Source organism: Polypterus senegalus, chromosome 12 (genome assembly GCF_016835505.1).
Source record: "Polypterus senegalus isolate Bchr_013 chromosome 12, ASM1683550v1, whole genome shotgun sequence".
Taxonomy (NCBI): Eukaryota; Metazoa; Chordata; class Cladistia; order Polypteriformes; family Polypteridae; genus Polypterus; species Polypterus senegalus.
This window is the reverse complement of record NC_053165.1, coordinates 162734122-162848121: the sequence shown is the minus strand read 5'-3', so window position 1 is coordinate 162848121 and position 114000 is coordinate 162734122. Positions and strand designations below refer to the sequence as shown.

Below are 114000 nucleotides of genomic sequence, written 5' to 3'. Positions count from 1 at the left end.
TAAATGGAATTTGTGAGGAATAGAAAAGGCCAACCAAAACACGAGAGGCTGCAGAGGAATCTCAGCAAGGCACACGTCTATTTGGGTGACGTCCAGAACCCAGCATTGAGAGTGGCAACCTTGAAAATGGATGGCATGATTTCCAGGAGCCAGCAAGAAATTAGAGAATGAGGAGAACTCAGATCTGACCGAATTGGATTTTCCCAGACGGGGGAAGACTGGAATCATTTTTTTGTTTTTTCCATAGACGTTGGAATAGGATGGACGTAGGAGTTTGATTATGTTTCCACATTAGCCGTTGTGAAAAGGCGACTGGGACACTTTGTGTTGTGTTGTTTGTTTGGGGTCGGTGTCTGTGTGTTATTATACGCTTTAAGGTCATCTGCGTTGTGTGTTTTACAAATTATTACGGTTATGTCACCACATACCTCATTTACTTTACGTTTGCACTTGACGTTCAAATACACTGCAGAAGTATTTCCAAGTCTGCATGCTGAATTATTTCTGAATCTAAATACAGGTGGGTAGGGTCTTGGTGACAAATGTGATTCTAAGAACTGTTGTTATTATTATTCTTTTGCTGTAATTTTGCTCCAATGTTAGGGCGAGTGTTACAATATGGTACAAAAAAGAAATAATCAGTCAAATAATGGGATGCTGGATCCCGGTCTGTCTTAACTGGTATCAGAATTTTAAAGAAAACACCATTTCACGTATGCGTGTCAGAGGATTATCTTCTGGGCTCAGATACCACCCCAGAGTGAGAGGGGCGCTGTCACTTACAGTTGTCACACATGGGTGTCAGAGGAGCCTCACAGGCTCAGTTGTGGTATGTAATAACCGCCGAACGAGAAGGGCCACTGTTGCTTTTTCACCTGCAGTGTCAAAAAGATGCTCAGTGAGGGCAACTGACTCTGCCCCTTCTGGTTCTTCATCCATAAAAGCCAAAGCTTTCTGAAAGGAGACATCGTTTATAAGCAAGATTTACATGCTGGACAGGAGGTCCACAGAAAACTGGTCCTCGATTTAAAATCGGTCTCTCCTTTGTCGAGACAGCACACTTAGGGAGGTCATTCATGGGAACGTCTCCACACATCTTCTTACAATCAAGATACAAGAGAGAAATCGGCCTTCACTGCTCTCATGCAGAGAGATACAGTAGATAGATAGATAGATAGATAGATAGATAGATAGATAGATAGATAGATAGATAGATAGATAGATAGATAGATAGATAGATAGATAGATAGATACTTTATTAATCCCATGGCTGAGCTGCCGGCCTACCAGCCTGGCTGACTTGTCTCACAACATAATACAGTTGTGAAGTTAGTGTAGAAACAAAATTGCGCTGCCATCCCAGTTGCATTCCCAGCTTTTTTTTGAGATTTTAGACTATTAAAGAAGCATGTCATAGCGAAACGTGTGGGGGCAGAAGAGAGTGGGTGGGCTCCAGCAGCAGGACGCATGTTCACACATAGATACATTTGTGTGGTGTGATGTTCCAACTTTTCCAGATGCAAGTCGGGTGAAATGAGCAAAATAGCAGTCCCAATACCGAATTTGAGGGAAAAAAATTTGAGAGCTGTTATGGCAAAAAATTAGATTAGAAAGTCGAATGATGACGGGTGACTGTACACTTACATTGAATGAATGACAAACAGACCAGCCCTTGATAGATTATGTTATCTATGTATATAAAAGTCAGTGTGCGTGTGTAAGTATGTTCCAGCATCACTTCTAAATGGCTGCAGCGATTTTCATGAAACTTGGCACACATGTTTCTCATTGGTCGACTAAAAATATCATTAGGTGAAATCAGCCCTAACCCACCCCCTTCTGGGTAGGGCGGGGGGTGATCTTGCGCTCTTGTATGCATGTTATCATCCAGTTGATACTGAATGACCACCAGAGGGCGAACTGGAGGTGACCGCCAGCATTCTTTACGATAAGTGGCACCGTCGCACCGCCTGTTGCTTTTGGAATTAAATAGAGTTGGCAAGTTCTGAGCATCAACTGGATGGTAACATACATACAAGACTGCAAGACAAGCACATTAGTGAAGCTTCATTGTTTGTTAATTTATTTTAATTTTTAAAGTTGTGGGTTCTTCTAATTATTTTTTTCTCAATCAATTAAAAAAAACTTCATTGTTTGTTAATTTATTTTAATTTTTAAAGTTGTGGGTTTTTCTAATTATATTTTTCTCAATCAATTAAAAAAAAATAAAACACTTTATTTTTCCTCCCGGGCAACGCTGAGTATTTCAGCTAGTATTAAATAAAAGAAAAGCTTTATATTTCTAAGATAATAATAATAATAATAATAATTCAAGAGATGTCAAAGTAGAATTTACAATACCTGTCCTGACCCATGTGCCTTGAGAGAGAGAGTTACAGTAACACCAGTCTACCTTTAGAGTTTTTATATTCAGTACAATGAACAATTGTTGAGTAACAAGCTTTACTACAGCCATGTCATGTGACATCATTGGCCAATCATAAACCATCACGGAGTTGACATGACTGTGGCCGTCGTCAGAGTTACTCAGATGCTTCATCATTCGAGTCAGTTGCACATTTTGAGTTTCTTGCCGAAAGCTCGATGTTCTCGTAAAGGTTGCCCTGCTGCATGCTCTCATAGTCCTCTTCCTTATTCTGTTCCTCATACTTAAAATCCTAAAGTAGGCATAAAAAAAAAAGCAAAAATAAAAAAAAATACTTCATTCTTATGTAATAGCAGGGCTTTGTGTGTTAAACCAACTGCACACATTGTGGCGACGGTGACAATGGCACACCAGTGCGGCGGTTGGGATGAGCCACTGAGGTTCTTACTTCCTTTATTTATTTTAATTCAGAGACCTCAGGAATGTCCCCACCTTGACGAGGCTCACACTGTCACAAACAGAGACAAGTAATAAATTGATAATGAATACATTAACTTAAATGCAAAGAACAATCAATAAACAAATTACATGCAAACTCCCACCCAAATCCCAAGGCAACGTAAGAAACGCTGCCCAGATGAAACCGAAGGAATCACTAAGCACTACACGACAAACAGTGGACACTTATGGCCCACACAGTCCAATAGCAGGTGCGATTGATGATCTGAGGGATGGCGGGAGGTCGGGGGCTGCTGTGAGTGCCAAAAGGAACGACACACAGTCATGGATACCCGTGAAGCTTAGAGCATCACAAAGCAACAAATCACAGATAACATGTTTTGCCCCCAGTGAAGTGACACGATGACACCTGCAGATGACTTGTGCGTTAATGGAATGTCGGTCTTATGGTGAACTTCATTCTTGGTGCCCATATTGCAATATGATGATTACGTTAGGAGAACCAGACACCGTTGCACATTGGCTTTCTATGTTGACAAAAATGAGTTACATGTTATGTATGACACGCCATTTTTACCAAACTCCATGAAACAATGCAGTACTTATACAATGACATGACCAAAGGAGAGATCCCCCACTCCCCCCCCCGCTGGATGAAACAAGGGCATATCCACACACCAAAATGCCAGTAGGGCACCACCCAGGGGACGTTATTAAAAGTACAATCAACTCTCTGTTAAGGAGCTTAATCACCCAGTGACCTGTGGGGGTCTTAATCTGGCCTTGCCGGTGGGCCAGTTCCTTGAGAGGTGACAGTAGGTAGCTGATATAAACTGCCGAAAAGAAGTAAAAGGTCATCCAGGCAAATCCGCAGCATTGGCTCTCTGAAACGGAAACTAAAATCCATTCAGTACTCCACCTTCAACACTTTTGAGGTGTCAAATGTCTGTCACGCTCCGTCAGCAGCTTGGTGACATAAATCGTTACACGCAGGAGTCGTCATTTAGCTGGACCAGCTGACGTTTCCCTACTTCATCGAGGGTGACCCCAAATGATCTCATTATGCATAGGCCAATACTCCAAACTCCAGAAAACTGCCGGGCCCAGGCTTTTCAGATTAAGGATACTCAACTTGTATAATAAAGAGAAGAATTCACAACAGGGCATCAGGAGGCACTGCCATCATTTGGGATGGGGATTCTCTTCAGTCTCATTGAGCTGGGCCTCGGGCAGCCGTAGTGCAAGGAAGAGGCCATCAATGGGATGTTGACAGTCGTAACTCTATAAACCCTAAAGACTTAATGGGGTGGGCAGCACGGTGGCGCAGTGGTGGTAGCGCTGCTGCCTCACAGTTAGGAGACCTGTGGGTTCGCTTCCTTGGTCCTCCCTGCGTGAGTTTGCATGTTCTCCCGTGTCTGTGTGGGTTTCCTCCCACAGTCCAAAGACATGCAGGTTAGGTGGACTGGCGATTCTAAATTGTCCCTAGTGTGTGCTTGGGGTGTGGGTGTGTGTCCTGCAGTGGGTTGGCGCCTTGCCCGGGATTGGTTCCTGCCTTGCGCCCTGTGTTAGCTGGGATTGGCTCCAGCAGGCCCCTGTGTTCGGATTCAACGGGTTGGAAAATGGATGGATGGACTTAATGGGGCCCTGAGCCTCCTGCACCTGAGCCACCCCTCAGGGTGATGAATGAATGAAGTGCAGTGGGACCCTAGAGACGGCTGCCCCATCTAGTGATGAGGTGGCTATTCAGAAAGTAGTCAATTCTTTGAATTTGAATACATTTGCATATTGTCCCTTTGTTATTATGGGTATCCATCCATCCATCCATTTTCTAACCCGCTGAATCCGAATATAGGGTCACGGGGGTCTGGTTATTATGGGTAATGCAAATCTATATAAATAAGTTTAAATCTCCAACATCTCGGAATTCTGTCCGAGTCCGCTGTGATTGGACTCCACCCGACTTTTCAGTAGCGTAAGAACCTCCATGTGGGGACAGCAGCGCACTGCCATGAGGGCAACAGCAAGGGTTCCATTTGGTAAGGATGAGGCTCTTCTCCATGATATTTAACAACATCCATTCATCCCATTCACGTCCCAGCAGTTCGTTAGTTGGCAGGGTGGAGGTGAATGAAGTTCAGTGGACTGTTAATGTTTAAAATACGACGTGTGACTCACTTGTCCCACTGCCAGTTATTTCATGTGAAATTCAAAACGATTATCTTACTAAGCTTTAAATGTGACTAAAGGAAGGAATAAAAAAGGCACATCAAGCCCAGAGTTAGATGAGCAGGTCTGGACAGGACAAAGCAAAAGGCAGCAACTGACATCGGATTAACACAAAACTGTCTAACGTGTCTAAAAATGCTCAGGGCAAAATCCAAGCCAATGTGTCACCACACCGAGAGCATTTACACGTAAGAATTACAGCAAACAAGCATACGGGACAAGTGAGTAGCATTCAGTCGTGAGACAAAGTAAGTGCACCCCGTGAAGCGTTTGATCTTTTCTAACAAATGCGGACTTGATAAAGATTGGATCTTCAATTCCACAGCATCTACAGGGTGGTCCAGATCTAATTGCATCGTCTGGATGACTGTGATTTATGCAGTGACGATTCCAGTTTGGCGCAAAGACGATTCTTAATGTCGTCAGTTCGCACACTTCGATGGTCCTTGAATTTTCAGGTGATTTTCTATGTAATAAACGTAATACGTTATAGCGTAATGAAAACTGCATAATTAGATCTGGACCACCCTATACAGATAAAGGTGAGATGCCATCTCAAACATCAGGCCACATTCACATGTTAAGAGTCCAATGTGTAATTTAAATAAGCATCATTGCATGTGTGAGAAAGTCAGCGTCCCCCTCCACTTATCACTTACCTCAATGTCCCTTAAAGTAGAATGAGGTGCAAATGATGAGACCATCATGAGAGGGATCTCGTCTGAACCTGCCCTCATAGTTAATCCCCCTGTACGTGCAAACAGCGCTTACATTTAAAACTTGTGATCAAGCGACGGCATACCTCAGGTTTTTCATAGATAGTCGTTGAAACGTCGCTGTTGGGTTCTGCTGATCTTGTAGCACATGATGTCCCCCTAAATTGTGAAGAAGACAGAAATAAAATATTCAAAGAATGCAATAAATAAGTAAAAGATAACCACGGTTATAAAATGCACATTACGCTCTAAATGGCTGATGCCCTGCTTACCTAAAAAAATCTCATAATTACTGAGAAACCGGGGTACACATGAAGATCTCAAGATGTTGCCCTGCTGAAGATTCCAAGGGTGAACAAAATAACTAATTTGAGTTACTGGACCCTGAAGCTGTGGGCCAGACTGCCTGCTTATATAGGAGATGCCCCTTTGGCCTCAGCCTGGAGACTTCAGTTGTCACACCCTGACTAGAGCTGCTGATTAGCCATTCATATCACATCTCTGTTTGTTAGTCATTTGTATAAAAATATAAGTAACATGAAAATTATGACCTGTCACTGACCCTCCCACTAGTCCTTTCCTCTCCTTGGTGTCCTGCTAAGGCACTCGGGGCCACTTGCGGTTTTTGTGCCCATAGAAAGACATCTGAGATATTGAGAGCCTTGGAGGCCAAGAATGAAAAGATTCTTTGGTCAGATTAGATGGTCCAGCAAACAGAACAACCAGAAAGGGGTCTGGGACCGGTGGGCCGAGGTCTCTAGGACTGAGACTGTGTTTGAGTTTGTCTATTGGCAGTGACCAGGACCCTTCAGAGGTTTCATTTCCACAATTGCTGCTGCTGACTGCAGTTCTTGTTCTCCGCTCCTCCGCGGTCAACTGTCTGGCGCTCAAGCCTATGGGCAGATGCTGCTGAGTTGCGTTTGTGTTAACCAGTTTCAAACCACTTTGTGTTCAAACAAATCAGCGTCTTTCTGCGTATGCATATTAGAGTTGGTGATTTGGAAAGCGATAACTGCATTTACTTGAGAACTTGTTACATCGCTCTGAGCCTGCACTCAGTAAACAACGCGATCCACCATATTGAAGGGTCAAGCGTATGTCTGTCTGTCTGTCTGTTATATGCCATTTGGTGTGGGAGTCATGAAAATAGTGCTGATGTTTGTGATGCACCATCTGTTAGAATGAAAATCGCAATGCATTTTGTTACGACATGCATTACAAAGTACATTCCAACAGATGGTGCACTGCAAACATTAACGCTGAATATGGACAGACAGAAATCAGCTTATTAGATTTCAACCTAGTGTATATATAAATATAAATAAAAATATAAATATAAATTGTCACATGCTTGCACTTGGGAGGAAGCTTAAGGGCTCTGGTGCTGAACCAGGGTTGACGTGATATGTAACAGGGTCAATCTGGTTTACCATGTTATATTTGTATTTTGGGGTTGTTGTTTTTTTTTTTTGTATCATTTTATACTACTTTTATATAATACTAGGGGGCTTAACCCCCATGCTCACTTCACTCGCCAACCTCCCTTTCCCACGTCATGTGCCAGCCACCTTGCATCTCTGCCGCTCATGTAAGTGGATTTCACTTTCACCAAGCAACAAATCTTTTAACTCTCAAAGATACGCCTCTTCATTGAGAAGAAACACAACTTTTCCCTGATGGCAACACAAATTAGACAATGTACAAGTTTAAATCCGAACAATACTGTATATTCGATCTCTTTTCACTGTTCCGTTATTTCACTGAGTAATAATTCCCAGTTATTTGCGTTAATGCGATCTTTACTAGCATTTTTTGAGACGTTTGAATTTTTGTACTTCCATTATCTCTGACCTGCTCTGCTTGTGTACCGTGCCAGTGTTTTTGAATTCTTTACGACGTTCTACTTTGTCATCTTGTAGCGAGTTCCTCTTAAGTTGGATGAGGAGCCCGGCACACACAAAAACCTCCTGCTCTTAGCAAAACTAATTCTATTAGGAAACGGACCCAGAGAGAACCTTAGCCCCAATCTGATGTCCTCAGCTGGAGATGTCCTTTATAAATTTATAAAAGGAAATGACCCCCTCAACAATTATTTAAACAAACAATAAACATATATATTATAAATCAATCAAACAAACAATAAACACCCTTTAATTAACCAATCCTTATTAAATCTGTAACAACTAAACAAGCCTAATTGATATATCACTCCCTTAAACCCTTCTATAATATACTCCCCAGAAAATGGCGAGAGAGAAAGAGAGAAAGAGAGAAATGGAAATTTCCCCTATTTACATACAGCACAAACATATCTACAGTACATACACATATATATACACATATATACACAAATATAATTTACACACACACACACTTCCCACACGTTCCCCAGTCCCTTTTATATTAACTTTATTTTAAGTTTATAGTCCACACGGCCTGGGAAGTCTGCTGATAATTTCAATGTACAAGTCAAACATATTCCACTGACTCGTTATACTGTATATATATGTGAAAGAAGCCATCTCACCGGCCTGGTGAGGACACTTTTGTTGAAAGTTGAAGTCCATCTCACCCGAGTGTATCGCCGTTAACTTCTGTCCATGGCAGACACCCGCATCATAAAAGCAAAGTAAAGCCGTGTGCTCCGAAGATCCTTCTTGGTTAGCCAGCACTCCTTTTCCGTGCGCCCAACCGTCCTCATTACAGAGTCTTATTTGTTTTACCGCTAGCTTCTTGTTCGCATTCACCTTCCCAGCTGCTTCTTATTTTTTTTTTTAAAATACGCGCCTTCTTGCCTTTTAAAGACGGTTCTTCTTACGTCACACCAAAGCGCGTTTTGGTAAGGACCCACAGGTGTGGTTTGGCAGCCTGCTCCCCTTAAAGAGATATCACTTAAGACACTATTCCCTCAGACAAAAAGGGAGCAAGCGGCAGAAACAGTTAAAAGCACACAAAATACGTGACAACCGTTACAATCTACTCTTTGTCTTTTATTTCCGGCCCCGGGTGTGCTTAAATCTCTTGGCACAAAGTCTTGACTCCCGGGACATGAAAGTATCTCTCTGAAAAAGTCACGTCTCATCCCAGGATTTTTTTTATATACCGTATTTACGCTGCTTTTTTCCTGAAAATTTGCATTAGAAAATCATACATGAGGAAATGTAATTCTGTAATGTTTAGTTCTTCTGCGTGGGTTCGATCTCTCTCGGTTGCTTGCTCTCGCTCTCTCTAAACACTTCCTATACAATCACAGCGTGTGTCGTACACGGGGCAAAACGATTTTCGCAATTTTCTTGGTAAAAATTAGGGTGCGCGTCTTACACGAGGGCGTGTAGTACACGAGTCAATACGGTAATAGAGAGATGAACGTTATGTTAGGTCGGAACCAATCATTGGGAAAGCATGTGTTGCAGGCTCTCAGTTGGGGTGCATTGATGGGTACTTGTGCCCTTATTTTAGCAGGTGCATATTTGTCTTGCTAGAGGTAGGGTGGGCTTGTGGAGCACCATTTATTTATTTATTTGCTTAAAAATTATTTTTTTTAGCATTGAAGTGATTCTTTGTTTGCCCTCTCTTTTAGAAAAAGTTGATTAGAAGCACCCCGGAAACTTGTTCAGAGCCTCGTTTTATGCTACGGTTGCCTTCTTTTGGTCCCCCTTTGCTCCCTCAGGTTTGTTCATGTAGTCTGATAGTGTAAATTGATTGTAAAACATTATGGAACTCTTCTTTTGATATTTGTGTAGTACTTACACAATTTTTATGTCCATTTGCCAATTTATTTTTTTGTTAAGATTATTTTTGGAGGCTGGGATTGGCTCCAGCAGACCCCCGTGACCCTGTGTTCGGGTTCAACGGGTTGGAAAATGGATGGATGGATGGATTATTTCAGCAGGCATGTATTTGGCTTGCTAGAGAAAAAGTTGAATGGAAGAACCCTGGAAAATTGTTCAAGAGCCTCGTTTTATGTTACAGTTGCTTGCTGTTTTTCTCCCTTTGCTCTCTCAGCATGCATTTGGCTTGAAGGAGTAAATAAAGTGGCTGAGATTCTTAAAAGCAACGGACGTATGGTCTTTTACTGTCAGGAAGCAGAAAGCCACATGTGTGCCAATGCCTTCTCTCTTCCTCCCTCTGCAGAACAGATTGACAGCCATTCCTCCAATGACGTCAGCTCCATTGCCTGCCCTCCTGGACCCGCCCCTTCCTGCCTCAATCCCATATAAACAGGAGGTCAGCCATATTTGAGCTACTGCTGCATTAGAGTCCTGTCTGAAAAGACTTTATTAAAGATCATTTATTTTTCGATTTAATTTCATTATTTGGGGTCATGGATGTGCCCCAAACCTTTTTCATGTCACTGCAATAGACGTAGCATCACAAACATTTGTAGTAATACTAGCCATATTAGCCCGTGCTGTAAAAAGCCCAGGCTCCTAGAAACTATTGAAATCTTTCCTCAGCAGTTTCGTTTTTCCAGCATGCTCGCCTCTGTTGTCTATCGGTGGCTCCCTCTTGTTTGTCTTTCCTCGGCAGTTTCACTTCGGCCAAAGTCGCTTTCTTTCAGCTTCATACTGTAGCCTCGCACTTCTTTCTTCTTCTGACTCATGAACTTGAGACCGTCTGGCGGGCTTTTTGAGCTTCATGCTGTAGCCTCGCACTTCCGGGCCGGACAGACAGACAGACACTTAGACGTTTAAATATAAGAAAGTGCATTGCCTTTGTCATTCCAACACATGACGCATAGACAGATAGATACTTTATTAATCCCAAGGGGAAATTCACATAATCCAGCAGCAGTATACTGATACAAAGAAACAATATTAAATTAAAGAGTAATAAAAATGAAAAAAATTAAAATAAAATTAATGTTAGCATTTACTAATTGAAGAGTCGCATAGTGTGGGGTCTCCTCAGTCTGTCAGTGGAGCAGGACGGTGACAAAAGTCTGTCACTGAAGCTGCTCCTCTGCCTGGAGATGGCACTGTCCAGTGGATGCAGTGGATTATTCATGATTGACAGGAGTTTGCTTAATGCCCGTCTCTCTGCCACAGAGATATTAAACATTGGTAGTAATGCATCTTATTAGTGCAAATGTTTGTGATGTGGCATCTGTTGGAACAATAAAGGAAGTGCATTTTATTACAGTATGCATTACAAATATACTGTATTTCAACAAATGTTAACAGTGAATACTCCGAGGTCTCTGTTGATTACGTAGATCTTGTTATATTTCATCCAGAGTTCCTCCCTTGGCTGTGGTTCAATTTTTTTGTGTCATTAATTTATGTTAATGTTACTTTTGTTAACTATCAGCTTTGTCTTCTTGCTTGTGGTATGTTCCGTGTGTTTTGAGGCCGGACCACCTACCCATCACCCCATAATGGCTCCTGGTGGTTCGTTGGTGAGTTTGCTTGTGTTATTTGCTGTGCTTGTGTGACGTCTCCTTCTTTTTTGGATTAATAATAATAATTCTTTGCATTTATGTAGCGCTTTTCTCACTACTCAAAGCGCTCAGCAATTGCAGGTTAAGGGCCTTGCTGAAGAGCAGAGTCCCTTTTTTGGCCTTTACGGGATTCAAACCGCCAACCTTCCGATTGCCAGTGCAGACCCCCAGCCTCAGAGCCCCCACTCCGCCTGTTACTGTTTTTGAACTTTGTCAGCATTGCACTGCCTTATCGTTTCGGGTAAACGTTTCTTTTGTGCTCCACGGGGCTTCATTGTTGTTGAAGAGCATTTCTGAAGAATTTCTCTTTTATAAAGACCCAATATTTGCATTTAAATCAACCCAGGGTTTGACGGTAATATCCCCCAACTAGGGGACATTTTGAGGATGTTTTGTGACTTTACGCTTTGTAACTCTCAAGTATCCTAACAGGTTTCAAGCCCTCTTAGAAGGGTAGCACAGCAAGTACAAAAATAAAACCGATAACAAGAAAACCTGCGTCAACTTAGCGGACGTACTCTGATATGCAGGTCCACAGCCCCGGGTCCACATCCTTGCCCAGTCTGGAAAATTGGAGCAGGTGGCACAAGGACCTTACCCTGGCAACCTCAGTTTTTTTTGGGGTTTTTTTTGCCATCTTTCTGCACCACATCACCAGTTTAGTTTCACCTTCTGTTTTAAGCCGTTTGCATTCCAGTTGTTGATTTCTTTCTTTTCTATTTTGTGTTTAGACTGATTTGGTTTATCTGGAGATTCATTGAAACGCTTCACAAATCAACGTGCCAGCTTTAAGTGCCAATTTAAGTGCCATAGAATGAATTCTTACTAATGACCATAAGTCAGCGTTTCTCAACCTTCAAGTATTTGCGACCCGAGTTTTCATAACAGTTTTAATCTCAACCCCCCTAATGTTTTTTTGAAAGGAGCCCACTAATACCAATTTATTCTTTTTTAATCTATACTAATAAAAGGCAAAGCCCTCACTCACTCACTCACTCACTCACTCACTCACTCACTCACTCACTCACTCATCACTAATTCTCCAACTTCCCGTGTAGGTAGAAGGCTGAAATTTGGCAGGCTCATTCCTTACAGCTTACTTACAAAAGTTGGGCAGGTTTCATTTCGAAATTCTACGCCTAATGGTCATAACTGGAAGGTATTTTTCTCCATTAACTGTAATGGAGTTGAGCTGGAATGACGTGGGGGGCGGAGTTTTGTGTGACATCATCACGCCTCCCACGTAATCACGTGAACTGACTGTCAACGCAGTGCATAGAAAACCAGGAAGAGCTCCAAAAAGCGCTTAAGAAAACATGCATTATATAATTGAGAAGGCAGCGAAACAATAAGAAGCGAGCGAGTGACATATACTACCATATTCATGAGTGCTGCTACCTCGAAAAGAAAGCAAGGTGTAAACCTAAACTTTAAATTAAGTTCATAGACAGGCTACCGCTGGCGTTTCACATGCCCACAGGTAATGCGGGATACAAGTTTAATGAGAGGACGCAGGATATAAACGAGAGTTTTGATCACTTTGTAACTAAGTTCAAATTGTAGGTGAAGGGGTGTGCTTATGCAAATTCCGAGAGACTGTGTTTGTGGGGGATTGACAGTTAAGGCTTGTGGGGGGAGTCACGTCATCATCTCCCTCCCATTCATCTCATTTCGCTCTGAGCTGAGCTCCACGGCTAACGCCGTCTTCCGAAGCAACTTCGTCAGACTGCCACCAAATACTCACAGAAAAATCCACAAGTTAATCCACACGCTCTCTCTAGAGTTTCTCCGCACTGAATCCTCCAGGCACTACTTACAAAAGGTCACATTGACAATCGTGTTACGTTATTTTTAAAATCTTTCCTTTTCTTAGCACAAGCACAGCTGAGAAGCTTCGATGCATGTGCTCCATAACGCTGCTAAAAATAATGCATTTAATCACACTTTGCATTACAAGCAAAGGGGCACGTCTGTCAATGCATGATTTCCTGGTACACCGATTACATTGATCAGCACATCCCGATTCATTTTACCCTTGCACGCACCACCTTAGTTTGAGAAGAAGTATGAAAAAATATGAGGTTAACACAGAAAAACAGATCACCAATTCAAGCTTTATGAATAATCGATTCGCCATCAATAATTTTTTTGGTAAAGCCATCCTCCTTCCATTTTATAATTTTTCCGCCACTAGCCATGATTAAATGAACGGTAAATAAAGTAAGAGCAAAGCGAGGGTGACTTATTTAGGCAGGCATATATATGACAGCAACACTCATGACAATGTCAATCATGTTACGATATTATTAAAATGTTTCCTTTTCTTTTTCATTACTTCTTTAACACACTACTTCTCCGCTGCGAGGTGCAGGTATTCTGCTAGTTAATGATATATCATAGATGCATATTTTATTATACCTACTTAACTTTTATCGACATTTATCTAACTCTATATTTACCATACCATACCATACCATATTTATTTGTTGAGCGCTTAAAAACACAGCATTACAACTGACCAAAGCGCTGTACAGTTACAACAAGCAGGACTAAAAGCAAAATATTAAAAATAAACATTAAGAGAGAATTAAAACAGAGATACTAAAAACAGGTCAAGGGACCAAATAAAATAGAGAAAATAGCAAAAGGCAAGTGGAAAATGAAACAGGTTAAGAATTAAAAGCCAATGTGAAGAAGTGCGTTTTTAGGCGAGATTTGAATGTGGCGACTGAAGCGGCTTGCCTAACCACTAAGGGCAGGGAGTTCCAGAGCCTGGGTGCACTGACGGAGAAAGGCCTTTCACCACGAGCTTTAAAACGTGCCTTGGGAACGGTTAGGAGCAGCTGATCTGCGGATCTAAGAACACGAAGAGGATTGTGACGATGGAGCAAGACACTCAAATAGGCAGGGGCTAGACCATTTAATGCCTTATAGGTTAGGAGGAGAATCTTAAAATCGATTCTGAATCTAACCGGCAGCCAGTGAAGGGTTTTCAAAATTGGTGAAATGTGTTGGATTCTGCTACTTCCAGTTAGAAGCCTTGCAGCCGCATTTTGAGCCAGTTGGAGTCTAGAAAGCGTGGCTTTACTGATACCAAAAGGCAGGAATTAGAGTAGTCAAGCCGGACGTAATGAATGCATGAATTACTGATTCCAGGAGGTGGTTAGAAAGAATAGGCTTGAGTTTGGCGATTCGCCTTAGATGGAAAAAGCAGGATTTTACTGTGCTGTTGACTTGAGCATCCATTTTCAGGAACGTATCCATTTTGATTCCAAGATTGGAGACAGACGAAGTTACTGGAATGGGAAGAGAAACGAGGCCAAGGGGTGGAGCCTGTTTGCAGTCGGGACTAAAACAATGACCTCGGTTTTGAATCGTTCAGGTGAAGAAAGTTTACAGCCAGCCAGTCCTTAATGTCAGATAGGCAGTCGAGGAGAGGTTTGGTGGAGTCAGTTGGCTTGAGGGAGAAATAAATTTGGCAGTCGTCAGCATATAGGTGATATGAAATTGCATGCTTTCTAAAAATTGCACCTAAAGGCAGGATGTAGATTGAAAAAGTAGTGGCCCTAAAATGGAACCCTGGGGGACCCCACATGGGAGTGGGACTGATTCAGATGAAAAATCGTCTAGCATGACTCTGAGAGTCCTGTTGCAGAAATATGACCTGAACCAGTCGAGGGCTAAGCCAGATACACCAGCCCCGGATTCGAGTCGGAGATCATGATGTCGTGGTCGATTGTGTCGAAAGCAGCAGATAAGTCGAGAAGAACCATAACCACGTGGAATCCTGAGTCCAATGCCAAAAGGACGTCATTTAGGACACGTAAATGCGCGGTTTCTGTGCTGTGTTGGGGCCTAAAGCCTGACTGAAAAGATCCATTACCTGATGGTCCTGTAGGTGATGAGTTAATTGCTCATAAACTACTTTTCTAGTATTTTGACAAGAAAGGTAGTTTGGAGATTGGACGAAGATTGGAAAGAATGGCAGGGTCAAGATCAGGTTTTTTCACAATTGGATGTACAACTGCGTGTTTGAAAGCATGAGGAACTATAGCCGAGGATAGACTACTAGTTATGATCTTTAGGACATCATATCGAATCACAGGAAACACATCTTTCAGCAGTCTGGACGGCACCACATCGTCCGGAGAGCCCGAAGGCTTCATTGAGGCAACGATTTTTCCAGATGGGGAGCGAAATAGGTTCAAAGCTGGTGAGGGAACCGCGCAGGAGCGCTAAATCAACAGAGCCAGAAGAAGAAATGGAGATCTGGGATCTAATGTTCGTGACCTTATCCAGAAAAACGTGAGGATCTGATTACAAAGAGCAGTGGAGGCAGCAGAGAAAACAGTTACGGCTGGAGAGAGGACAGCATTTAGTGTTTTGTATAAGACACGTTGATCGCCAGAGTTTTTTGAGATGATGTCAGCGAAAAAACGGTTCCTTGCACCTCTGACCACTCTCTGGTAATGGGACCACGCGTCTCTCATGCAGTCGAAGGTAACAGTGAGACCATCTTTCCTCCATTTACGTTCTAGCCGCCTACAGTTTTGCCTGATGGAGCGAGTTTGTTCATTTAGCCATGGGTCATGCTTGACTTTGGATTGTCTCCGTTTGAGTGGGGCTACGACATCCATCACAGAACAGCAGGAAGTGTGGAAAGTTTGCAATAAAACATCAGCATCCGTGGATTCACATGATGTGGAGATTGGTGAAAAAGCAGCTGTAAAATCTTCAGCAGCAGAGGGGAGAATGACACGGGAGGGACGAGTGGTGGTGGATTTACCATGCTCAACAGAGACCAAATCCAGATTAAACAGAACAGGCGAGTGATCAGAAAAGCTGGGAGGCAGAATGTCCAAGTCACTGATTCTGAGACCGCGAAAGAACCAGGTCCAGTGTGTGAACCTGTCCATGTGTTGGTCTGTTCACTAGTTGAGAGAGACCAAAGGAGTCAATAATGTCCAGAAAGTCTTTTGCTAGAGGATTAAGGGGACAGCAGACATGGACATTAAAATCACCCAAACAAAGGAAGCGATCATATCTGCAGGTAATATCAGCCAGGAAAGCTGCAAATTCATCTAAAAAGTTCTTATTGTATTTTGGAGGGCGATAAATGAGTGTGCACAGCAGCGGTGGTGAGCAGACTAGTTCAAACATACTGAGCTCAAAAGTTGAAGGGGAAAATGAAAGGGGAAAGGAAGGGCGGTTGCAAATAAAATCAGATTTAAATAAGGTCAATAAGCCACCGCCGCGGCGCTGCGCTCTTGGCGTGTTGATAAAGGAACATCCCGGAGGCAAAACACAAAACAATATATTCATTGTTCTAGTATCAGAATGTAGTTTAAGTTAATTTGTTTTAGGTTTTAACAGATTTTTTTTTTCATATTTTTGATTCTTGTTTTCTTTTTTTCACATCTTTGCGCCCCCCTTTTCGTTACTTCGTGCCCCCCTAGGGCGCCCGCCCCACAGGTTGAGAACCACTGTGCCATAAACGCTTTTCAATTAAACAATACAATAGTTAACTTTCACAAGATAAAATTAAATTACGTCAAACTGATCAGAGTGCAAAACCACCTAACAATATTGTAATGACCCGGCAGTCAGCGCTGGCGGCATGGTGCATTGTGGGTATTTCTGTAACGTTACTGTTTGTACTGGGCAAGCAAGGCAATTGATTTCCTGTTGTACTATAAATGTTATATGTGTTTGTGTTGCAATTGCTTGGGTGGGCTTGGGTCATTTGCAGCCCAGGAGTGGTAAGTGTAACAGAGACCATCATGGAGAAGGATGTCTTTCTGAATGACCTTGACAATGACCTTGCAATATGTTGAGCTTTGTTTCTGACTATCGGCTCTAATAAAGAGATACAAAAGGACAGAGCTGTGTGTTGCTAGACTCCATCTATGCAATTATGTACGGAGACACTCGGGGTCATGCGGTGTATGGGACACGAGTGTTCGCTTGCTTAATGAGCTGGGTACAGCTGCGTGCATGGCGCTGGCATTCTGCTGGCAGACCAGCTTGGGGGAAGTGCACGGCAGAGTTCGGCTCCGAAAACTTCAATACTCAACCACGGGTTGTTACAATATTATTAAATTACGTTAAACAACGTCAACGACAATATTTATTTATATAGCACATTTTCATTCAAATACTGTGGCTCGAAGTGCTACGTCAGATTATTCTCCAGTGAAGTGTTGTGAATTTGTGATCAAAGACAAAATGAGAACTCTTACCTGATCTTCCTCCATCTCCTGAAGTACAGAAGTCCCAGTGTCAGGGCAGCAAGTAAGACGATGGCCGCAGTGATCGCCACATACACGTACTTATCTGAAATACACACAAAACACGGCTCTGTCAGTGAGCTTGCATTCTTTTATAAATACGAGGGACATTCAAAAAGTTTCTACACCAGTGGTTCTCAACCTGTGGGACGGACCCCCTAGGGGGGCGCAAAGATGTGAAAAAAGAAAACAAGAATCAAAAATATGAACAATACATCTACTGAAATTAACTTAAACTACGTCCTGATACTAGAACGATAAATAAAGAGTTAGATAAATGTCGATAAAAGTTAAGTAGGTATAATAAAATACGCCTCTACATTTCAAAAAAATGTTAGGGGGGCGCAATTAAAACTGTTATGAAAACTCGGGTCACAAATACTTAAAGGTTGAGAAACGCTGTTCTGCACTTTTAGTTAACTGTACAGTCGTGGCCAAACGTTCTGAGAAGGACCCCAGTGTTGGTTCCCACCAAGTCTGCTGCTTCAGTGTTTTTAGATCTTCTTGTCAGATGGTTCTCTGGTAGACTGAAGTAGAATTACAAGCAGTTCTGAAGTTTTGAAGGGTTTTACTGACAAGGACATGAAGTTTGTGCACAGAGTCAAACATCTGCAGTGTTGGCCCGCCTTTCTTTGTCAAGACCTCTGCAATTCACCCTGGCAGGCTGCCAATCAACTTCTGGGCCAAATCCCGACTGATGGCAGCTGCCCATTCTTGCAGAATCAGAATTGGTGAGTTTTTGTTTGTCCACTCGCCTCTTGAGGATTGACCACAAGATCTCAGTGAGGAGTTTCCTGGCCATGGACCCCAAATTACGATGTTTTGTTTTCCTTTCCACTTAGTTCTCACCTTGGCCTTATAGCCTGGTGCTCCATCATGTTGGTCCCCAAACTGTCCTTGGATGGTTGGCAGAAGTTGCTCTTGGTTGATGTTTTGGTGCCATTCTTTATTCATGGCTGTGTTCTTAGGCCAAATTGTGAGTGAGAAGCAACCCCACATGACATGAATGGTCTCAGGATGCTTTACTGTTGGCATGACACAGGACTGATGGCAGCACCACTCACTTTTTAATTTTTCCAGATGACCCAAACAATCAGAAAGGGGATTCATCTGAGAAAATGACTTTTCCCCCAGCAGTCCAATCCCAGAATATCAGTCTGTCCCTGATGTTTTTCTTGGCTTCTTTGCTGCCCTTCTTGACACCCACCAGGCCATCCTCCAAAGGTCTTTGCCTCCCTCACACCTGCCTGCTGCCATTCCTGAGCCAGCTCTGCACTGCTGGTGCCCTCTGACCCTGAGCGATGAATAAAGAATGGCTCCAAAACAACCTCCGAGAGCAACTTCTCCCAACCATTCAAGAACAGTTTGGTGACCAACATGATGGAGCACCAGGGCATAAGGCCAAAGTGAGAACTGAGTGGCTCGGAGAACAAAACGTCGACATTTGGGGTCCATGTCCAGGCCAGACATTAATGCCATTGAGAACTTGTGGTCAGGAGGTGGGTGGCCAAACAAAAACCCACCAATTCTGATTATGCAAGAATGGGCAGCAGCCATCAGTCAGGTTTTGGCCCAGAAGTTGATTGCCAGCCTGCCAGGGTGAATTGCAGAGGTCTTGAAAAAGAAAGAAACTTCTGAACTGCTTGTAATTCTACTTCAGTATACCAGGGAAACATCTGACAAGAAGATCTAAAAACACTGAAGCAGCAAACTTGGGGAACACCAACACTGGGGTCATTTGCAAACCTTTTGGCCACAACTCTATCTATTAAGAATTTCAAAAATCAAATGACATCACTTTTCTACTTGGTCACCATCGTTTGTGATGCATTGTTCCCAGCATTGTTTTTTAATTTCCAATTACTATTCCTCCCGCCTTCACCGTTTCCAACAAAAATGTAAAAGTGCAGAAACTGTTTGAACGTTCCTGGTGACCCAGCTGATGCCCCAACAATCACTTTCTGTTGCCCTCAGTCTGTTCCTCATTTCAAGATCTAAACTAACTGCTGGATTCATTGATCCGATTAAGAGTAAAGCATACCGCACCCTTTCTGGTGGGCAAGAACGACATCAGGGCTTCTCCCAGCGGGTTGGACGCAGAGCAGGTGATGCTTTCTTCCCACGGAATGGCTTTTTGTAAAATCCCCCTTTTCAGTCTGCCCTGCCACAAACTGGTGGCGTTTGGAAGATCCAAGTTGGGAGAGAACCACTTTATGTCTGCTGGAGGGTAGGAGTCCACAAGACAATGGCAGGTCACCGATGTGTTGGCGATGAGACAGCCAGACTCGGGAAGAATCTCGGGTTTATCTGTAAGACATTCGAGGAATGTTTCTGAATGAAAGGATTTTCTTATTCCCATACAGGACAGTCGTGGCCGTCCGAGTTGAGGCCATTCATACTCACAACTAACGTCTTTTACTGATGAGTGGGTGTCAATAATAGATGAGCTGATACTTTCTGAGCAGGTTCTTCACTTCCACTACGCTACATGAGCTTTCGCACTGTTGTGGTGTGACATTCTGTATCCAAGCTGACAAATATTTTGTACGTCTTTATTTGTGACTTAGACAAAGCAAATGTAATATTAGTGTTATATCATTGATAAAAACAGCAATGGTTTAATGTTTAACTAAAAAGAGTCTAAACTGAGTCTTTGTAATTTTATAACACGGTCAGGGGAACTGCCTAAAACCAGTTTGGCCAGTGATTCTCTGCAGGACCCCTCAATCAACCCCCACAGGAAAGCCAGGCCACCTAGCTGGCAAGAATCAGCTCAACAAATGGTTTTGGAGGGGCAGGTGTGAAAGGTGCTGTGCGCCCCTCAACTGGTCTGGGATTGGGATTGGTTGAAATCAGAGGCCATTCTGTAGCACGGCACCCTATTGGTGTAAGGATTTGGACAAAGAATGTAGAAGTTTGGTCGCTTTACTCCTCCCTCTCTCTCATACCATCATGATGAAGGAGCCTCTCACACGCCATGGACTGAAAAGAAGACCACACTGAGAAGCACAACTTGGTAGCCATAATGAGACAGGCATGCGGCCCATCCTGAAGAAAGCTGACTAGACATGATGACTTAACAGGAGACACTTAAAGTCCCTACCAGTCTGTGTGCCACCTGGAACTACACATGAACATTTATCAGGTTGTATGGTTGCTAATATTCACTCGTATTTTGCTTCTTGTTATTATTTTAGGAATATTATCAATAATACATTATTTAAAGTTGTAACTTAACTCCTGCTTGTCTTTTACTCTGTGTAATTACCTGAGGTTAGAGATGTAGAAGGGAAGGTTGGGAGAAGTTATAGAGTCCAATACCTCAGAAACAGTGGTGAATTTAAAACTAAATTCAAACTAAATAAGCAGAAATTGGAAATCTTAGTGAGTGGCAAAAATTGCTATTAGAAATAAACTCGATCCATTAGGCTTAAACGTTAAGACAGAGGTAAAGAATTTAGGGTCATTACTGACTCGGACCTGAATTTTAAATCACATATTAATCACATCATTAGAACAACATTTTTTCACTTAAGAAATATAACAAATATTAGACCTCTTATAACTTTGCAAGATGCGGAAAAATGAGTTCACGCTTTTGTTTGCTGTCGGCTAGAACACTGTAACTCACTCCACTCAGAACCAACCAAAAAAAGACATCAATCAGTCACAACAAGTGCAGAATGGAGCTGCCAGAATCTTAACTAGGAAAAAAAAATCACACCAGTCTGAGCGTCACTACACTGGTTACCTGTGCCATTTCAAATTGACTTTAAAATACTGCTGATGGTTTATAACGCCTTCAATAATCTGCTCCATCCAATATCTCAGAATATCTTACACCTTACACTCCAAATCGTAACCTTAGGTCTTCAAATGAGGGTCTGCTTAGAATTCCAAGAGCTAAACTTAAATGAAGTGCTGAGGCGGGCGGGCGGCCTTCTGCTGTTACGCTCCTGAAATCTGGAATACGAGTTCACCGATAGAAATTCGCCAGACTAATACGGTGGAACATTTTAAAAAACTGCTAACTAGCCATTATTGTAACTTGGCTTCCTCTGAGCTTCATTTTAGTGTCACCCTGATATTCTGTATATGCATTGAATTATCATTTTATTTCTTGGCTCTGAAATCCGTACTAACCCCTACTTTCTCTGCTGTTATTTCTCCCCAAACCCCACCACCTGATCAGGACATCGTGCAGTCCCTCCATTGAAGGCCAGAGGTCCACATGACTATCATCACCTAATTCTTCCATGTGAAGCCTGAAAACCACATTATTTATGTTAAGTAGAATGCCTAGTGAGGGCTGGGTAGTCTTGTGGCCTTGGGACCCCTGCAGATTTTTTTTTTTTTCTTCAGCCCATCTGGGTTTTTTTTTTTTTTCCTCCCTGGCCATCGGACCTTACTTGATTCTTTGTTAATTAGTATTGCCTAATTTTTATATTTTTGTTTTCTCTTTCTTCATCTTGTAAAGCACTTTGAGCTCCAACATTTGTATAGAAGCATGCTCTAGAAATAAATGATGTTGTTGTCGATGGGATTTGAGGCATTTTGAAAAAGGCTCCACAATAAAGAATACAAAAGGGGAAAGGTGAGTCCTAGAGAACTCTAACAAGACAAAACACACGCAATGCACAAGAGAACAAAACAGAACAAACATAGGCACAGACTTATTAAACAATACACAAAACTAATAAGAAATACATAATAATGCAAACAGGTAACAATAGTAACATAAACCAAAGAATCCAAAATGGACAAAAAGGACATGAAGAAGGAATATGAGCCCCGACTGGATGAGGAACTTCGGCTGAAGGGTAACATCTGTCTTGTCCCGTCTTCTCCACACTGTGTTCATAATTCATCAGTAATACATTTGCCCTTTGTTAAAAAATACTGTACACTTCCCCATCTACAAATATGTAATTACAATCCATTATACCGTTATCTACCCAAAGTGTGTTTTACTATTCCTGTTAGCATAAGTTTCATATGTCGCTGCGCTCTCTGCAAATCTGCCTTATAAATCTGCTGTTTTTTTCTGCTCACATGCCCAGCTGAGGGCAACACGGTGGCGCAGTAGGTAGTGCTGCTGCCTCACAGTGAGGAGACCCTTAAGGGTTCGCTTCCCAGGTCCTCCCTGCATGGAGTTTGTGTGTTCTCCCCGTGTCTGCGTGGGTTTCCTCCCACAGTCCAAAGACATGCAGGCAGGTTAGGTGCATTGGTGATTCTACATTGTCCTTGGTGTGTGTGTGTGTGCCCTGCGGTAGGCGCCCTGCCCGGGGTTTGTTTCCTGCCTTGCGCCCTGTGTTGGCTGGGATTGGCTCCAGCAGATCCCTGTAGTTAGGATATAGTGGGTTAGGTAATAGATGGATGGATGCCCAGCTGACACAGTGCCAGATGAAGCCCAAATAGAAATTTGTTCACCAAATAGAACTGCCAGGCAAGCAGAATGACATGAGATAGTGTGACCGCTGCCATAGGGGGACACAACGGCCCTTTAGAGACCCCCACTTAAACAGTTTTTCAATGGAAAAGCAACACACTTTTTCAGTATCTCATTGCGGGAGCAGCCGCCAGCGTTGCGTGGGGCTATGTCTCTCTATTATAAAAAAAAAATCTTGGGAGGGAGAGTAGGGAGACAAGACGTGATCATCTCAGAAGACAATTTGATGTCCCACGAGACAAGGAATTGAAACAACATTTAAAACAAGTTCACAGACATCTAACCTAGCAGTTGTTGGAATGCTTTTGGCAGAAACACTTCATGTGCTCTCAGCTCTTAGAACAACGACAAGCGACAAGCAGAACACGCAGCTCGCCAGCAGCAGCAAGCCAGCAGATGATCCGACCACTTCTCCTTAGCGTCCGTTCAGCCCCCCAGACAACATGAACGTCAGAGACGCGAAGTGGTAAAAGGACAGCTGCTGTACAGGCTTTTAAATGATTGACGTGCAGCGCGACAAACAGAACACGCAGCTCGCCAGCAGCAGCAAGCCAGCAGATGATCCGACCACTTGTCCTTCGTGTACATTATGCTGCCATCCTCCCTCCCCCCCACAACACGAGCAACGTTTTACGTTCTGCGAATAAGAGATTTAACCACACCGGGGGCTGGAAATAAAGGACAAGTATTGCTTTTACAAAAGTTTTAAAGTACAATTGAAAATAATGCATATGTAACAATACCCATGAAAATAACAATCTCTTTAAATCGTATATCCGGTAAACCAAACCCAGGGGTGGGCAAGCAAAGCGAGCAGGGGGCAAAGCCCCTTACTACTTTTAAAAGATCGAACCGTGGCCATCCGGAGGTCTCTCACTCTCCTGTCTCTCTTCCCTCCAGACTTCCTTTGCTGCCGGCCTGCTGGACCCCCTTGATGAATTGGACTTTGTGTTCTTTCCCGCTGGAGTCGGGGCCGATGTGTCGCATTTGAAAGTTGTTCCTTGCGAGGCTGGATCTCCTCCGTAAGAGACTTGTGTTTGTAACTGGCAGATCAGCAATAAAGTTCCTGCTCCTTGGAAAACCTGCTGAGCTCTTCAGTGCAACTTTGTGACCCAAGCTTGACAATAGATTGGGACAAGTGTTATTGACTGACTTTGGAGTCTGCTAACCAGTTGCTTGACTCAAGGATTGCTAGATTTTAGACTGGCCAACCACCAACCCTAAACTTAGGGCTGCAGGGAGACGAGGAGATTTTTGTTTCCCGTATTGCCCGGAAATACTCCCAAGTCACGGGGACGGAGGAACAGAAGTACTTCCGGGCTGAAGAAAAATGTAATTCTCCATCTGACCCGGAAGTGCTGACAAGTCACATGAACAGAAGAGCAGAAGCACTTCCGAGTCAAGGACTATATAAAGGACTATGGGAGACCTAGCAAAGAGAGCCGGAGTTGGGAGGCAAAGTGACAGAGCTGCTGGGAGGAGAGCAGGAAAAGAATTGAATTATTGATTGATGATTTATTGTGTATTGTGGTGGTGGTGCTTTGAAGGCACCTTATTATTGAAGTAAAAAGAATTTTAAAATATTTCTTGGTGCTTTTACCTGGTGTCCTGGACGTTTGTCTATGGGGTTTAAGGAGTAACAGCGCCCTCTAGTGTCACAGTGCCTAACCTTAAAAATGTATTAAGAGTGCCTAATCTTAAAAATGTTTTCCTCTTTTATTGTTTTCAGAGACTGTGAGATGCTCTGTGCTGTTTCTATCTGTTAAGTCAGCATGGAACTGTATCCTCGTTTAAGCACCGTTGCCATGTTTGGAATTGCACGTTCGCCTAAGGGGGGTCCTGCACATGAAGAAACAGTAATAAAGCCTTGGAATGTCACCCAGAACACCTCTGAAGCCAATAAACAGATGGGAGAGAATGGCATCTATTCCTGAAAATGCCTTCCGCTGCACTGACGACACCGACAGACTCTACGCCTCGGACCCCCACTCACTGGCTTCATTTGTCTGATATGCAGTGTAAGCCGACATTAAACAAAATAATTTCTCCTACGTGATTTCTTACCGCTAGGAAGTGCCTCGCCTTTTATGTTATATCTCTATAGAGATTCGGGTTGCGTAACACGCCGTAATTACGAAAGAACTCATTCCCAGGGAGCTAGCGCCCAAGTGTTGTGGATGTTTGGTCATACCACGCACACCTACAGGACGTTATCGATTTTGGAATCAACAGCACTATCCACCCACTATGGAGCCGCCTGAAGATGTTAAAAAGAAAGTGGACTAAGTGCTCTACATGGAGAGTCACCGCTGAAGACAGACAGTTCTGGGTGGGTTTCCCAACTACAGGGAGGCCATCATGCAGTCCCACATTTGAGTCCGTCCTTCCAGAACTGTGTCAGAAAAACAAACAAAGGACGGCGGCCTACTGACAATCCGGGCAGGCAATGCCGAACTTACATTTTATCTGCAGGAATACCGAGGCTCGGGCCCGAGCTCCTCCCGGATACTCCACCGTACACGTCACCACACTGCCAAGCGTCTTCTTCACAGCCACGAAATAGAGCAGTGAAAACAGCTGCCACATGCCATCTTTGACGTGTGTGTGCTTAACGGGTGAATTGACACTCGTGTAGTTCCACGTCATTGTTGGTGGGTGGCTCGGGCACCAGTGGAAGGTGGAACACGACAGCAGGATGACGTCACCCACCTTTTGCCCCTTGAGGTGAGAAATAGTTGGTGTTTCTGGAGTATCTGCAAGATAAATGAAGTTTGTCACCAAATCAAAAATGAAACAAACACACGCAAGTAAAGAATTCAATGTAAGTGATGGGGGGCTTGACAAGCAGGCATGCGAAATGTGACGTTTGGGCCCATTGGTGATGTGGCGCAGTCAGAGATATACCGTTGTGCGTTAAGCCTTTCTTCTATTTAAACACAGCGGTCTGCCCAGGAGCTGCACGGACTACATTTGAATGAGGGTCTTTATGGGCCCCTTTTGCTACAGACCCCCATGCAATGCATCCTCCGCACACCCTAGTTGTGTCCCTGATTAGCAATGCAGTAAGGACCTTATAAACCTATTCATTCAGTTCAACTGAAACGGTCAGGACGTCACCTAAATCACAAATGTGTGCAGTCTGGTGACACGCCTGCCTTATGGCACGAAGTGGTGCTGAATCTCCACTTCAGTTTCTTAACAATCACCTCTGGAATCTTCAGGCTTGTTTTTCTGATCGTTCATACATTTGATTTGCTTTTTGCTGAAGTGTTACTAGATGTTTGGACTTATCCACTGTTTTCAATAACTGTCCCATCAAACCTCCAATGTTCAGTCTTCTTCCTGTTTATCTTCGATCTTCTAACTTCCAAAGCTCTTCTCCATTCTTCCAACTTCCTCTCCACTTTCTCCATTCTAGTGCCACACATCTTATTGTCCCTCTGATCACCTCATTTCTTATTCTGTCCTTCTTTGTCACTCCACATATCCACCTCCACCTTCTCATTTCTGCCACGTCCAACTTCTTCTCCTGCACTCCCTTTTACTGCCCCGGTCCAGCTCCATCCTCCCTCTTCCAGACTTGGGAGCCCTCGAACCCAACACCGTTAGTAATGTAACTGGATGAACTGGTAGATGGGGACAAATCAAACTGATCAAGAGGATGGTGTAAATCAAACTGATCAAGTGGTTGTTTTATTAAACAAAAAAACAAACCCAAACAGTGTCCAATGTGTGGTGCTTCAAAATAGTCAAGAAATAAATAATCCATAAAAACAGGGTGGCAAAAGTGGAGGTTAAAAATCTCAAATAATTAAATAAATCCATTAAAACGAGGTTAAAGTCAACAGGCTGGAAACTGTCCCCTTTCAAAATCCCGGTGCCTTCTTCCTTTAGCTGGTGGGTCCCCTGCTTCTCCCATACGGGCCCTGGGACAGGGGAGTCACCCTAACCTGTAGGTGTAGCTGGTCTGGTAGCCTTCCGTCCCCTGGATACGTGGAGCTCCCGCCGGACTGAGACTTGGGTCCCCCAGCGACCGGGGGCTCACTCGCCCAAACCTCCCAGACACCCGCTGCGAGCCAACCACCTTCTTGGTCAGTGCCACATTACCACGCCCGTCTCTATAAGCCTTTAGGCCGCTAGTGCAGTGATTATTTATTTAAAACAAAACTGGCCATTCGCTTAGAGCTGCGGACCTGCTATACCACCGCGTCATACATCATGGCTGGTCTTACCGCTGCCTTCCGCAGCCTCATGCGGCAAGCTAACCACCTTCTTTGTCACTCATGCTCCTGGAGATCACTCAGCTGGAGTGACCATGTCCTACTGCCCCCATATACTCCTGCTGAGGGGCTCTCCTCTCAGTTGCCTTCATCCACCAGCGAGCCTGCTCTTTTGCTCCTGCACCAGCTCTCCGCTTCTCCAGACTTCTTCTCCCTTAACTTCCATCCATTTGTCTCTCTCTCTCTTTTCTTTCCTTCTCCCCTCCTCACTCTCTCGCTTCTCCTATTTATAATGGGGACGTGGCACAGGTGTGGCGATTAGCAGCTCCCAGTATCAATTACGGACACAGACGATTCTCCACCTGTGCACTTAAGTGAGGAGATGACCACCCCACATCGCACCCGGTAACCAATCCCGCCACACTACCATGTCCCCCCTTATTAAAACTGAACATTCGTTTAGCGCCATGGACCCACTATACCACAGCGCCATATATCATGGCTGGTCTTACATTTAACTTTCGTCTTAATTCTTCGGTCACATAAGACTCCTGATACCTTCTTCCAGTTTTTCCATCCACACTGCACTCTGTGGGTTATCTCTGCATCTAATTCTCCATCTTGGTCTACCACTGATCCTCGATATTTAAGCTCCTCCACTCTTTTCAGAAGCTAACTTCTGAATTCTGATCATCACCGAAGCCTGTGGATTCCATCTTCTTCCTATTTATCTTCAATCCTCTATCTCCAAAGCTCTTCACCATACTTCTAGCTTCTTGTCCACTTCCTGTGTTCTAGTCCTATACCATACAATACCATCTTCACAAAGTCTGCTCTGGGAGGAATGATCTTTTATCCCATCATTCAAGACATCCACAACCAGATCAAAGAGGTGAGGACTTCAAGAAGACCCCTCCTCTAACTGGGATCTTGTCTGGTACCCCAACTCTGGTCCCTCCTGGATCTTTGGTCCTCCTTTCTCCCTCATGCACCTCCGGACCTCTTGACATGGCTCTCGATCATAAGCCTTCTCCAAGTCACTAAACCTTTCTGTTGTTCTCAACACTTCTCTATGAGATGTCTCAATGCAAAGATGGCATCGATTGTTCCTCTCCTGGGCCTAAAACCACACTGCTCCTCCTTAGCTCTTCCTCTGCACAGCTTAACTGAACCCTAATCCACAAAGTCAGTACTACTAACCACATCACCCCACGCGTGTTCTTCATTTCTGCTTTAACGATTCCTTACCTGTCACTTGCAGCGTCACCATGTTATTTATAAAGCTGTAATTGTTCAGTCCCTTCACTTCGATTCTGAAGTAGTAGGAGCCGTTGTCCTCGTGCCGAAGGTTTTGGATCTGCAGAGAGCAGTTCTGGTCTGCAACATTCCCAAGCAGGGCGGTCCGTCCCATAAAGCCACTCAGCACCTTGGCGCCTCTGGAGTTGAAAACATCTCCGTGGTCCGCCATCCTCCAAATCGCCGTTATCCTGCTCGCTGCAACTCCTTTGGCCGGAAGGTAAACCATACAGGGAATCACCACACAAGATCCACGGACCGCCGACAGTTTCTCTGGGACTCGTGTGACTCTCCATTCTTTTCTGCAGTGAGTGCTGAAAAAGCAAACTTAAAAGACGTTAAGCGGGTCAGGGATACTCACCGAAATGGGCTTTGGCGTTATTTCGAGAATTCACGATATTTCGATTTAATCTCGTTTCATGTTGTGGTTTTGTGTAGAAGATTGAAAAACACTATTTGGCCCACACTCTGGAGTTCAGGTGAGACAAGAGTAGCTTTGTGTGTGAATGAGGCGCAGGGTGGGGTGATGGCAGGGCCGGCTCGAGCATTTCTGCTGCCCTTGGTGAAGTTGTCAATGGTGCTTCACTTCCCTCTTTGCTCTTGAGGTGAGCCATTTTACAATTATTAGTAGGCTCTATTTATGCATATGTTTATTCACGTAAGCATTTATTGTAACAATTCTCTAAAGGGGCGGTTCTTACATTTTTTTTCTTGCCCTGAAACCCAGAGAAGGCTCCACCCCTTCCAATACTAGCCCCATAAAGCTGACCCACTTCTGGAATGTGGCGCCAGATGTCAAAGTGACACCTGAGAAGGACACTCCTCTTGATACTCTGACATCTCGCATTTTGATTGGAGCTGTTGGACGGTGGTCTTCTCTGTTCTGGTTATTAAAAGAGGTTGTCAGGGTGGTACCCCCAGCCTTTCTTGGCTGTCTCCCACACTCTCAGCCAAACAATGAGGAGTGTTGGTCACGGAGTTTTTCATTTTTCCTAAATATTTACGGCATGTGAGACAGCAGCATTCCGATCGTGTGGTTGCTCGGGGTCTTGTCAGATCATTAAAGTAGCTGTACGCACCGTGATTGTTTTTGTTGGTGGTTTTAAATAATGGGTAATGCAATTTTTTTTTTCCTAGATGAATTTCAAAAATTTCTGAAATCCGTTTGTTGCTTTGTTATTCTGGGGTATTGAGTGTTGTTTGCTGATTGAAATGGTTTAACCGCAATGCTGTAACACCAGAACATGTGACAACAAGACTTTCTGAAGGTGCTAAACGACTCCAGATTTGGTACTCATTATGGGATGCATGGGCCTAATTAGTTTCATCTAGTAATTACGAAGAATATCGACGAAATTATCCACTAATGTCATGGTCATGTCGGTGAAGAGGCTGCTGTTTTAATATCTCAGGCAGAGAATGGAGCACAATTATTCAAAATATCCTCGTCTCATCAATTTGTACAAAACATGTTCAAATTCATCTTAAAATTGTTTTTCGTACAGGCCAAGGCACCCCATTCATTAGCCAGGCCCCCCTGCATTCAAAGACAAGCCCTTCGGAAACGTTTTTATATGATTTATGTTCAATCACCAGTAGACATGGGGACCCCCCCCTTTCTGGACCTTAGTTTGATTGTCAATAAACAAGATGATCTAACCTTCAAGGGGGATCCCCCGTCCCCCAAAATGATGTATTGCTTGCCCTATCCCCAAGTACTTTCCTAGCCCACCCGCTTTGCGATTCCCTGCTTTTCCACTGGTTTTGTACCTGTCTGCCTACATTATATTTAGGGAACAGGCACTAAATGTCTGGAATGGTCCACCTGCCCACTATAAGGGATGCCCCTTTGGTTTCAGCTTTCAAATCCAGGCTGAAAACTCACTACTTCAGTTCAGCACACCCTGACTAGAGCTGCTGATTAACTGTGCAGACTGCGTCTCTGCTGTCAGTCATTAGCACTAAAACAGAAGTAATATGACAGCTCTAGTTTGTTATTGACCCTCACCTATTCTGTTTCTCTTCTCGGTACTCAAATGTGCCACTTGATGCCACACCCCACCTGCCAAGTTGTTTTGCCTGCCTAAGATAAAGTCATCCCTAATGGAGGATCGCAGGAATCGGGTGGTAGAGGGGTCTCATCGGATTGGCTGGCCCACCACTAACTCTGCTGTGGAATGGCCAATAGGGGGAGGCAGCGTGATGGCCGAGGTCTCCAGGACCCTGAGCAAATCCAAATCCTATTATGGGATATCATCTACTGTTGAATTGTGCTCTGTCCTTTCAATATTTCTATTGTACTATTGTATTGTAATGAGGATGACTTGTGTTCTGTTCTGTGTATTGTATTGTATTTACACCCTTGTTTTTTTTTGACACCCACTGAACGCCCAACCTACTTGGTAAGGGTTCTCTCTTTGAATCACCTTTCCCAAAGTTTTTTCCATTTTTTTTGGGGGATTTTTCCTTGGCTTCTTAGAGAGTTAAGGCTGGGGGGCTGTCAAGAGGCAGGGCCTGTTAAAGCCCATTGCGGCCCTCCTTGTGTGATTTTGGGCTATACAACAGATAAATTGTATTGTATTGTATTGCCATCTAGTGCTATAACTGTGGTGGTGCATCCATGATTGGAAAGAAAACGGACTGGAAAAATGAATTGGAGACGCGGGGAGAAGAGAACTATAGCACTATAAACACAAGCCCTTCGAAGGACGTAGGAGCTCTTAGACATGGAATGGTGGGCACTCGTGCAGCTTCATAGCCTCCTGTTAATTCTCAGAAAAGGATTAGTATCTTGAATTACCTTTCAAATAAAGAATCAGAAGCAGCCTTCCAAGTAGCATTGCGCTTCTTCGGGGAAATCCACTTATGGAAAGAGACCTACAAACAGAAGAAAACAAGCGTTAAAAAAATGGTCGCATAGGGAAAAATAGACGTCTATGAGTCTCATCGTAGCTGCGCGGATAAATATCGTTGTTTCTGTTTTGAGCCGATGCTAAAGCTATCAGGTGGAGATTCGTCCGATGACCCCATTAGGGACTTTGGCGTCCATCTTCTGGATCCTCTCTCGTATGTTGGAGCAGTTGGCACTTCACTCATCGTGCTGCACATCTGTGGAGTAAGATCGCTGTCAAAAATAACTCCAAATAATTGAAGTCAAATGTACACTTCACACGTGTCAATTACGTTTGCTTCTGAAAATTACGAGTGTAGTTCTCAAGCGTGAACAAACTCTCAAAAATACATCGTTGGACGCACGAGGCATTCACTGTTGAAGAAGAGACAATCGAGTTTTGGTACAACGCATGTGCCACAAAGGTGGAAAGATGGCGTTACCTTTGACAACGATCCTACTCCATATATACAGGCTAAAGCTTTGGTGGTCGGTTCAATTGCAGCCTCGGTGCCTCGTGTTTGTGATCTAACTGGAGGTCTCGGGGACCGGAGTTTTCCCCAGCAGCATTTAGTGAACACGGGCTTGTGTCATTGGACCCTCTATTTACTTCACACGCGAGTCTTCGGGAGGTCTGGTGTAAATCCTACATAGATATGGGGAGAACTTGACCGTTTCATGAACAACTGGGTCGGGGAACACTTAATACGAAGGAAGCATTTAATGTGCTACATTAGTTATCAAGTAAATGAAACATTGATTGTAAGATGAAGTTTACAACGTTCCACTTTAATGATGAAATAAATAACGGGATTAAAGTGGAAACGTTGAAAATAAAGTCGACACGTGGCCTTTATTCTCAGCATAACACTTGTAGTTGCTGAAGTATAAGCACAGGTGAAGCACAGGCAAAGTGCGTGCCGAAAGAAATCTCTCAGTCCAAAAGTTTGTTTTAATATTTAGTATTTAGTGAAAGTTAAAAGCAAATAATCCACACAAGAATAAAGGAAAAAGTAGTTACACACGTAGAATTAAAAGGCAAATAAAAAGGAAAAACGTATCTTCTCTAAACTTAGCTGTTCTTGAGAAACTTTAGTTATTTCTGTACTTAAACCTTCTTCACTTCTTCTTCTTTACTTAAAGATTCTTAGCTTCTTCTTCCTGTGGTGAGCGGCTGGTACCCAGCTGGGACACCCAGATCATGAGGGGGTGACCGCCCTGGTGACTTTGGGGACCACGGGAACGGAGCTTAGAAGCTCAGCCCTATAGGGGCCCATGGTCACTGCCAAGGGGGCGCCCCAAATGCTGGGGGGAAGAAGACCAGGGACACCCGGAGTGCTTCCGGGTGCACAGCCGGTACTTCCACCACACCAGGAAGGCCCGGCAGAAGCTCATCGGGAGACGCCTGGAGCTCGTCTGGATGTGTATGAAAGGGGCCGCCTCGCTCCATTCGGGGGCTGGAGTCGGGAGGAAGAAGGCAAGAGCTCGGCGAAGAGATTGAGGCATTGTGTAAAGAGGCCTGGATTTTGGGGTGAAGGGGATTGTGTGTTTCACCTTTGTAAATAGTCATGTAAATAAACGTGTTGTGGTGCTTTAAACGATGTCTGCCTGTCTGTGTCCGGGCTGTTCCCCTCATTCTGTACGCTTTAAATGTACAGCTCTGCACTTCAATAAGTGCTGTTTTACGAGTTACTTCACACACTCAAAAGGCCCGGTTTAAAACCATATGCCCTCCACACCTTACACATGGCAAGGCTGGTCACTAACTGAGAAAAATATTTAGTCAGATCTGTTAGAAATGGCTACAATATACCAGTTTTACTCAACTTACGGGGGTTTTAGGAACCTCCCATAGATTATGTATTGTCATCTAGTAAAATATTTATGAATCTAGGAAATGACTCTTACAACACTTTTTTTTTCTTCACTGTGTCCGTATTTCTTTTCTTCCCCATGGCCTCAATACGCTTCTGTGGGGATTAATTCATTTAGTTGTGTCGGTTTTATTTTGCTTTTTGTGTTTTTTCTCCAAGTATGGAGCACATTCAGTGTCAAAAATAGTACACTCCGCCACCCCCTGGTCTGGAGTGGAATTGCTTTCGTTCGAGCCCTATGGCCACCTCCCATGTGCGCGTGTGTGACACTACGTGATGTGCTTTATTTTGAACGCATTACACCCAACACCGCTGCTCTAGAAAGTCTACTGGCTATGAAGAACTTAAGTTGAAATGGCAACATGTCAAGTTTACAATCGATTGTTACCAGAAGGCAAGAGAAAAAAAAAAACATGGCTGGAAGAAAAGACGCAGAGCAAAAAAAAAAAAAATGAAAAAAGAGTCAGGAACCGGTAGAACAAAACAGACACCAAAAATACAAGACTTTGTGCTCATTTTTGCTGCTGTGTGCTGGAAGAGCTTGAATCAGAAAACGTCATTAAAAAATATCACGGGTGGTTTTCGTATAAATGAAGGTGATGACCTGAAGAGTTCACGTTGGACATTTAGACGCACACACAGCCCAAGGCACAGAGAGAACACTGCAGGGCCAATTGGTCCGCCATTCACCCGGCAGGAAGACACTTTCACAGACGACGAGAAGAGAGATTTACAGGGAGAAGGAATTACTGGGAGCAGATGGCAACTGAACAGAAAACTGACTAAGAAGAGAAAGCTGAGAGCTGACCTAAACATTTTAATAAGAAGTTAAATGACTTTGATAGGCTCGGCCACTCTGGTGTTTAATGCACAAATGTCACTGATGAAGACAATGCAGCGGTTAGTAAATCTTCTTTATTCCTTCTCTACTGAACGGCCATTGCTGTGCAAGCCTGACATCTGCTGGACGTCTGTGTCATTTACCAAATTCAGTTTCTGTCCCTTTTAAATTGGCTGAGCACATATAGCGCCTTTACATGCGCCTCAATAACCCGATCATTCACAGGAAACCTGGTATCCAAAATGTCCTGTAAGCTCTTATTCTGGTTAGAGAAATCGGGGTATTGGCCTCTCAGAAAGCTGATTTCCATCCATCCATTATCCAACCCGCTATATCCTAACTACAGAGTCACGGGGGTCTGCTGGAGCCAATCCCAGCCAACACAGGGCGTAAGGCAGGAAACAAACCCCGGGGCAGGGCACACACACACACACACTAAGCACATAATTTAGGATCGCCAACACACCTAACCTGCATGTCTTTGGACTGTGAGAGGAAACCCAGGCAAACACGGGGAGAACATGCAAACTCCACACTGGGAGGACCTGGGAAGTGAACCCAAGTCATTGTGGCAACAGGAACCTACAAATAAAACCTATAAATAATCTCAGATAAAAAATAAATAAGGCGACACTTTGAGAAAGCACATTAATAAAACACAAGAAAATGATCGCGGACATTATGCGTATTTTCACATTCATGCTGCCCGATGATGATGTTTGATTGTTTTTTGTTTTTTGAGGAGTTTAATGACGTTGGAGCCGAACTCCCAAAGATTACTTGCACATGTAAACACAGATTATTAAAAAAACCCGGATTGGCTTATCTGGATTATTCACTTTAACGCAGATATATATGTGTGTGCGCGTGTAAACACACTGACTGACGTACACTGACTCGCATACGTGTGCAAAAGCAGAGAAAGGGAAACGTACGCACACCCCATGAGATGATTTTTGTCTTTTTTATTAATAAACATTGATCAGCCACAACATTAAAAGCACTGCCAGCTGAAGTGAATGACGCCGATGATCTTGTCATAGTGGCACCTGTCAAAGGGTGGCACATAGGATGCAGCAGGTGAATGGTCAGTTCTTAAGGTGAGCTGGTGAGGTGAGGTGTGACGATGTGGGTTCTGCTCCACGCTCCTATCGTCCGTCCGGGAGCCCTTGAACCCGACACCGTCGGTAATGTCACCGATGAGCTATGCAGTGAGGCACACCAAAGCAAGGGGATGGTACAAAAAGTATTTTATTTTAAACAGCAAACAAAACAGTGTCCAAATAAAGAAGTGCAGTGTTTCAAAAATGTCATTAAATAAATAATCCATTAAAATAGTGGAGGTTAAAACAAAAAATAAATCCTTTAAAAACCGAGGTTAAAACAACGGCTGGAAGCTGCCCTTTTACTTTCTACTGGTGACTCCCCTGCTGCTCCCGTCCAGGCTATGCACCAGGGGAGCCACCCTACCTGCAGCTGACCTTCACTCCACTGGTCTGGTGGCCTCCCGATCCCTGGCTTCGTTTAGCCCCTGCCAGGCCGAGACTTGGCTTCCCCCAACGGCCAGGATGCCCATGCTGGAGATTCTACTCCAAATCTCCGACTCCCGCTGCCTTCGCTGCAGGGTGCCAACCTGCCCCCAACAAGAGCTCGGCAGGAGAGACCACTACCGTCGGCCCTCGGGTGCCAGCCGAACACCCCACTCGGGCTCGCCTTTCCCAGCTGCCTGCATACAGCGTGAGCCTGAACTCGTTCGCTCTCCATCTCTCCTGCACACACCGACTTTCTCCTCGCTGCTTCCTGATGCCTTCCTCCTTAACCTCCGTTTCTCTCTTTTACTCTCCCTACTAACCGCCTCGGGCTTCTACAGGGTGGTCCAGATCTAATTATGCAGATCCAGATCGTCTGGATGACTTTGATTTATGCGGGGACGATTCCAGTTCGGCGCGAAGACGATTCATGTCGTCAGTTCACACACTTCTTGATGGTCCAGGATTTTTTGGGTGATTTTCTATGTAATAAACTTAATAATTTATAGCGTAATGAAAATTGCATAATTAGATCTGGACCACCCTATATATATATATATATATATATATATCATGGGGACGTGGGTCAGCTGTGGCAATCAGCAGCTCCCAGGAACAATTACGGATGCAGACAACTCCTCACCTGTGCATTTAAGTGAGATTCGCCCGCTTTACGAATTCCCCCGGGAACCGTTGCCACCACACTACTACACCCCTTGCTAAGTCGCGAGTGCGGTGATTATTTATTTTATAAAAAATGGCCTTTGACATGAGCTGTGGACCCACTATACCACATGAGGTGGGCAAGTGTGGGGATCTGCGCGACTTTTGACAAGGACCATATTGTGATGGCTAACCGGCCGAGTCACAGCATCCCCACAATGTTAGGTTTTTGAGAGGTGTTCACAGTATGCAGTGGTCAGTACCTACCAAAAGTGGTCCAAGGAAGGACAACCAGTGAATATGGGTGCCCAAGGCTCAGTGATATGTGTGAGGAGAGAAGGCTATGCCATCTGGTCCAGTCCCACAGAAGAGCTGCTGTGTGTGTGTTTGGTTAAGTGAAGCTACACTCTCTGAAAGGACATATTCTCTGGGTGATGCCCAGGGTGCGTACAGCCGCCCTAACCCCGACACAGACAGGCAGCACACAAGTCACTCCACACAGCACACGGTTTATTTACAGACAGCAGCCCAGTATAACTCCTAGCCCCCTTCTCTTTGCCAGTCCTTCCAGCTCCACTCCTCATCACGAGCTTCGTCCACTTCCTCCCGACTCAAGCCATTAAGTGGTGGTGACTGGCTCCTTTCATAGGGCATCCGGAAAGACTTGAGGTGTCCAACAACCTTCTCCAGCCATCATTTCTGGGTGTGGCAGAAGTGCTGCCAAATAGGTGCCCCCTGGAGGTGGCCAGGGGACCCAGCAGGGTTGAGCTTCCATGCTCATGACCCGTGGCCCTACTGTACCTGAAAATCCTCTCTCCCCCGGTCCTGCCATGATCGGGGCGATCCAGCCGGGGTCCACCACGGCCCTCTATTGGATACAACACATGACAATGAGGACTCTGTAGCCCTGTAATGTATTCTGTGGTTTGTAACAGACGTATCTCAGTGTTTGTACAGTAACTCATAGCTCCTACTTACAAATCAGTCGGAATGGAGTTCAACAACAAGCCGTCATTGTTCCTATTCTCTGCACAAGGTATCCATTCTTATCATTTGAAACAAAGAAATGGCAGAAATCCCATGAAACATCTCGTCTGACAGCACTCACCAGTTCTCTAAATCCGACCCCTTTGAAGTCTTCCCGCTGTTATTACCGTCAGTTTTTTATTCACCTCGACGCTCAGGGTGTTCCTGCTCTTATTATTCTGCGCCACTCCAACGTGTCCCAACTGAAAGTGTCCTTCACAGCTGAACGCGTCTGATAGACTGCAGTAAGAAAGCCAGATACTCGAAAAGGAAGGAAGTGTGGTGGTGCATAACAGACAAGAAAAGAGCTCCTTACTTCATGGACTGCTTTTCCTCAATGGCATCTTTAATATTTCACTGAGAGAATCTGTGGGCTCTGCCTGCTACAACAAAAAGAAAGTTTACTGCCCGAATGACCACAGGACAATCCCGCCACTCATGCCAGTCATGAAGAACTGTTTTGAGAGAACAGAACATTCAAGGCCGTCACACCCGTCACCATAGCTGGTCACCAGTGGGTGCCATACCCCTTGTACTTCACACTGTCCTGGCACATCTGGATAATAAAAACAGTGTCCTGTTTGTAGATTACAGCTCTGCATTTGACCCTGCAAAGATGACTACCAAACTCCTAAGTTTAGGCCACCTCATGCAAATCCATTTTAGACTTCTAACCAACAGACCTCAGCATGTGCCAATCAACTGCATGTTGACCCTCAGCATTGGCACCCGAGAGGGTAATGTCCTGAACTCCCTGCTTATGACTGTGTGGGCAGACACCATGCCACCTCTATCACTAAATTAGTTGATCAACTCCATAGTCAAGAAAGTGCAGCAGCATCTACACTTCCTTCGATGGCTGCAGAAACCAAACCTTCCTCCCTCCCTCCATTCTCAGTACCTTCTAGAGGGTCACCTCTGAAAGCGTCCTGACCAGCTGCATCACTGTCTGGTTTGGAAACTGCAGTGTCTCTGACCGTATGGTCCCACAGCAGGTAGAGCACATGGCAGAGAAGATCATTGGAATTCACAGACGCAGGAGGCACAAGTGCAAGCACACAGGACTTTTATTTTCATTTTCTCTTGTGGAAAACTTCTTCCCTGTCTCCCACAAGCTCAACACAGTCCCAAAGCACATACGATATGCAATCCTTTTTCTTCTAGATAGATAGATAGATAGATAGATAGATAGATAGATAGATAGATAGATAGATAGATAGATAGATAGATAGATAGTGTGTAGGCTGGCCCAGACACAGACAGGCAGACACGTTCATGTCACCCACAAACACTTTTATTTACACTATTTTACACTAAAGCCTTTTTCGGCTTTCACAAGCGGCAGCAGCTCTCTCTCATGGATCCCCACAAACCGACATGCCAACGCCACTGATGCGGATCCAGGCAGCCCCTGCTATGAAAAAAAAAAAACACACTCGGCCCCACCAGGCCGGTTGCCAACAAGCAAGGAACTTACCTCCCGGATCCTGTCTGCACGAGGAAACGTCCCAGGCATGGCTTCAATGGGTGACACACCGTCGCGGGCGCCTCCAGCGCCGGCACGCTTGTCGGAGCCCGCTGCACTCTTGCCCTGGCCGTTGTCTTTCTCCCGCACCAGATGAGCACCAGTCCTCCGCGGTCCGGCAGCAGTCTGCTGGACTACTCCTTGTCCCGGGGTTGTGGGCACGCCGCACCCACGGCACGTGTGTGGGCGCACCTGCTGCTCCGGGCCGTCCACAAAATTATTTTGTGATGGGGCCCTCTACTTTGAAACAGGCGGAAAGTCACATCTGGGATGCCATTGTGGAGGCTGGCCCAGTCACAGACAGGCAGACACATTCATGTCACCCACAAACACGTTTATTTACACTATTTACACAGTTCAAAGTGCACCACAAACCCCCAAAGTCCTGGCCAGACAATGCCTTTCTTCAGACCACCTCCTTCTCTTTTCTCCAGCTCAGTCCACTCAACTCCTGACTCTCTCCCTGAATGAAGGGAGGCGGCCCCTTTTATTATCACCCGGATGTACTCCAGGTGGGTTCCGGAAATCTTCCACGGACACACCCACGTGTGGTGGAAGTGCCGGCTGCAACCCTGGAAGCACTCCAGGTGTCCCTGCTCCTCTTCTCCCTAGCACTTCCTGGTGTGGCGGAAGTGCTGAGGTCCAGGGCTCCAAAGGCGTGGCGGAGACCACGGGTCTCTTCAGTGTGGAGCTTCAAAGCTCTGTACCCATGGCCCCCAAAGGAACCAGGGCGGTCGCCCCCAGATGGTCTGGGGAAGGCACAAGCCCTCCTCCGGTCCTCCTGGGTGTCCCGGCCGGGTTGCCACCCCAGCCACCTCTGGCAATAGATAGATAGATAGATGGTGTAGATGGCAGGATTAGATAGATAGATAGATAGATAGATAGATAGATAGATAGATAGATAGATAGATAGATAGATAGATAGATAGATAGATAGATAGATAGATAGATGGTGCAGATGGCAGGATTAGATAGATAGATAGATAGATAGATAGATAGATAGATAGATAGATAGATAGATAGATAGATAGATAGATAGATAGATAGATAGATAGATAGATAGATGCTGAAGACTGCATTCAAATCTTAGCTTGGTCATTGTCTTTATGGAGCTTGCAGGTTATCCTGTCCTCACCACCAAAATGTAATGCATTTCCATGTCTGGTATGGTATGTCGTGTGTTTTGTATGTGTGTGTGTTTTTGTGTCTTGAGTGTGTTGTTATTTGCTTCACACCTAACTCTACCGACACAAACATTAGAACCACAAAGTTGAATGACATGATTTCAGAAAATGACAAAGCAATGTGATGAAGAGTTGCTTGTTATTATTTGGAGTTCCAAATGTGGCTGATGATATGATGCTTCTAAAAATCTCCACAAAAGGCGGGCCAGAACCTTCACCTGCCAACCCAGAAATGATTCACTTCACACCAGCTTCCTCTAGAAATCTACCTGCAGGCTGCAGAAACCAAACCTGCCTCCCTCCATTCTCAGCACCTTCATTCTATAGGGGCACCACTGAGAGTGTTCTGACCAGCTGCATCACCATCTGGTTTGGAAAGTGCAGTGTCTCTGACCGTATGGTCCTACAGCAGGTAGAACACATGGCAGAGAAGATCATTGGGACCTCTCTGCCCTCCATTAAAGAGCGATGCTTCTGCAAAACCTGTGACATCAGGACAGGCCGTGCCCACCCCTCCCACCATCTCTTGGTCACACTTCCATCTGACAGAAGGTGCTGTTGGCATCTGAACTAGTTCTGCAAGGTTCTGCAAAAGCTTCTACCCCTGGACACTGAACTCTGTGCTGCCCCACTGCCCTCAGATCTGCTGAACATCGGGCACACTTGTCACTGCTGTTGTTTTCCATTACCATGTTACAATGGCTGCGGTGGGTTGACGCCGGCCCGGGATTTATTTCCTGCCTTGCGCCCTGTGTTGGCTGGGATTGGCTCCAGCAGACCCCCATGACCCTGTAGTTAGGATTCGGTAATGGATGGATGGATGGATGGATGTTACAACAAAACACAGATCAAGGCTGCTGGATCAAGCCATTTCTAAAGCTTCAGGTGTCCCCAGGAGCACAGTGACATCAGGAATTGTGAAATGGAAGAAGTGCAGAACAACCAGGACTCTTCCTAGAGTCGTCCGTCCTGTTAAACTGAGTAGGTGGGCAAGAAGGACCACGGCAATGCTGCTGCAGTAATGGAGTTGGTGTGGATTTAACTGGTTCCCTCATTTTTAGGATTTCTAACCTTTGTAGTACGTGACACACTGCCATGTCCCACCAGATATCCAGCCTGCATAATCAAGCTAAACTCGCAGTTTAATTCCCACCAGTCTGTGTTATTATTAAATGCTATTTATGCGTGAAACATGCTTGGCCTTTCATTCTTCTTCATTTTGCTTTGCTGTTCCTGTTCATGCTTATCTGGCTCTGCTGCATAAGAAGAATGAGATACGCCAAGTCTAGGAAGTGGTAAGCGGGGAGATTAGGGAGACATCAAACTCATGGAATGTTCCAGAAGATAACTGGATTCTTTGTTCATTAATGGCACACGGCTTAAGCGAGATGATTCATTCCATATTGCACTGACTATAAAATTTTTAGATTTCACTCTGCATTCTCAGTGGTTCTTTGTGATGACTTGTTAATTACAGGGGACTGAGAAAGTCTTCGGACCCCTTCACTCTGTGCTCAATTCATTGTGTTGTAGATTTCATTTCAATGGATACATTTGCCATTTTTATAATCAATCGCCACTCAATAACCCATAATAACAAAGTGAAGACATGCTTTCAGAAAGGTCGGCACACTTATTAAATATTGTGAATGTCAACCCTGACACAGACACAGGAGGCACAAGTGCAAGCACACAGGACTTTCATTTTCATTTTCCCTTCTGGGAAACGTCTTCCCTGTTTCCCACAAGCTCAACACAGTCTCAAAGCACATACGACACACAATTCTTTTTCTTCTAGATAGATAGATAGATAGATAGATAGATAGATAGATAGATAGATAGATAGATAGATAGATAGATAGATAGATAGATAGATAGATAGATAGATAGATAGATAGATAGATGCTGAAGACTGCATTCAAATCTCATCTTGGTCACTGTCTTTATGGAGTTGGCAGATTATCCTGTCCTCACCACCAAAATGTAATGAATTTCCATGTCTGGTATGGATATATGTGAGAGTGTTGTTGTGTATGTGTGTGTATTTCTGTGTCCTGAATGTGTTATTTGCTTCACAGCTAACTTTACAGACACAAATGTTAGAGCCACAAAGTTGAATAGTCATTGGTCATTGTCTTTATGGAGCTTGCAGATTATCCTGTCCTCACCACCAAAATGTAATGCATTTCCATGTCTGGTATGGTATGTCGTGTGTTTTGTATGTGTGTGTGATTTTGTGTCCTGAGTGTGTTGTTATTTGCTTCACACCTAACTCTACCGACACAAACATTAGAACCACAAAGTTGAATGACATGATTTCAGAAAATGACAAAGCAATGTGATGAAGAGCTGATTGTAATTATTTGGAGTTCCAAACGTGGCTGATGATATGGGGCTTCTAAAAACCTCCACAAAAGGCACATACGACACACAATTCTTTTTCTTCTATTTCTTATTCTCTTCCTTCTCTGGCCTGCATCCGAACAGTTTCGGTGCCCGGGTCCTCTCCGAAAACATATCGAAGGTAATTCGTTTTTCTTGACTATCTATCTCTGCTCTTAACCCCGTCCGAAATAATACTGTTGTGCCAGGACATGATGAATGTTTAATAGAGTCTTCCGTTAAAGTTCACACCATTAATACTGTAATAAGCAATCTCAATGCACGTAGAAAACCTAGGAAATACGGCATAAACTCCAATAATCTAATTAAAATCACTATTTTAGAGGAACAATGTATTAAAACTATAAAAACAGATCGCAGATTAAACAAAAATATACACAGAGCGGCGCTAATAATAATAATTTAGTTCCTATTCCAAATAACAATAACGCACATAGTACTTATCTCTGCACCTCCGAAACATTAAATATGGCACTATTAAATGTCACAGCTTTAACTAACAAAACGTTTTTTATCAACGATCTTATTAGTGATAAAAAAATAGATCTTATTGCACTAAATGAAACATGGCTGAATTCAGATGCCGCGTCAGTTTTAATCGAATCTGCCTCCGGATTACAGTTTTACTCATTCAAACCGCCAGGGAAAAGGGGCGGATTGGCTAACATTTACTCGAGCCGATTAAAATGTAAAGATGTCAGTTTTGGTAAGTTCAAGTCCTTTGAGTATCTCGCCGTTGTTATTCATGGAGATTCTCAAGTTCTAATACTATCCGTGTATAGACCTCCTAAATATAACGCGTCGTTTTTTGAGGAATTCTCTGACTTAATGTCAATTTTAATTACTAATTATGACACACTCCTAATAGTTGGCGACTTTAATTTTCATATAGATAATCAGTGTGATCTAAAAGTAAAAGAATTTATGAACCTCCTGGATTCTTTTGATTTGAGACAACTCATAAATCAGCCTACACATAAAGCAGGTCATACATTAGACTTAGTGATTACTAAAGGACTGAAAGTTGATATAAAACAGATCATTGATATTGGTCTATCAGACCATTTTCTTCTACTTTTTAATATAGAAATAATGATAAAAAACACTCATGAGAAGCATATTGTTAAAAAACGCTTCTTTGATTCGCAGCAGCTTTAAAACTTACAAACATTTTAAGCAATCAGTCCGTTTATAGTGCCAGCTATAATAGCGAGGACAATGTAAATAGTAAGGTGGAAAGATTTAATTCTAAAGTGAGAGCTGCTGTTGACATAGTTGCACCTGAAAAGACAGTGAAAAAATCTTCTAGCATTGTATACCATGGAAGACCCAAAGAGTGTCTGATTTAAAGAGAACATGCCGTAGAGCTGAGCGTCAATGGAGGAAGAGTAAACTTACTATCCACCACGAAATATTAAAAGTCAAAATAACAGAATACAATAACACTGTCCGTCTTGAGAGACGCTGCTATTTCTCTAATATTATAAATAACAATGCTAGTAATCCTAGAGTCTTATTTTCAACAATTGATCGCCTACTAAACCCAGGTAGCTCAAAGGAATGCCTCCTAAGTGCTTCCAGTGAAACCTGTGAGGCTGTCGCTGTATTTTCAATCAAAAATTAATGATATTAGAAATAACATAGTATATCTCCCCAACACTAAGGATCCCCTAAACCCCAACATCCTGTTATAAACAAATTAAACTCTTTCACTAGGATAGATTTACCTGATTTACAAAAATAATATCTCAATTAAAACCCTCCACCTCGTCCTTGACCCGATACCAACAAGGTTTTTCAAAGAAGTATCAGGCGTGCTAATTGATAATGTTCTTGACATAGTAAATTCGTCACTAGATACTGGGGTCTTCCCAGACTGTCTTAAGACTGCTGTAGTTAAACCCCTACTTAAGAAACATAATCTTGACCCCTCGCTCTTGAAAATTTTAGACCCATCTCTAACTGGCCCTTCTTAAGTAAAGTTCTAGAGAAGGCAGTCATTATGCAGTTAAATGACCACCTAAATAAACATGCTATTCTTGATAAATTTCAGTCAGGTTTTAGAACAAATCACAGCACAGAAACTGCACTCGTTAAAGTAGTAAATGACTTGCGGGTAAATGCAGACAGAGGCCATTTATCTGTTCTCATCCTCTTAGATCTGAGTGCTGCATTTGACACCATTGATCACAACATTCTTAGAAATCGCCTTAGTCAATGGGTGGGCCTCTCTGGCAGTGTCTTAAATTGGTTTGAATCCTACCTGACAGGGAGAAAATATTTTGTTAGTTGTGGGAATTACAACTCGAAGACACATGATATCCAATATGGTGTTCCACAAGGCTCTATCCTGGGTCCGCTGTTATTCTCAATCTACATGCTTCCGTTAGGTCAGATTATCTCAGGGCACAACGTGAGCTACCACAGCTATGCTGATGACACACAGCTGTACTTATCAATAGCACCTGATGACCCGATTCTATTGATTCACTAACACAATGTCTGACTAGTATCTCAGAATGGATGAATAGTAATTTTCTCAAGTTAAATAAAGAGAAAACTGAAATTTTAGTGATCAGCAATAATGGATACAATGAGGCTATTAGAAATAAACTGGATACATTAGGATTAAAAGTCAAGACGGAGGTAAAAAGCTTAGGGGTGATTGTTGACTGTAATCTGAATTTTAAATCACATATTAATCAGATCATTAGGACAGCATTTTTCACTTAAGAAACATAAGTAAAGTTAGACCTCTTATATTACTGAAAGATGCTGAGAAATTAGTTCACGTTTGTTTTCAGTCGACTAGATTACTGTAACGCACTCCTCTCAGGACTACCCAAAAAAGATATAAATCGTTTGCAACTAGTGCAGAATGCAGCTGCTAGAATCCTAACTAGGAAAAGAAAATCAGAACACATTACTCCAGTTTTGATGTCACTACACTGGTTACCTGTGTCATTCAGAATTGACTTTAAAATTCTGCTTATGGTTTATAAAGCCTTAAATAATCTGCTCCATCTTATATATCGGAATGTCTGACACCTTATATTCCAAATCGTAACCTCAGATCCTCAAATGAGTGTCTCCTTAGAATTCCAAGAACAAAACTTAAAAGAAGTGGTGAGGCGGCCTTCTGCTGTTATGCACCTAAAATCTGGAATAGCCTGCCAATAGGAATTCGCCAGGCTGATACAGTAGAGCACTTTAAAACACTGCTGAAAACACATTACTTTAACATGGCCTTTTTATAACTTCATTTTAACTTAATCCTGATACTCTGTATGTTCAATTCATCATAATAACTATTCATGGTGGCTCTAAAATCGGTACTGACCCCTACTCTCTTTTCTGTTTCTTTTTCCGGTTTCTTTGTGGTGGTGGCCTGCGCCACCTCCACCTACTCAAAGCTTCATGATGCTCCAACAATGATGGACGGATTAAAAGGAAGAAGTCTACGTGACCATCATCATCATCAAGCCCTTCCGTGAGAACCCTAAATCCAAAGAGGACTGTTTCATTTATGTTAGGTAGAATGCCCAGAGGGACTGGGGGTCTCATGGTCTGGAATCCCTACAGATTTTATTTTTCTCCAGCCGTCTGGAGTTTTTTTGTTTTTTCTGTCCCCTGGCCATTGAACCTTACTCTTATTCGATGTTAATGTTGATTTATTTTTTATAATTATGTCTTTCATTTTTCTATTCTTTAATATGTAAAGCACTTTGAGCTACTGTTTGTATGAAAATGTGCTATAGAAATAAATGTTGTTGTTGTTGTTGTTCCTTCTCTTTTCTCCTCCACTCTTCCAGGCAAGCTTCATCCCCCTCCTCCCGGCTCTGGCTCACCAAATAGTGTCTGCTGGCCCCTTATATAAGGCACCCGGAGGTGCTCCAGGTGCACTTTGATGGATTTACAGCAGAAATTCCGTCTGCTGCATTACCCCCTGGCGGCGCTTCTTGGACCCCAACGTGGCTGTATCAAACTCCAGTTCCCATGGAGCCCTGCAGGAGTCCAAGGCACCGCTGTCAGCGTTTGCCACCTAGCTCTCTGAGGGGAGGTAGTGCTCTGGCTGCATTTCTTCCCCTGGTCCATCTGGTGTGGAGGCGTCCTGGCTTGGCAAGGGCCCTGGCTGTCCACAACATTATCAAAAAGTGAAGTCTACCTTCTTAGACACATTCAGACCCCTCGCTGTGTCTCCCCACATTGTGCTCAGGTCCCTCCTGTTTGCTTTAATTCTCCTTGAGATGTTTCTACATCTTCCAGTGGCAAACTTTATTTAGGGAGGCCCACATGGACATGTGTATAGAAGGTCCCACAATTCACACTTTGTGTCAGGATTAAAAAACAAAAGCCCTGAAGTCCAAGGAACTTTCTGTAGACCAAATTATGGTGAGGTGTAGATCAGGCCAAAGGGATCAAACCACTTCTAAAGCTCTGAGTGGCCTCAGACACTGTGAAATGGAAGACCCTTCCAAGAATTGGCCGTCCAACCACATTGGGTAACCAGGCAAGAAGGGTCTTGATCAGGCGGGGCAGCTAAGATGAAATGAGAGATCCTGTTGAAAGATGACCATCTCAGCAGCCACCTTTATCAGTCAGGTATTTATGGTAGAGCAGCCAGAGAGAAGGCAGTTAAAGGTCTCTGAAAGCAGGTATGATGAGATAAAATGGAAGTCTTTGGACACTGTGAATGTTGAAGACCAAGGACCTCTCATCACCAACCCTAATACCATCCCTGTGGTGAAGCATGGTGGTGGCAGCATCATCCTGTTGACACAGGGGACAGGATGCATGCCACCAAAAATGAGTTGTTGCACAAGCCCTTCATCTTCAGGTCTTAGTGAGCTGCCACCCTGTTCACATCGAGTGGAGATCAAGTTCATTCATTCCTCAGTTTATCAGATCAAAATTCTTACCCACGGAAAGTCATGGCAAGTGGTACAAGTGGAAAAGCAAGTGGTTCCCCCCCCACATCTGATCCTGAACAAGTCAATTTTTGACCACGACAGTGCAGGGGTGCACAATGCAAAGCTGACCATAGAAACTTTGGAGATGTCTGGCCTCCAGCTGGTTGACCGCTCTCCTTATTCACTTGGTTTAGCACCTTGGGATTTCTGTTTTTTTCCCAAAAATGAAAGAACCTTTGCATGGAAATGTTTTGGAGACGTGTGAAAAACCAACTGATGCCAAGGATGAGCAACTGGACAGCTTAAATCTTAAGGTGGTTCTGCTGCTTGTAGAGACCTGAAAAAGTGCCCTGGCCATGTGGGAAAAGCCGGAATGCTGTGTCGAAGTCGCCAATGAATGAGCTTTCACCGGGGAACTGTGGTAAAGTGAGATCTGCAGCCGATCTGTATCTTTTTAAATAAATAATCACCGCACTCGTGTCTTAGAAGGAGAGGGGCTTGGTGGCATGGCACGATGCAGAAGTGGACGGCCCTACACTAAGTGAACAAGAGTGGGATCATCTGTGACCCTAAATGGAGCTGCTAGTCGACACAGCTGTGCCACGTATGCAGTATGTATTGGGAAAGGAGGTATGCATTTACGGAATCTGAACATCATTGTTGAGTTTGTGTGATTCGTATACTATAGTTGATTTGTTACACTTGATTCCCCGCACCGTTTCTATGGGTTATTTTTCTGTATAAACTAATTTTAGGCAGTTCAGGGGTTGACCTGCAATCGTCGCTAAAAATGTGGTGAATCATAGCGGTTACGACCGCCTATACAGTATAACATGGAGCTGAAGCACACAGCCAAGAAGATCTTTGTCTAAACCGTGGAAAATATGCAAAGTCATCGGCAAACTCGGCAAGAAACACTTTGGCAAATTTTGCCATCCCAAACACCTGTGATCTGTAACTTTCGGTAGATATTTGCTCAAGTCCATTATATGATGAGGCAACTCTGCTTTGAGTCTCTGATGCCAATGCAGAATTGCGATTCAACTTTGAACGGTTTGTGGACATCTTTATCACACTGCCGAATCCCGACCACAAGCTCCCTCAGGGTTAGGGTTAGGGTGGTAGGGAGGAGAAAGAAAAAGACAGAGATGGTGTGTCCAGCAGGGGGCGCTAGCTCCCCAGGAATGAGTTCTTTCATAATTACTTGACCCAAATCTATATAGATATAACATGAAAGGCGTTTCCCCTCCCTAGCGATACGGCGGTAAGAAATCACGTAGGAGAAATAACTTAGCTGTGTTTAATGTCAGCTTACGCTGCAAATCAGACGAATGAAACCAATGACAAAACCCGATCTGGGAGTGGGGGTCCGAGGCGTAGAGTCTGTCGGGGTTGTCTGTGCAGTGGAAGGCATTTTCAGGACCAGGTGGCATTGTCTCCCATCCATTTGTTGGCTTCAGAGGTATGCCGGGCAATGTTTCAAGGCATTATTACTGTTTCTTCATGTGCAGGCCCCCCTTAGGCGAACATGCAACTCCAAACATGGCAACGGTGTTTAAGCGAGGATACAATTCCATGCTGACTTAACAGACAGAAACAGAACACAGAATGTCACAGTCCGACTGCACGCTGTCCCGTTGTGCCAGTCTGTCTCATGTCTTTCTGCTTGCCTGGCAATTCTATGTGGTGAGCCCCCTGTGCTTCATCCGGCTCTGTGTCAACTGTGCATGTGAGCAGAATAAAGCAGATTTTATAAGACAGATTTGCATGGAGCACAGCGACTTATTAAACTTATGCTTACAGATGGACGTGCAGAGGATGAGCGAGTCCCACAGAGACCGGGCTCAGAGGAACCTCGGATTTAGAAGCAAAATTCAATGAGCCACCACACCGTCCACTGGCACGTTGGCACCACCCACTGGGACATTGGCACTACACCGCCCATTGGCACATGGACTACGTGTCAATGTCACAGCTTTAGCTGTTTTTTTTTCTTTTTGTCTATAGTTCTAGTAGAGCACGAGGCAAAGCTTTAAACATGGCAGTGTCATCTACACCCTCCGTTTCATTTTTAAACCAATTTTCTCCTGTACTGAGTTTCAAAAAAACCCCTGGACATCAAAAGGATAAAATCCAGGAAATGATGGCTCGGAGGACTGGAATGTCTCAGACTTCACTTTAGCAAAGTGGGCCGTCACTGAGCGGAGTTGGGCAGACATCCATCCAACTACCCTCATGCGGTCTCATGGCCCTGCCCTGCCCTGCCCTGCCTTGCCCACCCCTGCTTCCTCTATAAAGAATGCTGGCATCGCTCCGGCTATTTGAGGAGAGTCTTAATTCACATAACTTCATAACTGTCACTGGAGTCATTGTCCTCTTCTAAGAGAATATTGCCATGCATTTCAACATATTCATCTTCATCTTCATCACTTTCATCGTTGATTTCCTACAATACAACAGAAGAAAAATATCAATCTGATACAAACTGGGGATTCTGGGCCCATTTACAGTAAAGCGCCCACCGCACTGGTCAGTCTAACATGGTAATGAGGACCGCTGGGCGACCACTGCCATTGCTTATTTCCTGCTGGTTAGAAATCAGCTTCATCTTTAATTCAGCAGCCAGCTGTGCTACCCGTCTAAGAGGAGCTGAAGTCAAAGTAATCGGCACAGCGACACAGACCTCAGCATATTCAGCGGTAATATTTGGAAATCCGTAAGGGAAGTCATTGCTTTAACATACCAATAATCAACAGACAAAACAATTTTCAAAAACTAAATAAATAAAAAACAAAAAACACAAATGAGGCAAAGGTGATTTCTGCTGTGCTGTTTGTTTCCAATTTTATGATTGGATTTTGTTTGCACTTGGGTTGCCTCTTTGACGTTAAGATTTAATCATCTTCTGGACAATTTCTGAATTCCTTCTTATTCTGTATTTGATTTTTGTTAATATAAACTTTATTCTGATAAGAAATTCTGGTTTTATCTTAGAGGGCCAGAGGTTTTCACAGTTCCCCTCTCCCTTTTTTAAGTTTGCCGGTTTGACCTTCTGTTTGAGTGGCTGTAGGCTACAAGCCTCCTTCCCGAGTTTCAGAGCCGGGCTTACTTAGCGAATTCTGGAGTGAAAGGCTCTTTTACATTTCCTGGAGCCTTGCATGCCACACAAGTAAGAATCAGTGTAGTAGATGGGCATTTAGAAAAACTAAGGGGCTTCACCCCGCTTCGCTCACCAACACCCCTGGCCTGTGCTACGTGCCAGCCACTTCACGTATGTGGATTTCACATTCACCAAACAGCATATCTTTTAATTCTCGCAGATACGCCTCTTCATTGGGAAGAAACACGACTTTTCCCTGACAGCAACACGAATTGGATGATCTACAAGTCTCCAACTTAAAGTTTAAATCCGAATAATATATTCAATCTCTTTTCGCTGTTCCATTATTTCAGAGTAATAATTTCTATTTGTTTGCACTAATGTGATCTTTACTATCATTTTTTTGAGACTTTCAAATTGTCGAACTTCCATTATCTCTAACCTGCTCTCATGTGTATCACGCCAACGTTTTAGAAATTTTTACAACGTTCTATTTTGTGATCTACTCTTTGGCTTTTATTTCCGGCCCTGGGCATGGCACACAGTCTTGTCTCGTGGGACATGAAAGTATCTCCTGAAAAAGTCTCGTCTCGTTGCAGGATTTTTTTATTATAATAGAGAGATGTACTATAGAAGGACACTTCTGACAAAACAAAATATTGAGACATATCTCGCTTAATTCAACAAGCCGATATTATTTCTTTCTTTTCCTAAGCATGAAGTTTCTTTTGATGATTTCATAAAAGATTGTGTATTTTTGATAATAATCTTATTTAAAATGCTAAACCCCACATGAAAACGACATCACTTACCTCGGTTACAAGATGACATGTGGAATTATCGGGGTCTATGGAAACTTCACTTTGCTCTTCCTTCACCTGGTGAACATGTTCACTGTTGGATCGACTCTTAAGAAAGCAAAAGATAGAAATTTCTGCTGATATATCTATTTTTTTTTTCATCTTGAAAGATAAATGAAAATCTGAATGGGGTTATTAGTTTAGATAAAACATATTAAGGGTGATCTTCACCGTACTGCACCCGAGTCTACAAGACCAACGATATTAGAGTTAGGGATAAGAATATGAACATGTCTTCTGTGAAACTTGTAACTGTGCTATTATATAAATTATTTGAACCACCTAGATAGATAGATAGATAGATAGATAGAGTAAAAGGCACTATATAATAGATAGATAGATAGATAGATAGATAGATAGATAGATAGATAGATAGATAGATAGATAGATAGATAGATAGATAGAGTGAAAGGCACTAAATGATAGATAGATAGATAGATAGATAGATAGATAGATAGATAGATAGATGAAAGGCACTATATGATAGATAGATAGATAGATAGATAGATAGATAGATAGATAGATAGATAGATAGATAGATAGATAGATAGATAGATAGATAGATAGATAGATAGATAGATAGATGCTGAAGACTGCATTCAAATCTCAGCCTGGTCACTGTCTTTATGGAGCTTGCAGATTATCCTGTCCTCACCACCAAAATGTAATGAATTTCCATGTCTGATATGGATATATGTGAGCGTGTGTTGTGTATGTGTGTGTGTTTTTGTGTCCTGAGTGTGTTGTTATTTGCTTCACACCTAACTCTACCGACACAAACATTAGAACCACAAAGTTGAATGACATGTTTTCAGAAAATGACAAAGCAATGTGACGAAGAGCTGATTTGTTATGATTTGGAGTTTCAAACGTGGCTGATGATGTGAGGCCTCTAAAAATCTCCACAAAAGGTGGGCCAGAACCTTCAACTTCCAACCCAGAAATGATTCACTTCACACCAGCTTCCCCCAGAAATCTACCTACAGGCCGCACAAAGAAGTTCTGCTTCCCGAGTTTCAGAGCCAGGCTTACTTAATGTTTTGAGACGTGGAGTGAAAGTCACCTTTGGGTTTTGTGGAGCCTTGCATGCCATATAACGATGCATCAGTGTAGAAGATGGGCATTGGACATTTAGAAGTATGTACTGTAAAAGGAAAAGGAAGGCTACTTATCAAGCCAAGGGGAGGGGCCAGCAGCAGTGATGTCAGGGTGACCACACCTCCTGGGTGCTCCACCCACACAGAACATAGGAACAGCATACAATAATCACATCACATATAAATGAAACAGAAATAATATATAGACGTGACAAATAAACAAAAAAGATTTTCTTACAAAAAAAAACAAAAACAATTGCTTCCATTACATTTACTTATTTTTCTCACATTTGCAGTCACATTTGAACTTATGACAGATTTTCTGACTCGCTCAGTAGCCTTCTTGTGGGGTCTAATCCTGTGGGGCTTGTGGCTTACAGTCCAGTGCCACAGCCACTAAGCCCCCCATTATCTGCCAAGCCAAGTGGACGTTACACATCTCATTTTCAATCACTTGAACTTTTCAGAATTCATTTCATCTCATTATAGTCATCAGCATACAGAATGCTGCGGTAACTTACATCTGTTAGGGCCGGCGATGAGCCGCACTGAAGCAAAGGAAGGTGGATGGAGTCCTCATTCTCATCCTCTTCCTCCTCCTCCTCTTCCTCTTCCTTGTTCTCCTCTTCTTTTTTGAAAGAATTATACTGTTTGTAAAAAAAAAAAAAAAACTTGGTCATTTGTGTCGGTCGCTGTGTGTCCACTGGCTGGGGCTGCTCAGAAGCAGCAGAGGACCAACCAGACACCGCATGAGAACCAGAGCCCCTGAGACCCCCAGTTGAAGCTTTGGTTCTTCATGGCTAATCGCTTTCTCTCTGTATTCTGGCCATTAGCTGTTTTGGTTAATTTTCATTGCGGGTTGCGTTTTTGTGGCACAACGTTGTAGGAGTGCGGTGGTGTCACCTCAATGCTTGTCACTCCTCTCTGCTCCTCAGCTGCACTATTAAAGTGCCATCGTCCTGATGGACCCCCACCTTTCACAATACCTCCCAGCCTGCTGCGTCTTTACAATATGAGGTGCTGTCTGATTTGCATGAGTCCCTCTTAGCTTTATTTATTTATAGCCAAACTGGGTAATCGTGGGAGAAGGCCCCTGGTGCTGCTGATTCACTTGTTTTGCCTTCATTTTAATTTACGTGACTTGGACCCCTTTAGTTTTGTCTTTTTCCTTAAACAATAATGACACCCAAAACAAGCTGCCACATGACCAGCTCACCTGAAAATAAAAGAAAGGTGAAGGTCTCGGTCATGTGGGGCTTCTCAGGTCAACCAAACAGCTTGACGGTGGTCTTAGAAAAAACAGAAAATCAACGAGAGCAGTGACAAGTCCTGATATTCAATAACGGCTTTAATTAACAGCAAGAATCGGCTTCTCATTAAGGAACTGGTTGGAGTGAAACTGGCTGGAGTTTGATGTTCATCTGTCAGCTTGTTTCACGTCTCATTTCTGTTTGTTTGCTATTTATTGAATAAATGAATCGATTGAGAGGACTGAAACCTTAAAAACAGGGTTATGAAAATGAAAGGAAAAGGAGTTAATTAGCAGTAAAAACTGATTAGGATTAGGAAAAGTGTGAGAATGAGAACCTGCAGTCATTGCGGCCCACCAGGCCCCCCTGCATTAGAGGGAGTATTTCTGCGGTTTAGTCAGTATTGTGCTTTGGCATGCTATTTTTTGTTGAACTTGAGCAGTAAATGTGGACAGCCTGGGTTGGCACCCCACCATTTATCTTGTCTTTTGATCTATCGTTCCCTTGGATGACCCCCAATATATATATATATATATATATATATATATATATATATATATATATATATATATATATATATATATATATATATATATTGTACTATATATATATATATATATATATATATATATATATATCCTTTTGTACCGGATTTCTCATGTCTTGATATTTCCACCATGGTTACTCAAGGGGTATACTTTCAGGTTCAAGTATGTCCTGCTGTTTTAGACAAGAACACATTCCTAGGAGCAAGTGCCCCCTGCTGGAGACAAACCTGCACAATGCCATTCCAGTGGTGTGGTGTGGTGGCGGTGGCAGCAGCAGCAGGAACTGTGAGACTAGGGGCTGACGGAAAGCTGAACAGAGCAAAGTACAGACATCTCCTTAATGGCATTCTGGACCTCAGACTAGGTGGAAAGTTCAAAGCAAAGACAACACCAGAGTGGCTTAGGGACAACTCTGGGATTGTCCTTGAGGAGCCGAGTCAGAGCTTGGACTTCAATCTAATCCAATACATCTGGAGTGACCTGAACCACTGACCGGCCTCCATCCAACCTGACAGAGCTTGAGGGGTCCTGCAGAGAAGAAAGGCAGAAAATCTCCAAATCCCGGTGTGTGAAGCTCAGCCCGTCAAACCCAAGAAGATACCAGTCTTGAATCAACTAAGTACTGAGTGAAGAGGTTGGTCATGCCAGCCTGGTAAATGCTGGGGCACCAATTGGGTTGCCCCATTTAATTAACAAAAACGGCACGTGATGGCAAATAATAGAAACCATTTTATAGTCTTTCAGGTCGGGTTCAGAGCTCTGTCTCTGTCGGGCGTCAGGCCAGAATGAGGCGCCACCTTCGGTGAGCTCCTTGAATATAAAGTCCTCCAAACCAGGAAGGGGCGGAGTCAGTGGCTCTCTCTCAGTGGGTATCTTCTCTATGCTGTGGGAATGGAAACTGACAACACTGTGTGCGACAGCGCCCCCTCTCACCCTGGGGGTGGAACTGCCTGCCAAGAAAGAACCTGGACGGTGGTCCTCAGATGCGCATGTGTGACAAGGGTCTGAATGCATTTGTAGATCCTGTTTTGTCCTTGTGGGTTACTGAGTGGAGACTGATGAGTGGAAATGTCAAATTTATTCACTTCAAATGAACGTCACCATAAAGTGCAGACAGTGATGGAGTCGGAAGACTTTCTGAACCCACCGTAAGTTAATAAGGGACCAGACGAATAAGCATGAAATTGAAAACGTCCAGGATTCACACTCAGACAGTCAGAAACACAAATCTGTGCATTGTAAATCGTAGTCAAAAATAAATTTGCAGCAACTCATATGGCAGGAAAATCAGCTATAAGGCCTAAGGAACCAATCGGCTTGCTTTCATTCTGTAAGCTCCGCCTTTCCTGGAGAAAAGTCTGACATACTCGGAGCCTTGGAATCAATGGATGGACAGACGCTGCTGTCTGATTAGACAGACGGCCCATAGCTGACCTGCAGTGTAGAGTAGCCAGGAGGAGAAGGCCGGGGATCTCCAGGACTGGGACCACCAGCTGTGTGTCTGCCCACTCTGTTTCTTAGAGGTGGGGTGTTAATCGGGAAAAAAACTGTAAACATTGGAAAATCATTCCTAAAAAATTATTATTTTTGCAAATAGTTATGGGATAGCTAAAAACACTTTTTTGAAAAACTGATGTGCACTTCCAGGGTTCACCAGGAGATGGCGCTGAGATAAGAGTGGACCCTGCACTGAAATAAACCCCCCAAACCCACTGAAGTCTCTCCAGCTCTGCTCTGCTCAGCTTTTCTATTCTTGGAACATTTTAGGTTTAGGGCGTCACGTGAAGCTGTAAGAACAAATACAAACTTTCTTCTTTCTTTACACTAACAAAAAAAAGTGTGGTAGAAGTTTCTTAGAAATGAAATGTCAACGTGATGTGTTGTGATGGCTCAGTGGTTACAAAGACACTGGCCCGGGCACTGACATGCGGTGAGTCCTTCAGAGTCAGATTTACAGATATATGAACTTCTTATTCACTTTTCAGTTGGCACCTTGACTACTGGATCCGTTTTATATCTCATCAGCATTCTTTACACACACAGCGGGTAAGGCGCATATTTGACTAAAATACTAAAAACGTTACGTTTATAGCGGCGAGAGAGAAAGAGAGAGCGGAGAGAGCGCATGTGCTCCTCGCCCTCCATGTTTTCTAAATTTGCCGTTGCAATTTCACAATTCCTACTCATTCAATACAAATGAAAGTACAGAGTGGTGTATAAAAAAACGGATTTCAATTTTATGTAGTCGTTTTTAAATGCTTTTAATTCTGATGCTTTAATCAATAAGCGCCTTGAGCATGGTAAAGGCGCTATATACTGTAAATAAAATATATTATTATTATTGTATTATAATTTAAATACAGACTGTTCAACAAAACGATAACAAGAAAAACAAAAGATTATTTTATTTAAGGTCAAAATTTAGTCTTAAAATATTGGATTGTTTTCTTTTCTTAGTCTGATCCCATTTTTTTTTTTTATAAAATTAAAAACCGTTTCTGGTCTTAACCTTTATTTGTAAATGAACTCCATACGTCTATCCTTCTCCATGAAAATTATTTGCCTTATTTTCCTTTAGTTTTAAAAGTCTTAATTTTCCATTTTGGCAGTCAGTCGGAACAAAAATTAAAATAAACGACCGCCGCAGTGCACTTGGCTTTCTGATGCAGCTAACTTATTGGCGCCTCTGAGTAGAAGAACAGCAGCAACGAGCACCAGTTGGGCTCACATGCGCCCCCTTCAGGCCGGCATGATACTGTCTGCCTCGCTCACATTGTGCCTTCTCAGTACGTTGTTACAGAATATCCGATCAGAAAGACTAAATATGTCACACACATTCATTAAAGATATTAGTCGGCGTGTGGAAAGTCATGGTGTATAATAAACGTGTCTGCAGACATTATGTTGGTGACATACAGAGAGACAGCGACAGGCACGCGCATCAGCCCCGTGTGTGAGAAGAGCGCAGTCCGAGGTCAGGCTGCCGCACCTCACGTTTCTCCGCTGTATTTGAACAGGAAATGCACTAATTCCACGATTTTTACTATAAAAATGATCAAAGTTATTGGAATCATACAGGAAACAAATGTATGACCAGTGGACACATTTATTTTATGTTATCATTATTATTATTTTTTTTACTTTCATGATCTCCTGGGGCGACGCGGTGGCGCAGTGGGTAACGCTGCTACCTCACAGTTAGGAGACCCTGATTCGCTTCCTGGGTCCTCCCTGCGTGGAGTCTGCATGTTCTCCCCGTGTCTGTGTGGGTTTCCTCCAGGTACTCCGGTTTCTTTCCACAGTCCAAAGACATGCAGGTTGGGTGCATTGGTGATTGTAACTTGTCCCTAGTATGTGCTTGGTGTGTGGGTGTGTGCCCTGAGGTGGGCTGGCACCCTGCCCGGGGATTTGTTCCCTGCCTTGTGCCCTGTGTTGGCTGGGATTGGCTCCAGCAGACCCCCGTGACCCTGTAGTTAAGATATAGTGGGTTGGATATTTGATGGATGGATGATCTCCTGACCGCATGTCCCTGGGGCTGGGCAGTGAGGCCACGTGCTGTTTTTGTTGGTTGTTTTTTCCTGTTGCTCCTGCGAATGGACCTCAGGTAGCCACACCGGTTCTGCTCGTCAGCAGCACGGCCAGAAAGTCTGAAATTGTCTGATGGAGCAGAGTCCCTGAGATGGACATTCCCAGCGGTTTGTTGAACCCGTGAAGAACAAAATGAACCCACTGTGTTCAAGACAGGTGGACTTAGCGAGGTGTGTAACTTTGTGTGCTTTCAGACGCACTGAATGACAAACTCACCCTGGTCCACGACACGACAGCGGTCACTCCATTGTGTGCGCCGTTGTCCTTCACCTCACGATTGCAACCAGCAGGCATTTCGTCCTCTGGGCTCTCGAAGCTCATCTGCAGCTCCTGACTTCCTCCCGTTGTGTTTGCCCGAATCACATTAGGAGATGAAATTTCAAGCTGCGGCTCTTTGGTTAGCTTCCTGTTGGCGGAGGCGGGGAAAGAAGTTGATTTGTGTCGTGGTGACATTCAGACACGTGAAAGACATGAATATGGAGGCACAACGGAGTTAAAGGGCTGCAGTCAGGATTTAATAGCAACAAAGAATGACCCTGAAGTTAGGATATAGAGGGTTGGATAATGGATGGATGGATGAATGGTGGGAACTTTGATAAAACTCTGGTGTAAAGTCATGAGGGTGTTTCTGGAAAAATCACCAGAAAAAATGAGGACCGGTGACATAGGTGGTCCAGTATGGAGCTGATCAAAGAGCTCAGCATCCAAAATGAATGTGGCGGGTCACAGAAGGGCGAGCGGGCGGACCAGACGTGGATGACTAAAGAGGCTGGAGATCTGAGCTTCTCTACATGCCTTTCATGTCTGTCTGTCTATGAATTATTGATCTCTGATATAGTGCCTTTCATATCTATCTATGCTGTCTATGCCTTCCATATTGATCTGTAATATAGTGCCTTTCATGTTTATCTATCTATTATAGAGTACCGTTTCTGTTCATCAATGAGTTATATAGTGCCTGTCATGTTTATCAATCTGTAAATCTGTGGCGCATTTAAGTTTTCCTATCAATCTGTTATTTTGTCTTTCATGATTATCTCTTTATGACATGTAGTGCCTTCCACATCTGTCTTTCCCTATCAGTTATACCTTTCACATCTGTCTGTCTATAGTATTCTATAGTGCCTTTCACTCTATCTATCTATCTATCTATCTATCTATCTATCTATCTATCTATCTATCTATCTATCTATCTATCTATTATATAGTGCCTTTCATATCTATCTATCTATCTATCTATCTATCTATCTATCTATCTATCTATCTATCTATTATATAGTGCCTTTCCTATCTATCTATCTATTATATAGTGCCTTTATATCTATCTATCTATCTATCTATTAATTATATAGTGCTTTTCACATCTATCTATCTATCTATCTATCTATCTATCTATCTATCTATCTGATACAAATCATTTCTACAGTATAAGAGGACAGTTACACGGTGCAGTATCTGTTCTGTCTATCATTTTATCTGTCAGTCTACTTTCCATTTTCTATTCACTCCAATTTTTCTGTCCCACCACCCCCACTGTCCTTTTGGCTCCATCTGGGTGACCTACATTGTCCTCCTGCTCCTGTAGACCCTCGTCACTACCAGGCCCAGCACCAGAATGAGGGCAGCAGGGATGATCAGGAGCGTCAGCCACAGTCCATTCATGTATGGAGGATCTGCGAAGAAAGAAGATCAAAGAAAGCAACATGTCATTGGCAGCTCAACACGTGCGTCCTGATTGATTTTGTTCAAATGACTTCACTGTCTCGTCCTCCGCTGGGATGTGTGGCAATGGCACACTCGATGCATTAATAGGATGGTGTGTTTGGGGGTCAGTAAGTGATTGACAAGACAATAACTGAATGTAAGATGGGGGGACGTGATGACATGAGGGTACACTGGTATAAACTGACACAGTTGTGATCATCAAGAGCAATGCCAGCTCAGCAGCTAAACCACATCTGCTGTGAATCTGCCCACTTACTGTATTTATAAACACCAGATTGTGGCTGATTTCTTGTTAGATTTAATTTTATTTATTTTTTTAACCTAATCTGGCATTACCCTTTATATTGAAGCAGGTCCACCATGTCTGAATGGCCACTTGCCCCCCATCCATTTCTACACCCACTTATTTCTGTGGTCATCATCCATGCCATCCATGTCATAGAATGTATATGGAATTCAACAAGCATTGACTGTCACTGTCTCTGTCACTCTCACTTTCTTTGTCACTGTCACTGTCTCTATCCTGATTTCTCTATCATAGCCTCTGTCTCCGTCCCAATGTCTCAGACTCTGTCATTGTCTCTTTCACTTTGTCTGTCTTTGTCACTTTGTTTGTCACTGTCATCGTCTGTGATCCCAACTCTTTTCCTGTGTAGTCCCGAGTTGGTGAAACGAGCTGCCCACCTCATTCTGAATTGCTGACTCCCTCAATGTATATAAGAAGCAATCGAAGACCCAGCTGTTCTGTGAATTTCTGTCAGATTGATAGAAGAAAAAAAAAACTGCGCTCTGTGATCTTTATATTGTTGTATTGTATTGTTGTTTAAGTTTAACAACTTTATTGATCACAATCTATGATTGTGAATTATCAGTTAGTTTAGTTAGCAATCAGTGCTTCTTACCTGTCCAGGCCTGAGCCTAATGTTACTTGATTGTGGTTACCTGTTTTGTAAGTCACTTTGGATGAAAGTGTCGGCCAAGCAAATAAATGTAAACATCTGTGTCCCAATGTCCCTGTCACTCTCTCTATCCCAGTGTCAGCATTTCTGTCTCTGTCACTGTCTCTATCGCAATGTCACTGTCCCTGTCCCTGCCTCTGTTTGTATACCAATGTCTTTGTCACTTTTTTTTCTGCATAACTTCCTTACAAATTGGGTTGACTTTAGCCCTGACTTCATATAAATTATTTAACTACTTAACTGCTCTGTTTTTGTCATTTTCCCAAGTCATTTCATATGTGTAGTGCCAGCTTTATCAGTTGGCAGTAGAAAAAATAAACAAACAAACAAGCAAAACACAAGCTGCCCGGCGGAAGAAAGAAACGGCCGCAGTGACCCTCTACAGAAATAGCCGATGGAGAGCCCATCAGCTTCAAAGCAACATCTCACTCTTCAAAATTAGCCATAAGAGGAGCCGTAGAGCGTGTGGAGGGGACGAGGAGGTCACAGAGCGGGCTGCTGAGCTGCTGATTCAGAAGCACGTGTGCTGCTTTATTTCTGCCGATGAAGGAAAAAATAAAAAAAGTAAAAGAATATAAACACATCAGAAGGCCTTCGCTGTTGTTGATTTGACAATCGATATTTATAGCCTTGAAGTTCACTTCCTAAACTCAGTTTCATGAAATACTCAGATATGAGCGGGCGCTGAGCTCAAGAGGGACTTGAATGGCAATGTTTGAAAATATAAACATTTAAACATCTATCTATCTATCTATCTATCTATCTATCTATCTATCTATCTATCTATCTATCTATCTATCTATTATATAGTGCCTTTCATATCTATCTATCTATCTATCTATCTATTATATAGTGTCTTTCATTCTATCTATCTATCTATCTATCTATCTATCTATCTATCTATCTATCTATCTATCTATTATATAGTGCCTTTCATATCTATCTATCTATCTATCTATCTATCTATCTATCTATCTATCTATCTATTATATAGTGTCTTTCATTCTATCTATCTATCTATCTATCTATCTATTATATAGTGTCTTTCATTCTATCTATCTATCTATCTATCTATCTATCTTGTAGGAAACCAACTGTAAATGACAAGACAAGATAAGATAATGTAAGATGAAAAGGTTTTTCCAGTAGCTAGTTCAGGAGAACTGTTTCTTATCCCAGCACCACACAAGCATGAAACCAACTGTGTTTATCATATCATATCACATCATATCCTTTATTAATTTAACTCATACATTTCAGAATGCAGGGGATCTATTGCCTATTCCACTGTAAATAATGCCTTTTTGCCCTCTGTTGATTCTTGTAGGGAACCAATAATATAATATAATATAATATAATATAATATAATATAATATAATATAATATAATAATCTGATTTGTCTGATCAGTCAATTTAGCTTTAGTGATGCAATGGAAAGAGGAATTACATGTATGAGACACTTGAGGAAGAGAGTCACCTTCAAAGATGGGCACTAAATAACTGGGCAGGAGGCAAGTGAGGTGGCTCAAAATGACAGAGTCTGAGAAGCCATATCATATCATCCATCCATTAATGACCTGCTATATCCTAACTACAGGGTCACGGGGGTCTGCTGGAGCCAATCCCAGCCAACACAGAGCTCTTTGTCCCTTCTTGTAAGATAAGATAAGATTTTATTTTATTATACCAGTTCAAAGTCAGAAGAATTGCTTCTTGTCTCAGCAGTGCACAAGCAGGAAACCAAGTGTATCATATCATATCATATTATATCATATCATATCATACACTCATACAGTTCCAATTCAAAAGGATCTGCTGCCTGTTTTAAAGAATTCTTTGTTCTCCCTTTTTTGCTCCTACTTGAAGGGAACCAATCATATAAAATGCTAAGGTCTGTCTGTCCTTCTGTCTTTCTGTCACATGATTACTCCTAAATTAATGGGCCAGGTCTTTGATCTTGGTCTTAATCAAAAGCTTATGACCTGACATGTTCTAGATATTCAAATATATTTTTTGAATTATTTGAGTAGGCAAAGTGACCATAAAACTAAGTGATAACCACCATGATGGCAGAAAGAGAAAGAAAAGCAGCAACATTTGCTGATCATCAAGCAAATCACAAAAGACGATTAAGAAAAGAAGATCGATAAAGATTAAGCAGATAAGGCACTGCAACTGAGTGGCCGGCAAACACAAAGGCTCACAGGCTTGCTTGACAAAGTCCAGGATAGAGAAAACAAGAACAAGAGAGACCTGCACATCGACCGTCGAGGAGATCATCAAAGACTCAAAATGTCCAAAATCGTTGCTTTTCCATCCATACATCGATGTTTCTTTGAAGACCACTACTTAGCAAAGTTACATCAGCGATGTGGCCGATGTCAAGGTGTACTTTTCAATGTGGAAAAAACAGAAAATATTGTCCAAACAGAAATGTTCTGCTCCAGACAATGCGGTGGCCATGAAGGGCAAATCACAAAAAAAACCAAATGAACATCACAAGATGAGCCACCGACAGCGTGAAAGAACATCTAGAAGAACTGAAAGAAGTGACTAGTAGGAAACAGGAGTAGGCTAGCCTGATTCAATAATATAATATAATATAATATAATATAATATAATATAATATAATATAATATAATATAATATAATATAGGGTAGTGGCATTATTAGAGCTGCTGCCTCCCACTTCCAGGGGTCCCGACTCAAGCTCTGCCCCATTCACTTGCCCTCCTCGGGGTCTTCTGCCTTTCCCGTTTCCTCATGAAGGCCACCCGGACCCCAGCTGAGCAGCACACGAGTGACCCGATGACACGTCCCATTACAAGCCTTCTCCTTCTGTTTTGTCTCCCCAGGCGCCTGTGCAGCGTTGGTGACAGCGGACGGAGAGCCGAGTCTTACCTGGTGGCTTGAGGCACTCACACCACTCAGTGCTGCCATTGCCTGTAAGGCTCAGGTTCAGATTGGTCCCTGCAGGGCAGCTCCATTGTCCCCCGACGTCACACTGACTGCTCTTGTTCATCTTCCTGCAGGTTTGGGTGTGGCTGGGGTCACACGAGGTGCAGTTCACGAGTCTCACTTGTGTCACGTTGCCATTGCAGAAAACTGAGCAGGAGGTCACATCGGATGGAGGTTCACACGTTCTGCAGAGGTTTCTAAGCAGAAAGCCTAGAAAAAAGAAATTCATATTCTTTAATCTGCGGTGGCTTGGCGCCCTGTCCGGGATTTGTTCCTGCCTTGCGCCCTGTGTTGGCTGGGATTGGCTCCAGCAGACCCCCGTGACCCTGTAGTTAGGATATAGCGGGTTGGAAAATGGATGGATTTTCTTTAATTTTCCTTTTTTCTGAGCACAAGATGGCAGCAGCTTGGCCTTATAGCACTTGGTGACAGGCTGCAGTATGGGCACTAGGAACTAACAGCTAAAATAACCAGAACACCTGAACAATAAAGATCTTCATACTTAAAAACCAACAGATGAGGGGCGCTTGGGCTGACGTCCATGTCACAAAGCCACCGAGCTCTCCTGCTGTCCTTCTGTCCTCCAATGCCAGAACACACGAGACCCCTGGTTATTTCTGGTGTAAACAGCAGGGGGGGCTCACAAGTAAGTCTGGAGCTCAAGTAGGACCAAGGAGGCCAAAAATATAACTGGGCTTTGATTACGAGAGGGAAGGTGAGATTCTGGGGGGACACAAAGAACCACCCAAAGGGAAACGTCCGAGCCCAGTTAACTTGCGGGTCCTTCCTTAACCATTCCATGGTCCCTAACTACCAGGAGGGGTGGGTGGCTGCTCCACTTTCCAGCAGTTCCACAATGTCCTGTTTGTACGATTTACTGGGCACTCATTTGGCCCGAAGGCTTCAGCAAGGCTAAGAAAGCACAAAATAAGGCAGGCGCCCAAATATGAACAGCAGGTCCAAAGGAGTCAGCATTGCTATTTGACAGGTTTAGGAGTCAAAGTTGTGTAAAATGAAAAAGAGACGCCTGGCTGGGAGCTCAAGTGAACACGAGTGGCCTTGTAGGGGAGTGAAAAACATTCGGCCAAATTCATCTGAAATTCCACCAAACCAACAAACCAAGAAAGCAGACCAAGGTGTTCAAAGAAAGCCAAAGTACAAGAAATGAGTGGCAGCAAAGACGTGAGGCCCTCGTGGTGACAAACACAAAGAATTCACAAGAAAAAGGTCTGCACGTGGTCTGCCCTGGCAAGACAGTGGCTTCTGCTGGTCCAGCGTCCCAGTGAAAAGTCCAGAAATTCAGACACTCGATACAGAGGGTTTACTCACCGGCTCTAAAGCAAGGTGCAAAGATTGTATCGTATGCTGTGATATTCTGCTAAAAAGATCAAGTTAAAAGTGTCCTACCGTACTCTGTGGCACAATAAGCATACAATACGACAGTATACTGCATCATGTGGTACCATACTGTGCTACGTGATGTCATAATGTACTGAACCACATCGTAATATGTTGTACCATACCAATACCATATTATACCATACCGTACTATACTACACCATAGCATAATGGCTTGTATAATAGCAGACCATACCGTACTGTTCTGTACCATACCATCCCATCAGTACTGTGTACCACAATTCACTATGCCATGAAATACCATACTGTACTGAATCATACTATACTATACCATATCTTAATGTCTTTTACCATACCATACCACACTGCACTGTACTGAATCACAACACACTGTACCATATCACAATAATTTGTATCATATCATACCATACTGTACCATACTTTACTACACCGTACCATAATATATTGTATTATGCTATACTGTACCATAGCACAATATACTATGCATTTCAATTCAGGCTGTGCTCTACCATACTATACTGCACTATACTAAACTATACCATTCTGTACCATGTCATAATGTATTGTACCATACCATACCATACTGTACAGTACCATACAACACCATATTATAGTTTATTGTACAATATCATCGCATACCATACCATGTTGTGCTGTACTCTACCATACTATACTGTACCATGACATACTATTCAGCACCATACCGTACTGTACCATATCATAATATATCATTCTGTTCTGTACCGTTCCATACCTTACCATGTCATACTATACTATACTATACTATACTATACTATACTATACTATATTGCACCATACAATACCATAACATGGTGCAGTATTCCATACCTTACCATAGTGTAGCATGTTGTATCACATTATACCATACTATACTACCCTACCCTATACTATACTATACTATACTATACAGTGCCATACCACACCTTACTTTAGTATAGCATTCTCTATCATGTTATACTATACTATACTATATTGCACCATACAATACCATAACATAGTGCAGTATTCCATACCTTACCATAGTGTAGCATGTTGTATCACATTGTGCTATACTATACTATACTATACCTTACTTTAGTATAGCATTCTGTCTCACTTTATACTATACTATACTATACTATACCTGGCATTGCTATACTATACTATACTATACTATACTATACTATACTATACTATACTATACTATACTATACTATACTATACATAAACCACACAGTATCATACCATTCCATACCTTACCATAATATCATAATATTGTACCATGGCACTCTTTACTGTATGGCACCACACCATAGCATTCAGATAACCATTTAGATCTAATTTATGGTTATTGGTGGCCAGAGCCTGTCTGAGCAGCAGCAGTAAAACAGAAGTCCATCACAGGGTCCAGACACACACACACCCACACACACCCACCCTCTCACACAGGGTGACTCAGGAATGACCAGCTGTTTCATGGTAACCCATGGCATGTGTGCTATCAGGACACCCTTTCCAGAGCCCAAGTTGGCATGGTCACCCCCTTAATGTTTATTCATCCCCACACTGCACAACTGAGTGAGCCGCATCGGTGCAATGGTAAGGAATTGAGAGCTGTGGGCTGTTGGCCATCCTGCATTTCTTTTGAAGAGAACGTGACGTGCAGATGCCATCACGTCAAACCGCACTGAAAACTTCCCCTTAAGTGCCAGCCTGCTAGTACGCTTTACCCAGCAGCTCCCACCAAACCCTCATTGCCATCTATGGTGGTGTTGTAGAGCCCTCAGCGCCCCCTTCTCATGCCACTGACAACACAGACTTTAAACCTGACAGAAGCAGAAAGCTGCAACAAGCTCAGGGAGGAGTTCAAGATTTTCTCTTCAGTTGATTGAGACCCAACTATATCTCTTTCATAAGGCCTTTCATCGTCATCTATCATTTCTACTCCCTCTTTGTCGCAGTACACGTCACAGCTCCTACGGTGCTCTGCAGTAGTGGACATGGCCATATTGTGCTCACAGCTTCACAGAATCTTAAAAATAGAAAATGTGTCGTGTCACTTTCCTGTGTAGGACGGCGCCGTTTTAATCAGAAGTCTCACTTACAAATTTGACTGCCACAGTAGGATGAACTAAAGGAGCCAACTTTAGAGAGCTGGCAATGCAATGGTGGCCTAGTGGTTTGCACCTCTGCCTCGCGGCTCCAAGGACCCAAATTCAGTTGAGTGTCAGAGGTCCGTTCTGGGGGGAGTGAGCGTGAGTGGGGGGAGATCAGGCCAGGGACGGTGGTGTCATCGGCTGGTCTAATGATGGCGCTGGTGTGGTGTCCGGTCACACAGTCATACATAGCAGGGGGCTCAGCATGCTGACAGTCAGCTTATGGAGGGTGTGATGCTGCCAGTCTGCACATGCTGAGGTCTGTTTGTAAGAATGCCCACCATCCAGTGGCAGAGGGTGGCGCTCAGTCCTAAATGAAGGAGTTTGCTGGGCTGGCAATGCTGAATGCCAAGCTGTAAACAGGACATTGGTAGAGATGTGCCAGGGATATGGCATCCCGTGTAGAGTGCTGGTGACTGGGACTGTCTGGAATATTTTGTTGAATGTGTCCAAGGATCAGTCCGTCAAAACTCTTTATCACCAGCAAAGCGAGAGCTGGTGGCTTGTGATAGTTGCCCCCTTGAAGCTGGTGGGAACCACAGAGTCTCTTGGAGAAATATTACAAATGTCACTGAAGGTGGTCAATAATTGGTTGCTACAGATTTGTAAAACAAACCCTGACCTTCCACACACACTGGACACAAACACATTTAAAATTCCTCCTCATGGCGTGCGTGTAGACAAACAGAAAGGGACGGATCACGTGGTGCAGCAGGCAATCGAATGGCGGGCTACTTGTGACTGGCAGAGAAAGTGTGAAGATGATCAGGAGGGGAACATCCGGGTGAGCCAGGATTTGGGCTTTACTTTGTAGTCCATCGGCATCCCCAATGCCTGGTAATTGTGGCACTCGTCAAAGCTGCTGCACTCCACGAGCCACTCCTCTTTACTCCAGTCCGGGCATTGAGCCACATTCATTACATTTCTGAGTGTGTTTCAAGATTCACATGCAATGTGTGCGAAAGAACGCTGACTTGTTCAGCAACACTCATTTGATGTGCTTCATAAATGACAGCTTGGCTGAGTGACTTTACAGAGAGCAGCACACAAAACAAAGAGGAGGCAACAACATAACACGGGGCAATGCAAAGCAAGCAAATGCTACGCGCCTCCCTATATGTGATAAATAGATATGACCGATAGATGAAAGGCACTATATAACTGATAGATAGATAGATAGATAGATAGATAGATAGATAGATAGATAGATAGATAGATGAAGATAGATAGATAGATAGATAGATGAAAGGCACTATATAATAGATAGATATAGATAGATAGATAGATAGATAGATAGATAGATAGATAGATAGATAGATAGATAGATAGATAGATAGATAACTGTGAAAGGCACTATATAATAGATAGATAGATAGATAGATAGATAGATAGATAGATAGATAGATAGATAGATAGATAGCGTAGTTGGCAGGATTAGATAGATATATTATATATTAGATATCTTTTTTGTCATCACACTTCCATACACGAGATTTGCTATCTTTCATGAAAGCCACGATATAGTGAAGAAGTGCGTTTCACATTCTCTCACACACATTCTCACACACACTCGTGTCTACACTTTTCTCTCTTTTTAAATGTAATTGTTAGCTCGTTTTTGAATTGTTTCTCTCTGAAGCAGCCCCCAGACCACAAGAACCACACTGTGAGTTCCAAGGTGACTCAACACAAGCCTGACGATGAATGAAACGACACGTTCTGCTTCAGCTCTTAGTAGCCAAACCACGGGGCCTGTTTATCAGGACCGTATGATCAACTCCCCTGTCTGCCGAGTGGTCTCCCCCCGTCCTCAGTTCTTTGTTCTAGATGTTTCTGTAGCACACACCATAAGGAAGCTTCACTGAGACAACGGGCCCACCTGATTCAATAGTGTGCAGCATGGGTCCAGAATGCACACACAGTTAGAGCCCCCCAGTAGTGGGACAGACGGGAGGAGACCACTCGCTCCGGCAGACTAAGCAGTCGCCACTTCACGTCCAGATTCTTCCTAAGGGTTGTCAGGGTTTTGGCTTCCACTGCATGGCTTGGTAGTTTCTTCCTGATTCTGTTTCTGGGGGCTTACTGGCTTCCATCTTCAATGCACCTCCTTTTGTCTTCCTTGGGTATTTCATTGAAGGGATTCTGCTGGGTCCACTTTAAGAACGCTGATTCAGATTAAAGAGCTTTAACACCCTGGGCCTGTCACCCTTGCGTGACGTTTTTGTCCAAGGACACTCTTGGTTGCTCTTCTCTGCTGCACAGCCTAACATTTTATTTGTTGTTTAAGTCGCTTCTGCACTTTGTTTGGATGGTGAGAATTTTGTGTCAATCCTGTACAGAGGCCTCATCCTGACCTTTAGCACAGCGTCTCCCATCTTGTATTGAGAGCTGATGTTCTTTTAGCCTGTATAAACTTCTCTACATTAAAACTTCACTCTTCAGGCCATCAGTTACACAGGAGAGAAGTTCAGACGCAGTTGCAGTTGGAATTCATTTTACTGAATATGGGAAACTGAGTAACACCTTCAACACACACACACTATGGGATACTCAGTGATGCAAAATAAAAGATGGGTTTGATAAATCATAGCCATGCTGTTATGCTCCGCCCACGTGCCCACCCCTTTAGACTTTTTTGGTACCCTCCCCATGTAGGGAGGAGTCTTAACAGGAGGGTGGCTCCCCATTGCAGGATTTGGCTTTGTAGGTCACTTTGGATGGAGATGTGTCTGCCTGCTCTCTCCTCATGACCAGGGCTGGCTGTTGCATTGCCATCACTTCAGCGTTGAGGTTTATGGAATAACAGACATATGCACAGCAATTCTGTGGTGGGCTGGTGCCCCAGGGTTTGTTTCCTGCCTTCCGCCCTATGTTGGCTGGGATTGGCTCCAGCAGAACCCGTGACCCTGCAGTTAGGAAATAGCGGGTTGGATAATGGATGGATGGACGCACTGCAATTGTCATTCCAACAGATGGCGCATCACAAACACTTGTAGTCAAGCACTGTATTTCTAGAAATGTTTGTGATGCGCCATCTGTTGGAATGAAAAATGCAGATCATTTTCTTACGAGAGGCATTACAAAATGCATTCCAACAGACGGTGCACTGCAAATGTTGGATAATGGATGGATGGATGGATGATGAGCCATTGACACTTTGGATGTTTTCTAAATTGTCACTTCTTTCAGTTCCTCTTGAAGTCATGACGTTTATTTGGTCACTTCTTGGGGGTTCATCTTGAGCAAGTGACACTTTCATATTTTGGCAACACGTTCTTTGGTTTTCAGTCCTTAAAAGTCCATCTTGCCGTTGACCTCATCGCTAATGTAGCTTTGCCACGCAGTGGTCTTCAAAGAGACATCACTGTCAGGATGTAAATGTAACGTTTCAAATGGGTGTAAGTTTCGATTGTGGTGTGTTGTTTATACCCACACACGACCTCTGGTTCCTTTGCTGTCCTTTATTTACATATAATAAAGTTTAATCTTTACAGCAAATTGACCACAAAACTTTCATGAGCACACGTAAAGTCCTGAAAAGCACTTCCAAAAATGGCTACTAGAGGGAGAAATACCAACCAACCCTGGCTGGATAAAACAGCAAACAGAAACTTAAAAGGTTTTATTTCCAAAAAAGGAATGCGCCAGAATATGGGGACCTTCTAAAGAGTACAATGGCAGAATGGACCAGAAGACAATTCATGCAAACCAAGTCCCAAGGCAAAGTCGAGGGCCCAAAATATCCACAAAAAGCACAAAACACAGCAAAAGCACAGAAATTCACCCAAACTCAGCACCGCATTTAAAATGAACCACCAGGACCTGTGGGAGACCCTCTGGATTTATAGGGAGGAGGGCAGGTCCTGGAGGTGATTGACAGGTGGCCCCGCCTCTTGGGGAACCACCCACAAAACACACAGGAGAAGAAAACAAAGCAGAAAATAAGCAGAATTAATAGATAAATGCCATAAATATACAGTAAAAGGACATAAAACAAAAATTTGAACCCCAACAAGGGGTCGGGGGGCCTGGCTGAAATATGAAAAAGGCAAAGTGGTAACCACCATAATGGCAGAAAGAAGAAGAAAGAAGAGGAGTGACATCTGCTGAATGTCCAGCAAATTGCAGAAGGCACTTGAGTGATGAAGGATGAGAAACAATAAAAGGACAAAACACTGAAAGACTCAGAGAAACGAGAAGTAATCCGGAATCCGGAGCCGCTGAGCAGCAGACAAGCACGAGGCCCCCCAGTCGTGCGTGACAAAGTCAGAGATACGGACTGCAAGAACGACAACGGGAGAGAATCGAGAAGATCGTCAGATGCTCAAAAGTTCTGACCATATGAAAGCTTCGCTTTTACATCTTCAGATCGATGTTTCTTGGAAGACCGCTACTTAGCAAAGTGTCATTGTCGATGTTGTCAGCGTCACACTGTATATTTTTACCATTGAAAACCAAAGCCTGAGCTGCCAAAATAGAAACGGTTGATTATAAGATACTCAAACCGCCAGAGCACGGGCAGGCATTGCTTTCACCTCAGGGTTTGTTTGAAGAACTCCTGCTTAGGACAGTTGGGTCACCAGTGTGCCCACTCCACAGTGAAGCTCCGTTTCTTTAATGGTGAAACGTTCAGGTCGCTCCGGATGAAGCACCTTTACTTCAGGACTGATGGTCCATGGATTTCATCAGTCATAACTCACACTTACGTTTATTGACTAAGCTGACACTTTTATCCAAAAAGACGTACTGTACAGAGGAGGTCGATGTGATCGTGTAACACCAGTCTAGGGATGGTCACAAAAGTTAATCACCTCTAGCATAACTGAAAAATAATAATTAAAGAACAATATGACAGACGTGCACAGAGCAAAAACATTCATGAACAATGTCCTTTGTTTGGAGCAACTGGAGGTTTAGGGCCTCGCTCAAGGGCCCAACGGAGTAGCACTGTCACCCTTCATGTCACCAGCCCAGATCTTTCAGTCAGAGAGCCACCACTCCACCCTAATATGCCGGATATTCACACAAGAGTTGGGGCTTCGATTGCTCATTCACTTCATTGAGGTGGACAGCTCATTCCACCAGCCAGGTGTTACACGTCAAGAGAGTCTGGACTGAGATTTGATACCACGCTGAAGTGGCACCACCAGATGCCAGTCATCATTGAGAAAGAGCTCAGCACCTCACTGGGGTCCCCATGTACACGCATGCTGACCCACTGACTATCAAGGATTTGAACTTAATGCCTGCTGCGACAGCGACTCACAGAGAGGGGGGGACGTGTCACTGTCTTGGCTGGCTGAATACAAGGTGGGCCGCTGCGTTCTGGACCACCTGCAGGGGAATGATGGTACATGGGGTGTCACCCTGCCCGTAGCGAGTTACACTAATCCAGATGTGACAAAAGCAAAGCCTGGACCACCAGGTGGGCAGCATACTCAGTCACAGAAGGTCTGACTGATAAGGGCTAATAAGAATAAAAATAAGAAGAATAATAATAAGAAGAAGATCTGAATTATATAGTCTTATAATACTAATATTACTAATAATAATAATAAGGTTTGACTGATAAGGACTAATAAGAAGAATAATAAGAAGAAGAAGATCTGAATTATATAGTCTTATAATACTAATATTACTAATAATAATAATAATAAGGTCTGACTGATAAAGGTAATAAGAATAAAAATAAGAATAATAATAAGAAGAAGATCTGAATGATATGGTCTTATAATACTAATATTACTAATAATAATAATAAGGTCTGACTGATGAGGGCTAATAAGAAGAAAAATAATAAGAATAACAATAATAATAATAAGAAGAAGAAGATCTGAATGATATGGTCTAATAATAATACTATTACTAATAATAATAATAAATTCTGACTTATAAAGTCTAATAATAATAATAAGGTCTGACTGATAGGGGCTAATAATAATAATAATTGTAAGGTCTGACTTGTAAGGTCTAATAACAATAAAGCAGCTCCATATAATAATAGTAGCCGTGTCCATTACATGATCTTCTTGAGAAAGGCACTATATAACTGAAAGGCCACACCGTAGTGTAACCATTTTCTACGCCTGCCAAATCCTAAGTGTGGTTTTGGGGGCTACGCATTGGGCACGAAGCAGGTAGAGTCTGCCAGTCCATCACAGATGTATACAATGCATTACTAATTGTATTATTATTATTATTATTATTATTATTATCATAGCCAGCCCGCCTGCACTGCACACATTTCTTCTCTTTCTCTTGCTCTATTAAACGTGATACGTGTTGTTGTTGTTTTTTTGGTTTTCCGGGTAGTCTAATTCTGCACGTTTATGGTGCCCGCTCCCCTGTGCTACATCACCCAGTCTTTTGTCTTGCCACTGACTGCAATGCTCATCCCCTGCTCTGCCCAGTGACATTTTTGGACGTGTTCTGCAGCAGCTCAGAGTGACGGCTGGTGGTCTCTAAGCCTTTCCACAGGACAGCAGGTCTGTTTGTTCCCCTCACTCTTCCCCACCCACCCCATTGGCCATCACCTCTTTCTGTCTCGAAGGTACCGAAGGCGGCCATTACGTTACCTTGAAGTAGACAACAGGCCAGCAGGACTTTCGTTCTCCACTTCATGGCTGAATGGTCCATCCTAGAGGGTGGCAGCGGCAGTGGAGGTGGTGCAGGGTGGGCTGTCTCTGCCTCATCTTTGACACAACATCCCGCCTTGCTCTGCGAAGCCGCGGTGAATAAATAGCCTCCTCTCTGTGGTTAGAAGCTTCTTTTTTTTTTGTTTTCTCACAGTAAACTCCACTCTGATGTCTCAGCCTGATTAGCTGGTTGCTCACTTGCCATCGTCTTCATTTTCTTGTTTGTCACTTGAGGCCTCCTGGCTACCCGCTTTATAGTCAGTGTTATAATATCATCGCTGTGGTCGCCCTCTGCACCCAGGAAACCTCTAAAGAAACAAAGGCAAAGGAGGGATGAGCCCAGGGAGGGCCTGACTCTGCACGCCCTGCCACTTCACTGGAGTGGTCTGCTCACTTTTGTCCGCCTCAGTATTATTAGATGCCACTTCCTTTTTCACTTTTTCTCGTTTTCTCTTTTTGACTAACTCCTGCTATTTTTGAGCCTTTGCTTCTGCTCACCTTAAATCTTATGAGGCCTTTGATTTTGCGTTCCCACGATCGTGGGCCATATCGGGGTGGCTCCCTCTAGTGGCGTGTCATGTCTCTGCACCCCTGAGCCTTAGACTGGCTCTCTCAGGCACAAAAACCTGGACCAGGAGATGAGGGAGAGTGAAAGGCACGTTGGTCAGCGACGGGAAAAAACAAAACCAATGCAGACAAAATAAAGATTTGCTTAACTTTGCTTTGGATTGTCTTCTTGCTTTAGGCAACTCCATTAAGGCTTCACACTATGTCTGGGCATCTTCATTACATTTCTAACGATTCTATAAGAGCCTTTGGGGTCTAGTCGCCCCCCAGTGGGCAATTTTGGAAGTGCTTTTGGGACTCCTCCTCTGCAACATTTAGTAGGTGATCCACAAATGTGGGTGCCACCATCTTTTATAGTGGTGTCCCAGAGGCATGACACGTCTCCATTTCTCATGTCACAAGGGGGCAATGCAATGCCATTACTAACCAAAAATGGCATCAGCTATGCCGGAGAAATAACGACAGAATGGCTGTGAGGAAATACAAAAACATGCTGATAAAATTGAGGAGATAAATTAAAAATAACTCTACAGGATAAGGCCTAGTTCATGACGGGCAGGCACTCGGCTTTCCATTCCCACCGCAGGGCAGCTGTTGCTGTGTAACCAGGGTGAAGTGTCTTTTCCTTTTATGGCTTTGTTGTTTAAATATTATTTAGTGTTCTTCCATTGTTTCTGTTCTTTACTATTTCTTGACCTCCTTGGCGTTAACTACTGAGCGTCTCTCGGGCTCGTAATTCAATGTAAGAATGGTTAAGCCCGAGCGCCTCTCAGGTTAAGCTGGAATATACAGTGTTGGGATGGTACACTGCTGCCATCAGCCCAGGTCAGGATGGGCAGCAGGCACTGGTACAGCGTGTCGCCGCACCCACCCATGACGAAACAGCTCCGGATCCTGGTTGGCAAGGGCAGTACCACCCATCTATATGCCACAGGCAGGTTTTACATGGGCATCCCCTTGGCCTGGTCCAGCCGCTCAGGCCCTCAGCAATGCTGGCATCTAGTGGATAGAATAGCAAAATGCTGCTTCAAACATTGTGAACATTTCCATACATTTTGCCAGGTTGTGGTACACAAGTGGGGCAGAGCCCTCAAAGAAAGCGAGAAGATGTAAAGCCAGTGATGACGCATCGGATGGTGACACAGATAGTGAAACAGAGGCACACAGCACTGTGAGACTGAACTGTCATGATGTGCCTGCTGACTTCAGTCACTTCATCGGGATGGGTGGCAAAAAGGCAAAATTAACTGCGAGCAAGTTGAGGGACAAGAACAACGTTATTCCCCTAAGCACCGTTCACAATGTTGTTTGTGCCAGGGAGAAATGTGGAGATCATTAGGGTTAGGGTTAGGATTAGGGTTAGGGTGGTGTTAATCGTGCAGCTCAAGCACTACCCTCGCACGCACAAGCAACTGAAAACAATATTTTAAGAAAAAGTGCACAAGGAAACGCGCGTCTACTGTCCCGATTGGTCTCAAATGGTCAAAATGGAGTAAAGGCTTCTGGCTGCTGTCAACACGTGGTCATCTCAGCCACGACAGCCTCAGCAAGGCCGGTTACCTAGCAGCCAGAGACTCCACCCGTTTGTGAGAGGGGTGTGGCCAACAGAGAGTTAGGGGCGGGGTGTTCTTTGAATTTACATATGGCTGGTGGCCTTCAGATGGCTTTTCTTCATCTGCTTTATCATAAACCTCAACTGTCTGTGTGTGTATGTGTTGTGTGTGTGTGTGTTGTGTGTGCGTGTTGTGTGTGCGTGTCCAGGCTCTCCAAGCAATCTGATTGGTCAGTTTGGCTTTTGGCTTAGGAGTATGAAGTTCGCCTCCTGGTTGTGATTTTATTTTTCTTGTTTATATAAAAGGAGTTAAAATGAAGCATTTCGAGAATAACAAAGCAAATGACTTACCAAGAAATGTTGGGTCACCAAATACTAATGAGGCACAATTGGGGACGTGTGCCAGAATACAAATGATGCTTTTACAGGGGGTAACGAGGGGGAACAATAGAACAATCAGAATGAGAAGAGGACATTCAGCCCAACAAAGACTGACAGTCCTGTCCATTCAGTTCTTCCATGTCGTGTTCTGAGGGTCCCTAAAGTCCTGCTGTCCACCGCACCACTTGGTCACTTATTCCATGTGTCTGTGGTCCCCTGTGATGGCAGTCAAAAGACAGACAGAAGTCAATGCAATCGAGTGATGAAGACACACCAGGACAGTGAGGAATGGTGCAGGAGGAACACCGTTTTTTCATTTATTTTGACCGGTAACCAAAGATGTGCCCCCACAATACAATGCCGAACCATAAAAGTGACCTTCTTCACCTGGCACTGATTTGGTATCCTCCTCCTCATCGCCACAGTCTGTGTCCTGCTCTGACAGTGCAGTTTATCTCAGAGGCCTTGATGCATTTTAAAATTGTAAATGACACTAAAAGTCAAGAAACAAGCGGCGTCCAAAACAATTCAGAATTCAGAACTTTAAGTCAAACTTCCTGTTGACGTTTAAAGTACAAAATGAACAAATGTGAAGAACGACTCCAGAGAACATCCTGTCCAAGTATGCAGAAGTCCACCGTTAGAGAGCCGCATGGCCTTCTGACAGCCAGCCGGTGGAGACCCCAGTAGATGTAAGCACACGTGTCACCCATCTGAGTCTTAAGTGTGTCCACTCGGCCACCCGTCCATTTAAAAATCCACACGTCTCTCGTCACTTCCTCAACAAGAGCCGTCACGGTGCAGAAGTGCAGCCCAGAGTGTGTCACACACGGCGCCTGCGTCAGTCCTAGTTTATGTACAGCATCACGTTGTCTCTTTGTAGGGTGGCATGAAGTAAAGCAGCTGCTTGGGTGAAGCTCCAGAGATCCACTAAGGCAGGATTTCTAAATACACCGGACACTCGGTGGGGAGAATGCGTATCTCAGCCAGCTGTCGCAGATGTCGGTTCTTCCGGAAAGCTTGTCTCTGTGGTGTTAAACATGACAGGAGGGAAGACATTAAAAAAGAGGAAGAGGGTGCTGATTAGATTTTAAAAATATGGAATAACAACTGAATTCACACACAAACACACACAATGACACACACAATGACATACACACACACATGAACACACACACACATGAACACAAAGAATCTGCATTCAGATCAACAGCAGCTTAGCAACAGAAGCCAGAGAGGGAGCTTTCTATTTACAGTATCTGTCTATGCCTCTCATGTCTATCTGTACTGTATATCTGTCTGTGTGTCTCTGCTATATCTACATACTGTATTCATCTATTATATACTGTAGTACTTCTCCTAAATCTATTTATCAATTATCCCTTTTCTATATTTATACAATACAATACAATTTATTTTTGTATGGCCCAAAATCACACAAGGAGTATCCATCCATCCATTATCCAACCCACTATATCCTAACTACAGGGTCACGGGGGTCTACTGTAGCCAATCCCAGCCAACACAGGGCACAAGGCAGGAAACAAACCCAGGGCAGGGAGCCAGCCCACCGCAGTTCTATATTTATATATAATATAATGCCTTACATATCTATTTTAAGTGCATTTCCTAGATCTACTTATTTTATAGTCCCTTTCCTAAAGCTACTCATGCATTACAAAGTGCCTTACTTATATCTATATATAATATAGTGCCTTTAAAATCTATCTATCTATCTATCTATCTATCTATCTATCTATCTATCTATCTATCTATCTATCTATCTAATGTGCCTTTCTTATATTCATATGTTTATGTATTACACATCTATCTAGCTGTTATTATCTCTCAAATCTTTGTACTGTATTTTATAGTGCCTTCACAGCTACCTATCTATTTACGTATGTTTAATTTACCTGTAGTGCCTTTTCTATTTTTCTATCCATAATATAAGTATGTCATACCTATTTATAATATAGTGCCTTTCATGTCTATCCATCTATTTTATAGTGCTTTTCACATCTCTCTACTATATAACGCCTATATATCAAAGTATTTATATACCAATCTATCTATCTACTGTATCTTCAATGTAGTCTTTTTTTCTATTTATCTGTATATAATATAGTGTCATTTTCCATCTATCTATAATACAGTATACTGTTTTTCATATCTATCTGTAAAACAGTGCCTTTCCTATCTATCTCTCTATTCTATAGTGTCTTTACTATGCAGTATCTATCTACTTATAACATATGCCTTTCACACCTCTCTGCTATATAGCGCCTTTCACATATCTGTCAATCCTGTAGTGCCTTTCATTTCCCTTTATCTCTCCTTCTGTCTGTGTAAACGAATCCCCTGAGCCTTTATTTTTAAAGGATTCTGACATTTAGAATTTACTGATGTCTGCCCAAATTGTGCCACCGATGCCCAATGACATCATATTACCCCCTCCCTACCCCCTTTACAGATTGTCACAGAAAGCCTTTTCAATTGGCTACTTGTCACTTGCAGGCCTGACACCCCATACCCCCTTGGCTAACCTTTGCTTTGTCCGACACTCTGCTCTCTTTACTGTTTCAAAAACGAGGCTCACCTGCTGTGTGGTGCGGACAAAACACGGTGTGCAGTTCTCGTAGAGCGTGTCAAAGCGGCCGTTGGTGTACACGGGGTTGGCTTCCACACAGTTCATGTACAGAGGGTCCCTGTCCTGGTAGAGGTTGTTGTCATACAAGGGGTATGGTATGGGATTGTGGACAACGTAACTGAAACACAAAACAGAAGGGGGTGTTAAAGCACAAAGGATCATAAGATGCCACACCAAAGTGACAGAGTAGACTGGTGAGGTGTCACCGAGAGCACTCAATGTGGTACCCACGTACTGTATGTCCAAGTTAGGAAGAGGTGGTCTACACCTAAACTAAATATTTGGTCCCCAGAGCTTCTGTGTTATCCTTGAAAGTCCAAAGGAGTTTCTGAATTGTAGTGTATGGGGTCAGTAATGGCAGGAGCCCCACTGAAGGGAAATGAAGCTTCATGCCAGGCATGACCAGCTCTTATTCAACCACACAATGCATTTCCCTGCAATTTCTTAATTATAAGTCAGCTTGTCCATTTAATTAGATGTTTCTGTCATCATCCTGTTCTTTAAAATTTACTTTTATGTTAAAATCAACAGAACGTTTCTTGGACCCACACACATGAGAACCTTTTCTTTGTTATTTGCCCAGTGGTACTGAGCTGACTGCCTTTTTATTTACAGTTGGTTACTGGTTATGAATAAGAAAACAAAGAAATGACGCCAAACTGCCCGGAGCTGGGTCCTGCCTTGCTCCTGATGCTGCCCGGATGGGCTCAGCACCCCACACCCCCAAGTCATAACCTGGATTAAGTGTAGTTTGAGAATGTTGTGTTAAATTCTTTTCATATCCACATTACTCAGTTTGTGGTTGCCAGAGGCTGGAGGCTATCCAATCGTCAAAAAAAGCAAAATAAAAGCAAACAAAGGGCCAGGGGCTGTCTTCAGAGTAATAAAGGGAAAGGCTCGGTGGGGCCAGCGTTAAGACCCCGTTCATACTTAAGGGGCTGTAGGAGCAGATAAGACAGTAGGAAGTTAGTTAGCAGCAGATATTCACTAAGCAAGTTTTATGTATTTATTTATTTATTTTAGATTGAACAGTTCTTAGCAATCAGGAAGTAGAGCAGTTAAGTGGGCGACAGTGTGACGGTTCATTAATACAGGGAAATACAAATGGTGTGAGGAATAAGAGGAGTGCAAAGTTAAGAGAACAGACAAAATAAAGTAACCTCATAGAAGGACACTTGAGAGGAGCTTTAGGGGCCAGAAGGTGTAAAATAGCTGTAGCAGTTCTATAATCTAATTTCCTTTTGCCATTTAAGTCATCCATCCATTATCCAACCTGCTATATCCTAACATAGGGTTATGGGGGTCTGCTGGAGCCAATCCCAGCCAACACAGGGTGCAAGGCAGGAAACAAACCCCGGGCAGGGCGCCAGCCCACCACAGGGCACACACACACACACCAAGCACACAATTTAGGACCGCCAATGCACCTAACCTGCATGTCTTTGGACTGTGGGAGGAAACCCACGCAGACACAAAGAGAACATGCAAACTCCATGCAGGGAGGACCCGGGAAGCGAACCCAGACGGGTCTCCTAACTGCGAGGCAGCAGCGCTACCACTGCGCAACCATGCTGCCCCATTTAAGTCATATACTTTTAATTAAAAAACACGGCTTTAGTAACCCTAAATCAAATATTAACAATGAGGCTAGTGCAACACAAGTCCTGTTGGACTTATTAGATGACAGCTTGGAGGTGCCAGTAGTCTTCTATGAGGGCTATGTCTGTAGGAGATGCCAGCTGATCCAGTACCTCAAGCGCAGGGGTTACTGTACTGGACAAGGAGTTAGTGGGCCTGGCACTGGTATCCTTTAGAGAGAGATAATGTGCACCCCTAAGTTGGCATGGGAGGAGATTTCAGGCCAGACAGGTAGAGGTCAAAGTGTAAGATAAAAGGTCCAGACTGTCTGGTGGCATCAACCCCAGAGTTAGAACTGTCAAACCATTTTCAGGTCCTTGTGGAACTGGATGGTGTCTCTGATGATTCTGAGGTGGTAGGCAGGCATGAGGAACCCCAACTGACCACGTCAAAACCAGTTCCCAGAAAGAGTGAGGTAGTGAGAGTTGGGTAATCGATCATTAGGGGATTGAAGTGCAGGTTTGCTTCACTGACAGAGAGTTTCCCACGGTGCGTTGCCTTCCGGGTGCACAGGTGGAAGAGTAGTCTGTCAAATTCACACTGTTAGGTGCCAGGCTGAGAAGTAGAACTGACAAGGTGGTCTTCTCTGAAGTTCTGCCTGTGCCACGCGCCAGTCCAGGTAAGACTGAGGAGATTAGAAGGCTTCACACGTGGCTCAAATCTTGGTGCAGGGTAGAAGGGTATAGGTTTAGAGGGCATTGGGACTCCTTTTGGAACAGATGGGACCTGTTCTGTCACGACGGGTCACATCTGAACCAAAGGGGCACCAATGTACTGGGGAGACGTATGAATAGGCTAATTGAGGATTGTTCAAATTAATGAATGTGGGCAGGCCAGGTTTAGATCTATACATGGAGGAACAAACAACGGTGTAGACCTAAAAAGGTGCCGCAATGTAAATTCTAACCCAACATTTAAATGTAGAAGGAGTAACACATTAAAATAGCTTTACTTAATGGTAGAAGTATCAAAAATAAGGCAAGTGAGTTGAAGTTGTATGTAGCAGAGCATAATTATAACATTATAGCAATAATGGAAACCTGGCTAAATAACAAAGATTGGGTTGAGTGTAACATAGAGGGATACACATTTAATAGGAAGGAGAGACAGAACAGAACAGAAAAGGAGGTGGGGTTGCTGTTTATGTCAAAGAGAATTCAAATACAAGTCCTCTTCAGCTGGATGATGAGCCCCATCTTAGTGAGGACATCTGGACTCGTCTGGAACGCATTAGGGAAAGAGGTCTTATTTTAGGAGTGTGCTATAGACCACCCAATGCAGACTGTAATTTCAACACACATCTTTTTAGTAATATCAAAAAGGCAAGTTTACAGGGAGATATTATAGTCATGGGGGATTTTAATTATCCAAATATTAACTGGGATAACCTTGAAGATGGAGAAGCAGAAGAGTTTTTAAAAGTAATCAGTGCCTGTTTTTTAACACCAACACGGGGTGAAGCCTGTCTGGATTTAGTATTCTGTAATAATCAGGATAGAATTGAGGGTGTAGAGGTGATTGGACCACTAGGGTCAGGTGACCAGAATATAATACAATTCTCAGTGTTTTGTACGAGTGCAGATGCAAAGACTAAAATTATTAAATTGAACTTTGGTAAGGCATATTTTGAGCAGATGTGACAAAGTCTAAGGAAGAAACACTGGGATAAGCTTTTAAATGTGGAGACAGCCGAGGAGCAGTGGAACAGGTTTAAACATGTAATGCAGGACAGATACAGACCTAAAATATGGAATTAATAGGAAATAAAAAAAACTCGAGTGGATTAATAAAGAGTTAAAAAAGAAGCTGCAAAGGAAAAAAACAAACAAATAAGACGTATAAGACTAATGACTGCAAAGTGAATCGTAGGATTTATGAGAACATGTGGGCAGCCGCATTAAGAAGGATATCAGGGAGGCGAAAAGACAGCTGGAGAGGAATAGATCAGAGAAGGCAAAAGACGACCCTTTCAGTATTTAAGTAGTAAAAGAATGATGAGACGTATTAGAAATTCTACAGTCAATAATGGATACAAATCCATACGTCCAAAAGTATCGCACTTTACATGAAATTTATCTGAAAGACACGCACAAAGAAGTTCTCTTGGATTTCTGTATGAATCCGAAAGATCTCGCTCGCATATATGATAAACCTACACGTGACGAATTGTCAGAGATGATTGTTTCAGAAGATGGAGACATCAAAGACAGAGTGGATATTCGTGTTTATCCAAAAGCACAGCACGATTCGTCGCTAGTGGCAGATCTGGGAAATGACGAACGCGTACGGCCCGCACAGAGGTTGGCGAGCAAAGCGACCAGGGGGCACAGCCCCAATTCCTAGTGCCTCCTTACCTGGCTCTTTTCTGTCTTTTGCAACAAACAGTAACTGTGATGATGATGATGACGATGAATATGAAGGAGAGGACCCCTGCCACTGCTAGAATAACCTTCCACGTGTCGGTTTCTGACAAGAAACAAAACATAAAAAAAGTTAAATTATTACATAATGTAGTGCTCAGTCTGCACTGGAGAAGGTGGTGTGGGGTTCTGCCTGGGGACACCGACCATCAAAGCAGCCCTGGAGGACACCTATGGAGGAATACTTGAAAGAAAGTGACAAAAAACAAATCGATACGCAAACAGATAAAAGTCCTGTGAAATGTGACAAAAAAATAAATAATAACAATGTGAATTGGGAAGATAAATAATTAAATGTGTCATGAAATTTATTTTTGTAGTGTATTTTTAATTTATTTATTTAATAATTCTTCATTCATTCACGCGGCATGAAATCAGCCCTGAAATGAAAGCTGTCACTTTCACTTGTCAAAGCTCAGAGGGCGGGTTCTAGCGAGGACTGTGATCTGATTGGTTAAAATTTACAAGAGAAAAGAAAGTAGACGTGATCGGAGACAATCGAAGCTGAGCTTAAGTGCATAAGGGGGCTACTGGGGGAGAAAACATGCAACATCACAGAGTGACATGAAACCCACCTGACACGTCAACTGTCAAAAAACTGAAGCACATCACTGTCCGCCCTTAGCAGAGCTGGCCTTCTGCTGTACGCTTGACCGTTTAAATGTGTCATTTTTGTACAATATGCTGTGGTGCGCACTTTTCAAGTATTTTTCTACGTATTACATAATAAGCGTTATGCTCATTGAGCCATGTTCAGATGTTTGATAGATAGAAGTGAAAGGCGCTATATTACAGTAGATAGATAGATAGATAGATAGATAGATAGATAGATAGATAGATAGATAGATAGATAGATAGATAGATAGATAGATAGATACTTTATTAATCCCAAGGGGAAATTCACAAATAGTAAAAATGTGTAAAAGTGTCCAGGGAGCAATTCCACATAAAAAAGTGGTAGAAGTGATTAATGAAATAGAGAAAAATAGAGATAAAAAGGTAAAAAGATAAAGTCATATACGGAGCTGCTGGAAAGGATGCCACTCGGATGCGGCGCCGGAAAAATAGATAGATAGATAGATAGATAGATAGATAGATAGATAGATAGATAGATAGATAGATAGATAGATATGAAAGGCACTATATGATAGATAGATAGATAGATAGATAGATAGATAGATAGATAGATAGATAGATAGATAGATAGATAGATAGATATTGCAGCGCCCTCACCGTAACAGGTTTGAAAAGAAAGACACAGCAGGACAAAGTAGTGATTGCTGAACAGTTTATACAGAACAGGCCTATAAGAATACACGAATGCTAAACAAAACGAACGGCATATAGAACTAATTACAGTTACCTATAAACCTCTCACTGTCATGGCCATGAGAAAGGCCGTAAAAGAAAATCCCAGTTCCCCACGCACAATCCCATCGTACTCGTTATTTACACTCATCTCCCACACCTTCCCGTTGTCAGCGGATCCATCCAGAAATCCCCGCCTCCGTTTCCAGCCCCTTCGTTACAGGGTACCGCCCCTTTTCTTCCATCCAACGTCAGTCATTTCCGGTTATGTTCTCCGCTCTGCTCTACGCACCCCAACCCCTCCGAAACGCTCGGCTCAACAGTCCTTCAGCCGCCAGGCTTCGTCCCGACCGGTATGCTACAAAATACACACAAGCGATATGGTCTGAACACACACCTGCCTTACTAGACAGTAAGCAAATGTAAAAAGAAATTATTATTATTATTATTATTATTATTATTATTATTATTATTATTATTTATTATATTGTTTACAAAAGAAGGCAAGCTCTGCTAAAAGCACTGGGCGGTTTGCTTCAGTTTATTTAACTGTATGATACTTAGTATTTACTTCCCAGTAGCCATCATACCACGTAACCATAATAATAATAATAATAATAATAATAATAATAATAATAATAATAATAATGGAAATTGTGGCAGTGTGCAACAGTGGCGCAGCTAGGGGCGGGTAGAGGAGGCAGTCGGCACATTATTTTGGACGGCATTATTGGCCAAAAGGCGCTGTACAATTCGTTTGTAAGCAGCAGGGTTCAGATAAATATCACTCATGAATGAAAAAAGTTAAATTCTCTGATTTTTATCAACAAATGCTTCAAAAGTAATTTTCAGACTACCCTTCTGTGACGGCATCAGACACAGCAGTTGAACTTTATGAGGCAATTACAAAAATAAACCGAAACATTACACCAATAAGAATTTCCAGGAAGATAAATTACTAATGTACAATTTATAATTTCGTTTCGTTATCAATCCGAATGCGTTCTCGCTCTGCGCAGAAAACCACTTGTACTCTACACTGGTTCTGGTTTTCGCAGCGTAATTATATTAAACTAATAATTAGAACTCGGCTTGTCAGTGCGTCTATACTCTATTCCTGTCTAGTTGATGTTTATAAATAATTATATCTGAAAAATGATTGGCCTGATATATGAATAAATCTATGCAAAATGTATCTTAATTTTTCTCTATACGTCATTTTAATTTCCTATTTAAATAGATTAACATATTCAGATATGTTGGAGGCCGCCAAATGGAAGCACCGCCCCGCCCCGCTCGTATTTTTGGATGGATAGGCAAGCAGACGGACGGATGTTTCTGTTCACGGTGACGCGGCGCCTTTTGATGAAAGAGCTCATGAAGAATAAAGAGTAACACAGACAAGAAAATCGTCGCTGTCCAATCAAAGGAAAGCGCGGGAAGCGTCACGTGTCGTAACTTTTAGCGTCCCTGAAGATCATCTTGCGGCTGCTCTCACTTAAGGATTGCCAAAGCGGATCATCCGTCTCCGTGATCTTTCCTTGTCTTTTAGATCATTTTCTTTTATGCCCCCCCAAACCCCCCAACCTACCACATCCATAAAACTCCTCTTTGGTCTTCCTTTTTACCTCTTGCCTGGTGGTTCCGTCCTTATCCTTATTTCCGAATGTACCCCTCATCCTTCCTCTGCACGTGCCCAAACCCTCTCAGTCTCTCCTCTTTCTCACTTGGTCACCAAACTGTGGTAGCTGTGTTGTCCCTCTGATATCCTCATTCCTAATCCTGCCTGTCCTCGTTACGCCAAGCGAAAACTGTAGCATCTTCAGCTCCGCCAGTTCCCGCTCTGCCTCCTGTCTTCTCGTCAGGGCCACCGCCTCCAAACCATACGACACAGCTGGTCTCACTGCGTTTTATCAACCGACCCTTTCACTCACGCAGGTCCCCTCCTATCCCAACTCACCCTTGCCACTCTTCTCCGTCCAGTCCACCCTGGCTGTCATCACATCTTAAAATCGCTCGAGAAAATGGACCGTGTAAGGTGACTGAATCTGCCACTTTGTGGTTACTGAATATAAGATAATTAATTGCAAAATATCTTTTTTGATCGCCACCCTGCCGTTTTGATAGAGCGATGAGCAGTCAAACAGGAGACACACCGGGACACGCGGCGACTCGGACGCACTAACAGTGTCACACAATAAACACAGCAGGGAAATGACCTGCCGATCAATAAACTCCCATCGGCTGGCTGCCCGAGGAAAACGTTTACCTTTTAGGCTCCAAGTTTACAAGCCTCTTTTATTATTTGTTATTACGATTATTTTTTTATATTATTATTATGGTTATTAAGTATTATTTTTGTCAAGTAAAGACATCAACCTGCTGGACACCGTGCTAAGGTACGTCACGTCGTTTAACCGTTCATTTCACCTTCACCGTTTCATTGTTTTTGGGTTTTCCTTCTTATTCAAATAGCGGGGTATCCTTGAAATTTACAATTTGAACGTTTGGGTTTAGAGACGAGTAAAAAAATGAAGTAATTAGTAAAGAGTAAAGTAATCCTGCTATAATCTGAGATAAGTGAGTAGTCATTTGTAACGGATTCGCTTCTATAAGTAACGACCGCAACGCCGTTTATAATATTGTAATATTTTGTAACATTGCTATGTGATCCACCGGCTAACCGCCACGGTGGGCTAAGAAGCGCCTCTGGGGGTCTTTTCAGCCCACTGCTATTAAGCAATTCAATGCGTCCTCCCGATGTGCTCGTTAAGTTCATTCTGCAATATCTGCACAATATATATATTTATTTATTTGTATTTAGCGATCGATTGATTGATTGGCTGTATTATTTGTCCGGTGTGTCCGTTTCCGTGTTTTTTTCTTATGTTTTTGCGGCTGTAACCCTCTGAATTTCCCAATGAGACTAATAAAGTGTACCAAAAATAATCTAACAGTAGAGAAATTTCCCTGAACCCTTCTCATTTTCTGAAAACGATTTTTTCCTTGGCGCTTATTTATAAAGCTCGCGTCCGCACAAAAAGAGCCTTGAAATGTGCGCGTGCACAATTTCCCACGCAAAGGTCGATATTTATTTCATAAAAAACGTGATGTACGCATATTTATGGCAACTCTGAATCAACATTTCAGACAAACTGGGAAATGGGAACACCCTTGATAAAGTCGGGAAATGAAGCCAAATCAGCTAAATGTCAGCTTATAAAAGTAATAATTCGTATCATGGATCCATTATTATAACATTTGTTAACGAGACAAACGTATTACACCTCAAAAACTATGAATATGATATGACTTTATTTTAGGTTCCTTTTCAGAGAGCCAATGATATGTATTTGCACCGGAGAGTTTCTAAACTTTTTTTTTTTTTATCAGTTTATATCGACATCTCATTGACTGGCGGACAGGTCAGGGATTTGTCAGCCAAGCTTCAGTCCGTCATGCCCGGCGAGGCGCGCCATCCACTTTTCATATGGTATGGGTGTACAGTACATTCATAAAACAGAACTATTTTTTGCCCACATGAAAATGCCATTTGCAGCAGTGCCCGCTTCTCCTAAACTGTTCAAAGCGCTTTACTGCACTCATAATACGGGCACCAAAAGAGAACAAAGCTGCTTTTATTAACCATAAACAATTCATCCATCCAGCTATACCCAAACTACAAGGTCACGGTAGTCTGCTGGAGCCAATCACAGCCAGCAAAGGGCGCAAGGCAGGAAACAAACCCTGGGTAGGGCGCCAGCCCACCAAGCACACACTAGGGTCAATTTAGAAGCGCCAATGTACCTGACCTGCATGTCTTTGGGAGGAAACCCACGCAGACACGGGGAGAACATGTAAACTCCACGCCAGGCGGACCCAGGAAGCGAACCCGGGTCTCCTAACTGCGAGGCAGCAGCGCAACCCACCGCGCCGCCCCCATAAACAATTACATTCTATTTTTGCACAAGTTATCCAAGATGTAATTAGCATAAAATCCGTGACTCGTTCATTTTGAAGCAAAGCAGCATTGACAGACATGATGGCGCCGTACATCTTGGTAAGACTGGTATGCCAGACTGAACCCCGAGTTTTTCATCAGGTCTGTGCTCTTCATTGTAGCAGCAATCACATCATTACGCGTGTCCGGTGATAGTGGCTACCTGCTCAGACGATGGTGCCTTGCATCTTTCCCAGACCCCCCAGAGTGCAGAGGAGGGGGCACCGTGATACCGCACGTGATCTTGTGCCCACAGTTTGCAGAGCGCAGCCAGACGCTCTAAAAACCGAGGATTGTCAGGAAGGAGTTGCTCTACCAACCAATGAAGTTTCGCAGCATTGTGATTGCATATGTATGAGGTTAATTAGCATGCTCCATATATGGATGTTTCACAGAGACGCGCTCGACATGTGCATATTTAAAGAGCACTGTGATTAATAAACAGTAAGTTGCGCAGAAATGGACGTACTCCAGGTTTTACAAGTCTGAATTTGTCGTAGTACTTTTTTGTGTTTATTTATTATTTTCTCCTGCGCGTATTTTAAGCTTGGCTCCAGCAGACCCAGGAAGACCAGTCCAGTCCCATCCCCTGGAAATGACCATCTATCTGCCGCAGCCAGATGTTAGGTGGGCGTCCCCTTGGCCTGGTCCTCATCAATGAGGATCACCCTTGGGATGAGGATGAATGCATATACAGTATGTACAGTATAACAAATGTCAGGGGGAGCAGACCTGTGTGCCCTACAAGCAGAAGAGTCACCTGTGGCATGGGAGCTTTAATAACAATTTCAGACAGACTCCATCTTGAACCCTTGCTTATGCTTCATCATGTCACTTTTATAGTAGAGTTTATCCTCAACTGCAATAATGTCATTTTATTTGACTTTATTTGGTGCACCAAAGTGCATATTTCACCCACATCTTACACTTCAATTCCTTCCAACTGGGCTTATCTGAATAATTAAAAGTGCATGAAAGGGACTCACGTTCATGGACAAACAGCATCTGCATCACCGCCGTGCCGTGCAGGTTTGTGGCAGCGCAGGTGACGTTCAGCTCAGGTGACCACGGGCCATCCAGGCTTCCGGTTACCACATTCCCAGCGGTGGAGTTGCCAAAATGAAATGTTTGGTTCTGTATTCGGCCGTGCACATCCCAGTGGAGGCTGGCGACTGGATAGGAGTCAACCACACATTGGCACGCCACTTTGCCAGACATCACGTGGCATTTGGACCCTGGGGAAATTTCTGGTTTGTCTGCAACACAAAAAAGGCAACTCGGCATCATAGCCTGGAAAAATGGAAGTACTTGGTAAGTGGACACTGGCGAAAATAAATAACAGCGGTGACAACAAGCATCGTCATCACCACAATCACAGTAATACATGTAATGATGGTATGAATAATAAAACATCAACCTTCATGGTCACAGTCACAATAATATTAGTAATCCTAGTAGCATCATAGTCATTAAATTATCATCATCACCTTCGTAAGCACAATAATAATAATGGCATAACCATCATCATCATCGACACATCAGCTGAAGAAAATTAATTTTATAATAATCATCATCATCACTATAATAATGTCCTCACCTTCATCATCACAATCATAATTATATTAGTAGCAAAAGTATCATCATAATCATTATCATCAACACCTTCATTAGCATAACAATAATAATATCATGACCATCATCATCATCATCACCATCACATTCACAAAAGTAATATCATAATACTATTAACATCATCTCTTTCATAAGCAGAATAATAATAATGTCATAATCATCATCACCCTCACATTCACAAAAAATTAATTTTATAATCATCATCATCATCATCATCACTATAATAATGTCCTCAGCTTCATCTTCACAATCATAATTAGATTAGTGACAAAAGTAATATCATAATAATTATATTATCATCATCACCTTCATAAGCAGAATAATAATAATAATAATGTCATGACCATCACCATCATCACCCTCACTTTCCACAATTCCAGTAATATTAGTGATGTCATAATCATTATAATATCATCATCTCCTTCTTCATCACAATAATGATAAAGCCATTACCATCACCATCACAATAAAATTATAATAATCATCTTCAACACTGTCATAATGTCTTCACCTTCATCCTCCTCCTCACAGTGATATTAGTAATATTATAATCTTTGTAATTTCATCATCATAACAACCTCAGTAACATTATAGTAGTATTAATAGCACTGTCATAATAATATCTTCATCACAATGTCATCATAATAAAAATACTCAAAGTAGTAACAATAATGTCATCATTATAATAATGTAGGTTTATAGGGTGCTAATTGAGACATGCAGAGAACATTTGCTAGTCAACATGCAGCATGGTATTGTCATCACCTTCATCATCATCACAGTAATAATTGTGATCTCAATGCAAATAATGTCAATACTGATACCATGAGATACAAATAATATTCACATCATTGATGTCTTCTTCATTGTCATAATTAAAGCAGCATAATTACAGTAGCAATAATGTTAATGGTAACAGTATTAGATTCATCCGTCTCATCATCATCATCACTGTAATACACCCCCAGGATAGTTCCCACTCGTTGGTCTGCCACATGTCATACCTGCTGCAGGGCTCCCCCTGGTGGCAGACTCAGTTCCAGGGGCACTTTGTGCTTGAGTCTGAGGCCCCACCCCTCGAGGTGGGACAGCCAATAGCACGGAGTCAGCACTTGATCAGATGATACGTGATACTCACATTGGATGCTTATGGCCTTGGGCTCAGAGCGTGTCTGCCCGATGCTGTTCTGCACTGTACAGTAGAAGTGTGTGCCCCGGGACACGTTGGCAAAGCGGGACACACTGCTGTTTCTATACGTAATGGTCTTGTTTCCCTGTGCCATATGAAGTGTGTGTAGGAAACTTGGAGGGTTTGCGTTATCTGAGCAGAACACATTTACTTTGTCACCTTCTTTCACATTTTCAGGAGAGACCTCAATTTTGATGTTTTTTGGGGCATCTGCAGGAACAAATTTAGAAAACAAGAAACAAAATAAGTGATGAGCACCAACACCGGACTGGCATCACAAGCTTATTTTCCTGCAGCTATTTTGTGGAAAATCTGCTCTGAGATTTCAGAGTCTTGGGTTCAAATCTGGACTCAAGCTTTGCCTGTGTGGAGTTCTCGTGCTCCTCCGATGTTTCTGTGCGGTTTTTATTTTTATTTTTTCTATCCCAAGTCAAGAAGATGTGCCCGTTAGGCTAGTGTGCCCCCTGTGTTTGTCCTCTGTGTGTGTGTATATGAGAGTGTCTACTGGTGGACTGGTGTCTTGGGCCCCCCCCAAATGAAATATATTTTTTATATTTAAAATTACTTGCCCCATGTAGTTAGTAGTGATGGCATAGAAAAAAAATGTAATCTCATGTAGAAGAGAAAGAAAAACATTTATGATATATACGTAATAGAAGGCAATAGTGACCGATTCTGTACGGTGGTAAACAACGTGAGAAACATCCATAAAGAAGACTCATGTTGCTCGTGTCACGTCATCCACATGTCATTTATCCAGTTGTATGTTCAAAATGTGCAAAACACAGTATTGACAAATACATACCCCAGGAACAATCCCCCTGCTCTCATCATAAAGAGGAATCTAAAGCCCCTGGGGGACTGATCCTTAAACTATGGGTCACAACCGATGACACCTGAACTCGGGTCACACCAAGTCGTAAACTGCCATAGTAATGAATGAGAAAGGGCTTTCCGGAAAGCCTTGCGATGGGTCGCCGCTCTTAGGTGTAACCGACCCACATGATGACCACCAGGTATTCTCCAAGGACCACCAAAGATGAACAGTGGCTATTCTGCATGGTGGGGGATGACGTGTACAATACAATACAATACAATTTATTTTTGTGCAGCTCAAAAATCACACAAGAAGTGCCACAGAGGACTTTAACAGGCCCTGCCTCTTGACAGCCCCCCAGCTTTGAATCTCTAAGAAGACAAGAAAAAACTCCCAAAAAAAACCTTATTTGGAAAAAAATGGAAAGGCAATTCAAAGAGAGACCCCTTCCAGGTAGGCTGGGCATGTAGTGAGTGTCAAAAAGAAGAAGATCAACACAATACAATACACAGAACAAAACAAATCCTCAATACACTATAAAAATACAAGTATGGAGCAGAATTTAACAGTAGATGATATCCCATAATATGATTTGGATTTGTTTAGAGTCCTGGAGACCTCAGCCATCAAGCTGCCTCCCCCATTTGGCCATTCCACAGCTGAAACAGCGCTAATCCAATGAAAGGACCCCTCTACCCGACAATTCCTGCAATCCTCCATCAGGGATGACTTGACCTTAGGCAGGCATAACAACTTGGCAGGTGGGCCGTGGGCACCAAGTGGCACATTTGAGTACCAAGAAGAGAAACAGAATAGGTGAGGGTCAGTAACAAATTATAACTACAGTGGAACCTCGGTTCACGAACATCTCAGAACACGTACAAATCGGTTCACGACCAAAAAGTTCACCAAACTCTTGCATCTGTTCACGACCGCACACTTGGTATATGAACAAGCCAGTCTCCCTTTCGGTTTGTGCGCCCCGATGATTTCCGCACGTGTGCATTGCATTCCCTGTGCAGCCAGTGAGAGAGAGAGAGACACACACACACACACACACACACAGACAGACAGACACAGACACGCGTGAGAGAGACACACACAGATGCATGAGCGAAAGAGAGACGCACACACAGACGCGGCAGAGAGAGAGAGAGACACACACACAGACAGACAGACACAGACACAGACACGCGTGAGAGAGAGAGAGACACACACACACACAGACAGACACGCGCGAGAGAGAGAGACACACAGATGCATGAGCGAAAGAGAGATGCACACACACAGACGCGCGCGAGAGAGAGAGAGAGAGACGGCTGGAAGCATAAGGCCGAGAAGGCTGTTAAAGAATGCACCAGGCTTGTTTTTAAAGAGACATTGTTTAAACCTTGTTGTATTTAATGAAGACTCCACTTCTGTTTACAGCGATCGGTTTGTAATGTTACTTTTCTTGGTGATTTATTAAATTACGGATTTTTCAAATGTTCATTTTTTTCCCTGTGCTTAAAACTCATTAAAAAAGTGTTTTTAGCGAGAGGTTCATAGCGCTATAGCGCAAACTCTTGCAGTGTTAGTTTTCTCTGTTGTTCAATGTTTTTACATTTAGTTTTGTATTACACTGTGCATTCTATGGTATAATTAATTATATTTGTGCTTAAAAATCTTAAAAAATATATATTTACATACAGTTCGTACAGTCTGGAACGGATTAATTGTATTTACATACAATCCTATGGGGGAAATGACTTCAGTTCACGACCAAATCGGGTTACGACCAGAGTTTTGGACCAAATTATGGTCGTGAACCGAGGTTCCACTGTATCATGTTACTTATGTTTAGTGCTAATGGCTGACAACAGAGATGAAGTCTGCATGGATAGTCAGCAGCTCTAGTCAGGGTGTCCTAAACTGAAGTCGTGAGTCTCCAGCTGGGATTTGAAATCTGAGACTGAAGGGGCATCTCTTATAGTAGCAGGCAGACCACTCCATCTGAGTTCCATCCACAGTTTAGGGGCCCTGTAACTAAAAGCTTGACCTCCTACTGTTATTTAATAATCCTTGGAATCCTCAGCAGACCAGCATCTTGAGATCTTAATGTGCGCTCAGGTTTGTAAGTCATGATAAGTTCAGACAAATAAGCCGGACCTCAGCCATTTAATGCTCTATATGTTAAAAGGAGGATTTTGAAATCTGCCCTAAACTTAACCGGGCACCAGTGTAAGGATTTAAGAACTGGAGTGATGTGTTCGTATTTTCTTGTTCTTGTAATAATTCTCACAGCAGCATTTTGGATTAACTGGAGGCTGAATAAAGAACAGTTTGAACATTGTGGATGAAGACTTCAGACCAGACAGCAGGTGAGGTTATATAGCAACTTTATTTTGCAGCGTCACAGTGAGAAGACTTTTAGAAAAGCAGACAATCAATATACATGACAGCGTCAGGGCTCTTATGAACCCCGTCTGTTGGGTGGGGTCCAGTTTTATACCCCTAGAATGCGTAATTTAATATCATTATGAAATGTAACAGTCGACACGTTTATTATACACAATCTTGAGCCCCTTCAACGCCCCTTGTGCAACCTGATTTCTTGGCCCCTTTGTTATGGCGTTCAGATGTAAGCTAAGGGACAACGTGATAAGGCAGACTCATGTGTGGAATGCTCAGACCTTGAGTCCTTTGCACAAACATTTTTCTGTTTTGCTCAGCAAAGCATGCTTTTACATAATGTATGGTTTTGTAAAGCTTACTTCTCAGACATGAATTAGTACAAGAGAACGAAGAGAACATTCATCTTCCACAACATCCAGTGAAGACCGCATTGCAGGAGTCAATCCTACTAGAAATACATGCAGGAATTAATTTCTCAGAATCCTGTTTATTTAGAAAGCGCCTTAATTTACCAACATTTTTAAGATGGAAGAAACGTGATTTGGACAACTTTGTGCTTTAAATGACCTGCTAGAGTCAAAGAGAACTCCGAGATTGCGGGCTGATTCAGTGAAATTAATGGGGATTCCAACTGAGTTAAATGACGACAGAATATTATTGTGATCAACGTCACTCCCTCCAATAATTAACATCTCTGTGTTATCTGTGTTTAAAGACAAGTCGTTCTCATCCATCCACTCCTTTAATTCACTGACACAACTAATTAAAGAAACTTCATTTGATCTAAATGACAGGTATAACCGAGTGTCATCTGCATACGAGTGAAAATGAACATGATGTTTCCAAATGACAGATCCCAGTGGAAGCCTGTAAAGTGAAAACAGTAAAGGTCCGAGTACTGAGCCCTGCGGGACACCATATTGCCGCGTTTTTCGACCTTCAAGTATTTGCGACCCGAGTTTTCATAGTAGTTTTAATCGCGCCCCCCTAACGTTTTTTTGAAAGGAGCCCACTAATACCAATTTGTTCTTTTCTAATTAATGATATATCATAGACGCATATTTTATTATATCTACTTAACTTTCATCGACATTTATCTAACTCTATATTTATCTTTCTAGTATCAGAATGTAGTTTAAGTTAATTTGTTTTGGTTTCAATAGATGGATTTTTCATATTTTCGATTCTTGTTTTCTTTTTTTTACATCTTCGCACCCCCTGTTTGTTACTTCTCGCCCACCCTAGGAGGGCCCACCCCACAGATTGAGAACTGCTGCCATATCTCACTTCTGTGTATAATCAGGAGTCCTGTCAGCACATTTCTGTACGTATTGGAATTAATTTGATAAATAAGAACTAAACCAAGCGAGCACAGCGCCTGTGAGCCCAACATCATTTTCTAGCCTGTGCAGTAAAACAGAATGGTCAATGGTGTCAAAGTCTAACAACATAATTAGTTATAACTGCTACATAATTAATTGTAGCAGAGATGCTCCAATGACAATCAGCGTCAGCCCCACAAGGATCCCCTGAATGACGCGGCGCAGCGATTGTGGGTGATGAAAACACGTAAAAGGCAAAATTGGGAAGTGAAGAACAAACAAATTTCAGAATCTCTGCTCTAAGGGATCGCCTTTGAGAAATGAAGGCAGGGCTCTTGACCAATGAATGAGGGGGAGAGGCGGGTCTTCAGCTGATATCAGATCAGGTCAGGTCAGGTTGGGGGGGCATGCACTGCACTACAGAGCCTTGCCGCACCCACCGCACGACGAGAACAGCTCAGGACCCTGGTTGGCAACCCCCCAGGCAGACACCCTCCAGAAGTGATCCTCTATGTGCCGCCGCCAGGTGTTACTGATATCAAACTTCAAAAACACGACTGAGCTGATATCAAATTTTCACCTGCTGCCATCACTGAGCTCACTGGTTTTGCTTCTCCCAGTGCCCACTTCAACACCATCTGATGCTGGAGAGGCTGCCCTGCCTGCTTTGTACCCCACACCGCTGTCATGTGACCTATGATGTATTGAATTGGATTGGTGTGGCATTGGGGTCGTACCCAGTAGCGCGGCGAGGTATTCCAATACAAAAGGAATGTACCAAAGTAACCACGTTTTAAAACGGTATTAGACCAGCATTGTGAAAAATTTATTATTCTTATTACCAGGGCTGAAGTGGACCACACCTGCATATTCTGCTTCGCGCAAAACCCCCCAGCATCTTCAAAGCAGTAACTGAACATCAGCGAGGGGGACCTGAGAAGGAAACGTTATCTGGGAAGCCAGCGACTGCAGAGGGGCTGGCAGATCCAGCAATGTGAGAACCCCCCTTATTACACATCTCTCCGTCACTGAAGCCTATTGGTCCGTAAGTGCCACTGCCCGCGGGTACCCTGGTGGTACTGGGGGGGATAGGGTACAGTGTGCGGAGTGTGGCAGACCTTGGTGTGTGTATTTGTGTGCGGTCTGGGGAGACAAAACAGCTGGGAGCCTGGGGTCAGTTATCCGTCATTTCCTTCAGGATTGTTTTTGGTACTGAGGTGTGCCAGCTGGCATTGGCACCAATGTCAAAACTGTAAGATCACACCAACACCAGCAGCTAATAAACTGGCAGCTGAAAATCTCTCATAACTGGTTGCTCCCGCTACAGCACCGAACTCGGGTACTCACAGGTGACGTTTATTTTCTGCACTCCGATGACTTTCACTTCTCCATCAAAGGTCACCTGGCACTCCACGCTGGTGTCCTTGTACGAGGCAGTGAAGGTCATCGAGGATGTCATAGTCCAGTTCCCGTTGCTCAACTCCGTGTGCTCCTGAGTGACGCGACCGGTCACTTGTTTCCACTCGATGACTGGCGGGTGACCAGGGCAGGTGTGCTCCACCATGCAGCTCACTGTAACCCTCTGGCCTTCCCGCACAGGTCCACGGTGGGAGATGAGGGGCTTGACTAGAGGCCCTGAGGGAGAGAGAGAGAGAGAGAGAGAGAGAATAAAAAGACAGATTCTGTGAAAATCAAAATGGCCCGGAGAATGAAAGTGTCCCAGTAGTGAGCGCCCCCTAGCTGTTGTGTCAATCTGGTCACTTGGCACTTGGCCTTCAGAGCGTAGCTTCTAAATGGAGAGGCATCAGCAAATGGCTTTCTGCTGAAATCATTACTAAACATCGTTGAATCCCAATGGGTTTACTTTGGTTTTCATGATAATGACTAACAAACCAGATCTGTGCCAGGGCCGTCTTAACGCATGGGCACGCTGGCCAGTTGCCCGGGGGCCCCCATGAAAATCTATGTATGTATGTTGTGACCTGCTGAGTGGTTGTGTAGATAGGGACCCCAGTGCACTGCTGTTAAGACGGCTCTGATCTGTGTAGGGAGTCCAAATTAACTACAAACATGAAACACAAACTAATGGACGGCACGGGTATTCAGACAGACTTCAGTGTGTGTGTCCCCAAATCTCTGCCTGTCACCAAACTGCTCGAGCTCTGTCAGGTGTCCCAGGGGTCCCGAGTGAGCAGCCTTGGTCAAGTTCAGTCACCAATTCTCCACTGAGTTGAGATCAGGACTCCGACTTGTCCACGCCACGACGTTCTCACTGTTGTTTAGAAGCCACGTCTCCTCTCCAGTGGAGCTTTGGCTTTCCGCTTGGCCTCGTCATCTCATCCCAAGGTGCATCTCCCTTGAAGACTCCATCAGGTTCTCCTCCGGGATTTCCTCCACATTTTGTTGCTTTCATGTCACCCTCACAAGCCCCACAGGGCCTACTGCAGAGAAGCGTCCACACAGCCTGATGCTGGCATAGTGAGGACGGCGAGTTTGTGATCATTCGCAGTGTAACGTGTGTGAAAAGGTGCAAATGACACCAAAAAAAGGTTTGGGCTGGCCATCCTGCATACTTGAAAACTAGTTTGGAAAAAAGATGCAAAAAATGTGAGCAATAGACAGACTTGAGTCCGAAACAGAACTGAGGTAACAGAAAAAACATGGCGGACAAGGGAAGTAACGGTATCTAGACCGGAACTGGAAGTGATGTCATCGGGCCTGGGCAGACTTCCTGTGATTGGTCTGCAGAGGAAAAAGAGAACGGATCAGTGCAGTCTGCCACCTCCTGGTCTGGCATGGAATTCCTCCTTTGAGCCCTTTAGTTGCCTCCCATACACACGTGTGTGACACATGGCATTTAGTCTGAGGGAGAACCAAAGGTCCATTTTTGTCTTGTTGGACCACCGGTGTCCCCAGAGTCGCCCATGCGCCTTCAACTGAGATGTCCCTTGTGATTTTTTTTCCCATAAAGTTGCCTCTGGTGACAACAACTATTGTCTGTACAGTCTCTCCAATGTCACCCATTGTGGCTTCCAAATTCTCAGTACAACTTGGATAATCAAAAGCATTGTATTACCTGAAGGATTTCTCTGTTATCCCATATTAATAATGGCATAGTTAACTAACTAAAGACCCCGATGATGACATTAGTCAAGGAGTCGTCACCAATCATAGATAAAAAGGGGGGCTTCCCAACGCAAGTTCTGAATTTCGCTAACCCAATAATGTCAAAGGGATAAATAACGATAACCCATTCATACGAGGTCCTCCATAAGGTTTCGGACAAAAGACCCCTTTCTCCATGATGTCCCCCCTCTGCTCCACACTTTAAAATGACAAATCAAACAGTTCAGGTGTCGTAATTAAAGTGCACATTGCAGACTTCCAATGAAGGGGATTTGCACATATTTCAGTCACATGGCACTTCTTCTACGGGGGGCTCCATAATGTTTGGCGTCTCAGGTGTCTGTGATTCCTCAGGTGGGTGTCATGGCTTTCTAAGATCCCTCGGCTGGATTTTCTACCCTCTGAAGTCGGGAGTCGCCGTTGTTCAACTTGAGGGACGAGAGCCGCATCAGTGAAAGTCAAGGAGGCAATAATGTGCAGGCTTGTGGTCTTCAGTTCAAAGCTGGAATGGGGGTGGGATGAGAAGACCCTTGAAAAAGGGACCAATAAGATATGTAGGAGGTTTTACTCTTAAATAATAACTCTTTGCATTTATATTGCGCTTTTCTCACTACTCAAAGTGCTCAGCGATTGCAGGTTAAGGGTCTTGCTCAAGGGCTCAACAGAGCAGAGTCCCTATTGGCATTTACGGGATTCGAACCGGCAACCTTCTGATTGCCAGCACAGATCCCTTGCCTCGGAGCCACCACTCCTAGTCCAATTGCAGCCACATCCCCACTCTGGTGTCGACATGCGTATCCTGGGCTCCTAAAACCTGCAACTGGAACAAGTCGGCGTCATCCAGTGGACTACGTGGGATCCTGATAATCAAGTGGAGATGTTGTATTTATTATGTGCTCCAGACACAAGAATTATTGGGTGGAACCGACACTTTCTAGACTACCTGAGGGGGTGTTTCAGGACATTTAGCGTAGGGTATGAATATAATCCTGGGGTCCGTGTGTCATAATGTGTAATATGATTCATAACGTGATGGTAAGGCTTTATCACACACTGGCATCGGTTATTTGGTGAACCACATGCCGGACGATATCTAAAGAGGGTGGTGATGCATCTGATTTCCATTTTTCCATATTTAATCTTGATTTATGAGTGGGTTCTCATCATTTATTCCTTTGGTACTGTGGTGGAGCGACAGGTTTCATACAATTTGATACATGTTATGTATGTCTTTATTTGTAGATTTCGCATTTTACGTGTCATAATATTTAAAGAACAAGGAAAATGAACGAAGCGATCTTGTTTTTCTACCCCCAAAGCTTTAGGAATGCTGCTTTGTATGACTGGATTGCTGGCCACCTGTGACAGAGAGGGCTTTCTGGGTTCATTGTTTGAAGGATGCTGACAGGAACCATAATTACTTGTTTGGTGGATTGGTGGGTTGGATGGATTGTGCCTGAGATATTCCATTGGTGAACGGCCCAGGAAGGTGCGAGTTTATCAGGAGCTACACACTGGACAATAAAGGGGGATTCTCGCAATGGTCTGCTCTCTCGCTCTCTGCCATGTTACATCCTGGACCTGAGCAGATGGTGAGCTGACCAGGAAGAATTGAACGCAACTTGAAGTTCGTGGGCCATCTGGCATTACCAGGTCGTGTGGTTTCGGTGGGCAAAGCCACATTCTGTTTGCTTGTATAGCACGAGTTCTGAAATCACAATTATGATACATAGTTCAAGGCGTAGCTCCTTCTCCTGCCTGTTCTTCCACTTCATCTAACTGCCTGAGGTTGTAGGGGTAAAGGAGGGAAGAGGCGAGTGAGTGCTGAAGTAAAGTTGTAGCATTTATGGGAGTTGAGGTGTTTCGGATACGTCTACACAATAAGGAATGGAAAGAAGAAGATTAGGGTCACCACAGGACCCCAGATATCACTGAGTTGATGAAATTTATCAATTTCCTTGGAGCCCCCACCCCCCACGCCTTTCTTATGATTGGTGGCGACTCCTGATTAATGCTGTCATCGAACATTTAATTACTTGACAATGCTGTTATTAATATGGGAAAACAGAGAAATCATCTGTCTTATATACAGATGTCAACGCTTGAAGGTGTGTCTGTCTGTCTGTCTGTCCGGCCCCAAAGTGCGAGGCTACAGCACGAAGCTCAAAGAGCTGGCAAGGCAGCCCCAAGTTAACGAGTCGGGAGAAGAAAGAAGTGCGAGGCTACAGCATGAAGCTGAAAGAAAGCGACTCCGTCACCAAAGTGAGACGAATGAGAGAGAAACTCGCTTAGACAAGGGGGGCGAGGACGTCCGCAAAACGAAACCACCGACTCTGCATTTCAATTTATTTTCTGACGATTTTGATAGTTTCTAGGATCCTGGCCTTTTTACAGCTAGTGTAAAACAATTCTTTCGACTATCCAAGTTGTCCCGAGACGTGGGGTGCTAACTAACTTACAACTGGCTATAACTAAGGTCGCTTTAGCATTGTAACCAGTATAGCTTGGCACCCCTTCAGAGCTCTCACCTCCTTCACTCATCTTCTTTGGTTTTTGTGGGCCACCTGCTCTAGCAGATTTCCAGCTCTGCCACACTCTTTCTATGTCCTTGTGATCGATTTAACTGAATTTTCAGTGATGTGGAGATCTTCTTGAGCTTTTCATGTTTGCTGTGTTGTTTTGTCTTCGTTGCGTTGGTCAGGCCGCCATGCTGATGAGACCAGAGTCAGGTGATCTCCGCTGAACTAATGATGGGACATCTAAAACCAGTGGGCTGCACCCATGAGGACTTTAGGGGCATCAAATTGAAGTGTTACTTAGTGGTTTCTATTTGTAATTAACTCCGACCACTTTGCAGAGATCCGTTTTCACTTTGACATTTGACCCGTTATCCAACCTGCCATATCCTAAGTACAGGGTCATGGGGGTCTGCTGGAGCCAATTACAGCCAACACAGGGCACAAGGCAGGAAACAAACCTCTGGGCAGGACGCCAGCCCACCGCAGGGCACACACACACCCACACACCACCAGGGACAATTTAGATTCATCAGTGCACCTAACCTGCATGTCTTTGGACTGTGGGAGGAAACCCACGCAGACACGGGGAGGACCCGGGAAGCGAACCCAGACGGGTCTCCTAACTGCGAGGCAGCAGCGCTACCTACTGCACCACCGTGCCGCCCTAAATTAAATCCAACATGACTTAATATTGTTTTGTTATTTTTCAAGGAGGCGAATACTACGGTATTTACAGGCCCTGCAGATCCATCTCCTTAGTCGCTCATCCAGGTTTGCCCTGTAAATTCAAACTGAAGTAAATGGCCATCCAGTTTAGTTTGGCCTCTGACCTTTTGTACTTCTTACCTCTGGTTTCAAATGCGATGGTGGAACTTCTGTTCCCATTCTTGTCCACCAGATACATTTTGTTTATTTCGCCTGACTTGACCTTCTTGATCATCAGGGAGCAGTTGCCAGCAGTGAGGTTTCCTACCAGAGTGGCCCGCTCTCTGAAATTGGAATGTACACTGCTCACATCCAGACTGTCATAGACTTTGTAGGTTGAAGATTTCACAAAAAATTTTCTCTTCTGTACTTCTGCAAACCAAGCCACCTCCACACGAGCTTTCTGGCCAGAGGGGACATAAAACGTACAAGGAATGACCACGCAGGAACCTTCAAGAGCGGCCACCGAGTCAGGAACGGAGAAGGGCTGCTTGCAAAGTCCTCCCTTTAGAAGACCTGGAAAGAGAAAAGTGCCAAGTTGTCACATCAGACCTGCAATCAGGTGGTCATTTAGTCCTTCATTTCAAGTATTATTGTTAAAAAAGGAGTATTGAAATTAAAAAAAGCAGGCTGGTCACAACTGTGCCATATTTATGTCAGCACCAGGCCCATTTGTAGCCATTAAGCAGCAAACCAGTTGTGAGCTCCTCACCCCTTGGCACCACACTGGCACACCAGGCCCACACATGGCTAATTTACCTCACTTATGTCAGCAAATGTCTCTTCTCGGCACCATTGCTATCTGCTCTTTGTCTTTTTTGTGCAGATCACGTTACCAGAAACAGAATGAATCCATCATGAAATGAGCACGGATAGGAGGACTGAGACTCTGCACAAGGGAGCACCGAGCAGACCTGACGAGGCAAGTCAGCCATCATGAGACAGGTAGACTGGAAAGACGCTATATAATGGATAAACAGACGCTAAGTGTATGATATGGGAGAGAGAAATACATTCACTATATAAAATAATAGATGTGTAAAGGACTGTGTGATAGGCAGAGGGACAAAGGCGCTATATAATACAAAGAAAGACGGGAAAAAGACACTAAAAAATGTACAGAGAGATAGAGAAAGGGCTGTGTCAGCATGCATTTGAAAAAGACAAAAATGAATGAAGGTTAAAATAACAGATATGAGTGACACTCTATGATTGATTAGATAGATAGATAGATAGATAGATAGATAGATAGATAGATAGATAGATAGATAGATAGATAGATAGATAGATAGATAGATAGATAGAGTGAAAGGTACTATATAACAGATAGATAGATAGTGTGGAAGACGAATGTTCTCTTCGTTCCCTTGTACTAATTCATGTCTGAGAAGTAAGCTTTACAAAACCAAGTAACAGCATGCTTTGTTTTAGCAAACAGAACAATGTTTGTGCAAAGGACTCAAGGTCTGAGCATTCCACACATGAGTCTGCCTTATCACGTTTTCCTTTAGCTTACATCTGAACGCCATAACAAAGGGGCCAAGAAATCAAGTTGCATAAGGGGCATTGAAGGGGCTAAAGGTTTGTGTATAATAAATGTGTTGACTGTTACATTTTATAATGATATTAAATTACGCATTCTAGGGTATAAAACTGGACCCCACCCAACAGACGGGGTTCAGAAGAGCCCTGACGCTGTCATGTATATTTGATTCTCTGCTTTTCTGAAACTCTTCTCACCGTGAATCTGAAAAATAAAGCTGCTTATACCCACACCTGCTGTCGGGTCTGAGATTTCGTCCACAATAGATAGATAGATAGATAGATAGATAGATAGATAGATAGATAGATAGATAGATAGATAGATAGATAGATAGAGTGAAAGGTACTATATAACAGATAGATAGATAGATAGATAGATAGATAGATAGATAGATAGATAGATAGATAGATAGATAGATAGATAGAAGTGAAATGCACTATATAATAGATAGATAGATAGATATGTGAAAGGCACTATATAATAGATAGATAGATAGATAGATAGATAGATAGATAGATAGATAGATAGATAGATAGATAGATAGATAGATAGATAGATCCCGGTGCATATAGAAGGGACTGTCTATTAGTTTGGTGTTATACTGTAGATATGAAAGGCACTATATAATAATTTGGTTTAACGCCCCCCCCCCCACCAAGATGTCCAGTTCCTACAGCCTCAGATTTCCAGTTTGAAGGACCGCATGGCCAATTCTTCTCTTGCTCTCCTTTTATTCTTCTTATTTTTTTCTAAGATGAGTGTCAACAAGCCCATGAGTCAGCTGTCACATGTGCCCCCCACTCCTGTTAGGGAAGTGAAGTGAAGCAACGCTCTTGAAACACAGAAGTATCGCCAGTCGCTGGTGCTTTTCTGTTGTTTTTAGCCAGAACTTTGTTTTCAGGGCTTTTCAGTTACTGTTGACAAGTTTTATGTATTTACTGCTCAATTGTGACGTCGTAGACAGATTTATGGATTTGTGTCCCGATTGTTGCTGTGACTGCTGGACTGACCAGCTGTCGGGTGGTCTCCTAACCCTGATCTCATTGGCCTGTTCTTGGTTACGCAGAAGTCACTTTTGACACCTCCACTGGTCAGGCGACAATACCGTTTAAGTTTTTATTTCAAATACAACAAAATTTGAACCCAAACAGGGATACTAAGCTTATGACTTCATCCAATGTTACTGATTAACCAAACACAAACAAACACATTTAGAGATTGTGAAACAAAACCAGAGTCACAAGGCGAGAGCCACATGGTCACCAAGAGGACACATGAAGTCATCAGAGAGTTCTGGACGCTGCTTTTGTTGACCGCTCTCATTGAATGTATCAATACACACGAGAGATCTCATCACAAAGGGGTCCAAAGAGCCTGGTGCCCAAGACCCTCGACTGGACTGAGCAGGAAGGAAGATGGACGGAGGTCCTGCCCTGTGTCTGGAGTGCTGCCACCCACTGGCTCTGCACAGGCTGTTGTTTCTTTGGTGCTCCTCACAGGACAGCAATCTATAAAAATAAGGAGGTGACAGCCATGCAGGCGGACAACATGGTAATAATCTGAGAATGACAGTTATGGAGGTCAACACAGTCTGTGAACAAAATGTCTCAGTGCTGCTCCCATGTTCATCCCGCCTTATTGAGGACACAGGGTGACCTCATGAATTCCAAGTTTTCCACCAGGATGTTATCCGTGTGGCATTTGCATGTTCTCCCTGTGTCTGTGTTGGTTTTGCCACTTAAAGATACGCAGTTGACTTGATTAAAAATTCCAAAGTGGGTCCCCCCTCTGTGTGTGTGTGTGTGTGTGTGTGTAAGGGGGATCTCTGAGTTCCTGACCTGCTTTCTGCTCATGCTGATAGGGAAGGCTCCAGCCTTGAGTCAGATTATACGTGTCTGTGAATTTGGTTTTCCATGTGCATTGGTGAACGCTGCTCTGATATGCGTGATGTTTAGATTTCTTTCCTTTGGCCATCCCACCATTACTGAACTCACTAAAATTCACACTCACTGGGACTAAATCATATCCTGCAAGTTCAAGTAAGAATCCCACCCTGGGTAGGACTGCCAGCCCATCATAGGGCGCACGGGCACACCATTCACTGAGCCCATGCCATGAGAATTCTGAGGCGCCGTTTAGTCCAACATGCACATCAGTGAGATGACCCCCTTAATCCTGCTCAGGGTAGTGAAGGCCAAAGCGTACGCCTGTGGCAGGGCTGGGCACTGGACTGTGGGTGCTTGTCCGTTACAGATTCCTTCATTCATTGGGGGTACTCACTCATCACCTAACCTGACTAGCCAGGAAAGCTGGAGCCAGTCCCAGCAAGCATCAGGAGCAGGGCATGGACAGTCACTGTAAAGGGCGCCAGTCCATTGCCAGGTGACCACACTCACACATCAGGGGCCAGCGCCAATGCAAGTACATCTAACATGCAGATATTTATACTGTAGGAGGATGATGAAGTGCCAGGAGGAAAAGGGAGAACATGGAAACTCCACACAGGGAGCGCCTGGGATGTGAACCCCAGTCACCACCCCTCATACCCCTCACTTCTAACCAAACCCACTTAATCCAGATATAACAAGGGGCACTGAATTGAGGGCACTGCCCATCACAAGTTGACTTCCAAGTAGATGTGGTGTATCTTTGTTCTTGTTGATTAACCTGTGGAAAGCACCTTGAGCTGCTTGTAAAGGTATGATGAGGTGCTATAGAAATAACATTATTATTCATTCATTCACCAAACACACTTACTCCAGCTCAGAGTATTAAGGCCAGAGCCTGTGCCTGCAGCATTAGATGCACTGGATGCGGTGTCTACACAGATTGATTGATTGATTGATTCATTCATTCATTCATTCATTTGTTCATTAACCAGATCCTAGCTCAAGGATATGGAGATCAGAAGCTTTCCATGTCACACTGGCCCAAATTCCAACCCTAGCTAACTTGCCAGCCCATCATGAGCCACTCGTTTGCACCCACTGTTGGAATTTAGAAGCCCCAAATGACCCACACAGACTCCAGGAGAACATGCAGACCCCTCACAGCCATCTCAGCACAAGACTGGAGCTCTGCAGCAGTTGCACCCACCGTCTATGTGTGTGTGCGTGTGTGACTGGGCCATGTGGTGGACTGGGGTCCCATCCGGAGTTGGTTCCTGCCTTGTACCTGACGCTGCCTGGGTTAGCTCTCTCTCCACCCTGACCCTGAATTATTTGCGAATGTTGGAGGTAAGACCTCTCCACTCATTTCATTCTTTCTTGTTCTCCTCCCCACAAATGAACTTCCATCCAAACACATTAGGGCTCAAGATTTGCCGGGGAGCGCTCAACGATTGTCCTCCAGTCTGTCCCAAAGCCTGTTGACCTCAGACTTGTCTATTTTGAATATATTTTCCCCATCTCTGGCCAGTCCTGAATCCCACTGTTTACATTTTCCACAGGTTCATCCTGAGCTTCTCCAACAGGCGACGCGCTATCCACTGCACTGGCGGTCCCCCCTCACACACACACACACACACACACACACACACACACACACACCCCTCACTCCTCAGCCCTCAGTCTCCCTACCTTGCAGTGCAGCCCAGCAGAAGGTGGTCCAGAGGAGCGTCCCCATCCTTAAGAGCGTGTCGGATGAAGCCCTGACACTGCGCTGCTCATCGGCCCACCACTCAGATTAAAGAAGTGCCGGCCGTGACTCGCGATTGTGACATAACCTCTTCAGCGTTTCCATTCGCTCTCTGCCTTCTGACTGCACCATGTGGGCTTTTTCCAAATTCCCCAAATTTTCTTGATTTTTTTCAGGCGCGGTGATCATTTCCTCCTTCGTGTGAAGCTGGTGAGTTACAGCGGAAAAATAACACTCTCCGTAAGCAAGAAGGCGTAGGAGGCGTTTAAAGACATCCAGGCATGGTCAAGGAACCAACACTGGAGGGGACAGCAGACACATTTAGAGCAACACATGCTGACCAAACACCAGGCGCTGTATTTGAACCCAGGACTCTGCGCCACCCACGTTGATGATCTTCTCAAACCCAACTAATTCAATTATGGGGGCTGTTGCAGGTGGTATTGTGGTGCAGTGGAGAGTAATAAGACCAAAGCCTGTGCCTGCAGCATTAGATGCACTGGATGGGGGTCTACACAGATTGATTCATTCACTCATTCACTTATTTGTTCCTTACCAGATCCTAGCTCAGGGATGTGGAGATCAGAAGCTTTCCATGTCACACTGGCCCAAATTCCAACCCTGGCTAACTTGCCAGCCCATCATGAGGCACTCGTTTGCACCCACTCTTGGACTTTAGAAGCCCCAAACGACCCACACAGACTCAGGGAGAACATGCAGACCCCTCACAGCCATCTCAACACAAGACTGGAGATCTGTGACAGTTACACCCACCCTCCATTTTAAATCGGCCCTGTGTGTGTGTGCGTGTGACTAAGCCATGTAGTGCACTGGTGTCCTGTCCAGGGTTAGCAGAGCACATTGAAAACTTTTTGTTTTTGAACCCAGGACTCTGCGCCACCCACGTGGACGATATGAAAAGCACAACGTGATCTTCTCAAACTCAACAAAGGCGTTGGTGGGGGGGTGCTGTTGAAAGTGGTATTGTGGCACAGTGGCAGCACTGCTTTCTCACAATCAGGAGAGCAGGGTTCAGGGCTCCCTGCATGGGGTTTGCATGTTCTTCCTCTGTCCATGTGGGTTTCTTCCAGCTGCTCTGTTATTTCTGTCACAGTTCAAAGACATGCAGGTTAGATGGACTGGCGATGCCACGTGTGTGTGCGTGTGTGTGTGTGTGTGTGAGTGTCTTCCCCCCTGCTATGGGCTGGTGCCCTGTCCTGCCTGGCACCCAGAGCTTGCTGGAATAGACTCCAGCTTCCCCACAACCCTGCCCTAGAGCAGTGGCTTTCGGTGACATCTGCTGACAGTGAAGCACATGGCAGCTACACATCATTTCACCATAAGAAACAAGACGATCCACAAACCTCAGCAGGATGTCAAGCCATTTTATTTGACAACAAGTGAAAACGCTGGGACGCTGAAGCACATATCAAAATGACAGGTCAGTTCGGATTTAGAGCCATTGATCCATGGGACAGGTTGAGGAACAAGAAGACCAACAGTGCCATTAACTTGCATCAGTGCGCCGTACACAATGCAAGTGATGAGAACTACAAACAACGACCATTTACAACCCCTACTTGACATCGACGACTGTGAATGTCACATGCGTGACGATAGGTGTTTCATACGGGACACAGGGTGCAAGAACGAGAGCAACAGGATGATGCACGATGACAAGCGAGCAGAATTTTGGACACAAAAGAAAATCACACACAGCCAAAGAAGTGAAAGTGCAGGTTATGTCTGCCATGTAGTTGGGTTTTGGGTCCTTCTCATGGTGAGCAATGACAGCCCAATGGTTTACAGGGAGAAAACGTTCATGAGTGCACGTGCCATGACACAAAGGAAGAGAACATCACGACATCTGCTGACAGTCTGGCATATGGCAACTGTACACCATTTCACCATGAGAAACAACACGGCCTGCAGGTCTCGGTTTGACCTCAAGCCATTTTACTTGACGCCAAGCGAAAACACTGGGACACTGGGGCACCTACCATAACAACACGTCTCTTTAGATATAGAGCCATTGATCCATGGGACAGGCCGAAGAACAAGAAGACCAACAGTGCGCCATTCACAATGCAAGCGCTGGGAAGAACTGCAAACCAACAACCATTTACAACCCCTACTCGGTAAAGACGACTGTGAACCTCACATGTGTGACGACAGGCGTTTCGTACGGGACACGGGGTGCAAGAATGAAAGCAACAGGACGATGCATGAGCAGAACTTTGGACATTTCACAAGCGTCCACAAAAGAAAACCACACACAGCCAAAGAAGTGAAGGTGTGGGTTACGTCCGCCATATAATTGGGCTTCGGGTCCTTCACAAGACGTACGTACACTTCGAGTGCAAAAGGCAGTCATCCACACTGTTAGGGTGTGACAAAGGTGGTGGCAAAGTGACCTGGGGTGCTGTAAGACGCATATGAACCACCAGAGATCCACGTGTTCCCTAGAATTAAATTAAAATATCACAAAAGTGTAGCAGAACATAACAATTTAGGTTCGTAAAAAGCACATTCACGACATAAGGGGTGGATGGATGGATGAGTTTCCATAATTGGTGTAAAGTGCTGGAAACAGCGGGCAGGGTGGCCACCTCCAGTACAACAACACCCAGTATGGTCAGCCATGTTGTATTTATTTAGCTGACTTGATTTCGTAACTCCTTGTGTCACGCCATTCCGGATTCTTCTATTTTTAAAACACTCGGGCTTATTTGTGCTGTCAAAGCTCTTGTGGTCATTCATGTGGGCTGCAAGCTTCTGAAATTTGGGAAGTGAGAGCAAACACTGAGATGCGTCCTGAACAGAGCGCCACGGCGAGTCTCACAGTGCCTCCTGGTCCTAAATGGTTTATACTCACAGCCCAAAGCCGTACTCTGACCGACTCAATGGTCCCATCCTGCTTTGATCTTAATGCTGCGTGGGTGAGACCCCACCAAACCCCGACCCTAAATTGCCTCAAACAGCTTTAGTCACAAATGCATTCTGCAAGAGAGTGGCGCCCCCTTCGGGCTGACCATGGAGCAGCGCTTAGGAAGGCAGACAGATGAGCAGCGGGTGAGAAGAAGTCCATGCCCTTCAACCACATCCAAGTCCAGCTTCATCTGCGAAAGGGGGACAATTCGGAGGACAAACAAAATGAAAAGCTTCACCCTCACCTTGTTATAAAAATCCCCAGGCTGATAACACTCGGTGAGCATTTTACATTTCATGCAGCCGATTGAAGAAAGCGCTGAGATTGTTCTTTCTTATCTCCCTTGTGAACTTTGCCCCCAAATACACAGCAGTCAGCAAATGAAACCCGAAAACACGGAAGGACTCTGAGTCAGCGAAGGCCCTGAGGCCGTGAAAAGGGGGAAGAGACCGCCAATCAGCATGTGGCAGCCTAGCTCAATGGTGTCACCCCGGCCCCCCAAACCCACCACTACCGCCGCCAGGTCCTGCATCTTTACTCACAACGGTGTCCATCAGATACTTCAGAAAGTGCAAATCCGCATCCACTCTGTTTGAGAAGGAAACGTCCACATGCAAGATGGAGTCTTTATGAAGCCCACTGGGTGGGCATTTAAACTTTCTAAACGCTGGCCCTCAAGGATGCCATTGGCAATCTGCCATTCATCCTTATGCCTTCCTAAACGTCGTACCTTGGTCAGCCTGAAAGTGGCGACAGTCTCTTGCAGAACGCTGTTTGATGCATGTCAGGGTCAGGGGGGTTTCATTAAGCTCAAAGCAGGGTGGGACGCCCGACACCAGGCATGCGTGCATGACGTATGTGGAGTGCCAGGAAGCCCGTCCAGTGTGGGGCATTCAGAAAGTCTTGAGCCCCCCCTTCATGTTGTCACATGCTATTCTGCTGCCAAAGTCACTTCTGTTCAATTGTTCCCCCTCATCGATCAGCACTCAACACCCAGGAATGACAAAACGAAATGCGGACTTGCAAATTTATTAAAAATATGACACTTAAATGTTCTGCTGACAGAATATTTTCAGACCCTTCGTGTAAAAGAGGGGGTTTCAGGGACCGAGTGCAGCAGTGACTTGTGGTGAAGTTCATGGCTGGTGAGGCACGTACTCCTAATAATATCCTAACTACAGGGTCACAGGGGAGCCAATCCCAGCCAACACAGGGCACAAGGCAGGAAACAAACCTTGGGCAGGGTGCCAGCCCACCGCAGGGCACACACACACACACCAAGCACAATTTAGATTCGCCAATCCACCTAACCTGCATGTCTTTGGACTGTGGGAGCAAACCGGAGCGCCCGGAGGAAACCCACGCAGACACGGAGAGAACATGCCAGCTCCACTGAAGTGAACCCGGGTCTACTAACTGCAAGGCAGCAGCGCTACTCACTGCGCCACCGAGCCGCCCTCCTTCAGAGTCAGACTTACAAATATATGAACCCCAAAGAGTCGTTTATTGACTATTCAGTTGGCAGCTGGCATGCACTTTGACTACTGGTTATGTTTCATATCTCGCTCTTTACACGCACAGCAGGTAAGGTAAATATTTGGCTACGAAAGAACATGGCGTTTCTAGGGGCGAGTGAGCGCGGAGAGACCCATTTGCTCCTCACCCTCCATGTGTTCTAAATTTTCCGTTGCAATTCCACAGTTCACACTCATTCACTACAAATGAAAGTACAGAGCGGTGTACAAAAAAACAGATTTTAATTTTGACCTTCGTTGGAATATTTTGTTGCTTTTAATTCTGATGTTTTAATCAATTTTAATGCAGACTGTTCAACAAAAGGATAACAAGAAAAACAAAAGAATATTTTAGTTAAGGTCAAAATTTAGTTTTTAAATATTGGATCATTTTTTTTTTCTTAGTCTGAACCCATTTTTTTTTATAAAATTGAAAACCGTTTATGGTCTTTACCTTTATTTGTAAATGAAGTCCATGCGCCTGTCCTTCTCTATGAAAATCTCCATCATTTTCTCGTAAAAGTCCTCCTTATTTTCCTGAAGTTTTAAAAATCGTGATCTTCCATTTTGGCAGTCAAAAAATAAAAATAAACCAACTGCTGCAGTGCACTTGACTTTCTGATGTCGCTGACTTATTGGCGCCTCTGCGTAGAAGAACAGCAGCAACGAGCACCAGTTGGGCTCACATGCGCCCCCTTCAGGGCGGCACGGTACTGTCTGCCTCACTCACATTATGCCTTCTCAGTACGTTGTTACAGTATGTCCGATCAGCAAGACTAAATATGTCACACACATTCATTAAAGATATTAGCCGGACTGTGGGAAGTCAGGGTGTATAATAAATGAGTCTGCAAACACTGAGGGAAAAGAAATGGAAATGATTTTAGCCCAAGGAAGCAACAGAACAAACCATAAAATAGTGAAGGGGCCTGAAGACTTCACGTGGAGCTTTAGTTTTGTTAGTCATTCACTTCTCATTGCGCTGTTTTGAGGTCTTTGTCTAAACGTTTGGTTCTGAAGAAGTTTTGATTCTTTCTCCCCAAGACATGTGGACATCTTTGATGTGCGCCGGTGGACAATGTCTCAGTTTTGTCTTTTAGCTGTACAGTTCTGCATGATTGTTGACCCCTAGACATCAGAGAGTGGCACTTGTCACAGAGGTGACCTCGACTGGAGAGGATGATGATGCTCACAGGTCAACTGTCTCCAAACTGAGCCACAGGGCTTCTCCTTCTGTAATACGCAGCAGGGTGTCAACCTCGGACTCTGGTGCCTGTTGTGTCTGTTTGAGGACCCCTCTTCTTTTGTAGCCTCTTACTGCTGATATAATGGAGCCCTTTTCGTTGTTCCCAAGTGTGAGTGTCTTGTTGTCAGATGCTCATCATGCTTGTTTCTTATCCTCAGTTAGCATGGAGTTGCAATGTGAGTCAGTGGATGAATGTCTGACTTCATCCCGTTTGCACCTGTCTGGTGATTCCGGAGTGGTCTCATACACTGGTTGGCTCCAGAGTTGCGCCCAGTGCTACCAGAAGAGAGAGGTTTAACTTTCTCACATTATTCTTGGATGAGGAGCGCTGCTCTCGTGTCTGTTGCTGCTGGGACAGTCGGACTTCCTGCCTGATTTTCTTGGACCCAAACAATGGATGGATCCCATTTTGAACTCTTCATAGCTCTAACTCACTGCATTTCTTTGGCTGCTTGGGAATGAGTGGAGACGTCTGCAGGAGTCTGCCTGTTATCTGAAGTGTTGCCACACCTAAGTCCAAAGCAAACAGTTTAAGATCTCCAGCTAAGGAGCCATTTAGTTTTATGGTTATGCGGCAGGTCAGAAAGCAACGGCAAGTGTCCTGGAGACGTATGGAAGTCTCCACGTCGGGTGTAAGGTAGGTACGTTCTAAACAAGTTCTCACTTTGGATCAAATGACAGCGGGACAATAGCAAAGGACAGGCTGCTCGGTGACTTTGATCAGTTGGTGAAGGTCTTCAAAACTGTGCAATAAAGCAGCCCAGGTGGGCAGCTCAGAAGGAGCAACAATAGGCAAATATTTACTTATGTAAGGTGGATGGGAGGCACAACATGTAGGCTTGTCTCATGCCAGTTTACTTCTATGCCAGGGTGGCATTTATGTTCTGCCTCTAATGCATGTGCCCCTGAGCTAAATGGAAAATATGAATTGGTGTACTGCAGGTGGCATGCAGGCCCAGGCTGGGTCTTGTATTGTGGCTGTTGCTTAACTGATGCCCTGCAATCTGACTGGTACAGAATGGACATTGAAATGGATGTCTGAATAAAAATATAAAGGAACTGGCGTTTAATTAACTGGGGTTTAATGTATTCATCATGAATTAATGAAGGTCGAGTCCGGACTCGGGTCACAGCTCCACTTTCTTTCATTTTTGGCTTCCTGCTTGGCTGTGGAGCTCAGACCCTTAAGGGGCGTGGCCTCTGATTATTCCTAATTTATTCATCTGGTGTCCTGAAAAACTAGCAGAGTATCTATCTATCTATCTATCTATCTATCTATCTATCTATCTATCTATCTATCTATCTATCTATCTATTATATAGTGCCTTTCA

The 114000-nt window shown here is 43.7% G+C and overlaps 3 protein-coding genes and 1 long non-coding RNA gene across 6 annotated transcripts; 1 reads left to right on the top strand and 3 right to left on the bottom strand.

Annotated features, from left to right (window-relative positions):
- Window positions 1–2332: 2332 nt before the first annotated feature.
- LOC120540103 (sialic acid-binding Ig-like lectin 13) lies at window positions 2333–37512 on the bottom strand. The gene is made up of 8 exons (XM_039770590.1): window positions 37385–37512; window positions 31280–31356; window positions 28432–28806; window positions 25423–25716; window positions 19561–19821; window positions 17467–17560; window positions 5874–5946; window positions 2333–2678 (listed from the first exon to the last, which is right to left on the bottom strand). Exons 2-8 carry the CDS (start codon window positions 31317–31319, stop codon window positions 2544–2546), a joined length of 1272 nt encoding a protein of 423 aa, XP_039626524.1. The 5' UTR covers window positions 31320–31356; window positions 37385–37512; the 3' UTR covers window positions 2333–2543.
- An 11098-nt stretch (window positions 37513–48610) lies between these two features.
- On the bottom strand, window positions 48611–76424 carry LOC120540100 (major centromere autoantigen B-like). Of its 2 annotated transcripts, XM_039770588.1 has the most exons (8): window positions 76052–76424; window positions 73522–73889; window positions 63354–63620; window positions 59332–59440; window positions 57984–58173; window positions 52903–53028; window positions 51237–51332; window positions 48611–49770 (listed from the first exon to the last, which is right to left on the bottom strand). In XM_039770588.1, the coding sequence occupies exons 2-8, from the start codon at window positions 73580–73582 to the stop codon at window positions 49663–49665; spliced, it is 957 nt and encodes a 318-aa protein (XP_039626522.1). In that variant the 5' UTR covers window positions 73583–73889; window positions 76052–76424; the 3' UTR covers window positions 48611–49662. The 2 variants fall into 2 exon arrangements, with proteins under 2 accessions (XP_039626522.1, XP_039626523.1); XM_039770589.1 differs by lacking the exons at window positions 63354–63620; window positions 76052–76424 and having other exon boundaries at window positions 73522–74173.
- A 7-nt stretch (window positions 76425–76431) lies between these two features.
- Window positions 76432–107078, bottom strand: LOC120540099 (B-cell receptor CD22). Its single transcript, XM_039770587.1, has 8 exons — window positions 106923–107078; window positions 101943–102317; window positions 96799–97086; window positions 90868–91128; window positions 89084–89353; window positions 82724–82835; window positions 78681–78849; window positions 76432–77107 (listed from the first exon to the last, which is right to left on the bottom strand). The coding sequence occupies exons 1-8, from the start codon at window positions 106966–106968 to the stop codon at window positions 77012–77014; spliced, it is 1617 nt and encodes a 538-aa protein (XP_039626521.1). The 5' UTR covers window positions 106969–107078; the 3' UTR covers window positions 76432–77011.
- Window positions 86059–102713, top strand: LOC120540102. Of its 2 annotated transcripts, none has more exons than XR_005635750.1 (3): window positions 86059–86496; window positions 96297–96445; window positions 102628–102713. It is a non-coding gene; the product is annotated as an uncharacterized LOC120540102 (long non-coding RNA). The 2 variants fall into 2 exon arrangements; XR_005635751.1 differs by lacking the exon at window positions 86059–86496 and adding an exon at window positions 94043–94095.
- Window positions 107079–114000: the final 6922 nt, after the last annotated feature.

What these genes read in the sequence shown, in the direction of transcription:
- LOC120540103 (XM_039770590.1), bottom strand. Translation starts at nt 31,319, where the DNA reads ATGCTACTTGGAAGGCTGCTTCTGATTCTTTATTTGAAAG. An exon ending in AGGAGATGGAGGAAGATCAG is followed by an intron (nt 5,947 to 17,466) that starts GTAAGAGTTCTC and finishes TTCACAATTTAG; the next exon opens with GGGGACATCATGTGCTACAA. An exon ending in CTATCTATGAAAAACCTGAG is followed by an intron (nt 2,679 to 5,873) that starts GTATGCCGTCGC and finishes TGCCTACTTTAG; the next exon opens with GATTTTAAGTATGAGGAACA.
- LOC120540100 (XM_039770588.1), bottom strand. Translation starts at nt 73,582, where the DNA reads ATGGACCATTCAGCCATGAAGTGGAGAACGAAAGTCCTGCTGGCCTGT. An exon ending in TACAGGAGCAGGAGGACAAT is followed by an intron (nt 58,174 to 59,331) that starts GTAGGTCACCCA and finishes CTCCGCCAACAG; the next exon opens with GAAGCTAACCAAAGAGCCGC. An exon ending in CATGTCATCTTGTAACCGAG is followed by an intron (nt 49,771 to 51,236) that starts GTAAGTGATGTC and finishes GTTGTATTGTAG; the next exon opens with GAAATCAACGATGAAAGTGA.
- LOC120540099 (XM_039770587.1), bottom strand. Translation starts at nt 106,968, where the DNA reads ATGGGGACGCTCCTCTGGACCACCTTCTGCTGGGCTGCACTGCAAG. An exon ending in GCAGAAAATAAACGTCACCT is followed by an intron (nt 91,129 to 96,798) that starts GTGAGTACCCGA and finishes TTGTTCCTGCAG; the next exon opens with ATGCCCCAAAAAACATCAAA. An exon ending in CAAGGCCATAAGCATCCAAT is followed by an intron (nt 89,354 to 90,867) that starts GTGAGTATCACG and finishes TTTGTGTTGCAG; the next exon opens with ACAAACCAGAAATTTCCCCA.